Here is a 144,179-nt window from a genome sequence, read left to right on the forward strand (position 1 = left end):
TCCAGGTATTAGTATTCTGCTGAGCTGGCACCTGAAACAGAGCTCATGTTTTGCTAGGCTTTTCAGAAACCTCCATTCAAAACCTCAGAACTTGAATATAATAACTTCAATGTTTTCCTGGGTTTTTACAGTGCCGTCGCCTGATAACATCAGCACCAGCAGGCTATGCTGTGCTTTACCTCGCTAAATGTATTTAGGATTGGATGCAAACCGTGTGTTTCTTTCATCTTTATGGGGTTTAGATAAGCCTCACATCAGGCTGAAGTGTCGCGTGCAAGACCCTGGGAATGAATGGGAGCTCTCTGCAGGAGTCCAGATCCCTCTCCCTGGGGGACCAGGAACACACTGGGTCCAGAAAGCTTTGCTTTGGGGTCCGGCACCCCTCTGCCGGACGACTGAAGCAGCAAGGGTGGGAAAATGGCTCTGCGCTATTCCCAGGCAGGACCTTTCCAGCCCTAACCTCTGGAGAAGGGGAACTACGTCAGCAGTGAGGATCGATCGCTCAGCATCCCAAACAGCGAGTGGTGCCCACCTCCCCCATCCACCCAGACCCCGAGCGCTGGGTCGCGACCGTCCCCAGGGATGAAGGCTGGACTGTGGCAAAGCGCAGCGCTCTCCTTGCACATCTGCACAACCATGCTGCCCTGCTCAGAAGTGATCTGGGTGACTTACTGATCTCTTATCCCTACAAATCATATTGGGATATACGGTAGAGCTAACCTAAGCAATGACTTATCCAGGCGATGCTCAATCTCCCTCTGCAGCCCTTTTTGTGAATAATATTAGATGCTTTAGCGCTTTTGGTGGGACCTCAGTGTGGGAAACATCTGGGATGCTGCAAAAGCCTAATACCTTTGAGGACCTGTGTTGAAGCACACATATCTATCTCCCTTGGCCATGACTCGGAACAAAGCAAATTCTTTAAATTAAAAGTTTAAATTTTCTTCATTTCTTAGTTTAAAAATCTTGATAGCAGAGCACTCTTCAGTATCAGTCCCTATATCTTAGCAATCAGACATCATGAGGTATAGCATGAAAAAATGAATGCTCTATAAAAAGGAAGATCTGCATAGCTTTCGAACAGGGTCACAAATGTGACTATTGTTTTCTGTACTGAGAAGCATCACTGATATAAAGACGTAGGTTAACAAAGATGAAAATACTTACAGGTTTCATAAAATTATGCTAGCTTAGATCATGTTGTTTATTGGACATCCAAATAGCTATTTCTTATAATTGCTAGGCAAATGAGGATTTTGTAATTAATTTTATCCTAGAATTATAATTTCCTAGAAGTAAAATAATTTATAAATATGACCAATGTTAAAGAAATCAATGAGCCTGGAAAGCACAGTCTTCTCATACCGAATGTCTCCAAGATCTGTACTTTGGATTTAAAGAGCTGATTCAAAAAACCCCACAGCTCTGGTAAACTCTAGAATTGTGTGCTGCATTTTCATTAGTCTGTGCAAACTTCATTGGTTTATCATTGTTATATTTATGGTGGAATAAATGCATAGCACTATTGAGATGCATGAATATTTAGATTAGGAAATGGGCTAAACACATACGCTCTTCTAGGATAGGGCAAACCTGGGTAACTCTGAGCATGAATTAATTTTTCACTAGCTGATATTGCATAGAGCGCACTTGAAAATTCCCTTTACTAGGGGCAAGTTTGGGGGCTGGCCAGTGAGAAATTAGCCAAGGCACCACGGGAACCACTGTGAGGTGGCTGACCTTGAAGGCTCGTTAATGATAAGCTCTAATGCTAGCTTTAAAACAATCTTTCGTAATAGGAAAATTAGCTAAATTATGCTCTGTCAAGACCATAATTAAGGGAGCTTTATCAGTAGCAGCAGTATTTGGATAAACCTAGGCCTGACAAAAACGATGTCAGAATATGACTAAACCCCCTGCAAAGTAAAATATCTGGACTATCTAGAATAAACTTTCATAAAATAATAGCAAGGATTACCAGCAGAGCAAGCAGATTGACTCTGCCGTAAGCAGACATGTGGGACCATGCTTACAAGATCAAACGAGGATAAGATAATCCCAGGTGAGTGGAAGGTATTTAGTGGATGAAAAAGGCCTGAGGACACTGATGTGCGACAAGTCTTTTCAGAAGTAACTAGGCCAGACAAGCTGATGATTTACGCAGCTCCCCGAAACATGGAAAACACCTTTTGCATAAAATTATGGCATAGCAAACACCTTGAGAATTTTGTTCTGAGGCGATAAACATGCTTTGGGTCAATTTTACAAGTGAAGGGAGAACTGGTTTTGTGTACAGCCTGTGGGCTCTCCCAAGGCCAAGGAAGCAGAAGAAAACAGAGACGTACCTCCCCGCTCACAGAGCTGTCGAATCAGCAGGGGAAATGAACGGGAGCTGTTAATACACTTGAATGCTGTTTCTCAGAAATACGCTGTCCTAATCATAAGCTGCAGAGCTCAAAATGGCAGCAGCCAGAGAAAAAGCTGGCAGGCTGCAGGAGCCCCACTGCCTGCCGGGACCTGGCGTGGTGGTTAGGTAGGAGCTCCTCCCCAGGCCAGCGAGAAGAGACAAATTCTGAGATTTTGGGCGAGTCGGAAAGAGGAATTTATGGCAGGTGTTAGCCAGGAACGCGGGGAAGGACGGGGTCATGTCAGAAAGATGGCAAGGAGAGCGATGGGGGCAACGGGGCTGCTCAGGCAATGAGCGCAATGCACAGCGTAAGAGGGTGAAGGAGCACAGGACATCGAGGAGGAATGCGGCAGGGTTGGATGCGGGGTTTATCTTTAAAAAATTCTGAACTATGCCCTCAGGGAAGACAGAGACAGAGAAGAAGAAATCTGCTGATGAGATAGAATATCTATGTTTATATCCATATATAAAATAAGTATGTATTTATAGATAATAAATATAGTATGCAGATATATATATATGCAAAATGTAAGCATATTTATAAAATGTATTGATAGAAATAGTCATTATCAACAGAAATAAAGTATGTGGTAAAAGTTTTCATTCTTGTTTTTGTTTTCCTTCATTACAAAGTTTTATTCCCAAGTGTCATAGTAACATATTCCTTAATATTGTTCCTATAGTAATGGACTTACTGACATATTTATCTGTCCCTCATAGTTACTCTGGTTCTGACAGATTGACTAAATATTAGACATGAGAAAATTCATTCTTGAATGCCAGACTCCCTTCTAGCTCACTTAGCAGTGCCTCACCGCTGAAGAGTGTTTTATTTCGCACCAGCATGGCCCCTTAGCCACAGTGGGAATTTCCTTTCTTTGAGTACGGTCAGACCTCGCTAGAACTGCAATGCTACTCTCTTCTGTTTGGGATCTCTGCTGTTTATTTTTTATAGCCCGTAGGAAATGTTATCAAAAGGGAAAATCTAATAGCTTTGGAGGCTAACTGAGGAGACATGGTAAATAACTCAGGATCATCATACGTAGTTCCAGCAGGGCTGGGAGCGGGACAGGTTGGACAAGAGAGCACAAGCATTTCACGCAATAGATGGAGCCAGCCTTCTCTGACTCATACGCCTCTTATTTGTCTGACTTGGAGAGATCCTCTCCCTTCATGTAACCTCCAAGTCGTGAAACAACAGTTGCTAATACTTCTGCTTCTCGTTGTGCTCCCTTCCCTCAAAACCTAGACTGAAATTTTTGCTATGACGTTTGAGGCCAGAGTCTTGGTTTGCTCACAGCGAACGCCACCTTGTTCCACAGGAGCCGATGCTGGCTTTGCTTACGGAGCAGGGCTCTGAGATGTGCCTAAACCGCGCACAATCTGGTCATTCACAGTTCATTGCAAATGAAAAAAGAAAATCATACATGGGAAGGAAAAAATCTCGGCGAGTTGCGGCTGCCAGCGTGCAGGCTGCAGCGCACTGGAAGCACGTTTTAAGGGGAGAGGACAGCTAACCCTTCTCATTCGCACGCCTGACGTGGAGGCCATTTTTAATCTGGCGGTACAGGCCATTTGGCCCCACGTAGCGGCCGCTGGACAACGCGGGTTGCATGCCACCCAGCCGCCTGTGCTAACAGTCCCGCGGGGCCTGCTTCACGGGTGACCTGCAGACAGCCGTTTCGCTGTAGGGTGCTCGCGCTGGAGGTTTTGTCAGGCGCTGCCTCCACCCAGGTGGCCAGGCCTCGCGGCTGGCGCGCGTGGAGCGGCCGTCCCTGGGCTGGAAGGGAGCAACCTGGCACTCGTGCGGGTAACGAGTAGCTGATTTGGTGTTTGATTAATAAAGAGGTGGAGATGACTGATAAACCTGCAGCTCCCTCCAAGCGCAGGGAGCTCTGTGCATGATCCTGCACCCAACCAGCCAGCGCACGGCGGCCCCGCGGGCCTGGGAGAAAGGGCCGCTTTGAAAAAGCGGCTCCAACGCCGAGCTGTTTTCTACGGCGTGAACTGGCTGCTGTGGTCAGGCCCAATTGCTGCGAAAACTATTCAGGTCCTTCCTAATTAACGCATGGTGGAGGAGCGGGCCGGCGGGGAGCCGGGGTGCCGGGTCCTGCCCCGGGGCGCCCGCAGCCCCCCCCCCGGCCCGGGCAGCAGCCCCCCCCCCGGCCCGCCTCTCGGCACCGCCTTGCGGAGCCCTGCGCGCCCTCCCCCCCCGTCCCCGGTGAAACACCGTCCCGGTGCCTGCGCCCACCTCGTGTGGACGGCGAAGAAGTTTAGACTTTAATCCTAAAAATGAGTAAAACCACGGGCTGGGGCCCTGTCCGAGGCGGCGGCGGGGACACCTCCTGCCGCCTCCCCGGGCGGCCCGGGGGTCGCGCCCCTCGCTCCCTCGCCCCTTCCTCTCGCACTTGGCTGCCCCAGCGCCCGTCACGGTGCTTCGCGGGCGGGGGGCTGCGGGGGGGCTGCGGGCAGGCGGCGGGGCGGCGGCCCGGCTCCAGCGGGGACGGGGTCAGGCCCCGCCGGTGGGGCGAGCGCCCGGCTGCCCGCCAGGGCCGGGGCTGCGCGGCGGGAGCGGGGCCGGCGGCGCTGGGCCGGGCCCGCCATGGCTCCGCCCCGGCTCTTTAAGTCGCTGCGGGGCCGCACCGGGTTGAGACGGGACGAGGCGAGACGAGGCCGCGGTGAGTGCCGGGCCGCGGTGAGTGCCGGGCCGCGGTGAGTGCCGGGCCGCGCCGCGCCGCGCAGGTGCGGAGCGGGCCGGGCCGGGCCGAGCCGAGCCGAGCCGAGCCGGCGGGAAGGGGCTGCAGGGCGGTGCGGTGGCGGCGGCCCCGGTGTTGAGGTAGGAGGAGGGCGGGGGTGCCGGGGGTGCCCCGCCGCCAGCGCCCCGGCCCCGGCCCCGGCCGCCTGCGCGGGGACGGGTGCTCGGCCCCTCGGCCGGAGCGAAGCGCCGGGCTGCGGGCGGGCGGCGGCGGCGGCAGCGCGGTCCGGCTTCGGCGGGAGGAGCGGGCGGAGCCGCGGTTCCCCCGGTGCCGCTGCGCTGGCCGCATCGAGCGGAGCGGCGGCGGCGTTGGCTTCCCCGGCGGGCGGCCGAGCGAGCAGTCCGGGGTGACCGGGCAGCCTGGAAGTCCTCCGTGTCTGTCTGGGGGCTGGCTCGGGTTTCTTGCATTTAAACCTGCTGTGAGCAAATGGGTTGGAAAGGGCTTTGCGGTTGCCGCGGCTCGTCACCGGCGTTTCGGAGAACGCTGGCCGAATACCGTGCTCTCCTCTTGACTGGGTGCAGGCTGAGCAGAAGTCAGGATTTTCTTATTAGAGGACAGTAGCTGCCAACAGACCTGCAATCCAAACTCAGAGTTGCTGGTACTGAGATCATCTGGATGTTTAATTACTGCTCTTGAGCTCCCTGAAGGCCTGCCCGAACTAGCCAAAACGTCCTGAGGGAGCAGGGAAGGCTCAGCGCAGGAGTGGAGCCTGGCCCCGCTGCTGCCTGCGGAGCTCTCGGAGGAGACCCGGGCAGCGCGGAGCTGCGGGGTGGTGCGAGAGGGCGGCTCGTGGGCAGGAGCGCGGGCTTGGACGCTGCCCTGCGCGCAGAGCTTCGTCGGGCCATCGGCCCTTTTCCCGTCGGGCCATCGGCCCTTTTCCCGTCGGGCCATCGGCCCTTTTCCCCGTCAGTGCCTTCTGAGCACCGCTGCTTCGGGGTAGCCCTTGCTGTTGGGTAATTGAAGAAATACTGCTATTCTTCCCGCGTAAGCTGTCATGGGAACATGATGTGGAGGATAAATGGAAATGTCTTCTGTGGAAGAGACGAAGGTCACCTTGGAGTGCTGACTTCAGTCTCTTTTTGCTTTTCATTTCATGAATTCCCAGAGCCTTTATCAGAAGAGTTGAGTCAGCTAATGGTTGCAGATCGTCTAATACTTCGTCTCCCTTGGGAAGAAGGGGTGGAGCTGCACCCCACGTTGCCCAATGTTCCATGGGAAATCTGGGGCAAAGCTGGAAACCTGATCCAGGTCCTCAGCTCTAGTGTGTGTGGAAACTAAATAATTGTTTGCTAACAAAATGATTAAAATAATTTAGACTTGTGTAGATGCACAAAAGAACGTGAGTGTGGGGATGGTGAGAGAAAAAGGCAGAAGTAGTTCTTGTACCAAATACCGTTTATGTTTTGGAAAGCATACAAAGTGGAAAAGAATCTCTTCTCCTTTTTTTTTTTTTCTTTTTCCTAGTCCACGCATTCCTTTTCCAAAGCTTTGTGCAGCCTATATTCCCTTTAACTAAGGACGCTCTTTGCCATGATTGATGTCAGCTGCTGTGCGGTAGCACAGCCAAGCACTTGAATAAAAGAAATGGAATCTTAATTTTTAGACTCTACAGTTGTGCCAAGAATGACAAAAGCAAAGTGGGAAATGTCATAAAACTAATTTTATGAGCTCGGTCAGGGTATTAGTGCTAAACCATGGAGCAGTAATGGTGCTAATCCCATGGAAGTATTAAACAAAGGGATATCTCAGTAATTAGTGTCAGTGTGCAAATGGCACTGCTCAGCCACTCCGAGGAAGTTTCCTAAGCCTTTACTTAGGAATGTACCTAAGATGCCCCAATTTAGGTTAATAAACTAATCTTATTTTCCCACATGCCATGAATGGCTGTCTGCTTGTCTTGGACAAAGGTCTTGTAGCAGCTACTTGGCAGCATGTCCTGCTTGGGAACCATGCAGCCTTCCCTGCATCCCTAAAACTGCTGAACTACGGATCAGGCTGCTTGGGCGGGAGGCTTGGTTTAGCAGCACTAGCAAGACAGGTAGCTTAATTCAGGCTTAGCCAAAACTGCTGCTCTGAGATGTGACTTGCGAGTCTGCTCTACCTTGCCTGGGGAGCGCGAGGCAGCAGCCAGGCGCCCACGAGACCCCTCGCTCTGCACCAAGGCCTCTCCCACGCATCGGTGAGAGCCCCTTAGAGAAAGGGGATCTTGAAGCAAAGCGCTCCTCTCTGGCTCCCTGTGTCATGGCTGGGCTTCCAAGTCCTCTTTGTTGGCCAAGGGAACAACTGGAGATGGGTAGTCCTCTGCTTCTGGCTCAGAGGGATGAGCGGCAAAGCTGACTGAAGGCAGCAGGTTGTGGGCGTTGTGTGGGGATGCTGTCGCGTGTCTCTTCTCCCTGTCTGGCCGACATAGGAGAGCTTCTAAGGGTAACTGAAGGTTAGTTGTGCTGAGAGAAGTCAGAAGCTCCCAACAAATTCCCTGCTTCCTTCCCTCCCTGATAGCTGACCCATACGGCAGTGCTGCTGTGGGGAGCCTGCTGGGAGGGACTGGTGCTGCTGGTGGGGCAGGGTGGCAGGAGGTGCCCCCTGGGCTTCCAGTGGGCAAACCCATGGTCCTCGCCCAGAAACCCTGTCTGAAACAAGGATCAGTAAGGAGCAGGGTGGGTGATGAGGCCTGAGCAGCTCCGCTGGGTTACACTCACTGAATCGATAACCCTCTCTCTGGCTGCTGTTGGCCTCCGTGCTTACAAGAAGTGGTCCTCTGGTGGCGAGCTGCAGGGGAGCAAACCAGCATTCACCAGCGGTGGCGAGTCAAGGGCAGTTCAGCGACGACTGGGAGATGAGCCTTCAACAAACACCGCTGTGTTAGCTCGTGGTGGTGGCAGGAGGAGGAAAGCCCCAGAAAAGCCGAAGGTGGCAGGCAGTGCTCTGCTTTGGTGCTTTACCCCAGGACGGGTAACGGCAGGAGCAGGAGGAGCTCCCAGTTGAGCTGGGTGGTGTTGGCACGAGTGCGGGGGAGCTGGGGAGGGGGCAGCTCAGCTTGAGATGGGACAGTTGCTGCTTCTGCCTTAATGTAGGAGGCGGTTCCCAAGGCTGTAGTTTGACATGATGGGTGATGGTGCCTGTCCCTCCCCGCTAGCCTTCTGAGTATCCATTGCATGTAATGCATGAGAGGGAGTTTTACTTTATTTTAAAGCAGCTGTGGCTCCTTGAGCAGTTGGGTTTGGTTCATATACCTGTCTGGTAAAGGCTCAGTTCATGTAATAGCAGTGGAGTCCCTGGGAAATAATCCCCCTTAAACTTCTTTGAAGTGCAGGCGTGATCTCAAAGGAGTTCAGAACATCCCTACAGCCCTAATAAGTGGTTCTCCGGTGAGGTGAACTTTGGTTTGTACTGCATCCCAAATGATAGGCCCTGCAGTAAAACAAAATGCCGTTGTTGGCACAATTGATTTGCTTCCATCAGACGAGAGGCCCAGTGTTAATGAAGCATAGAAACTGAAATTATATCCATCTGGGGGGGGGGGGGGGGGGTGTTCGCTCAAGGTACAGTAAAGCCCTTGTGCATGAAACTGTAATTTGTGCATATCCAATTTACGTAACTTTCAAAACCCGGGGCAGGGACAGGAGGACACGTCTTGTGAAGACTGTGTCTCTGTTTTTCATGCTGTGCAGCAGCAGCAGCAGCCGCCTCTGTTCCCCTTGCCAGTCCATCTGCTTTTACAAATAGCCGTAGAGAGCCCGCCTAAGCCTTTAAGTCTGGTCTGGGATCTGAAGGGCTGAGAAGTTGATCTGATCACAAAAACTTTTCACGTGGCGGAAGGTCACGTTTTTAAACAGTTGGTGACATCACAGGCTTATGCTCTCATAGACAAACTTCGCAGGCCTGGTTTAAAAGAGCCTGTAACCCCAACTGTGCTCGAGCCGGGGTGGTGGTGGACACCGTGGTTAACAAACCTCTCCCCTTCTCCCCCCCCCCGCCTGGCTGGGCGCGCAGAGCCACCATGCCGAACTGGGGAGGCGGCAACAAATGCGGCGCCTGTGGACGCACGGTCTACCATGCCGAGGAGGTGCAGTGCGACGGGAGGAGCTTCCACCGGTGCTGCTTCCTCTGCAGTAAGTACTCCCCTCCCGCTCCCCTGCAAAACCTCTCCTGGTGTAGCTGGGGGGTCACAACAGCAAGGTGCTGGTCCACGGGAGACGTCCCAGGCTCAGCTGGCACCCGTGACGCACAGGGGACGGCGGCAGCCAGAGATGGCTTTGTCCATCACGCGTTGGGCTTGACTCCTGCTTCCCCATGTGCTTCCTGGGCCTGGCGGTGCCGAAGGGAGAGCTTGTCTCCGGGAGAGATACTACGCTACCTGTCCAGCGTGTGAGGGGTGGGATGTGCCTCCCAAAGCAGAGCACATCATGCTTTTCTCCTCCGTTTGCCCCCCTCCCAGCCTTCTCCTCAGGAGTCTAAGGGATCTTTGGGATGGAAGCCTGGCTTAAGTGTTGCTCATGCAGAGGAGAAAGCCCGGTGGCAGAGCCCCATTGGCACGGATCTGAGCTCAGCTGGACTTCTCCTGGTGGTCCCGGGACTGGCAGCAGCTGAAGAAACGGTTATCAAACCCCTGCCCTGAAGTCCTGCGCAGACCGGGACACCAGCATGCCTGAGCACAGCCGAGCTGTCAGTGCTTTAGCACAGTCAAAAGCCTAGACTTTCTTGGCACGGGGGCCTGTGGTTTATTTCAGATGAAAGGAGTCCAAAGCATTATTTTCCAGTCCAACCAACAAGCCCAGCGAGGCATTGAAAATCGCTTTCTCTGCTGAAAAGACCTCTGCTTAGATGAAGGGAACAAAGGGTCGCTGTGAATCGGAGGCTCCTACTTTGCAAACAGACAGCCTGTCTGTCTGAATCAGAGAATTTTACCTTGTTACAAACACGAGGTACTGTTTTGTCCCGCTTGCTGGTGTTTAATACCTACGGGCAGAGCTAGGGTTTAGCCCTCTTCATATAAGCCACAGTCACAACTGTCCCTCTCAAACCAGTTTGCTGTTAGTCTGCAGCATAACGTCAGCGCGCGGTGCTGGCATGTGAGCCTCGGCGCACCTACGCTCCTTTCCCTTAGCTCTACAGCAGTCACAAAAAAAAGATTAGATGTCTCGGCTGCCTCATTTTCAGCCTTTTATGGGAGTTTCTATTAAAAGAAACCTGGAACTTAAAGTCAAACAATGGCTCTAGTGTGTCTGAGTATTTGCTTTTCATTAGTGCATAGTTCTGCTGGGGTTAAAGTCTGTAGACTTAACAAACATGCATTAGTTGATTTACTTATTGGATATTTGTGTCTCATAAAAAGAACCTCGGAGCTAATAAATGCCGTAAGCAAAGGTCACCCCGTATTTTGAAGACCTTAAAATTCTTTTTAAACAAAAAATTCATAAGGCTTTTTCTTTTTTTTTTTTTTCCCCCTCCCCAAAGTCTTTGTCACGGGCATAATGCTGTGGCAGATGGAAAGAGCGTGCCAGTTGGGATACAAAAGAAGGTTTAAGAAGGAAATAGTTCTGCCTTCCACTGTAACCTTGAGCAGAGTGCTTGCATTGTGCTGAAGGACAATGTAGGAAAGCCAGAAAAGCACAGCCCCTCCGGTGACAGCTGTGAAACAGTCCCTGTTCTGCCCCAAACCAGTACCGAGGCAGGGGGAAAACCTTGAAGGTTTGAGTTTGGTTTTTTTTTTTTTCCCCAGCCCCACCCTGGCCAAAAGTGCAGGACAGGGGCTCTTCTGCACCGACAGACTTCTGCTTCGTGCTGTACGGCATCTGTCAAGAGAAACTGCTGACTGCAGTATCTGGGTTTCTGAGCAGCCTCATTCATCAAACCACAGAAAGTTTCCAGGCTTTAAATGTCACGGTCATGAAGAGGTGGGAGGGAATAGAGCCCTTTATAGAGCTAAGCATAATTCACTAATTCAAACAACAACCTGCTCCCTCTAATCTGGTGGTCCCACAGCGTAATAGGAAGAATTGTGGACAAGGAAACCCATAACATCATTTCTCACTTGATTTTTGGCTTACTACATGTGCTGATGGAAGTGGTCCCTTAAGTCAGTTTAACTTTTTTTTTTTTTTTTCCCTCCAGTGGTCTGCCGGAAAAACTTGGACAGCACAACTGTAGCGATTCACGATGCTGAAGTTTACTGCAAATCTTGCTATGGAAAAAAGTATGGCCCGAAAGGTTACGGATATGGCCAAGGGGCAGGCACGCTCAACATGGACAGGGGAGAGAGGCTAGGCATCAAGCCTGAGAGGTGAGTGAACCGAGTTGGGGGGTGCATGACCCTTGTCCTCCAGTACTGTTTTCAAAGGAGCCTTCCAGGCTGGATTTTGTTTAGTTCATGTTATCTGGAATAGAAATGCTGCAAAATACCCCAGTATAACCGAATGCGGGGCACTTAACCTGCAGTGCACAAAGCTTCCACTGGTGACTATAGGAGTAGGCACCATACGAGCAGGAGGTAGTGCAGGTAAAGATGCACTAACGCTACGCATGAGCCATAGGGGACTGGATTACGGAGCTGCTGATGGCTCTGCATGAGCCCGCAGAGCTGACTGTGGGTCTTGAGGCGCTCTCCTAAATAAGCTGCAAATGCAAATGTTCAACAGGTTCTGGCAGGGATGGATTCAGAGAGCTGAGAATCTGGGGTACAAGAAGAATGAATTGTTAACTGGTGAATGAAGAACCATTTGTGCTTAACTATAGCCAAAACCAAAAGGCCTGTTAAATAGTAAGCATTCCTAGTCTGATTAAGTTCTTGCTGTAAAGCAAAGCCTGTGGAAAGAAGCTGAGGTATGCCTCAAAACTTGCTTTGCACAAGTTCCCAAATTATTGCTTGACATTTATATGATGTATGATCTCCAGCCAGGTTCAGTGATCAGTTCAGGTTCCAGATTATGATCAGTGGACAGGAATTTAGCAGAATTATTTGTAGCTTACTATCTGATAAATCCATGTCCTGCTACAGAATTCAGCACTTCTCTAGAAGTAAAAAGGTAAAGGCTCCTCAGAAAACTAGCTTTTACAGTAGCTTCTTTTTATTCTTTGAAGCATGGCCTTTCTCTTCCCTTTTTTACCCCCCCCCCCCCCCCCCGAAGTGTAATGGGATAGCTGTGCTGGTAACTTACTTCTCCAGTTTGGCAAAAGTACTGTATTCTGTACTGTGCGTTGGATGCTGCTCTGTTAGTGTTGTTAAGAAGAGCAAGAGGTCATTTAGTAAAAGAGTAAAGACAACAAATGTCTCATTTCTTTCAGCACGCCCTCTCCCCACCGACCCACAACAAATCCAAACACTTCAAAGTTCGCTCAGAAGTTCGGAGGGGCAGAGAAATGCTCTAGGTGTGGTGATTCTGTTTATGCGGCAGAGAAAGTAATAGGAGCTGGAAAGGTAAGGAACTGCCTGTGCCGTTTTGTACCTGCTACGTGGACTTTAAAGTGAGCAAGGTATGCTATGTGGGTTCCAGTAGGGAACCAACTGTGGGGCAGAGTTACCTTAAAATTGCATTTCTTAGCATTGGAAATAGTTAAATCAATTGACTTAATTGAATAAAAAGCACTTGAAATGCAAGGTGATGAGCGCTCACCTTGGATTTCAGAGGTGAAGCTTCAATATCATCTCGTGCCAGAGACTTGAAGCAGGCTACAGGGGCGCTCTCCCTGCAGAAGAGGGAACAGTCTTGTGGTGTGCAGCTTAGGATGGAGGCCAAATGTTTCAGCAGCAAGAGGATGTTCTCTGAAAATACCCTGTAAAACCACGTGTCAGTCTGCCAGCTGTCTGACTTGCTACGGAGAGCCAAGGTCTGCTCTGAATTGATAAGAGCAAGCCCAAACCTTTTAAAACGCTGCCCTGAGCAGGATGCTGTGTGGAATTCGGGGCTTTGGGCCACTCGCAGAAATGCAGATGCTCTCGTCTGCTACTGCTGCACTTGAACTGATTCTTATTGCACCGGTCATCTATAAACAATACTGATAAAGGCATCTCCAGTTAAAGCATATTTTTACCAACTCAGGCATTCTGTGTATTTAAACTATCTTTTTTTTTTTTTTCCCCCTAGCCGTGGCACAAAAACTGCTTCCGATGTGCCAAGTGTGGAAAAAGCCTAGAATCTACAACCCTAACTGAAAAAGAGGGAGAAATCTATTGTAAAGGTGAGGAAAGAAACAAAGACCATTTGTTTATGGTTCAAGGTCATGTGTTACAAGGCCAGATGCTGAATTTATCCCTGGTTTAAGAAACTTTCAGGCTCCTGTCAAGATGGAAGCGCTCTGTAAGTCCTAGGAATAGAGCTGAGAAATGAAGTAAATATTACTGAAGCTGCTGATGTAGCTTACATCTGCATCAAGCAAAACATTACATACTGAGAAATGCAGCAGCCTGTGCCCTCTGCCTGGGTCAGAGAGCAGAGGAGAGTAAGGAGAGAAGCTAGCAAGCATCCTGCCGTGCCTTCTTGCGTGGTATCATGGATATAGACTTGATCCACGCAGTGGTTTGATGACAACATGCGTCTTAACAGATACCCAGCAACAGAACCAATGTATGAATTGCTTTCACAGGGTAGGTTGGGAGCTACGCAGACCAAACAGCCATGGCTGTTGGGTTCAGTCATGGCAGTTACGCAGCTTAACCAAATGTTTTTAAGCATTGCTTCCACTGAGGACGTTCTGGTGACTAACGGGAAGCAGCTGAGGGGCTTAGCCTAGACAGTGCTGTGTTTAGTTAACGAGCCAGAAGCCTCAGCTACTACACGTTCATCTTTCTCGCAGGTTGTTACGCGAAGAACTTTGGCCCCAAGGGATTTGGGTACGGCCAGGGAGCAGGCGCCCTCGTTCATGCCCAGTGAAGGGCTCAAAACCCCTTATGGCTCTGCTGAGATCCTGCTACAAGAAAGAAGAGAGTTTCCTAACTGTTACTAACTACTGTGAAACTGATACTAGTTACTGTAGTGCTTGGGCCATACATTCAGCAGATGATTTTTTTTTTTTTTCCTAAAAAAAGCACTGCTTTTTTTCCTTGCTTTGTGTATCACACTGTAACACTTTTAATACTGAGTATCAATTCAATAAAGCTTTGCTTGTTGATGTATCCTAAACCCAAGTGTTACATGCTTTGTCAGCAATGAAAAGCTAAGTAAGGTGAGTTGGGGTACTTTGGGGATGCAGGGGTGGAAATATGTTGCTGTAGGTGGGTGCAGACCTTGACTGAAAGCTACGTACGTAGCACTGGTCGCGGCCTTCAGCGGTGAATGACTGTCCTCCAGTATCGCACCGTTACATGCATGCGCGAGGCATCTGGCTGCTCGCTGCACAGGAGTAGTAAATCTTCATCTACCGCTCTATGCAGTGACACAGCTCTGAAAGTGATCGATTATAAGTAGCCGTGTGCCTAAATGGCTGGCTGGCTCTGCTACAGAGTCTCCAGTGAATAGAAAACAAACCTTTTTCACTGTAGTATTTTGTGGGATTGCACCTGTTTTGGTGTTGAGTGGTTATTGTGGACACAGGACTTACTTACTTACTGCACAGGAGTACTCTACCAAGACAGCTGCAGATTAATACCATCCCTACTGAGCAGTTGACCAAGCTCTGGACTGTCGCATCAAACTCGGGTTTAAGAGAAGTTTTTGACCTTTTCTCAGTAGTGTTACAACCCTCAGTTCCCTGGAGATGGTGGAGGGTTTTGGCGTCTTGCGGACGGTGCCTGACAAGGTAGCTGTAGTGCAGCAACAGAGCAGCATAAAATTCTGCCTTTAAACACACTGGTAGATGATAATGTGACTTGAGCTCGTTGATGGGCAAGGAGTAATAGCAATTAAGCACATCAAATGCAGTGTAAATCTACTCCATGCAAACACACCAGCTGGGTGAAAGCCGTGACAGTCAGGGTCCTTGCCTCTGCTAACGTGACTTTATTAGCAGCGGTTCCTAAAGGTCTACAGTTAGGTACAATTACTTTTGCCTTAGTCAGATCCCGAGTGGAAAACTTAGAGCTTAGTTTCTTTTGAGGGCTGGAGCAGCTCCCACCACAAGCCTGCGAGGCCTGAGCTGACAGCACCTGCAATCGCGCTTCTTGTGAAGCCAAGGGGAATGGCCCCCTCAACAGGAGACCCAGGACCAGCCCACCGCAAAGGCATTCTGAGAGAATGAGGTACCTACTTAAGCCTAAAACTGTGATGCAAAACATCACCCAGTTTGAGGCAAGCTGCCTCGTTTTTATGCAGGTAACCAGCATTTAGTATGAACAGCTTTGCAATTTCTTTTTTTTTTAAACCTGGGCCTAAGTTTCTTGAGCACCTGAAGCAGACCTTCACCAGTGTCCTCAGGCTCCTCTGCCAAGGTCCTTCTGCAAAGCTTATGGCTTGCTCTTGCCTACAGTAAGGAGGAGGCACATGAGATCTGGGCATCGACGCCTCTTAAAAGCACAAACGGCACCTGAGGGGAGCGTGCCTGAGCCTCAGCAGGTAACAGGCAGTGTTAGGGGGGCCCTTCCACCCCTTCCAGTGAAGGCCGTGCTCTTGCGCAGCTGTGGGGAGGCACGAGCTCCATCCCAGGGGTTACAACCCACGCGGTGGTCTGGGGTGGAGGGAGGAGCTTCAGTTTCAACTCTCATCGTGCCCAACAGAAGACAGTTAAAGAAAAAAAATGGTATTTGAAACTCTTTCTTGTTTGGGAAGCGGGCTGATACCTCGGGGGGCGGCGGCGAGAAACAACCCTTCACGGACTGAATTTATAGAGACACATTCAAGACTGGGAATGCTACAATAAAATAGTAAGCAAATGTGTCGGCACGGTCTAAGGCAGAGTTTCAAGCAACACCTACGACTGCCGTCTGAGGCAGTGAAGCAGCGCAAGCCAAAAGCCTAACTGGAAAAACACGTACTAGTCAAAATAACGCACAAAGAGCATTCTATGCAGGTTACAAAGGACCAACGCGGGTATGAGGAAGAACGGACAGCCGGCTCAAAATGTGAGCCAAGAGCTTGTACAGTTCACAGGGAGGGAAAGACTGTAACCGAAAAAGACAACAGCAAGGCAGAAGCAGCACACGTTTCAGGTGGGAGCGAGGCAGAAAGAAACAGCACAGCCCAGGGAACCTGGGCAGAAACCTTTGGTTCTGGCACTCGTACTAATGAGCCTCATACTGTTCTCCTAAAAAAAAAAAAAAAAAAGTACTTTTCTCCTTTGCCAGCTTGACACTTGCGCAGGAAGGGTTGATCCTCTCTGACTCTTCTGACCTGAGCAAGGACAGCTCTAACTGAGAAGCGGTATCCAGGCCCCAGCAGCCAAGGACATGAAGACAACGACAACATCCCCTTTCCACAGCCTCGTTACCTGATGGAAGTGCGTCCTCTTCTCAGGAACGGCATGATGAAAACGCTGAGCGGGACTGCTCGACAGACAGAAAGCAAAATAATGCTCTTGACACACTACTGAGCAGCTGAAACCGCTCCCTGTTGGTTGACGTCGCTACTGTAGTTGATCTAAACCCGCCACATTAGCACAGTTGGCAGGTGCGATTTATGCTGACAAAAATGGGCATCTAACATATTGTTCATTTACCTATAAAAAAGAGCTTTCAATTCTTAGAAAAATGAACAGAATAAGTGATCAGAAGTGATTTAAACTGCTAAAAATCCAGGGCTTTCCTTTCATTTCCTGGAGGGAGTCATAGCGATAACTCACGGCTCCACACTGCTCTACATCCCAACAACTTATTTAATTTGCTGACAGAAAAACAAAGAAAGGAAGGAAAAACGAAAGCTTGTAACCATAAAGACAATATACTTGTCAAGAGGAATGAGTACTCTATGCTGAAGTGCTTTCACTTGGTTACCGTCAACTTTTCAGCTGCAGCCAAGCACTGAAGAATAAAAGCTCGGCTCAGGCTGGGGTAATGCTTTGAGTTAGTCTCAGTTTGGAGCCCTAATTTCAGGAGAGACTGGTTCTCGAAAGTACTTTGACTTTGCGGAGATCTTTAGTAGTATGTAGGACTGGAAGCAATGTGAATATGGCACTAAGTTTATAAGATAGGGCACTAAGTTTATAAGATACTGCAAATAAATTCAACTTGGAATTAGTAGGTGCAATTTTTACTGATCTCCATTCCATACCCTAAGGTGGATAAAACCCAAATGCAAGCGTTCACAAGTAAACATTGCGTTCACAGCAAAAAAAAAAAAAAATATCTGATTTTACTTAAAGGCAGCTCATGGGAGGTGCGAGGGAGCGAACTCTAATCAAGCCATAATGAGGGTGCAGAGGGCAGGCGTCTTCCCAAATAAAACAAACCAAGTAAGCAGCTTCCAAGCCATCAGGAGCCCACCCATACCTCCCAAGAGCAGCAACGCTCTGATGGAGCACTGCCCATCTCTGACGGAGATCTTCAGCACAGAATGTCTTTTTTTTTTAAAAGAAAGTACCTTCCCCCGTCTTTACCAGACAAGTCAAAGGGTGGTCGGCAGAGGAGAGCGTGGGCCCAGCCTCACCAGAGCCATTCCTCGGGGGAGAACAGCACCAGCAATTCTCAATATTGAACCCACACCCAGCAGAAAACACAAAGACTTCTTTTCTCCCCATTAGGCGTGCTCTTAAGGCCTAGCCTTATACTTTAATACATATTGCTGGTTATAAATATCCGGATTACATTCCAACTTGGACGGTTACCTTGTTTCGACTCAAAATCTAGCCTTTAGCACGGACCAGAAGAGTAAAGATATTCTGTCTCCTTCATGTGCCGCCTAGAAGCACACATCTCGGTCACAACTACTAGCCCTATGCGGACGTCTTGTTTACCCTTAGAATACCTCAAATGTCATTAAGTATGTACATTTGGTCACCTGAAACGTTCCCTAGAAGGAATTCTCCCTTAAGAAATGTTACCTTGCCAGCACGCTTTGCTCAAAAGAGAGGAGTATCTAATTAGTGAATGGTAACTCTAATTGGTAGTACAAAGGTGTACTTTACCAAAACCCAGTGTAGAAGTGCACAGGATTTCACATCAGCACAGAACTGGGTTCATGCTGTCTTTAAGACACCTGTAAATCTTTCCAGAAAGACTTTACTAAGATAAGATGCAAGACAGCAGCCAGTTTCTCATGGTACGGCTTCTGAAACTGGGCAGAAACAACTCTCTCTGAAATCACACCCCAAGTCAAGACAAACACTGCATCTAAGAGTCAATATTTATTTGATTAATAACTTACAAAATTTAACAGATTTAATTTATGTAAGGAGAGCTAATTTATTAAACATTTTACAGATTTTTTTGTTCACAATGTAATACATCAAGATCTCAACAGTATTAAAATAATACTTGGCACAGTTATAAATAAAGAATATACAAAAAAATCCATAGCTTAAAATGTAGTGATGCTGTTTTACACATTAATTGGAAAAAAAAAAAAAAAAAAAAGATCTGGTGGACATCAAAGAATACAGAAACCTGCAAAGAAACAGCACATGTTTAGGGCCAAGACAAAATTCCCATTTATTCTACCTATGTCAGATTAAGTTGGTCTGATCTGCTGTTGGTCTGGATCAGCTTTGTTAAGTTTCAGAAGCAATGCAGTTTTGGTTCGACAAGTGAATTGTAAGTTTGATAACTTGACAGAAAAATGCTGCATAGTTGGCTCCCCCCTGCTTGATTTTATGATTTCACATCAAACGATTCAGTGTTACTCAAGACAAGTTACATTTTGCACTGGAAACTTCATACATCCCAAATCCATATATGCAAGTTAATTTTCACAACTACCTACTATTGCTCAAATTCTACAGGTCTCAACAAAACTGTCACCAGAGAGCTATTAACAAGTAAATAGTGCAGAACTCACTACGTACTACCAAAGATCACCTCTTCTTTTGCAAACATTTTTGACATGGACTGCGTGACACGATTCATTGCAGTTAATGCTGCTGGGCAACTAAAACCAAAACTGGTATCACGTACTGAACTGCTCTTCTGGTGCTAGGCGATATTTAAGAAAGTGGATTGAAGTTCTTCAAGTCAACCGACCCCCAACAGAAATGTGGAAAAAAACCATATGAACAAATATGCAGAACATCACTGCTGATGAAAATAAACAACACTGTAAAGTCTTCATGCTTTTTTCCAATTAGAAAAAAATATGAATAACCGATGTCAACTGTTTTCACTGAAACAGAACGCGTCTTTGTTAGGATTACCAATTTTGTCTGACAAAAATAGCGAAAGCTTCTTGCCACCCCTACAGCCAAACCTCTCCCATTAAAACTGTGTCCAAGACGATGTTGATTTTTCCAGTATTAAACATTCAAGTACTCTAACGCTGCACTTCTGTAAATCCTGATATCTGGTACTTGCAAACCAAGTGTGTGTCTTGAGATCAATGAACAACTACAGAAAAAATGTTTACTTGCAAATACTGAACATCAACTATTTACAGTTTCACTGCTCCTCTTACTAAGGCAAGGGCTGGGAATACCACTAGATTGCTTTATTACCTGTAATCTGCATATTACAGAAAACGCTAATTTTGCCAAGCATCAAACATGCAGTGAATTTGCAGGGCATAAGGCCTATTAACAGCAATATTGAACATCACTAAAAGCTCATTAGATATTTTCCTACATTTTTTTGGTTGAATAAAATGAAAATGAGCAGCTTTAAATACACTAAACACACACTCACAGAGAGAAAACTGTTTGATAAATTATTTATATACAGATACACATTCTTTACACTGGTCTCAGACATCTGCTTTCAGGTCCCTCCCCAAACTCCCCTCACAGGTTTCTCGAACCACTGGGTTGCTACAGCACTTTGAAGAGAACTAACCTGATTCTCAGTCTCTCTGTAAACAATAGTTAAGGAAGCAGTGAACAATTCACTATGAGTATATGGAAACACCATAACAAAAATCAGTGCATCACATTCAAGAAAAGCCCCTTTGGAATGCAATTTCAGATCATTCCTTACCTTCCAAACATATCTGTAGCATGAGAACTTAAAAAAAGAAATTAAGGGTGATTTCCACGTGCCAATACACCATCTTCTTCAGAACATTGCGTTACTTTTATTGTGTGCGCGTGCTGTTATGGGGATTTTTAAATTTTTTTTTTAAAAGTTTCGTTTCCATTATTTTACATCCAAACAAAATAAGCATTTCAGACAACTTTCGGTTCTTCTTCTGCAGTTGCATTCAATTTAAAACTATCTTGTCTTTTTATAATGGAGATTTTTGCTTTCACATCTGTGGTTTCCCCCAGGCAATCTCTCTTCCAACATGTCTCCAATTACACTACACTGTGTATGATGACCAAATCTAATATTCAGACACTGCTAGTTTGTAAGTTGCTTATACAATCACTTCAAAGATAATGAATTTTTTCCACTTTTTTCCTGAACATTATATATGGTAATCTAGTTTTACAGGTGTATCATGCATTTAAGCAGGGCTTTAACTTTGATAGAAGAGCTTTCCTTATTTGCGCAATTGTTTCTTTCAGACTATATAATCTCGGAACATGGTTATTACAAGTATTTAGTTGTACCACTAACTGGTGGCAAAAACAATCACCAAAAAATGTGGGCAACGTATTTTTTTCTCAACATTATCTGACGTGCCCTACTGCTATAACTTAACACGTTACAGGGGTTTGCCACCACATGATGTTTATAACAGTATTGAAAAGCACATTTTTCAATGTACATAATACTACGGAAAATCTGTGTTAAAAAAAAAAATCACATTACAGGAACTACAACATTGTGATCAGTGAACTCTGCATCATGAAATTTAGTTTTATATTCTAGATTCTTGTTTCAGTGGAATTATTAATATGGGGAAATAATTTTTTCTGCTCAGCACAACGTAACTACTTATGTCAATTCTTCAATAATCTCATGCTCCACTGTGAAAGACCTGAAATAAAACCCCAACAACAAATACTGTGAATGCTGTTGCGAATAATTCTCATGTTAAGAATTGTTAAAATCCCTTTTTGATCTTCCTCCTCTTCCTTATCAGGTTTGGCAGTTTATTCTGTCCATTTTTACTTTTGTTAATAAAATTCTGATGAAGAGAAGGTACCTTAAGATTCATCATCAGCCCTACACATAGCATGCTACTCTTCAAGGGATGCGGATTCGAGAGAGAGAGAAAATTTTTCAGGCACCACTCAGATATGATATGCTCACAGGATGAAGGTGGTGCTACACTAGCTGGTAGCCTGATCCTGAAGTTTGGTCATATTCTATTGTATACTGCCTTGTCCAGTCCACGATAACAGGCCGAAAAAGACCACAGCATCTGAATTCAAAGAAGTCTATAATGTTCCTTATACATCCATGGCTAAAAACAGAACAAAACCACATGTTAGTAAGCAATACCATAGCTCGTCTAACAAAGTACAACATTTTTTGTCTACCCACAAATTTGATTCTTCACCTTTAAGTTCCTAACTGTAGAAAACAAATTCAGTTAAGAATTATCTTAGTGCTTGCTGATGAGCAAGTTCTGAAATAAGAAGCGGTCACCGGACTGGTGAATGTTCGATCCTTGGACACAACCAAGACACTAACTTTCTTCCACTATCTGCCAAAACTGCATGGAGAAATGTAACGTGTTATTGGCAGTGCACCATCATTTAGCACAGCATGGTAATTCAGATCCATTTCTAAGAGGAAAGTTGCATTGTACGGATGGATGCAAGACAAAACAGTATGAATTGAATGTCTTCCTAGGATAATTTCCATTTTTATTAATATCTATTTCTGTTGTACATACTGGTTCGCCAGCTGCAGGTCTAAGATCAATTAAGTCCCTAGACAACACAAAATTAAGAAAGCATTATCTGAATTAAATGAACTATTTAAGTGCTTTCTGCTGCTGAATCAATTAATTGTCAAATATTTAAGATACCGACATCAAAATTCCAACATGTTGGGTTTTTTTAACTTAATTACACGTGGGCTGAATAGATCATAGTTTTCTGGAAGAGAAGCTCATGTTACAATATATGCAAGAATAGGTCTAAGCAACAAGGACATGACAACTACTCGATGTCAACGCTTCATCTGACAGATGATGCCAAGTCAGTTATGTTAGACATCTGGTGTTATTTTCAGGAGTCATTTTTATAATAGCAGCTATTTCAGTGAAAATGGTTTGTGAATGTGACATTAATTTGGGGATAAAACCAGCATTTTTTTCCTATTCTGCACACTGCCCTATGTTCTTCAGGCAAAATAATTATGCTTTTGTTACAACTCTGATTTGTAGGAAGACTGCAGCCATCCAGAGATGCTTGTCTATTTCTCACTAGAAGTTTTGTATGGAAGAATATTAAAACAAGATCACACAAACTTCTCTTGTAGCACAAAATCATACTGCAACAAGAACCTCTACCTCCTGTTCCCCTGGGCAGGGGAACCTGAAAGAGCAGCAGCTCCCACAGGAGACACAGCACACGCAGCAGGATGAGACATGCTTCTGTCCTTTCGCTGCTCCTTTTGTAACGTGCCCTCAACCCACCAATATTCCAGCCTCATGCCTTCATTTATTTCCTGCTTTGGCTCTATAAGCTGCTCCATGCTGCCATATTCCCATCCCAGTGCTACATCGTCCCCGAGCCCCTCTCTCAGCTTGCACCCTCACCACTACAGAAACCAGATTCCCAACCTACCCTTTACATACTGACATCCAAAAGCCTACGTCTCACCCATGCAACATCCACTTCAGTTCCTGGGACATCCTGCTCCTTTCCCCACAAACAGCTTTGCCCATGCTCTTCCCCCTGAGCAGGAGGGAGGTGCTGCCTCTTTTCTCACAGTGAAGAGAGCAAGGGGAGCTACTGCACAGAGCAAATTCAACAGCACATTAAATATCAATCAGGAGAAAGTGCCTAGTGTGGAAGTGAAGATCCAGGTCAACATCGACACCATGCAATAAGTCACTACCTCTGGTTTGGGCATCTGATTTATAAAGAGGATATTTATTTCCCATAAACTCTACAGCAAAATATGACCACTGCTGGAAAGCATTATTTTCTGTGTTTATGCAACTCTGTCTAGAGTCACTGCAAAACGTTTATCACTTCCTTTAACTGGACAGAATGTGTTACTGTAAAAATAGCTGACAGATTCAGCATTCCAAGTAGTGAAAATACTTTAAAAGTATTTAGCTACATTCTGTTTCAACAACCTGCACAATTCACACGTATGCAAGGCTACACAAATAAGAAATATGTTTACACTTTAAAACTTACTTGAATGGGCTTTCAATAGATGTGGTTGTAACTTTAAAGTGCTTGTATCTTCTTGCATTCATTCTTTCATTTGTAGTGATACCTAAGCAAGATATCTGAAGACAGGAAAAAGAGTAAGCAATTTAGCTCATGTAAAAACATGCAAACAAGTCCTGCATGAGCCAGACTGAAAAAAAAAAAAAGGACCAAATTTACTGGTTTACATTCCTTCTTCTGAAGAAGGCATTTTTGTCTGGGGACATTATGAGATCCCAACATAAAACACCATAAAACAGCTGTACCAGATTGTGCAAAGGGTTTAATTTTTAAAGTGATCAGAAATAAATCATGATCACTGAATAAACTGTGACTTCTTAGTTCATAATAAAGAGATATCATATAGATAGGTATAGTGCTGTGTTTTGCATTTAGCATGAGAATAATGTTGATAACACAGTGATGTTTTAGTTGTCGCCAAGTAGTGCTTACGCTCGTCAAGGACTTTTCAGCTTCCCCTGCTCTGCCAGGTGCACAAGAAGCTGGGAGGGGGCACAGCCAGGACAGCTGACCCAGACTGGCCAAAGGGCTATTCCATACCATATGCCCAGTATATAAACTGTGAGGAGTTGGCTGGGGTATAGCGATCGCTGCTGGGGGGCTGGCTGGGCACTGGTCAGCGGGTGGTGAGTGGTTGCATCACTTGTTTTTCCTGGTTTGTTTTGTTTTGGTTTTTGTTCATTTGTTTTTTCCCTTTTCACTATTATTATTATCATTATTATTATTTTATTTTAACTATTAAACTGTTCTTATCTCAACCCGTGAATTTTCTCACTTTTACCCTTCCAATTCTCTCCCCCATCCCACTGGGTTACACCACAACAATGGCAACTTTTGAAGCAAGAAGTAAAGGTTTTAAATTATTTTTCTAAGATAGTAGGTAGTGTTGTGGCAATAACCCTGGTCAGTTCAAGGACAAGTTCAAACTTTATGGTGAAGAGAGAGAGAGGAAAAAAAAGGCAGCAAGAGTAGGGGCTGTGCAGTTGCAAACCAAAATAAGCAAATTAGAGAATATCTTTATCAATTCCATCATTACGACAAACTCCAAAGAGATTTGTCAAGAACAATCCTAAGTTTTCTTTGAGTAAAACTCTTAGGAAATTTAGTAATATGACTGTGTGTCTGGCTTTCATTTATCCAGGATTAGTTAAGAAGTCAAATGCTGGAATTATTTTGCTTAATTACATTAACGATACAAAATATTATGAGACATATTTTTCCAAGTGACACAATTCAAAGATTCATCTGTATGCAGATCGTATTAACAGGAATCCTCAATGGGGAACTTAATGGATCATGATATAAGTATGACGGAAAGCTCTCCGGAAAGTTACATGCTTATTCTGCTATAGAAGTCGTCTGCTATTGCAGATGACACCAAGCTGGGTGGAAGTGTTGATCTGCCTGAAGGCAGGAAGGCCCTACAAAGAGACCTGGACAGGCTGGATCGATGGGCCGAGGCCAACTGTATGAGGTTCAACAAGGCTCAGTGCCTCAGGTCCTGCACTTGGGTCACAACAACCCCATGCAACGCTACAGGCTGGGGGAAGAGTGGCTGGAGAGCTGCCTGGAGGAAAAGGACCTGGGGGTGCTGGTTGACAGCTGGCTGAACATGAGCCAGCAGTGTGCTCAGGTGGCCAAGAAGCCAATGGCATCCTGGCTTGTATCAGGAATAGTGGGGCCAGCAGGACCAGGGAGGTGATCATTCCCTTGTACTCGGCACTGGTGAGGCCGCACCTCGAATACGGTGTTCAGTTTTGGGCCCCTCACTACAAGAAGGACATTAAGGTGCTGGAGTGTGTCCAGAGAAGGGCAACGAAGCTGGTGAAGGGTCTAGAGCACAAGTCTTACAAGGAGCGGCTGAGGGAGCTGGGGTTGTTTAGTTTGGAGACAAGGAGGCTGAGGGGAGACCTTATTGCTCTCTGCAACTACCTGAAAGGAGGTTGTAGTGAGCTGGGGGGTCGGTCTCTTCTCCCAAGTAAAAAGCGATAGGATGAGAGGAAATGGCCTCAAGTTGTGCCAGGGGAGATTTAGATTAGATATTAGGAAGAATTTCTTCACGAAGAGAGTGGTTAGGCATTGGAACGGACTGCCCAGGGAAGTGGTGCAATCACAGTCCCTGAAGTATTCAAAAAACGTGTGGATGTGGTGCTTAGGGACATGGTTTAGAGGTGGACGAGGCAGTTAGGTCAACAGGTTGGACTCGATGATCTCAGAGGTCCTTTCCAACCTTTCTATTCCATGATTCTAAGTCCAGTGGGTTAGACTGCTTTGAAAACCATCTGAAATACATGTAGTTCCTCTGCTCATTTGTCTTGGGCAGGAAAGACCTCTGAAAGACTGAATGGCTCACATACAAGATTTTGAAATTGATAGATGTTGTAAATGATGAATATTGTAGAGAAAGGAGGACAAAACTTAAATTTCCTGAAAAGTTTTACCAATGCCTTAGAGGATGATTTTTATTTCTAGGATCTCTGAAAAGATTAAATCAGAAAGTCTCATGTTTCATTAATGTCAAGTCATACTGAAAGACTTCCAAGTCATACTTTCATTATGACTTGTCTTTCCTTAAAAAGGATAAAGAAAAACTTGTGTTTGGTCAGATTACAGTATAGTAATGTGATCACAAATCACACTGAAGCAGTGTAAGAAATTATTGCATCCTCTTTGAAGTTACCACCCTCATTCTGCTAATGACATACTGCATTATTCCAAGTTCGACCCACAGATCTTATCCTCTATTAGTCTTTATTGCCTTTCTCTCATCTGTTTTGCCTTTTCTTTATTCTGCGAATGGAAAGCAGGAGGTAGGTATTTTAACCTCTTACAATAAAAAAAAAGCACAAGTGAATGAGAAGTGAATGATGCCTAATATCGAGAGACACCAGATGCCTGCCTCCTCCAGCATGACTGAGAGACTGAACACTTGGTCTTGCATAATGAACATTAAAATTTAAATGACAGAACTATTTGAAATTCTTATGTCACTCCCAAGACTCAGCATTACAAATGAGGTGTTCTTCCATACCTGATACATCTGACACATGAGTAACACAGCCACCCACATGAAGTGAAAAACACTGTTTAGAAACATCCAAAACATCCACGGAGAACAGGTAGCAATCTGTGTAATATAGGTCCAAAATCCATCCTTTGCATAACTTGTCTCACAGTGGAAACCCCAGTCTAGAGAAAAAACAAAGTGTCAAAAACCACAGAGAAGATTTAAAATATGTTTATTGTACCTCAACATAATGCCCACATTAGAATGTATTAAATTAAATAAGAAAATGACAATGTGCCAAAATAGTTTTACTTGCTCTCTCTTCCTTTCTCAACTCCTTGAATACATCACATATGGACATACTTGGCTGTGATGAAGAAAAAAACTCTAGGACAAGAAAAACATCATCTTCTAACTTAAGATATCCAATATAGCCAATTATTAATATGCAGTTCAATTGCAGAATAAAAATATCCAAAACTCTGATAAGGCAGAAATCTGTTTAAAATCCATACCAGGAGATAAACAAAGCATTCATATGCAATTTAAAAAAAGGCAAAAAACCACATTTACTCACAAGAGATACATCCGTAAATCATCCAGCAGATCATAAAAAGCAGGAAGAACAGGTATCCCATAAAATAGCGATGGTTCCCTGCTCCTAAAGTTGCACAAGAACAAGGATCAAATTACTATCAGAAGACAGACAACACTACATCAGAAAGTTTCATTGCTTGCTTAGAAGTACTGCTTATTATTGTATACAGAAACATTACTCTCCAATATTAAGCCAATATAACTTCAAGACAGTGAAATTAGCTGGTTTACTTAGGATTTTTTTTTTTTTTTTTACTTCTGAGACAACAAAGCAATGTTTTATTTTCTTCAATTTCTGTCATGTTACAGCTGCAATTCACACAAATGCACTTCATTTGTAACCTCTTTCACGAGCTAATAAAATCATTGATAGACAATATTTAGAACAATGATGGTGACAGCTGTTGCAGAGCCCTGAACAGCCAGGAATTACACATCAATAAATATTTTTAAAATTCCATTAAAAAATTGTCAAGACTGCAGAGTTACTTTCTTAAAAGAAACAGAAATATGAATAAATCTACAACCTCCCTTGATAATCAGCTAACTCACAACAGGTTTAAACCTGCTTGATGAAGCTAACTACAAATAAAATATCTACCAGAACCTGTAAAACAAATACATTTAAGTGAACAGACGAAGCCTAACAACCTGGCTGAAATAATGAATGGGATAAAAACCATTCTGCTTAAGACAGAATTTAAATGCAAGAAAATTCAGTTACTAAAAGACTGATCTATTTTTAACATTAATAGAGCTAAAAGGATGCCTCTTATGCGAGTACATCGTAATTCTGATGTAACTCAGCCTTCTGTTTGTAAAATATGTCCACTGTTGCAACCTTCCAACAGCTCTAGGCTGTAAACTAAACCCGCAGAGATGATAATGGGCTACAAAAGATTTGGCTGTCATCATCTACGAGCACAGCATTTACTTCTTCATTATGTCAAATGTTTTGCCTGCTAAAACAAGAGCATCCTCTGGAGGCAGAAAATATTCAAGTGCTTTTAGCAAGTGAACTGAAAGACTATAAATAAGAGATGAGGAAAAATACACATACAACACAAGCTAGACTAAACACAAGGCATTTCCTTGAAAATCAAACAAGTTCCTTCAGACATAAAATATGTTGTAACATTGCCTTCAGTCACCTAAGAGCATATGAGAAACAGTGTTGGGAATGTCCCTAAGGTATCACTTCCATTTGCATTCTAAATTTCAGAACTGTTACGTTTCATAAAAGACATTTAAACAAAGAAAAATGGAAGTTAAACTGTGACCTAGAGGTTCACCTGAGAGGCGTCTGATGAGATGCTCCTTTCAGCAGCATCTTCAACAATACTAAACCAAATTCTGCTTAACAGGAAATCCATCTGTATTTGGTAAAAACCTACGTGTAGCATTTAAAACTATAAATGAGACAGGTACAACCTTGGTCACAGTTAAAAAAAGACTTTGGAAAAAGAAAGTGGAGAAACTGCCTTTCTTCTGTATCTGAAATAAGATTGGGCAAAACACAGCACTATTATCTACAGTTTCTCCCTGGACCGGCAGGAACACAGTCAGTTATCCTCCACAGTTAAAACAACGCTGTAAGAATTGTTGCTCATTTCTTTTATATGGTTGTGCTTACACTATACATAAGTAATAACCTATAATAAAGATAACTGATTTTTTACTGATGGAGTTATATTGCATGACTTTGTTTATTTCTCAATTTTTCCTACTTTCAGCTCCTTGGAGAAGAATTTTTATTGGGGGAAAAAAGTGATCATTATTCTAAACCATAAAATAATTTCTCACGTACACAAGGCCCACCTCTGAGTCACTGCTATCAGAACAATAATTCAGTACGTCAGGATAACCCATGTAACATAACAGTTTAAAATTTGGCTCTAGCTCCTTTCATGCTGTTACTTGAAAACCAGATATCTGTTGCAAGTCTGCAGTTTGTGTTTGAAATGTAACTACAAATTAAATGAAATATACCTACAAGTTTAATAAAATCTGTTATTTTTCATCTTCAAGCAACCAACTGTAAAATACAATGCCATTTTGATACTCCATTAAAAAGATAGGTATAATCACCTTTAGAGACTGCTCACTGTAATTTTGTGGGTATGATGAAAATAATTTGCCCCAATTGCTCATTTATTTATTTTTCAAATAGTCTGCACTTTTTTTCAACCTCCTCAGAATGGTAAAAATATTCTCTCTCTGTCTCTCTATGTGGCAAGTTTTATCGCCAAAGGATTTATTTTAGAGCGTCCATACACACTCTTACCATATTTCTCAGTCCTATCTTTAGTAAAATTCTTATCCTTCTAACACATTTAAAGGAAGACTACAGAAAACACTTCCAAATTCCACCTTTCCAGAAAGGCGTGATTCATGTTTCCCTTTTTGGCAAACATACCACGAATGCTGTTTTAAGAACGGATTCTGTTTTGTCATCCTATGCTCAGAGTCGCCATGTACCAAACTGAGAGCGCCAGAGAAGCCATATAAGGTCATTTAGACCAGCAGCCCCTCCAGTTCAGGGCTGTTCCCATAGTGTGACTTCTAATGCTTTTTTCCCAGCCTACTTTCAAGCATCCTAATGTTTACTTTTACCTCCAGTTATCCCAATCTCTAGAAGAAGGATTCTGCTTTTCCATCACCATTCGTTTTTAAAAACCATTTCCTCCACCTAACTTAATCCCATTACTCACATACTCTCTTATTACACACAAACTAAGGTCTTTCCTCCCCCATCTGTTTTTTATACTTTTCAAGTTACTGATGAAAATACCAGATCTTTCTGTCCCATTAACAACTACTCCTCAGCACGCCTGTAAAACAAACTGTCACTAAACACTATCCAAAACCTGAGCCCAGCCCCTCCTGCCTGTTTTAATTAAAAATTTCTTAGTTCTTCATTGTAAGACATCTAAAATATAAACCAAAAGTAGCTCAGGTAGCAACATCAGTAGGAAATATAAAATAGAAGGGAGTGATATAAGTCCATCTCAGTGAGACTTTAGAGATGTTCTCTTACAATTCAAATGCCAGCATTGACTATTTTACTCTTGATCATAAGACCAAATTACCGTGACTATCTATTACTATATATATTTGGAAGGACTACAATGAAGCATTTATTGGCTGTCGGCTGTCAATGAATCCAGGTCCTAATTCCTCCCCAAGATTAAAGTTACCTCTGCTTGTGTCCTAAAAAATAAATCAGTGAAGCAAGCTGCACTCATTTCCTAGCTGTGAAGTCTTCAGTACTCCCTGTGTAATAATGGCTTTCAAGTAAGTTTCTCAAAAGGTACAACAGGGAACGGTAGCATTTAGAGACTTTATTCCTGTTCTATATCCGCTCCTTTTATCATCACAGAGAGAATAAATGACTACCTGGGGGGTCAAAAAGAGAATACCTCAATAGGAAGTCATTCTGTATCTAACTGATATGATCAAGACATTTTGAATACGTGTACTTTCCCATTAAATTTCTGAAAATTATTGGTAAAGATGAAAATTTTTATATTATATAACGGATAATAGTTGTGGAATCAGTACATACTTTTTCTGCAAACATTAAAAAGCAGTTAAGCTTTGCAACTTTTAATTACTAGAGTTTATGTTAACAAAAATACATAGATAGGAAACTGAATTAGACACAGAACAATTTTGAGGATGGGTACATAATAGACAATAAAAATGAGAATAATGCAGAGAATCGCATGTAGAAACAAAATTAAGCTCTACATTGAAAATGTTTTTCCTTCTACCAAAAGCCCACAACATTTTTTCTCAGACTTTGGCAGAAGCCGAGTCACTTGCACCGTGAAACGAGAACAGACAAAACCCAGCACAACACCCAGGGTCGATTTCAGAAGCTTCTCCCTTCTTTATCTGTTAAGACAACATCGTATTTAGCAAATTACTCACCTACACAGTTACCCACCCACGGGCAGTGGTGATCAAACTTCGCTATACATCGATTGCATACACCACAGTGTTTGGACCTCACTGGCTTCCGTATCTGTAATGGTTATTTTTAACATTTGTTTAGAATTGCAAAAAACCCTGACATTTTTATATAGAAAAAAAACCCAAACAACTCTATTTAAATGTAAATTGATTTTTGTATTGTTAACCCCGTAGAAAACTTCCAACTTTATGCTAATTTTAAAGCAATCTTAGCTATTAAGCTTAATCTATGTAACACAAACATCTATACCACCTCACTGAAATGATTTTCACACTATTTTTGTTATATAAAAAGGATTTTCTTTTTCCCATACAAATTTCTCCTATCCCCTTCAGCTGTTGAGCTTTGTATAGCAACCAGTTTCATTTCAGCTTTTTAACAATGAAAATACAGAATGAGTTTGTGAGTTCCGTGAGTCTGTCAGTATCATTCATAACTGAGCTCTAACGTAAACTCTTCCAGCTTATTTTCTACAGACAGGAATATGACTCAACAAATGGAACTCGGTGGAACTTAAAATGCTAAATTACTCCTAGGAATTTTTTTTTAAAAGGTCTTGAAAGAAATATAAAATGGCAATAAAAAAAGAACTGATATTAAGTGTTCTGAGATATATACATATATACACACACATAATTTTTAAGCTGTCACATCTGTACATAATTTTCCAGATTCAATTTTGGGACTATTAACATCATTCATTTTCTACATAGGTCAGAGCATTATAGTGTAACACTGATAACCTCGATAATTTTATATTTACTAGTTAACTTTCTAGAAAAGAAATGAATTACATTTACTGTGGTTACTTTTTTTTTTTCCTCAAGCAGTTACTTCCTTTTAAATTTTCTGTGGTGAAACTAAGTACTAACTAGTCCAAGGAAAGTATTTGCTTGCAACTTGGCAATCTTTACAAAAATTGAGATTTTTTTTTTTTTTCCCCTCCCCTCCTCTGATTACTGCCAAATTGAAAAATACACTTGATTTTTGAAAAAAAATCTTTTACTAGAAGCACCACATAATTTTACTATGAGTTACAGAGGTGGTGGAATGTCACCCGTGATTTTCATAACTTGTTAGATGTATAACCAGCCATCTTGGCAGATATATTGGATACTTGGGTTTCGACATTGGCAAGGTATTTCCACAGTGATCATTTTTTTTCCTGTTACTGTTGCAGGGTTTTTTGTGTATAGATATATTATTTATTGAAAACACTGCTTAAATTAAAGATTACAAATAAATCCTGCCCTTGAAATTGCATTATTAAGGCCAAAAATGTGTTCAGTATAGGAACATCTAATTTTGACCTAGGATTAAAAAACAAAAACAACAACAACAACAAAAAAAACCCCCACACATCAGTGCTACAATTGATTAAAAAAATACACTACCAAGCAGGTACTGCAAAATATACTGAGGTCCAGACTTCCTGTCTCTGCAAGTTCTACTATTGTCTGCAGAAAAAAGAGAAAAGAAAGAAAAGAAATTAGAATTTAGCATATTTGCAAATACTGACAACCACTGTAATAGCTGCTTCTGAGACCCAGGGCTGTGAACTCTATTCATTTCAGGTACTTTCTACACACAGGAACAACTTAAATTCAGCTGAAACTGATTTTAAACCTACTTTGTTAAACCAATACGCACATTTACTTCTAAATTAATTCTAGCTTATACTTATTCCTACTCTATCTAGGTTTAATTAGAGAAAAAGCAAGCTTATATTAATTGTATACATCCACACAGTGATTAACACCAGTTTGACTAACTTGTCGTTAAACTTACTAAAATTAATGCAGCTGAATTTCTAAACAGGAACACGAATAAAACCAGCCAGCAGGATCAGCCAGTCTAAAAACCAGACTTTCTTTCCAGAGGTATCCCATCACAACCTTTAAATCTATATTCACCTCTTTCCTCAGACGTTGAAGCTTCAAGAAAGAAAAGAAATAATGCAAACCAACCCTCCTCTTACAGGTAATGCTGTACTTTTGGGTCAACTGATACACAGAAGTAGGTATCAGTTAAAGCATGCCTCTACCTGCACACTAAATGACAATTTTTTTTTTTATTTTGTACACTCCTTCAGTACCCTTTTCACTGCTGGAACAGAAGGAACCTAGTAGTCTATTAAATGGTTTCCAACAAGTTTTAAAATTCAGCAGCTGAAATCTGTGCCGCAGGAGACTTAAATGACATTTGTGACATATGGAAAATATCCTGAAAACATCTTTTGCCAGAATAGCCTTCCTTGAACCAGAAGGAATTCACTCAGCATGAACAGACTAATGGCAAATAGATTAACCTACTGCTCCCTTTTAAACCACATATATTTTATGCATCAAGGTGGTTTCTAACTGCAGAAGCAATAAAATAGTCCTTGCAACTATTTTCTCACCATAGCAATATAAACATAACTTCCTTAATTAGATGATGACCACTAAGGTGGGTATCTTGACTGAAGCCGCAGAAGTTTTCCTTCAAAATAGTACACTTAATAGCTGGTTAGGAAAAAATTATGGAAACTTTTCCTCAAAGTAACCAGTAAAAGCCAGAGTTAACAGTCCAGGGGTAAATCGGTGTCTTAATGTTTTCCTTGCTTATCTCAGGTAAACGAGGAACAATCTTTACAGTTTTCTAACACTTCTAAGCTCTGAAAGTTGGACTATTTTTTCTCCTCGCTTGTTTTACTTCCATTTGCTACTGGCCCAGTATTCTTGCCTCCACCACTGCAACCCTTGAGATCCCCCCTCCAACCAACCACTGCCATTCACAAGCCTCTCCATGTCCCTCTTGCATCTTGCCAACTTCAGTACTCTACACCCCCCTCTGCCATTCCTCACTGCTCCAACATTTCCCACTACAGCACGTGAAATGAAAGAGCCTCCCTCACAAGAGTAACTTTTGTAAATAAACCAGATTAATAGAAAGCAAAAAACCCAACAAGACATATCCACTATGATTTCAGTGCTGTTGATGTAGTTTTTGATACCTTCATATATTTTGGACAATTTCAGTGGGAGTATACACTACACTCCAGACTAATGAAGGATGCACAAAGGAATGCACATGTTGTGATGCTCAGCACCGGAGTTCAGTATTGCCCACAGCAAGGCTCCAAAGCTCAGAACAGAACCGAACAAGAGCAGATAAACCACTTAAATGTAAGTCTCCTTAGAGGTTACAGCATAGAGACCCAGGAGTACTTGAGTTAGAGCCACGTTTTTGTGGTTTGTAAATGCTGGATCTGTATTATGTGCTTTTGAACTATTAATATTTGATTTTGAAAATTTGGAATTGTTTATTTATTACTTATTTACTTATTTTAAGAGTGACTTGGCTTATTTTGTAACACAGAAGAAAGGGCATGACATATCGGATGAATAAACATCTGAAATTTTTGCTTACTACATATTTCCAAACATACTTAACTTGGTCATCTGGAATTAAAAGAACTTTCTTGGTTGCTTATTCCAAAGCTAAAGGCTAACTCAGCATAAAGTATTTGGAGACAAATTACAAAAACATGAGAAAGCAGTGCACTGCACAAAGGTAAGACAGGCACCCTACAGTGGTTTATGCCCCTGATAACAGGCCATTTCACAATTTGGTTAGCTGCAACGTAAGACATCCAAAACATTCATAGCCATATGCAGCTGACTGAAGAAGTTGCATTTTACAATTCCTACCCAGTTCAGCAAGGTTTTTGTAACCACACTTAACTACTTAAGCAAGTAGATCAAATGAATTGCATTTTTGTGCAATTTGTTGCATCCGAACCAAAGTACAGTTGCTGACTCTTCTACTTAATTTAGTCCAGTTGAAGGAAGAGCATTTAGTCTGGAACTTACTTCAGCAAATTTGCAATAACAGGAAGGGAGTTTACAAAAGTAAATCTGCACAGTGACTATCAATTCAGTAATAAGTTATTGGAGAAAAAAAACCACCATCTCTTAAAGGCTATTATATGTTTATCACCACATAAAGCCACAATTCCAAGCATCAGATTTCAATCCACAGAGGTGTTTTCACAAATGAGTGTGAAGCAGAAGCACAAAACTCACTTTTGGTGGGATGTGAGCGTCTAGGAAACTTGTCCAAAATGAAACAAACAAAATGTTTCTGCTGCTTGTATGATTTTGCAACATTCAATGCTGAGTTTGGCTGCTGAGGACAATGTACTTCAACAAAAAGAAATTAGAAATGCTAACAATAGTGTTATAAAGTCTTAGAAAGATATCATTAGATCATCCATGTTTTCTCTAATATTTAAAAATATTTAAAAGAAAAAAAAAAATCCATCCCAGACCACTTGGGCTTTTGGTTATTTTTATCCTCAGTCAGTCTAATATTTTTGGACACAAAGTTAAGGAAAATTAGAGGCGTTTTAAAGTCTGGAAATTTTTTTTAGAGTCAAATTAACTAATGCTTATTCCATAATGGGTCATTTGTTTCAGTATGGCAAAATTCTGAAATTTCACGTTTTCATTTTCACCCAACTGCTTCATAAACTTTTTTATCTTGAAAATTGCCATTTTGTTACTCAAAATGACCCAAACGTAACTTTGGACCAGTAAGCACTTAAGCATATATTCCAAATGTAAAAAAAAGAAACCTGGGTGGCAAGTGAAAGGAGAACTTTTCAACACTTTAGACTTTTTGTTAAACATCAATTTATTGAAATTTCATGTACTGAACAGCAAACTACTCTGACCAACTGGTTGCAGGCTGCTGAAGATCAAGTTTCACATATCTCATGGCTTTACCTTTTTCTTTTGTTCTTCCGTGGCTTTGATGATTCCCGGATCAGATTTCCAGGATTTTCCAAAATTGTAGAAAAGTGCAACGCTATTAGCGAGGAATGGAAGGTGTATAAAGAAAAAATTGAGATGTGTTTGAAGTCAAGGAACCTAAAGTTTAAAACCAAATTTCCTCTTGAAAATACCCACTGATAATTCTGAAATAAAACGTAAATAAATTTAATTTTTACAAATGCCCTTGAGTCACTCTCTTCTGAATTAACAAAATTCACCACTGCTGTAAGAACTAGCTTGGTTCTCAGTACTTTCTATTGCTCAAAAACTTGAAAACTTATTTTTTAAAATGCTGTTCTCCATGAGGCATTTCTAAAGCACTTACCCTTCTAAAGAATGAATAACGATAGTTCAGTTTTTGTAATTATTTTCCCTTTTAAACAAATTAAATTCCATTAAATTTATCTTCTTAAAAGTATTTCCTGTTTTCACAATAAACATTTCAGAGCTCTATTTATAAGATAGTCATTTGACTGCCTATGTCTTCAGTGGCTTGAAATTCCTGTTAGATCCCAGAAAGGACTGTTTCTATCCATAGAAGGAATTGTGCTGCAATGACCACTGTTGCATGGCAATCGTGTTTCAACACCACTTATCTCCAAGAAAGGTATTGTCTGAAACCTGGTCCTATAAGGCGATACCCATATTTTACATCAATGAGTTATTTTTAACACAGTAATACATCTAATACTTACAAAACCACAGGATTTAATATTCTCTGGAAGTGTTTATAAAATCAATTACCATATAAAGACAGAAAATAACCATTAGTTTTAAAACATATTTCCTGTGTTGAATGACTTGCCATATAACAAGCCTAGTCTTACAACATGACAATTCTTCACAGAAGTAAAACATTTCTTAGCAATGATGTTGAAAAATCAAATACTTCAGACATGCCTCTTCCACAAAAGGTGGAAAATTATTTAACTCTCATAAACCTACAAAAGACTTGACCAGCCTGACTAAAGACACCCATCAGCTGTCAGTCATAACTGCAAGGAGATGCCACATTTGACAAAGCTGTGGCGGCAGAAGCCTCTGCAGCATTATCCAGGCAAAAAGGACACTTATTATTCAGGCACAAATCACTGCACACCCAAACTACACTATATTCTGAGTAACTTGGATGAATACTTCTCTCTACTTCGGTAGTCATTAGAACTTCTACTGTAATTAAAGTTTAATATATTGTGTGTTTGCATTACAAAACCCTGAATGTGAGACTTAAAAACAAGCATTACGTGGCAATCTGTACTGAGTTGGTATATAATTCTTTAAAGACAACAACAAAACAACCATTTTTTGCCTGCTTTGAAAAAATCGGATTTTGAAGTTACAATAGATGCTCAAATATATTCTACTATTTATCTACAAGTATATTCTATTCTGTTTGACTCTATTGGAGAAGATGTTTATTGAAGGCATTAAGCAGTATTAATCAGTATTAAGAAAAAATAAGAATAAGAAAAAAATAGATAAACTATCGATAAACAAATGTACACGATATAGATACAAGCAAATATTAAATGAAAAAAACCCAGAATTTTTATAAAATAACAGTAAGTATCTCAAATTCTTCTACACTGCTCTTGTGATGTGAAAGAACCCTGAAATATGAATAAATACAAGTAAGGCCTCTTTTTGCTTCTGAAATGCTAACAAAGTTCATGTGAAGCGTATCCCGAATAACTTTTGTTTTCCTTCTGTTGTGGGGAAGAATTGGCTGTGGATTTCTAATAAAAAAAATATTGGCAAGTTAAGCTAAAATTTTAATCATGTACCTTATACAGTAGAATGTTAGTATTAACTCACTAAAGGCTAATTAATCTTTCCTCTAACAAGCTGTTTCCAGCAAGTTTATAATAGGGGGGAAAAAACCCACCAGCTATGCTATAAACTAAACACTCACAATTCTGTTTGATACATTACAGATGAAAAGCTCTGACTTTAATATTTATACAATCTAATTTCTTCCTATTTTTCTTCTAAAATTACCTACTGCCAAGAGTAAGCTGGTTCAACTTATTTGTACAGCTAGAGAGAGATTACATTTTCTTTAGAATACTAAAAGTATCACCAGGGTTTTTGCCACAACAGTGAAAACTGTTTTTTCATTAAAAATACCTTCATCAGACATCTGTTACAAACAATAAAGGTACAAATGAAAAAAATTATATGACCCATTCCTAATTACTATACGTCATGTCTAGACCGTTAAAGAAGATAGGGGGAAGACAATTTATTTTCTATCCAGTAAAAGGGTTTTTATAACCTTAAAGTTTTAGAATTTTTTTTTACTGACTCAAATTTGGACAACCTGTGTGATAAAGAAGCCGTACACGAGTTGAAATTCAGTATGCAGAATTTTCCTGAACTTACCTTTTCCCCATTTTACTCCATAAAATAGAGAGAGAGCATAAGAAATTCCCCACAGAGGCTAAGTTTTGCCCTTCCTTTTATCACGTGGTGTCAGATGAGTGCAACACTAACAGTGTAAATGGTGGCAGAAGAGGTGCTTCTGTGCTGAGGATGCGAGATGTCGGGAGACTACATGAGAAAGTAAAGTATAGATGAGCAGTAACTATGTAAGTGGAGAAAGACAAGGCCAGCAGCATTTTTCCTTAGTATCTTCAAAAAACCATTTCTCATAAGCTTTAAGCAAAACTGGGGAGAAGGGATGAAAACCAACCAGACTTTGAAGGAGAAAGCAAAGTTAGAATTGTCTTCTCCAGGGTATTTCTGGCATCTGATGCAGATAAACAACTCCCACTGTGGGATTCTTCTCACCTGCCTTAAATCACTCAGTATGCCTTCATGCGCAACAGAAAGGAAAAAGCTACATCCAGTCTACCTTCAGTATCAAGATATTTAAATTAAGTCAGAGAAGCAGTGCCCCACAAGTGGCTATTTTCCTCCACTAGCTATGAAGAGAGCTTAGACAACTAACTTGGATATGGATGTCCACACTAGAGGTATCTAAAATCATGTTGAACTCCCCTCTGAAGTTTACTTCCAGAGAGATTTTAGCAACTTTGAGCAACTCTCAAAACTCTCCATATGCAAGACCCCCTTGTAGGTTTGCATTAGCTATAGAGTAGGGAATCCGTTCTCCACAGAGCGCATCTCGTTTCGTCCTAACATCCTCATTTAACACTACGCAAGGAAAAAAACATAACCATATTATTAAGGGCTGCAAAATGCATGACATGGCAGGCATTCACCTTCTCCCTGTCACCAATTTGCTGTCTTTTATGAGGTTTCCCCAGTTTTCATTCTGAGAAAAAGCAGAAACACCCATGAAACTCTTCCTACTTTTAGTCCTAATCAATATCCTTTAATTATTAGAACGAGTACAACAGGCTGAAAATTATTCCAGGAAACCACTTGGAACCAAAAAGACCATCTCATTAAAAAGAAAATTAAAACCCAAGAAGCACTCCACAACCCACGAGCGAGGTAAACATGTGATGAGCTAATTTTTCATCCTAAACCGCAGCCTATTTAAAAGGGCCCAAACACATGCAGCTTCCTATCACAGCTACATGTCACACGAGTCTGAAACCAAGCCAAAATGCACATTATATACCAAGATGTTCCCTTCCACTAACTACAAACCCAGTAATAAAGTCCTTTGCTCCTAAAGAGAAAAATCTGCAGCCAGTGTAATCTGTCACAAATCAACAGATGCTAATGAACGTGCCAATTCATAACAGCTGTGCACCTGGATCCAAGAGTCCAGGTAGATAACAGCAGACAGCTATACAAGAAGCCTCATTTGACTAGGCATTTATTAGACAAAATCAATTTTTAACCAACTGAAGCTCTGCAAAAGCTCTCTACCTCCATCTTCTATCGAACATAAAAAAATCCCTTAGCTTGCAAAAAAAATTCATTCATGGCCATCTCCCCTACTCCAGATTCTTTTTTTTTTTTTTTTTTTTTTTTTATTTAGAAAAAATATTTAGACATGGGAACAGAAGCTCTGGATAGCTGGGCCTGGGGTTAGGATTTTTTGGGTCTTTGGTTCCTCTAGAAACGTGGCTGCTGGCTTCCTTCTTTCCGCATGCAAGGCTTTTTGCTGTTTTTCTGAAGCTAATTTTGGTAATATGAATGGGGTTTTTGTTTTGTTTTTAACTGCTTAACTGTACCAATTGGCTTGTTACAGTTTTTAAAACACTATGCTATTGTAACATCTTTGTGAAAGCATGAAAATTACCATGAATTCTCTTACACTCAGTTTTTAAAATGATCCCTAATTGAAAAAGTGTGCAGTGTTTGTTTTCTTTCACCTAAAACCCATCAATACATGAAGTATATCTGAAATAAGACAATCAATACAGTATTAGTCAATGATAAATTATTTTAAAAATTATAAACTGGCTTATATCATCTAGTATGCTACACCAAAAAAGCTTAATTAATGAAAACTGCACACTCCCATTTGCACCACACAGAAGTGGTAGAACCAAAAACAAATACTGTGAATATTTTGGGTTACAGCAAACCCTGACATCTTAGAAAAACAGAGCAGTACAAGAACCTTCTGACATAACAGGCACTATTTGTTCAGCTGGAACTGAAAAGATTGCGTGAACAACTGAGATATGAACTCAGTACATGTGCCCCAAACTTTTACAGGACACAAGAGAACGTTCTACCTATAAATGCTAATGAAAAAGAATGAAATGTGAAATTCTAGTCTCACGTTATTAAAAGTGTACTTTTAAACTCTTTTTTTTTTTCCTTTAAAAATAAAACTAAATTAAAATATAGTGATTTAGTGTGTAGGATTTTTGACGGTATTTCCTCCCTACACTCTGCAAACATCAGAAGATTAGAATACACTAACAGAGCAAGACATGACTATCCCCTGTTATGGGCAAAATACAGTTAACGGGAAGCAGCAAAACAGTGGCAGGGAAGCATAGGACCACAGACTCATGTACCCATAAACACACAGATCAGAACTTCCTCATTCCCAGCAAGAATAGGATTTCTGTTTTAACAAATATACCAGACTCGGAAGCTGCTGAGAAAAATCCAATAGAATGGAAATGTTTACAAAAATTCAGTACACTAGATTCATCCAAACTGTTTGAATTTACTTTCCAGATCAGTCTTTTAGAAGACATGTCATTAAGACTTAGAATTTACAGACGTATTTTTCATGTGACCGCCCTGAAATTCAAGAAAACGCACTGCTGATCTTTGGGTTTGTTTGTTCTTTATGATAGTTTCGACTGCCCTTATCTGTCTCATTAGGATTAAACCCAAAAGACCAGATGATCTTCCAGACACCTTCAACATACCTACCGGAAAAAAAATTTTTTACCAAACACCTGAATATTAAAGTAACACTTGCAGCAATTAAGATCTTTATATTATTTATAATATAAAGTTCCAGTAAGGCAATTCGTGATAGCTGTTTAAGGTTAGAAACTTTTTTCCTGACCAAAAGATGGTCAGAATTTGTGAAAACTACCAGGACAGGTTTTATCACTTGAACATTAGAGAGCATAAAGTAGTACGCCGGTCTGCTGTAAGTAATCATATAAAGCTGTAAAAATACAAGAATCCTTTCTCCAACCACAATGCTGTGCCTCATGCTATAAAAATAGAGCAGGCATGCAATTTCGTTTTTTCCAATAAAGCGAGAGGGCAATTTTCCAGAAGAAGAAGAATGAATTTGGAACCTTATTACAAAGACTTCCAATTAAAAATCACCAATTAAAGGATGATGGCCTCAAGCACTAAGTCTCTAAAACTGCTTGTCAGAGAATTGTGTCAGCTCTAATGAAAGCAATTAGTAACTGAAGTTTTTAGACTACTAATTCTGCGTACAAAAAGACTGTTGCAAAGGTTTTGAGGCACCTACCTTAAATTACAGAAGCAGTACAGTATTTTATTGACATTCTGAAGTCAGACTTTATTAGGGTAATTAATTATCGATGGTTACTACTTCTAGTGGACAATGAACATTATTCTGTGACAAAAAAACCCCAATCTTCAAGTTACATTAATCCAAACGGCTAACAGAAATAAAAATCTAACCAAGTTGGTACAAATATGAAGAAAATAAGTGTCTCAGGATAAAAATCTCACAATTTGCCAGCCTTAAGGGACAGCTTTCTACATCAAGATAGAGGCCATCATCAAGTTGTGTTGGCTGTGCAGCCATTTTAAGGTGGACAAAGACTTTGATTTAAAGTTGCACACATTCTTAGATTTGGTTCAAGCTGATGTTATGTTAGCACAAGAAAGCATTTCACAGTAGCTCAACATTTGCAACCCAAAACATGTAGTAGCATTAGCAAACATGAGTTTCTAAAGAAAACCTACAAGGTATGGAGAGCTGAGATTCAGAAATGAGATGGTGGTGCTGTTATAACTGCCTCAGAAACTTGTATTCTATTATTGGCCAAGAGTCAGGTTTTCTTAACAAAAAGAACCGAAAAGCGACTTCAGTCTAGAGCCATGACATATTTAGACAGTTCTACTCCATTCAATAAAAACTGGAAAAGTATACCTCCGTTTTTAACTACTGCTTTTTAAAATGTTTTTCATAGTCATTTTGTACTCGTTTTGCTCATTCTGCAGTTACTAGCAAATTTAATTGAGTAAAAACATAGAAAATCAGGCCAGACAGAGAGACTAGTAGTACGACCAGCATTTCAAGACATACTCATTCTAATATCGATAGAAATCTATTTTTTTACTTAACAGCTACCAGATTTTCATTTTTAGTTTTTTAAACACGAAACGGCAGTCATCTCCAGTCACATGGGACTGCTATTATTCACAGCAGCACCTTTGCAAACACTGTCAGCATGGAAGCAAGGTCTCCTCTCTGTTCTCAACCCAAAAATGTGAGGCTCATTTAGCTAAGGTTGGAGACCATATTAACAAGATGATAAAAGGGTTGCACTGCTACTATCCTATTTCATGGTAGTGCCTTTGAGGATGAAAAGAAAACCAGTTTCTAGAAAAGTCAAGCCAACATCCATCATAAATATTAAGTTCACTTCAACTATTTACAACTGTAAGAACTGTATTAAACATTTAATAAAACATTAAACCTCTATTTTGTTTTCTTGCTTAATGTAATTGCAATACCCAAGAAAGTTGTTTAAAAAGTTGAATCTATTTCCTTAAGGTGGGTAACTGACATTCTTCAGTGAACTCTGAATCAATTTCTACCCCTGTGAGTACAAAAAGTTCGTATCTGGGCAGACAGTCAAAAACATGAAAAGATGGGCATATGCTGAATCTCTGTAATCTAGTGTTGTTAATACATAAATCTTGAAAGACTGAAAACACAATTAACAGATAGATCTAAAGTACTTATGAAATCAAATTTGCAAAATCTTTAGGAAGAACTAACTATAAAGCTAATTCCACTGGAATTGATATATACCATGAAATTATCTACTGCTTTTCAGAAAAGCAGTGTCTAAAAATGCAATCAATTATACCTTGTCACCTCACAGCCAGAACGTATTTTACAGAGTTGCTTACATTTCCCCCACTTAAGAAATGGGTAAAGCACAGGAAACTTTGCAGGCTACTGTAAGCCAATTTTGAGAAAAATCTTTCACTTCCTGAAGCAAAGCAATAGCGTGCACATTTTTAAAGTGATAAAATAATTACCATCAATATAGAAAGCAATGTTTAATGGAGATAACCATTGCAAAATTTTAATCAGTTTACTTACTCTTATATGTAGGACATATCCAGGCATTACCTCATACTACTAACATGAAAAAATATTATTTATTACTGTACACAAAAAAGGATATCATTCCAAAACCAGAAGAACCACGTCACGTACATCCAGAATTTTGTTGCCAAGTATATTCCAAGAGGCAGTGCACTGTGCATGGAGTGATCAAAGAATGACCTGTAAAGTAGGAGCAATGTCACATGATAAGTTTCAACTTATAAAATGTAAATCCTGAACTACTGCTTCTGAAAAACACTTCCCGTTAAAATATGCACTACATGGGATACTGCAAAATACGCATAAAAACATTTTCCTCACTTTTACCTTCAAAGTTCATGAGAAATTCCTGTTTTCAACCTGTCCAGATGAAGGGTCATGACTGAAAGTTATTTAATTAAAAATTTATACATTTACTTTTGAAGTCAATGTCAAGAACTAGACAAGAAAGGTAGAATGAGTAAATACTCACACTAAAACTATGCTGTGAAAGCAGTTAGAAACCTGTGAGATTCCTAGCCTACATGGATAGTGGTTGCAAGCTACATTTACTTATGAGATTTCAGTGCTAAAGGTATTTTGGAAACCCATACAATGAAAATTACACGTTAAAATTACTTCACTAAGAAAAAGCTTAAGAGACCTTGGTGTTATCAGCCTACATACTTGAAATATTTTAGATTCTTGAATATTTTGCTTCTGTTACAGCTGCCAATAGAAAGTCGGAAAAATCCCAGATTAATTCATTTCCCATACCATTAGATTTGCAAAGTTCTAAGATAAAATGCTGCTACTTTAATTAAAAAAAAAAAAAAAAACCTAAGCCATCAGAATTATTTTCACCTCTTGCTCTTTAAAGTCTATTCTGAATAAAGTCGAATATAGTTGAGACAAAATAGGTAAGTGACTAGGTCACTCCATATTCAAGAAAAAATTGCTAAGCATATCAAAAGTCACACTCTAAACTACTAAATTCCTTGAAATAAAACTTCTTCCATCATCTGCCTAAACATCCTTACATTGATGCATTTTGCTTTTTGTCCTGGTGGTGCTCTCAGGGCTGCCACAGACAAATGTGTGCACCTGGTAGTTTCCATTTCACTCCTTTACTCCCTTGCAGTAACTGTCTCTTCTCTAATGGTAGTTTCTTAGGTCTTTTGAGAAAATCCTACAAGGAAGATGAGCTAAGACGGTGAATAATAAGTGAATATAAATTTGGACTCACAGTAGTTACTCAGCAGTAATGTTTTTTTCAGTGATTTCTGTGCATTTTTTGTGTGTTTGAAAGGAATAGGGAGGAAAACACAGCTAAGCAGATCAGCTAAAATTCAACAGGGAAAGGAAATACTACTAGAATAATAGCAAAAGTTTCATTCAAACCTGGGCTTTGTGAAAAAAATTTCAAAGAGTATTTATACTAAACATTAAGCAAAGGACAAGAGAAAGTAAGAACGTTAATCCTGAATACGCGTCAGTTAGGTCAAAAATATAAAACTTGACAAAACATAGATCTTGAGAAACTTGAAGAAATCTTGTTCTTGTTTCCTGCAGGAGGTATGGTTGAGGATTTGCACTGCCAAATAAATTCTTTGTGGGAGGAGGTCAGCAAATTGCACAGCCTCAGAGATGACAAAAAGACTGAACAGATCATCTCCAAGATCCCGCAGAGACAAAAGTCTGATGACCCGCACCTTCCTCCCAGTGTACTAAGTTCACTAAAATTCTAGGAACTTGGTTAAGGAGCAGATATATTTTCTTTTCCTCTTTAAACAGAAAGGAAGAAGAAGCAAGTGGTTCTAATAAACATGACATTCAATGCCAGAAAAGCAGAAAGCTCGTAAGTATGATAATACAATAAGTTCTTCTATACCTGCCACACATGACAGCAAAAAGCAAAGGATAGATGAAGTAGTCTACAGATCTTGAAAATCAGTTGGAGCATGCCTGCATGTGTATGTGTGTGCATGTGTATACGTAGGTGCATTTACAGATATTTAATCACAAAAAACTAAAATTCTTTATGATCAGGTAACAAATTAAAAACATTATTAGAAAGCAGCCTTTTTCTTTAGTCACCCCTTTCCACAACAACAGAAGCTACAAAATCTGACTCTGACTTCATTTCTCTCTATAAATCTCTTTAGATGCCTTTGTGTATTTAAATTCTAAAAAAAATAGGTTTTAATAGCACACTTGCATGTATCTTTTTTTCTATTCCTTTCTAGTAACTTTCCCCTTGACTTCTTTCTGCAAAATTCATGCAGATAACTCTTTGTAGACAGACATTCAGCACCCTCCTCTGGATAATGACTGAATTTCTGTTCTGCTATTAGCTTCTATTGGCTCAGTGGTATTCACCCAAGGTAATTCCATGGCTATTTGCAAGACAACAGAGCACTACAAGAGCTAATGTCGCACAGAATCTTCCCCAAAAACAGTAACAAAAAAATTCCGACAGAGAATTAATGTTGCATGTCAAAAAATCATACAAAAAATAGAAGTTTAAGATTATTTATCCAATAAAGATGCTAGCAAAGCATTTCTTGTGTGCACACTAAACAGACAGTGTCCTGGTAAAACACTTACTTTGAAAGAAACTGCACCATAGCCCAAACGCCACCATACATCAGCCCTTTAATGAGCCAAGAATCAATGTCTAGGTCTGCTATAAACCCAACCAGCCAAATAACCAGGAAAGGAGTTCCCAGCATCACCTTCTGACGGAATTCCTATATAGAAACAAATATCAGTAAGTAATCCTATTTTCAGGAACAGATTGGATAACAATATTCTGTAATAAATAGGACAGTCACAAAAACTTAAATAAATTTTCAGGAAGCTCGACATAGGGGGAGGAATCTTCAAAATTTTTTCTCATTTCCTATATTTACATATCTCCAATGAAAGTGCAAGAAAAAAATCTTCCTAAAATTTTATAACAAATCAGTTATTTATTTGCTTATTTTAGAAGAACTGTCTTCTAGAGACTTTGCTGTTAATCCAGGATAAAGGCAACAGTAGCTCTTTTTTTAAGAATATGTCGAAGTGTATAAACTACTACACAGTACATGGTAATCTCAGTGAACTTTACAGACTGCAGTTACATAAGTAATAGGAAAAGTCATACTGAAGCACCTATGAAGAAAGATAGGACCTTTTTTATCTTATACTATGTGGGTATGATTCCTGATGAAGGCACTGAACTCCTTCTAGATACTCAAAGCACAGGCACTATGCACATGTACACACAATGCAATGCACAAATCACTTAAAGTCAATAATCACTGCATTATTATATTACCACAGGATTAAAGCACAGGCTGTAGCCACTGCTACATCGAGATGCAATGTATCTTTACATCAAGAAGTTGTAACAAATCAGTGATAGCAATACTTAATATCTATCACAACACTCTGCTTGGTAAGCAAATATTAACTCTATATAAGTTATCAAACTATAGGCAGGTAGACAGTTCTTCAGGCTAGAGCAATATGTTACCCTTTCTACTCTCATTTCTTGCCTCCTCCTATCTGCAGTATTAAATCATAACCTGAGAAGAAAAAGGCCTCCACATTAGAGATTCATATATTACATTCTACTGCCAAGACTGACTGCTTCTTTCATTCAACACAAAACACTACACAATTAGAGAGGAGATCAGAGTTCAGGATATCTAAAATGCTTCTTTCCTTAGATGTTTGAGAGTCAGCTTTGTGAAAGTCTTGGCTATCTCCAACAATACCAGACCACTGGGTACTTTCCTAACATTCAGTTAGCTCAAAAAATAAAGGTAACTGTGTGGAGGCTTAGGGTTTTCTTTCCTCCTGCCTTGAATAAAGCTGGTTTGGTTTTTTTTTCTTTTGCAATTACTTTCGTCATAACAAAAAGATCTTTCCTAAAACTGAAACGTGGGGAAACCACAGTACTGAACTGGTTACCTTAAACAGACACACCCACCCCCCCAAACCACCACCAGCAGTAATATTGATTTACTTAAGTGTTATACTACTCCTTACCTTATCAGCTTTTAGTTTTCTCAGAAAAGATGGACTGTCATATCCCTTTGCCTGTCTTGCTTCTTGTAGGTGATTGATCATCCAAACGTTTTTTCTCTGTTTTGCTAGATCAAGTGGTGATTCTCCCTGCCAGGAGTACAAAAGTGGGAAACATCCAATTTAAAAACAAAACGCATTCAGAGCGCTTTTGAAACAGAAGATTGGCAGGTAAAAATAATATATTTTAAATCAGTTTAAGATACATTTTGGCATACTTTTTGCTCTGCAGCTTACTTGACACCAAACATCGTTCATTCCTTTTGGTCTTTTTCACTCTCTCATAACTATACATGCGTGGACAAGTAGAATATTAAATGTGTGATCCTGATAATATATATGTCCTGACATAGCAATATTGTTGCCTTTGGCATAACACATCTACGTTTCACTGTTCTACACACAGTCTACTAGTCTGTAAACAAAAGACTGTGCTTCCCCCTCAGCTATTGACAGGCAGCAGAAATCAAGCAAAGAATAAGAACTCGTGACCCACTGGATCATGGAAACTCTCCCAGTCTAAAGCCTGACTTCTCAGTTAATTCTCTGCCTTTTTGGCAGAGTGAAGTTACTAGTGTCATGGAATGTTTCTATAAGGAATTTTTTCCACAAGCTTAATATTCTTATATTCATCTCAGTTACTGAAGTCCTAGGAAGAAAACGGGAAAGAATAAACTGATTGCTCATGTCCAACTTATTCCAAACCTCTGAGCTTTTATGCTTAGCTTGTGCTTCACGTACTTTGGGTGCTAAGCCAGCAAGGGTCCATGCTTTCTCTTTCCCTACTTTCAGAGAGAACTGACAGACAAAGCAAAAGAGAGACACAGAGAGAGATACAGGGGCCAAAGGTGCCTACTAAACTGATTTGATTTTATTGCTTTTTAAACATTTAGGAAGAGAGCTAAATAGAAGTTATTGACTGGGTCTAAAATTATAGAGGAGGCAAGAGACAACCAACTGCAGGTACCTCCAGCTTCAGTTTTGCTTTTGACTCCTCCTCTCTTCTACTGGAGTTAACTCCCCTCCTAAACAAACCATTCATGGAGGCTTGAAAAATGGCTGAATCCTCCATCGCTCGGCCCCCTCCTAAAAAAAAAGTGAGACAGGTACCAGAAACTGACATTACCCAGAAAGGGCAATAATTACTATAGACAGAAGAGATTTCAAAGATTAAAAAGTACAGTTAGCTATCTATATCCCATAGAAAGAAAATGGGAATCAAGTACTTAACTGTCATTTTTGCCTTTGAAATCTTGCTCCAAATCTCTAAAAGGAGAGTAAATAGCACAGACTACACATTATGAGGTGAAGTTTTTTGCTACTTAATAGGATCTTGCTCTCCTTCTGTGCGAGCGTTTAACTAGCAAAGTCAGTTAAAAAAGAATAATCTTTTGACTTAACTTGGCTTCAGAGTTATTTAGCCAGATGTTTAAGAAACAGATTAAGTTAACTCCACCCTCAACAGAAATGCCTGAAATAAACTATGGTGCCTGCTTCACCACAAATTTAATAGCACCTTGAATTGCTAATATCTGGAAAACGCCAGAGATGCTGTTGTTTTAATATCACCTTATATATCCAGACTGTAAAGATTACCTGTGGACAAGCAATCCCCTCTGGGAGTTGATCTCCCAAGTAAATCCTGAAGTTGTCTTGGGGTCCAGCTGAGCATCCCTTCCACTAGAGGGCCATGAGACACCTAGGAACTGCCTAGATAAAAAGATTGAGGGAGCTTTAAAGAAGTCTTTGACTATGCTTCTTATCATCTGGCCATTTTAATATTTTCTTTGTATTCACAGGGGTGGTGGATGGCTGACTTGCTTAGAAAGAAAAAAAAAAAAAAAAGTTGGGGAATTTAATCTAGCAACACACATAGTTTGCCAGCAAGCTATGAGGCTTCAATAGTATATATTTAAAGTGTTTAGACAGAAAGAATAATCTGAAGAGTCATTACGATAGGGAATTCTACATGTAGACTTCCACAGATAAGCCTACAGATACACTGCATAATCAAGAAACTACATGTAAAGTCCATTCAATGATTCATTAACAGAATTTAAAAAAAAAAAAAAAAAAATCTTCCTTAAACCATAAAAGCTCTTTTAGGTCTCTATCACTCCCTAGTAAAAAAGCAGCTTCTACTTATATTTAAATAAAATTTACAAGTTTCTCCTTGGCCCCCAGTGATAAGCTGACTCCCTGTGAAATCCTGTCCTCATCTGCCCAATCTGTCTACTGGTGTGGCAGATAATTTCTGTAACAAAAAAACAACCAAACACAAAAACACTCTACTTTGACTACTGAAAAGCAGCTTCCAACTCCAACTGTAATGTAGTTCTCAAAAAGGAAAAAGAAAGTGTCTTACTACGAAAAGAAAAGTACTATTTTCTTGTACAGCATAATATAAAGAGGATGAATAACACAAACAGGACAAATGCACTGCTTGTATCAAGCTTTATTCTAGAATAAGAGTGCTATTGTTCATATACTTCTCACTGTCACGCAAAGTAAAAAAGCACCTTACTGAGATGACTGGTTCCAATTTGTTCCAAACCTAGGCAGCGAGCAGCATGCGTCTTAACACAGGCTGCCTAGAGCTGATAACAACAAGGTCAAAGCTCGCACCTAATATTTCAGCCACTTCATAATTTGAAAAAGATGAACGGCTTTCAGCCAATGTATTTCTTTAAACTTAGCTGTCTTACCACCGTTTGTGGTCAATTCCATGGGCTATCTGAGAAAAGCACTTCGCTAGATAGTGCTGCAGAAATCTGGACGTGACTGCAGCAGAAAGCAGCCTTTCACGATTCTTTTTATTTCTGGGGAAACATGAGGCAGACACTTAACCGGTTTTTGGCTCAAAGAAAACTTTTTTGCTGAACAGTCAGAGGAGAAGCACAAAACTGAGTTTCTGTATACCTATAAAAATCAACAAAATTCTCATGTTTCCTATATGTCTACTATCACCCAAATCAGCATCTGTTATAAAGCCACTGGCAGGATGGCAAAACTGCCAGTACTAGAATGATTTGATCCTCTGAAGATCCTAGAAACCTGGGAAGGCATGCAAGAAACCTAGACTCCACCACAGAAGGCAGGCAGTGGTTAATGAAACCAGGCACGTGTCTTCTGGCATGACTGGAAAGATATCATGATCCAGCAGGTTCAAAACCCTATTTTTCTACTGACTGCTGCTGTCTGTCAATAAAGAAGGAGAGACCAAGAACTGCTTCAGGCTAGCAGATACTTTTTCATTTGGCCAAAAACATACGAATTTTTATGACAGATTTCATAAGAGTCCAGAAATGTAGGTAAAGTGATGACCTTAAAACTCTAATCACACTAACCAGTCTGCGAAGGGAAGCAAGGTATGACATGCTAATTTTTTTTCAACAAAAATACCTTAATTTTTACCATTAGGTAGCATAGAAAAAAGCTTTTCAACATTTTACAAGAAGTGAGACTAGAAACATAATTCATCCACACGACTGACCTTACAGACCACAAATAATTATTATATATTCACATCGGTACATGCAAGAGGCTAGATGACTTGTTTTAAACACATGAAAAGCCATGTGATTTTTCTAATGAGTTTTCATTCATCATCGTCAGTATTTCTGATATTCTACAGTGGATGTAGGACCTAGAAAGGTACTAGCAAAATGTGACTGCACCCTCAAAAAGACGGTTCCATGCTGTTCAAGAAAAGGGATGTGTGTATATATTATTTTAGCATATTTCTATCACTTGTGGCCAAGCAAAATACACCCTGGCCATCTTAATCAGTAGGTAAAATGCTGAAAGGTCAAATAAATTCAATTAAGTATTTCATATTTTATAAATGTAGATTTACAGCTGTATTTTCCAGTGTAACCACTCCACCTGTAACACTCATTAAGTGAAAAATACAAATACTTGAAGAGAAATCGAGTAGATAATTCTTTTTCTGAAAGTGAATTCTTCTCTGACACCACAGAAGAAACAGATTGGGTGGTGACATGCATCTAATTTGATACACAGAATAGTCTGGAGGCAATGGACAAAAACACATTCAATAGCCGCACCTTTCACTGCTGGAGAAGCTTTTACAGACTCCGAGTCTATGGCATAAATTCTAACAGCTGCTTGGCTGGTCTAACATATGCTAGGGATGGGCTCTGCTCTCTTCATCATTAAGAGGTTCTGGCAGAGTAATCAGGTAACTTAAAGTTCTGATGCAAAAGAGCCCATTTTCTTATTTTACTCCTGGTATTTTTAGGCCTCAACTTCCTTACTGCCACTGGGCAGTACTAGGGCTTTTGTATGTATATGCCTAGTACTAGGCATATACTAGGGCATTTGTCATCTCTCTGGAAGAGGACAGAGATGTCTCACATCTCACTCCAACAAACAGACCATCACCCCAGAACTTCACTAGAAGATATTCAGTCAGATTTCCAATTTTGCATCCAAATGCAAGGGTCTTCATGCATGCAGTCTAATCGCACACCCCATTCCCATTGCACATAACCATTGGTAAATTATTTACATGAGTACTTTCGAAGGTGCAAATTTAGTGCAAATCACTGTTAGGAAAAACAGATTCCCAATTTAAATATTAGTGACATGGCTTTTGCTCCATCTTCATGATCCCACCATACCCACAATAATAATCTATTTTTGAGATTTGTCATAGGCTCTGTTATTTCTGCCTCAAACCACTTACAACAAAAACAGACCAAGTGTTTACCTTTATATTTTGAGCATCAACATTAGCTCCAGCTTCTAACAGAAGACTAATAACTGTAGTATTTCCTGCTAGCACAGCCCAGTGCAATGCTGTGTTTTTGTGATATTTGTCTCCAAGATTAACAGAAACATTAAAGGTAAGTAGTAATCGGGTTGGATCCACACTAGAAAAGAAAATTCTTGTTAGATCTACAAAAGAGGAACTCAAATACACACCAACTTATTGTTAATGAGTTCAATTTCTATAAAGAACGTTGATCAGGTACACTATGTAACAGCAAAGTGACTTTTTTTGCTGATGACTATGAATGGCTCAAATTCCCTTCCCACCAAAAAGCAACCACAATTCTGTTGACTTTTAAAGCAGCTCAGTAAGACAGCTTGTTTCGGGGTGTCACGGAACACATTTGTTATACAATTCTGTTTTTACATTTACCAAAACCTAACAGTATTAATAGATTTGTAAAAGCATGCACATGATTACGTACTTGGCAGATAACAACCAAAGTTCAAAACATGCTGTATTTCCAGTTCACATTCCAAAAGATGAAAATAAAATAGGATGATAATGTCAGTAATGGTAGGTATTTGTAAAAGCTAGCCTATGTTCCTCTCAACAACTGATGGTGACAGGCTTCCGAGCAGATATCTAATTCAGACAAAGTTGCTCTTTGGAGAAGTGTTACTTTACACCAACTTTTTCCAATCACCTCCACAGGAAAATTTACTTTCTAAACTAAAAGTTCATATTAGTGAGTACTTCTGCATAATATCCTCTCTCTTGAATAGGTCATTGTACTGGTTTTGGCTGGGAGCAAGTTAATCTTCTTCATAGTAGCTCCTATGGTGCTGTGTTTTGGATCTGTGACCAAAACGGTGTTGATAACACACCCATGTTATAGCTATCGGTGTGCAGTGCTTACACAGCATCCTTTTCTGTTTTTCACACTGCTCTGGTAGCGAGTAGGCTGGGGGTGGGCAAGAAGTTGGGAGGGGACACAGCTGGGACTGCTGACCCCAACTGACCAAAAGGAAACTCCAGACCATGTAATGTCATGCTCAGCAATAAAAGCTGGGGGAAAGGAGGAGGAAGAGGGAACATTTGGAGTTATGGCATCTGCCTTCCCAAGTAACCATTCCAGGTGATGGAGCCCTGCTGTCCTGGAAATGGCTGGACACCTGCTTGCCGATGGGAAGTAGTGAATGAACTCCTTGTTTTGCTTTGCTTGGGTGCACAGCTTTTGCTTTATCTATTAAACTGTCTTTGTCTCAGTCCACGAGTTTTCTCACTTTTACCCTTCCGATTCTCCTCCCCACCCCGCTGGGCGGGAGTGAGCAAGTGGCTGCGTGGGGCTGAGCTGCCTACTAGAGTTAACTCACAACAATCATAAATGAAGAAAGATAAAGTGGCAATTGTGGAAAGAGCATTGACTAGTTAAACCAAAAAAGCTTCCAAAAAAATCAAAACCAGTCACTACTATATGCCACTTAGTTATCAAGAGAAAGTCAAAACTGCAGTGAGGTATTACCTATGTGTTCTGTAAGCTGCCCACATTAAAGGTGTCATTCCATTTTGATCCATCATATCTACATCCTAAAAAAGGAAAAGAAAAAAAACTGGTTGGTGAGATAAGTAAGCACGCTCAAGATCCAGTAGATACAAGGTTTGCAATGAGAAGCAGTATTTTAAGACTAACCAACTGAATTGGTGAAAAACTGGCAAGCTTTCAGTACATAACAAAATAGTATTTAAAAAATGAAAGCAGACATTAATACCACTGTTGCAAAAATATAACCATTCCAATATATTTTGGAAACTAAGGAACAGTCATGCTGTTTAAGACTAGTCATTTCTATCTTACTATTAATCTTCAACATAAAAGATATATATACACACACGCGGTGTACTATTACGCTCAAAAGCAGGAGAAAACTAAAATAATGCACCAATCTTTAAAAAAATACTTGATAAATTAACATAAATACCATGGCCTGAATCCTACATACTACTGAATGCTAGCTGCATCTATTTTTCTACTTGCAAAGCAATTTTCCTTAGTTCACTCAGTTCCAAAGGTATTTAATATCTAGGTATCAAGTCAATGGATGCTAGAAGATTTTTAAGTTTAAACAAAAGCCATTAATAAAAACAACCTACCCAGAAATAAAACTGATCTATATCAAGTGGTGACTAAACTGATGGCTAAAAATAAAAACCACGTTATTACATTTAACAGAACATAGCCACAGAATTACAAAACAGCACCATCCAGACTGTTCTCTTAGATCCATCAGAAAGGATCTAATACCTACAGCTTTTTTTCCTGTTGTAGATCCCTGCCTCACTAACATGGAAGTTGTTAATTCCTAAATACACTGAGGCAGATTAGACTCTCAAGCACATTTGGGCAAGTTCCACAGACCACCCCTAACAAACTTACTCTTGAGCTAACTTGATGCAAGACCTGAACAGTTTTCCTTAGAGGCAACAGAGCTATGTCAGTGTTTCCTATGCTACTCCTCTTAGTCCTTACTAGGAAAATTAGGTTGGAAGTGCTTCAATGAAGTCTTTTGCTACAGAAACTACTGACAGAAACCCAGAAAGCTGATGATGTTGCTTTCTACCACCCCCAGAACCTTCTTCTCCAGACCAGCAGTCTGCCAAATGCCCAGCACCCTGGGATCCCTGCTCACGGTGCTGCTAGCCTGACCCACGCAAAAGTCTTCCAGAAAATACAATGTAGTTCTTCCAAATAATTGCTTTTAAAACATCCCTAGCCTGCAGATAACTTTACATTTCAGAGTTTTTACTCTGTTGCTTAATATAAAAAAAAAAAAAAAAAAATCAGAAATTTAAAAAACAGTTGATGGAGAGGAAAGAGAACCATTACTTTTTTGTATGGTTTGTTCAGAAAAGAGTTACATGGATTGAAACCAGGATCCAAGTCTGTTTGCCCACAGTACTTGTATAGATTAGACCCTTTTGAGCCTACTAGGACCGCACAACCGTTGCCACTCCCTTTAACCTCCTGTTGTTGAGATCCTGAAGGAAATTACAAGTGTAGCCTAACCTCAAGGTCATTCATCCTTGAGAAGCAGGACTTTGATTCACAGGTCACACTGTGTGAACAACATATTTTGAAGACAGTACAAATTACTGTAACATGAACAATCACTCTTTCAGCTACAGTTTTCTTACAGAAAAGCAATTCTTTCTGACCAATGGCAGGGACCTGATTGCCTGGACTTAAGTAAAATGATTCCTTCAGTGATTCCATCTGAACAAATCAAAACTGTGCTTTGCACACTAGGTGACACTCAGCTGAAAGAAAAAAAAAAAAAAAAAAAGCCATGAGCTCCAGACAATTCCCTGTACATAAATTACCTAGGCAGGCTACAGCTAATACTCATATTAAGGTACAGCATGGGCTGAGGCAGATCCCTTTTCAAAAGAAGTCTAACAAGAGCCAAAGCAACTAAGATTGACTAGCATACTGTTGTATGGACGTAACAAAGATGACGTAGCTGTGGATAGCAGACACATGCTCTAACAAACTTCTCATCAAAAATTCTTTGTTATTTTGCCAGATCATTACCACAACCACACAACAAGTGGGACATTTCAGAAAGGAAGCTCTGTTGCTGCTTTTTACCAAAGGGCTGAGGCAAAAAATTAAACCTTCAGCAGCAGGTACATATAGGAGACCATTCTTCTGTTCTGGTATGTACCAACAGGCATTTTAGCATTAATTTCTTGTTTAATGCTTGGCAACAGGTCAATCTGATAATGCTCATGGAGACATGTACCTATGCTGTTAGGACAACAGTACGAGCACTGTAAGTACCAAAGATTTCAACAATAAGTGATGCAATGATCAAAATTGCACCTACTGCTGCCCTCTGTATGTATTTCAAGCGTGAACTCCATGGACCACAACTAGCAAATTTTTCACTTGTTTCTGAAATAGAACAACTCTGGTTCTGAAAGAGAACGACTTTGCATATGCGAAGATAACCAGACTTAATCCTAGGACACTAACACAAGATTCCAGAAAAAGCTTTTCGAGAGGCAAAAATATAGGGGAGAAAGAGCTTCCTGCATAGAAATGAGCTGTAGCAACTATGCTGCTGCTTAACACTACTTTCTGAAAGCAATATAGCTGACAAGGTAGGATTTTGAATAGCAGCCAGAGATCAGAGCAGCATTTAGGCTTACCAGGACATTTAACAATCAATGGTCAAACCAGTACTGTCATACAATACAGCCTTTTCGAAAGCACAAAAAGCATCAAGAGATCCCACTTAGAAGTGCATTAAATTGCACAGAAAGGGACCAGGAATTTGATCCTCTTTAGAACCATTACTGGTTATTTCACAAAACACAGACCTTCATAGAAAGACCCATCACTCCCTTGTTCAGAATCCTATTCTCCGTAAGGAAAATATCTCTTTCACATGGACTGTTGGCCAGGGAAAGGGAAACAGGCTTCTAAAGAGATGACATATTTAAAAGCATATAGTAAAGAAGATTTATTAGGAAGGGAGATGTAAGGCTGAAAACATTTCCTAATTTAGGAAAGATGTGCTAATTATTCACTAGAAACAGGGATTTTGTAGGATGCTTGTGGAATGAACCTTGTGCAGACTGACAGGCGGCTCATCAAGCAAGGTAACACACAAAACTGAACCTACCTTGTTCTTTCAAACAACAAAAGCTCTGTTCTGAACACTCTAGTCCATCACATGCAGAGTCAGTTTTGACAATCATGAGAAAGAAACACGACTGGACTTCGAATTCTGTAAGTAATGTGCTGTAGGTTGGGTCTAGGGAATAAACACTTGGTTCAGTGTCTTACACTGGCCTGAGCCTGGTGGAGAATGATCCTCAGTGCCAACGGAGGTAACAGTGCTTAGGAGCACTGCTCACGGACTGCAGCACCAAAGCAACCAAGGCTGCTGGTACCATGCTGGCATCTCCCAACCTAGATGCCAACTACTCCTAAGCCATAGCTCAGAAGAAGGCCCTATGTAGCTCGGGACAGTAGTTAACACAAAATTGCAACTCTGAGAATAAAAAAAATGTATGCTTGATGAATAAGTGATAGTTAAACTATGAGTATGAAATAGTTAAACCATAATTTTAGCTCCAGAATATTTCTTACAACGTGATTTTACCCTACTAGCAACTTTATAGTCACTCATTACCTGTGACTGAGGTACGTTATCTCACACATGCCACAGGATGCGAACACATCATTCAACCATCCAACATACCATATTCCATATCTTAACTTATTCCGGGGTGACATGTTTGCATATGCTAGGCCCTGACATGCCTTTGGCATTTTAAGCATTGTAAGCACAGTGTGAAACAGTCAAGTAGTACGAGCATCAATTTTGAACATTTTTAAGTGCCTTCAAGCTCTTTTCAGTTTTTCTTTCTTGCATTATTTTTTAAATAACGATCTTCCCTAAACTTGAACTGTGCTACAGATTCTGTTACTTGCTATCTGATTATATTTATATCCTGTACTTGCCCCAGGCATGATTTTGACACAGACAACCTACTTACACAAACAACATGAGCAAATTATGATACAGCCAGGTATTAGTCTCTCAAAATTCAGTAAGAGACATGACTAAATAAAAAGCAACCGCTATCAGCCACTGCTGCCTCTTGGCTGAGTAGTACTTGCTGGCATGAAGGTGGGTTCACTTCCAACCAAGGCCAGAGGGCATCTGACCAAGAGTTCTTCCCCTACGCTACACTCCAGAAGCTTGAGGACTGGACTGGAGCCTCGGACTGGAAGTTTTACCGTTGGCTGCTGCAGCCCAGGAAGAGAGTAAAGTAGCAACACTGAAGCTGGGTTCCAGCTCTGTCCCAAAAAGGGACAAGAAGCAATTAGGAGCAACTTCTTAATCTACCTGTCAGTTCTCTACAGTTATGAAAGCTGGCTCTCTTCTGATCATGCAGGTCCACAAAGGCATCAGGATCAGAACTAACAAAGCACGACAGCCTACACTGACCTTTATTTTGACATTTATTTAGTTGTCATTTACCACACAGGTACTACAATCAGGTTCAAAACAAGGGCAAGCCTACTTTTTGGATAAAAGAGAACCTGGTCTCTGTAAAGGCAAAAGGCACAAAAATTTTGCAAGCAGTATATAGGGTAAGCCCACATAAGCAAAAGCAGTTCAAGTTTCCAAAGCCAAATCATGGCATCACAAAGGAGGTGAAAAAAAATATGGAATTAATGACCTCATATGTACTTAGTAAAGGAGAATAAAAAGTATAATCATGTATTTCATATAGTTTCTACAGAAACCATGTAGTTTCTGTAATTGTATGTAGTATAGCTAGAGAACTATCAGTTTAGGGATTGCTATTACAATGCTATTGATAGTACTATATTTTAAACATACAAATCAATACATAACTTTAAAGTTGAACTTTTTGAAGTACTTCCAAAAATTACTGTTAAAATTAATTCAAACTTACGGCATACAAAGGATACCAAAATCATACTTGATAACATTTGGGGGATTTAATAAGAATTATCCTTTTAAAAACTTCTGATAAGGAGAGCTGCTTCCAATATAACAGGTTTTAAATTTTAAAGCAAATTTTTTGTGTTTATGTATGTATGTACACATGTAAACACACACAGCTTCTTTTGGACTGAAGTATTATATGCTCAGATAAATAGGACAAGTCTGTATATAAACATGAGGACAAACAAACATTTGCAGGGAGATTTCATAATCACAGTAGAACATTTTCAAGGCCATTTATACTTCATTAATGCTATGCTTTAAACAAGTTCGCACATGTATAACATCTGCAAGATTTTTCTGGTAACATAAAGCCCACATACAATTATATGTAATTTGTGAACAAAATACAAAACTTGTTCCTGATGAAAAAGCGTTTCTCTCCAATCATTATCTCTTACAAAATAGTGATTATAAAAGATCAGCCTCTTCTTGTGCCTAGCTAACTCTCTATCATACACTAAATACTGTTTTACCAAACAGTTCTCAGATACAAACTGAATACCGCATGGAGCAATAGTTTATTTTTTAACATGTATAGGCACAAATAATTTTCTGCAGCAAATTTAGTTTTTCTTTTACACAGACCAAATCCACTGATTTCACAGTCATATTCTACCTGACTCATTGGATCATACCTCACTTGTGCTTTGACCTTTCTACCTGATTTACAAAGTAAATACAATTTGTGCTTCAGGCACATATATGTGGGTGAGTAAATCTACAAATTATAATGCAGGGTGAGTAGCAAAAAGGTGAACACATTTTTAAGCATACAGAATGAAGGATGGGAGACAATGAGAACAGTAATGAATACACATGCTATATACACACATTACAGATCTAGCAGTAATATAAGAAGCTAGCAAGAAGGTTTTAGGTTGTTTGTTTGTTTTTTTATTTACACATGCATGCAATCAGTAACAGCAATAAATAAAAGTTGTAGACTGAGGTGTAAAAAAAGAGATGACCTATGACAACTCTTTGTCATCAGATTCTTTATCTGTGTATAAACTGATGATTCTGTAAAGAATTCTAAAATATTGGCTGTCATTGTCACTGTTAACATTTAAAGATTAAATTAATTAGAAATAAAGAATGGTAAAAGAATAAATGCTAGAATTTCCACATACTACACTAGACAGGTATGAATTAAAGCCCAAGTACTCAGACCACTGTTAGAGGAAATTAAGTTAGCAGGTGGCACATCAATACTGTAGTCTACAATAAAAGACATTGGATTATTTTTATGTTTAGTCAGGCAAATAGTTTGCATTTCCTGAATGATAGGCATAGGTTTCAATTGTTTTCCTGTTCTAATTTTGAGTAGAATCTATTTAAATATGATATTACTTAAAATTTACCTGTCCCTTTGCTATCAGGTAAGCAACAATCGAAGTATGTCCAAACTGGGCAGCCAAATGAATACAGCTACATCCTTCTCCATCAATTAGCGACGGATCTGCCCCATATTTCATCAGCTGTACAACCATGGATAAGTGACCCTGTCTAAATGCAACAAAACACAAAAAACAAACAACTGAATAACTATATACGAAAAAACTATTAAAATTTGAATATTTAAATACAAGAAATATGGTTAGCAGTTAATTACACTACCAGAACTTCTGCACTTTGATTCATACTTTGAAAATAACAATTGTCACAATCTGATTCTGCAACCGAGTAAGCAAACTCATTCACATGAGCAAATTCTATGCAGCCCAATGCATGCATCACATGCAACTGGCTTAAGTATGTTGCATACCAAAATGCCAGTCAACAAAAAAACCCAAGTTATTAGTTTAGAAATCTAGTCTATTGTGACTTCTTCCAATCCACATATGAAACCTCCTACTTCAGGAGATGTCAAACTGGCTATACACTCTCACTTTCTGTGGGGCATATGGTTTATCTTTCTACTATTAAAAACAGTAGTGAAATAAAAATAGGAAGAAAAAAAAGGAAAACTGAAGGCCTACACTTCCTCCACACTACATTAAAAGCTTAAGCATCTTTTTGGCATAATGAGCATAGGCATATCCTTCTTGTTGATATGGTGCCTAACTGTCAGCACACAGTTTCTGACATGAGCAAAAAGACCCTTTAAATGTCAGAAGCAGCTTTGGACAATGCTTCACAGAACAACAGATTACAGCTATGAACACTGGGAAATTTAATCAAGCTTTTGTGTTATTAACACAGAACGTAGAGCGTGATCTGTAACAAAAAGAAATATACAAGCTAAAATCTTTAATGAAGGCTAACAAGCAAGTCCTCATCTTCAGTAAACAAATTATTTTGATACATTAAATGTTCTAAAAGCTCATTTTTTAAGTCTCCTTTTGCAGTCTACAGTTAAAAATATTAATATGGACAGCGTTCCTTTCCCACCTATTTCTAGGCGGTTGTCTGAAGGAGCAGCTACTACTTGAAGGCTGTCTTCAATTTTCCCAGCCATTCATCATTCTCGGAACATCTTCTACATCATAAACCTGATTTTAAGTGCATCTTAAAAAAAATCTACACGCGTAATAGAACACTGCAAGGCCAATGTCACACAAAATCATCCCAAGCCCCATCTGCACAAGTGTTGCTGAACTGCAGAAGACTGACAAAAATAAGATCTCCAAAGCAAGAGTAAACCAAGGTGACTATAGACTCTAATTTTACTTTACTTTTTTTCCTATCATAGCAATCATCTTACTCTACATCAGAAAGAGATAAGACAAAAACTGAATTATATGCTGAAAGCTCCTGTAGCTCAAACATACCACATTCACAGTGTGCCCAGTTAGCAATGACTGAGTTAATTCTTGTGCAAAGTATTCCCTGAAAACACGGCAATTTCATAACTCAATCAGTAGCAGATTCCAAGTTAAGAAAAAACACAAGAAAAGAAAATTCCAGAAGACTCTTCCCCACCTTGTTGCCCAGTGAAGAGGGGTAGAATTTAAATCTCCTCCAAGCTGATCAACGATAGCACCTTTTGATATATAGTATCTGGAGTAACAAAAATAGTAAACGTTATTGCTTGTCTTGGTTAAATATAAAGGACACACAGTAAGCATGTTTGATCTTGTATGAAACAGGCAGTTACCGACTGGAAGATCAGAACCTTTCCTTGCCTTCATATAACCTTCCTTTTATGAGGTCATGCATACACATGCAATTTTTTGCCTTTTTGATGCGGGCTGGGAGCATACTTCTCAGTTGTTATTAATCAAAGAACAAAAACATATGAGTATTTAAGAAATACTTCTAAATGATGGGCTAGAAATTATTTTTCCCTCAAGAATATTTATAAAAAGACGAGCTACCTGTAGGAACAAAACAAGTTACCCGTATCTAACTGCAGCAATTCATAGTCATAGTCATTTGTACTTTTTCTGTGTCTTCCTTGCTGTTTTATATGTCACACTAAACTGGCAATACTACTTTTCCTTTGTGAAAGAAAACGTACACCTTACAAACAAATTATTGTTTTTAAGAAACAGACCTTCCCGGAAGGCTTCTAGTTTTTCGTTCACTACTGTATAAGCCAATGGAAAGAAAATTATTACTAACAGACCTTTGGAAAATACTATCTAGCTATAGATTCCTAAGTGCTTGCACATTTCAAGTACCTGTGCCTGCAGACTTTTCGCTTTCAAAATACCTGTCAGGTATATGTGAACCCTGCTCTCCCGCCCATACAAACTGTCCTTCAAATCCTCAGCATTGGGTTTCTGGCACCTCAATTTCCTATAAGGGTTTCAAGACACGGCAAGAAGAAAGGCAACAAACAGCACAATTTGAAAAACATTACTCTAAGTAACTACATTCTTTTTCTTTAGTGCTTAATGATTCAGAGTGAAACTTCAAAAACAGCCCAAAAGTTACCTTTAGGAACAGAAACCGAAAAAAATGCATTAGCTATCTAGGTCCACACTAAAAACATTTAAGGGAAAAGTCCTTTTATACAGTTGCTTTAGAGCCATCAGATACAATGAAGTACTTCAGCAGACTTGCCAAAGTCATACAAACTCCAGTTTGTGTGGCAAACAAGGTCTGCTCTGATCGACGGGGGACAGCCCACTCCACCGGTCTCCAACACCAAAGGAACAAAAGTGCAACATCTCTCTGCTGAAGTTCAGCTTCTGGATTTCTCAATGAGAACATCTTGTTAAAGTCTTGGTCCCGCGTAGGTGAAAAGACAAGGCATATATAAGGTAAAGGGACAACGCAATTTTGTTATTGTCAAGCAAAGTCTCAACTACCAAAGTACAAATTTGAAAAAGATACTGAGAAGCTATTTAGTCCCCCTTGGGAAGGAGTTCCCAAGGAAAGCTTGTCTAGATAAAAGACAAGCACAGAGAAATTCACAGTCAAAGCTTGGATCCATCTCGCTGATGTGACAGCCACTCATGGGGAGGTGAACATTAAACAGATTGTCATCATTCAAACACTGGTCCCCGCAGAAACACAGAATATGTTCAGATTCTGCTGAGCAGCAGCACTGCTTACTGGTTAGTACGTTTTATTTAGAAGGAAGAATTTGCAGTTTGACAACTGGGAAAAGACAAGGCGGCGATCGCCTGCCAGATGGCGCATTGAAATAATATTTTATGTTTCCTTAAGGATGTGCTTGGACTAAGTTGAGATTTATCACTGCATTTCAGTTTCAGTACACATAAATAGTGAGATTTTTCTGCAAAACCAGACTGAGAACTTAATCTCCTTGTCTAGGTAGATCTTGCAGAGACAATTTTATGCTTGGTAAGAATGTCCCTGGAAAAAGGAGGAACTGGGCGATTCTACTCTCAGTGAGTCATCTAAGCTTCCATGCTAGAAGATGCCAGGTGCACAAGTCCTATTTAAGCAATCTACTTACATTCAAAGCAAGCAGACCTGGTAAGAGGTCACCTTAAGAAGAAAATACTTCCACTGATCTCCGCATTAGGATCGCTAAGTCTCTGCCAGGCGTTTGAAAACTGCTCCAGCTTGCATTCAGTGCTTGTGGAATCAAAGTGCATGCAGTCACTGTTGCTAGAAAGAGGAAAAGTAGAAAAGAGATCCTTGTCTGGAGAAAGTCTGACAGAGGGAATGGGGAAGCGCAGTCAGTAGGTAACTGTAGAGATAAAAGGCCAATTTTTGCATTTTTACAAAACTGAGTTGAAGACAGACCAATAGATCGATGTCATGATGAAAACAAAATTACGTTGTGGATGTCTGACACTCATCGCTAATCCTACAGAAATAAGAAAAGGTTCTGTAGTTTTCCTTACAAAATACCAATGGGCGTCACCGGTATCTACACTGATTCTCAAGTCTCACAATAGACAGGATGAAGAAGTATTAAAAACAAGAGAAGTCTCATTTTCAGCCTGCACTCTCCACAGGCGAGCTGCTAAGCTACTTCATTGGGAAGACCTTATATAGTCAATATTCAGTAAGCAAGACACTAAGATCTGGTATCATTAGAGCAGACCACTTACACTTAAGACTCTATCCCTGTGTTACCAAGCTCACTAGCCAACATATTTAATGCAATTATCCACCGCACATAATGTGCACAAGAGAGAGGAGACTTGGAGAAAGATGTGATAGGATCAAACAAGAAAAACACAGAATCATTTCATTCTAAGGAAACAGAATAACCCAGTGTCTCTCAGAAGAGAGAGCGAGAGACCACGCAACATGCTCGGTGATATAAACTAAAACTAATCAAGACCCCCTAAAGACAGAGGAACTTGGAGCGTAAGAGCTGCATCAGGAGGAATGAATTTTACAAGCAGTTAAACACATTAGCAGTCACATGCGCTCTAGTAAACAGCAGGAAGAAAATGCAATGCAGTATGTCACAGTGGTAGAGGTGAGTCAAGAAGCAACAAGAGCTTTGACATTGTCGAGGAAGAAGGAAGAATTAGACACATTAGATTTAAGAACACTCCATTAAAGTTATGTTGAAATAAAATTCTCAGAACAAGTTTCCAGCACTCAAACGTAGGTGGAAAAAAGATCTCCCTAACATATAATAAAGACCTAACTGGAAATTCAAATAGAGATTTAAGCACAGACTTCCATCTATCGGAATCTCACATTTTCATTTTGAACCACCTCTATGTCCAATATAATTGCTATAGCAGGAAATTGTTAGCAACACGCTTGGAGGGCAAAAAAAAGGTAAAATACAACATGAAATACTCACATGCTAAAATACTTCTTTCACAAATTTAGCTTCAAAAGAGGACTAAGGGGGAATTTAAAATTTGGTCTGATTTTACTTTGTAAAAAATTAACTCTGTAAAATATTTTGGGCAGGTGTTTTTTTGTTTTTTTAAGAAAAAGCTGTAGCATACATAAAATGCTAGTGAACTAAAGCATTAAGTCATAATCAAGTACTACACAGGTAGATTCAGTGCACTGCGAAGCTTATACAGAAAGTATACATAAGTTAATACAGAAACATTATCCACAATATAGACCTATTTTTCAAATGCCTCATGTCATACTAATGTTTCTAAACGATGATACATCGCCATTCACTTTTCAGACCTTACAAAGACATCTCAAATGTGATGGAATATCTGTAATACAAATGTGTCTTCCAACAGCTCAAATAAGATGAACAATTCATTGCACATAATTCATTATGTATTCAAGATGGATAAAAAAAAAGTGAGCTCAAAATATAACAACTGCTTTTAGATGCTGTACTTTTCTTAAAGAAAAACAGCTATCTGAAAAATTTTAGGCATTTCAGCATGACAGAAAGCACACTGGTTATCTATCTTATCATGAAGGGAAGATACCAAATGCAGAATTATGGCTTCCATGATAAGCTTCTACCCACAATAAAGACAAAACCTAGTGTGCTATCTATTGCATTAAATAAAAAAAGTTATTTCAGAAACACTGAATTATTTCACAGAACTGTTTAGTTTGGAAGGGACCTTTGGAGATCATCTAGTCTAACCATCCCTGATCAAAGCATCTAGATCGCGCGTCTAGGACCTTGTTCAGTTGGGTTTTGAATATCTCCAAGGACGGAGAGTTCACAAGCTCACGGGACAACCTGTGCCAATGCTCAGTCATCCACACAGTAAAATAAGTGTTTCCTGATGTTCAGATGGAATTTCATGTGTGTTTTAATTTGTGCCCTCCTCCTCTTATCTTGCCCCTGGGCAGAACTGAGAAAAGTCTGGCTCTGTCTCCTTTACTGCCTCCCATCAGGTATTTATATACATTGATAAGATTCCAGGTATTATACTACCATGTATCCCAGGTACTTACGCACATTGATAAGATCCTCCTTGAGGATCTTATATACATTGACAAGATAAGCCTTCTCTTCTCTAGGCTAAGTCATCCAAGCTCTTGCAGCCTCTCCTCATGGCAAATGTTTCAGTCCCTTAATCACCTTTGCATCCCTGCACTGGACTCACGCCAGTAAGTTCGTATTTTTCATGCAAAGCGGAACCCAGAACTTCACACAGATGTTCAGGTTCAACAGCTGAGTAGAGAGGAAGGATCATCGCCCTCAACATGCTGGCAATGTTTTTCTTAATGAGGCCCAGTATACCATTGACCTTTTCTGCCACAAGGCTGCACTGCTGGTTTACAGTCAGCTTCCTGTCCACCAGGACCCCAAGGTCCTTCTCATCAGATCTCAATCTTTATCTATTTACCTATCTTTATTTATTTAACCTTCTTTTAAGAGAACTGCATTAGGATACAGAAAGTCCTTTAAAAACAAGATGAGAAACGTGAACCTGAGATCTGGGAACTCAAGACCTGGTCTGATGAAGGTGCTGGTGATAAACATACAGGGAGAGAACGTGCTTAAATGAAGATGTTTTGCATTTGTTTTTATGTGTAAGTACACATTTTCATTAATAAACTGTTTCGAAAAGTGGACTGACTGAATAATGTGCCATTTACGCCAAATGAAAAGTGGACTGATTGAAGATGTGCCGTTTATGTCAACTATTCTAGAAACCTGCTGATTCCATAATATTTTGTATATTTAGATTTAATTGCACATACTTAATTCATTGTTTTGTTACTGACAGAGAAAAAAAAACATATTCTTTACACACTCAAGATTTGTAAAACAGCAAGTACTAAGAATTATCCCTTCAGAATTTAGGCTCTCCATGTTCTGAAAGATAATAATAGGTTTTAAAACATAGTCTCAAATATTATGCTCCAGATTTTATAAACTGAAAAGCAGAAAAATAACCACAAATCCCATAGCTCCCACTATTAAAGACTGTTATTACTTGAAAGGAGAGGTGCTGCAATGTTACCTGTTTTAACAACTGTGTTTTAAAATGCAAAGAAGTTATTTAGGTTAGAACTTTTTGAAATGCTGAATGAAGCAGAAATTGCCCCTTGCATCATATTAATCTTACTTATTTAAAAACATTCACTACCATCTAGCATCAAATTTCCCCTCCTCAAAAAAGAAATTTGGTATTTCAACAAGTATACCATAGTATAAAGAAATTGCACATGCAGCTGAACAGCTGTTCCACGAGTTTATGTCATCTGAGAAGTGTCTGAGCTTGACTTCTGGACATCTAATAGGTTTTATTTTTGTTAAATGTGTCATCAAAACATTGCTGCCAAAATGCAAATTAGGTCTTTTGACTCCTCCCCCGCCCCCAAATTTCAAGAACAAAAACTGAGTTTTAAAGAGAATTAAGGTTATTTAACACCGTAAAAAAAGAAATCAACATTTTTAAGGACATGATTGGTTTATGTTTAACTTAAAGTGTAATACATACTTCACCAGATCTATCCTGTTGTTGATTGCAGCCCAGTGGAGAAGCGTCACATTTTCTTTGTCTGGTTGTCGTACATCATAACCTGCTTCCACCAACTCTCTACATCGTTCGTATATTCCATACCTGGAAGAAGAAAATAAGATTTTTCAAAGCTGTTACCTTGGATAAAAAAGCATTCGGTAAACAACATACTTACAGTCACAACACAAAAGCTTCAACAGAAGAGGAACGAAGCAGAAACTTTACTTCCTGTTTCTGCGATTACAGATCTCTTGCAACAAGAGGTTTCCACTGGCAGAAGCTATATTAACCAATTCAAGATTTTACAGAAAACTTGTCTCCACAGCAAACAATACAGTCGAGCAAAGGAAAATATAGATAAGTATTAAACCAAGTATAAATAAAACTCTTCTCTTCCCAGGGACTCCACTACATTTGTTTCTCCCACCTCTGTTCTCCTTCCTCTCCATCTCTTGAAGACCAAAAGAGCTTAGCCAACTGATTTGACAGTATCTTCCTAAAATTCTAATGACAAGATCATCAGATCAATTACAAACACTAACAGAGCTCAAACACTTCCCATTTTTCTTCTCAGACAACAAACAAATAGCAATTTGTCTGATATAAGTTAGTACCATCTACTTTTTTATACCACTTCAAAATTCTATACTTTAATATGAAATGAATTATTTAATTAAAGATGACTATTAAATGTGAGCTACCTTCATTTGAAAAAAAATTCTGCATACACTTTGAAAGTTGAAACAATTCAGGAAGCATAAACATCACTTAGGCATCTTATGTGGGACTAACTCCAATATTAAATAATGTTTGTCTTGATGCTTACACTGTTTTACCACCTATTTTTAGTGGCAATAAAACAAATGCAGAAAGGCAAGTAAAGGTTACGTTTCAATGTCTGTAAAACCCACAGGGATTTCTCACATCTCAAGGAGAAGACTGATGTGTGGGCAAACCTTGAAATCAAGATCAATGCCTTGTGACATGTGACTTCTGCTAGAGCAGAATGTTAACAGCCTCTCAAAGTTGGAGTTTAAGTAAGTTTTCCTTATGCTGCTTCTACGTTCTACTTTCTGCAGAAAAGACAGCCTTAGACAACTTAAGGCTCCTTTGCTCCACTTGATCAGCTTGCGTAACTGATGCCAAGACCTTTTTTCCAGGGTGGTTATGATTCTTACTTTTTATTTCATGTATTTGAATGGATCCTCAATCTGGACAGTGCTCCCATAGTGAAGCCTCAAATGACTCAAATCAACAAACCTCAGGAATGTTTTTGAAGCCTGTCACAGGCTTGAAGCACAAAAATTAGTTGGACACTATCAAAAAAGAAGTACTAGACATAACAGCCTACTTAGATCATGTTGTTTTCAATTTCTTAGGGAAGTTGCACCAGAAATTATGGAAAATGCTAGAAATAGCTGTCATACCTATAATCTTTCCAAACATTACAAAAGATCAGAACAAAGACTATTGTGTGCAGTACATACCAATTGGCAACAAGCCTGTAAAACTTGGTCCCTCAGACTGAGTAAAAAAGCAGCAGTCATGAATAATTTTGAAAACAAAGCTTTGTTTTTAATGGGGGGGGGGGGGGGGGGGAGAAGAGGTTTGGTTTACGAAGACTTAAAAATATGCCACCAGCCAGACAAGATACACATACTCAGACACACATAACTGCCAGGAAAACTGATAAGGTTCTAAGTCCAGCCAGTCTTGAGGCACACTATCTCCCAAGTCCCAGTCTAGATCAGCAGCGTGGCCTGATGACTGTCTGTTCAAATAACTTAACACGTACCATTCCTGACTTTCACAAGAACACAATAATGCTAATTTCTGTAAAGTGTAAGAGACAATCACGTAAACCTTTCATGTAATGCATTAGAATTTGCCTTACGTGTACTGGTTGTGGCTGGGATCAAGTTCATTCTCTTCATAGTAGCTCCTATAGGGCTATGTTTTGGATTTGTGAGCAAAACAGCGTTGACAACACAACAATATTTTAGCTGTTGCTGAGCAGCGCTTACACAGCATCAAGGCCTTTTCTGCTTCTCATGCTGCCCCGCCAGCGAGGAGGCTGGGGGTGCACAAGAAGCCAGGAGGGGACACAGCCGGGACAGCTGACCCCAACTGACCAAAGGGACCTTCCATTTCACACACCACCATGCTCAGCAATAAAAGCTGGGGGAAGGAGGAGGAAGGGCAGCATTTGGAGCTATGGTGTTTTGCCTTCCCATGTAACCATTATGCATGATGGAGCCTTGCTGCTCCAGAGATGGCTGAACACCTGCCTGCCGATGGGAAGTAGTTAATGAATTCCTTGGTTTGCTTTGCTTGCATGCATGCATGGCTTTTGTTTTCCCTATTGAACTGTCTTTATTTCAACCCGTGAGTTCTCACTTTTACCCTTCTGATTCATTTCCCCATCCCACTGGAGGGCGAGTGGAACTCAGCTGCCTACAACCACATTACTACTGCTCAGCTATGGTAAACTGTACACGATTTATACCATTGTCCTATCAAATTAACTACGCAAACCAAAATGAACCTCCTTGAAAGTAACCTCTGATACCTAGTCAAGTTTTTGTTAGACCAAGATAGGTATAACCAAGCAGCACTGTCACAGTCGGGGGGGGGGGGGGGGGGGGGAAGGGGGGGTGGTGAGGTGTGTTTGTTCTTTGGGGTTTTGGTGGGGGTTTTTTGTGGGTTTTTTAATTTTATTTAAAGCAAATCTCTAGTCTCACAGAAAGTGTGATGCTGCTTTCTGAAGAACTTTGCTCAAGAGATATGAAAATGAAGGCGAGCTGTGGCAAGCACGTGACTCAACTGCAGCCTGTTGAGGCAGAACGCTGTTGCCAATGCCCCTGCAGAAGCCCTGAGAGGATGCTCTACTTGTGCTCCACTGTTGTGTACAAATACCACCCTCTAGAATTCACCCATACCCTGCTGTGGGACCCTGGGCAAAGACTACTGCATGGGTTCAGATACAACAAGGACTAGCAGGAACAGATTCCTTCTCTGGGCTTAGCATCATAGACTTCCCCTCCTCCCCCCTGGAAGGCAAGCTGCAAGTCACAGGTACTTCCTACCGCTTGACAACAAAACAAATCATGAAGTTCTGCAATACATCAGAAGAGCCTTCCCAGGAAAACAAGATGCTTTCCAAAAGTTAAACTGAAAATTAGGTATATAGCAATTTTTTACTTAAGTCACCATCAGTTTGTCTGTTCCTAGAAATTTATTTTGGTACCTTGAACTCAATCATAACTGATTACAAAAGACGTAACACACAACATATAATTTCATAACTCTTCAATTTATTAAATTGTCACAAGAGGACTTAAGGATCTAGACAGACAAAAATCTGCCTGGCAAAAAGGTTAGGAATTTACAACAATTTGCTCCTCTTCCTGGAAACAGCAGGCTCTCTACAATTAAATAAAACACCGCATCTGATGCGGTCATGGTTTCTTGAGCTGTGTCCCAGAAACGCAGCATTCTTCTCTCACGTACTACCTACAGTCTTCTTCCATCTTTTTGCTGCAGCTGACTTCACCTTGCCTTCTCCAAAGGTTCATCATGCACTGTTAAGATTACAAAATGAGAAGGTCGCCTATTGCAGACACTCGGCATAATCGTGCTCATAATGTTGTTATAAAGGGCTCTATGCTCTTCAAGAATGAGGAAGAGAGGAAAAGATTCAAATCCTCACAAGAGACTGATGTATTAACCTAAGAAATTTTCAGCATCTGGGTGAATTCTAGAGGGTGATGCTGTTAGCATCAATATGGACTATAATTAAAGCATGCTACTGAGCTTGCCTTGTTCTGAAAGAAATGAGACTAGTTCTTCCAGGGCAAAAATACCACTGTGCAAGCTCATTTCACTAGCAGAGTCTCTAAGCCATTTTGGTAACTAACCTGTAACATTTTATTTGTCAACACAGGTGAAAGATATTCTGAATATAATACTTTCAAAAACAGTATCCCAGAAGCCTTTTGCATTTTAAATATGTAACCCATTTTTTAATCTTTTGTCTGCAAGCAGATTGACTCTTGGAAATAGACATTGCCAGCTTTGCTGCATGATTAACATGAAATTTGGCCACAGTACTAGGAAGGAATCTCTTCAGTGAGCACGTCACCATGCCAACAAACAGTAGGTAAGCCAGGAGCTCCCTCCCTCATCTTGCTATCATCGTAACTCCAATCAAAGTTGCTGTAACTGGAAATGCAATTAGTAGAAAAATGATCTTTTTTATCTTTTGAAGTCTCCTTCCCATGAAGGATGGTGGTTAAAGACTAACAAAGCCTTTCATACCTTCTCATGTTTGTGTTAAACAGCAAAACAGTTTTGTTTTCAACAGCAAAGGGCTAACTCAAGAGCTGCATAATGAACTGTTAACAGTGACGCTGAGAGACAAGAGAAATTCAGCTCTTGCATATGTTCCAAAGCCTCAAATTGTCTAGACAGTTGTGGCTATATTACTAGCCTGGTTAAAAAAAATCCCACCTTTCCATGTGAACTTCAGATACATTTCACTTTCAGCAATATAATCAAACTCCATGGGCACAAATGACCGGGCATAAAGAACGTGCACCCCTGTCACGGTCTGCCCATCCTCTCCTGTGAATAGCTGAAAAAAGCCAGGAGTAATTGTCACTTTGGCAAACCCTCACCAATTTGAATTATTCCATATGTATCCTATTTTTTTCTTATCAGTTACCCTATGAATGATGAGAAATAGTGAGGAAAAAAGCATGTTCTCAAATGTATCCAACAATTTTTTTCCTGAGCAAGATTCGGTATTTTTCATATTTCATGCTGCACTATTTCACAACGCACATGACTTCATTTTGAATGATTTCAGTGAATAAAACTAACAGAAAAATTAATCTTGCAATAATGAAATCGTAACACTTGAGCACAAGGAATCAATCTTCCAGAAGTCACAAAAGCACTTGTTAATACCATTAATATTTAATACTCATGTTCATAACGGTTATTTGATATACTTTCAGCAGAGCTGGAATTTGCCCAAGTTCACTACAAGCAGAAGGTGCCTGTTCACTCTCAACAGAACTGAAAATCACGATGCAAGGATTAATGTGTCTCAGATTCTGTTCTCGTAGTCATAACCCATCAAATACTTCTCTACCTGCGATCATTAGCTACTTTTCCTTAGTTTCATGGCTTAAGAGATTTAAAACAAAACAAAGGCAGCAACTTTAAGTTCTTATGTTAACACAGTACCCTTCCCAAGACATCAAAGTTATGACTCCAGCCTTGGATGATGCAGGGCTACTCGTGCCAGAAGAGAGAGAAATAAACATACCCCACATATCTCCATCAAATTTCACTTTTACATCACTTAACTTTTTTTACAAGACTCCATTCCCTTGCAGCTCCAGTGAGAGCACTGAATGATACAGAGGAACAAAAACAGCACACAGCCCACCCTCTGCTTTTGTAGAGGCAGAAGAAATTTGAAGACTTTCTATGCAGTTATAAGTACTTATTAAGTACTAGTATGCAATGTTCCTCCATTGCAATAGCAAAGGCAAGAATGGATGATTTTTTTTTACTACCGCTTTGAAAACAGATTTTCAAATACATGAGTGGCCTGCTTCTGCTTTCAGAAACACGGTGGAAAATTTATATGAACCAGACTGAATTTTGCTATAACCGAATACAAGATGCCAAGAGATTACACGCACATTGTAACATCTGCAAGATGAAGGGCTAAGACGCTACTACTTCTAATGCTACCTAGATGGCCTTGGACATGTTTATAACAAAGCCAGTGAAAAGTGTCCTTTATATCAATAGCTATTAAAACCAAACACTACGATTTTTACTTCAGCAAAAGTTTCTGCAAAACAAACACAGAGAGAGACTATTTTTGGTACAAACCATGCTTTGGCCCCTATGTCTGTGGGAGAATTTATCAGGAACATAATGGGGAAAAAATACAAATACTGATAAACTCTCTACAATGAGAACATTAGCTGAATCCCTCTTTTCTATACAAAGTCTTAATTTGATTGTAAGAGGTTATTAGATTTGTAGCTCATAGTGTATGAGCATGTTAATTTAATAAGTGTCCAACCTACAGACTAAGAAGGTAAAGCACACAAACAGTTCAACAAGATATGAAACAACAAACAAATCCTTCTGGAAAAAAAAATGACTGGAGTTTGCAAGCTCTTACTTTCCCTTGCTGAAAAATATAAAAGGAAATGCATTATTTTACTAACATTGTTTTATTTCTCTGTAATCAAGTGCCAATAAATTCATCATCTCAAAATAGAATTCTACAGTCAAACAGCATATATGAAGTATAGAGGAGTTTTAAACCTTTTCATCCCATTTTTCATCATCATCTTTAAAGTTTAAGGAACTACGTTCCCCATTTTCATGTATGTTGCAACAATAATAATTACTTACTTTCACAGGAGAAACTTTTAATAATGCAGCACATCAAATACTGTAAGAACAACGATAATGAAAAAAATTAAATGACGGACTAGCTACTTGGGTGACGTGATTACTGGCTTCCTGCTTGGGTTACTACAAATTTAATAGCAAACAACGTACTCTATGCTACGGCAAAACGCACCTTCTACCTGTCAAGAAGCCTACAATTTAAGTGGTCTTACATGAAATGCCAAATCATTTTGGATGACAGATCAGCTTGACTTTTTTTTTTTTAAACAGAGGAAGATACACAACTTCATTATTATAATTAGCTCTCAGACCATTCTCGAGACCAACAGAATTTCATTTAACTAATCGTAAGCACCCCAGCTACTATTTGACTGTATCACACTAAAAAAACTTGTTATATTCTTTTGGGGAAGTTTTGAAATGTTCTGAAAAAAAGTAAGCGTGTTGCCAATCCTATGCTGAATGCTACATGTCTGGACTTGGGGAAAAAACCCACCAAACTAAGAGACTGAAAATAATTCTTATTCTATTTGGCTACATTTTGCTTGAACTGACTGAACTGCATAGGAAGGGGAGTTCTGGCAGATAGATGAGTGGCCCTTTTTTACAAAACCTTTTGTGGCATCTTACTTACATTAGCACTGAACCAAATAGTAAACAAAATCAGCAGTTATTTTAATCTAAGTGAATATTGATTTTTGAGGACAAGTGGTAGAGGATAAGATCACCTATTTTTCATACATATAAAAGAGAGGTTATATTTCTACAAAAGTGAAGAACTACATCATTTTAATAGGAGCTATATATCTTTTTAATAACACTGAATTAATACATTAGCAACATTATTTTATTGCAAGCCTTATGATATTTAGTGGGTTTGTTTTCTGCCTTAAACTTCAGAGATTTTTCCTTTTAAAGACAGCTGTTTTGTACAACATGGCCTTCAAATCCTAGTAAATACTTAAAATAAAGGTGAGTTCTCCCTCTAGTCAGGTAAGCGCTGTCTGGTACCACAACTTGATCATATACCCATGCTGACAGTCCCCCTTCCCTGTGATATTAACAATTAGGACTATGATATGAAACTATAGTCCTCCTCAGTGAGATGTTATCCTCTCTGTAAATCACATCTCACCATGACTCTGAGGGCACGTAACGGATAACTCGCAGCCCTGTTCATTCTTGTTTGAGGAGACCAGAAAAGAATTATAACTCAGCTGAAAGCATACATCAGCCTAAATTTGAGGGTTAATGGGGACAAATGTGCTTTAGGGTTTCAAACATGCAATGAGCATACAAGAATGAAAGCAGGTAACTTGCAAAACCACTTCTGCTGTCATATTTCCATGCTTTTAAGAAGCAGCTAGTTTAATGCTATGCCAATATTTTCACTTCTAAAAATCCCCTAATAGGAGGATTATAGGTGGTAGTATTACTATTAAAGTATTTAGAGCAACAATTGTCAGTCAACATCTATTTCTCCTCACAACTCAAAACAAAAAGTGAAGGGAACTACATACTTCCTAAACCTAAATGGAGCCTGTGTCACACACAGAGCTGCAAAGCTGCTGTCAGTTGGAGGATATGCCTTTTAGGGGAAAAAAGGAAAGAAAAATTTTGTCTTAAGAAGAAAAAGGCAAATAGCTCAGCAAGATACATAATAGTTTAAGCATCCAAATTAACAATACAAGAAAAATAAAAATCTTACAAAACTATTATCTTAGCTCATTGAAGAAAGGTGACAGTGGTGGTGGTTTCTGAATGGTAAACAATAGCAAGCTAAAAAGTAGTGTTGTGACAATTAATCAGGAAGTCTTCTGACTCAGTATGTACTACAGGACTGTGTAAAGGACAAATTTGTATAATTCATCTGCATTAAGAATGCAATCATTCAATTTGCACCCAGTTGATTCCTACAATCCTTTCTCAGCAATAAACTCAAGTTTCATAGCAGCGCTGAAACCGCAGAATGAGAGACAACGAAGGAAGTTACACAGAGACACGTTCCTTCTAACCTATAAATGATGCCAACAAATCAAGGGAACCCTCGTGTTGCATATCAATGTTGCCCACTTATGTCTTAATCATCACCTACAGAAAATAAACAGCACCAACAGAAAGAAAACCATACGTTCTCTTCCAACAATCTGTCCAGCAACCACCTATATTTACAACTTACCATAATTCTTCCTGCATAAAATGCTCATAAATCTGTCTTAACAGTAATTTCACAGAGTTCACTTCTGAAATCTTCCACTAGTGTATCTACAAATACAGTTCACCTTCCACTTTATGCAAATAAAAAAAAATCCATTTTACCAGGTGTTTTATTTTGGTTTTTTTTTTTTTTTTTTTTTAACTAATACAGACACAGGCAAATCTAACACTCAAAACTAAACTTACTGTGTGGCTTTGACAATGTCCCAAGTGCTGTAATCATCAATGTGGCTTTTCCTTCCAAGAGATTCACTATATCCATGGTTGTAATGGCTTTGAGGCTTTATTTCCTAAAAAAGACAAACGTGCTATTAGAACACCAAAATCAGCATTACTGAAGTTTATCAGAAAAAAAGAAAAATTCCTAGAAGCGAAACTAAAAACAGTACCCAGTTCAATATACCATAAAGCTACCTAAATCTGAGGGTGGTAAGCTGACTGGCCACATTTCTAGATTTTGCAAAGCAGGCCACTATACTCCCTACTATAGATTTCAAACACCTTCCAGAAAACACCATTTGTAATAGCAGAGTTCTGACAAATCCTATGCTTTTTTTTAAAGAAAGCTAACAAAAAAGTAACAGCAATTTTCTTGTTTTTTGTTTGAGGGGTTTTTTTTTGGGGGGGGGGGGGGTGTTTATAAACGCAACATAGCATAACTAAAGAAAGCTATTGGCCATAAACTGGCAAAGTCTCACTCTGCTACTACAAATAAGTGTTACACTTCAAATAGCATAGTCAAGTACCTTCTAGAAAATAAATAATTGGGATAGATTAATACCAATGACTAAAACCAACTGATACTTTATTGATTCTTCAACTCCAGCCCCAGCTTCAGAGGTGACCTATGTATGTTTAACCTATGGGTCTCAGAAATAAATGGCATGACCATGACATGTTCTTCACCAGATACAGCTCCCAACAAACTTAATTCTTTTGATGAAGGGCAACACTTCAACCCTTAATGCTTCCCTTGGTGGAATGTATATTAAAACACTGTATTGACAGATCACTAGGGCAGCAACATACCATTTTTCTTTACAAACTGCATGCATGTGAAAGTCAGCTCAGCAAGCCGAAATTGAATGATGAATTTTATACAGCTTCTCGACAATTTTCCATTTGTTACAAATACTGTAGCTGATTGCCTCCATGTATCAACTGTGCAATTCAGCATAGCTACGTAAAAAAGTGAGAGAACTGGAACAGTGAAGCAAAAAAAAGCAGCAAACTCTCTGAAAGTTCTAAAAATGCATTTCAATTGATTAAAACGTGTTATTTACTTTTACTCAGTTTTCCCCAACATATAGTTCCATAAGCAGAAACTTTGTTTCTTTAATCTATACCTGGAAATACTTTGAAACACCTCATGAAAGGTGTTTAATTAAGGTTCCAACTTTCACTTAGTTATTAAAATGAGTGATCAACTTTTTCATTATTATACTAAACATTTTCATTTTTTTGAAATAAAGTTATATCGTGGTTGTCTTGACTCAGGATAATACACCTAACCTTAACAAGGATTCGCGGTCACAAATCCTCGCCACCTTCTCTCCCAAGAGGCCAATGTTGCCCAGCTAGCTTCCATGACTAAGAGACATATTAGGGCTAGGATGACCTCCTATTGCCAAGATGAGCAGGTCTCCTATCCTCACATTCTCTCAGCCGTGCAATAATTTCTGCGAAAGGAGCTCTTGGTCACAATGAGAAGCACCAGTAACCTCTTACTGTGTCCAGTTGCGGCTAGTCAGCCAAAGTGCGTCCTAGCTTCCTGTGACAACATTCACCAGCTCTCTGTTGACTGCAGTGGGAGTTTAAACACTGAGCTTGCCTGCAGACAAGTAAACTTTGCCCTCTGACTCTCTTCATCTGGAACTTACTCCACTCAGCTGTACAAACACAATGCCTTCCCGATCACTGGATGCTGGTAATCAAATCAGCCATGACAAATTTTTCTCATTAAAGTTATTTTAAAGGTATTTCTAGCCTAAAATTATTACGTGCATTATGTACCTCTTTTAGAGAGATAAAACCACTTAAATCTGAAAACCACATTTTAAATATGTTTCCAGATTTCAACATAGTAAAGTGCCACTTAAGCAGAAGTCTGAAAACTTATACCAGTTATAACCTCAGAGCAAGAAGATAGCCTAGTTGCAAATCCCAAAACTCTCAGTATTCATTTCAAACCCAAGTAACTGCAGTAGAGCATATTTTTATTTGTTACATACAATGTACCTGTTTCAGGCAGGGGGAAAAAAATCAAATTAAGAGAAATTCTAATACATTAAATATATTTTGCAGTACTAAATTGTACTAAATTAATACAGTCATTCATATAGTTAGAACATTTATGACACTTTATACATTAAAAAACCTTTCAAGAAATTCAAAATTGATTTAGTCTTATGCATAGACTTTTCTTCAGAAAAATAAATTTTTCAATTTCACGCAGTACCTAAATGACCAGCAGAGTGCATCTTTTCTTGACCACAATGTTATTTTGTGGCATTCAATTTTTTTTTCTAAGCCTGAAAAACTAACCAGATTAACCTGTTAAGCATCACCAGCCCAGCAGGAAGGCTGCTCTGTTGCAATCTCTACAGGAGAGACAACCTAAAAGCGTAACAGGGCATCTGCGGTCATCCAAATCACACGTTACAACCAGTTCTCTTACTATCCAGAAACATAGCTTCACTTTGTGTTTGAAGAAGGCAACAGCTTAACCATTAACTTATTTTTTTCCCCTGCTACTAGATAAGCCAGAGTGTTATCTGGAGTAAAGATGCTGAAAAAAGATACCAGAGGACATTACAATTAAAAAAAAAAAAGTAAAATATGAGAAAATATTACTTTGTGCCACATGATTTTCTCTTTTCCACCATATTAGAAAGCAAGCAGGATTTATACCATCTCTGTTCACTAATTATTACACCACACGATTGCAGGAGGATTTTACGTATCAAATTGGAATGCTCAGACCCTGAAAAGCTAAAGTATAAGTCAGGTAGGCAGAGGCCAGAACAAGAGAAATTCACTGTCCTCGAGCACCCTGATGAGGAGGTAGTAGTTCTGTGTATTTCATAGCCTTCCACAGCTGCTGGAAGAGGAAAAAATTCTCTCTTCTTATCACCTAACAATTAACAGCAAACTGAGAAGCCTGGATTATTTTTCAGGCAGATGTTAATTTACCAGGGAACACGATTTCTCTTAAGCTGCATTTTCCTGACCACTTCAAGCACACAAACCAAGCTTCTGTTCCCTTGAGCCCACACTAGCCAGTCAAGAGAGCTGCCCATTTACAAGCAGTGTAAATTTATGTCAGCCTAAAGTGACCATGAAACCACAGCTTTATGATACTAATGCTTTAACAAAAAGCTTTATGGGAATACAGCAAAATCTTAAGTATTAATTATTAACCATGTAAATTCAAAAAAGTGAGAGATGATATTCCTTAGCCACTCCTACAGCTTATCTACTACTTTCACCAAGGACTTGAAGGTAATGACAGTACCCTTAACTTTAAAAAAAAATATAATTTTTAATCTCCTTTTGCACTGATAGCATCTCTGAACTACTTTTTTTTTAATGCTGAAACTTTCAAATTTTGTTATATTAATGCAAAATAGCCAAAGTGATTAAAGAGTTAGATTTGAGGTGATGGCAAATATGACTGCCTGACACAAAATGAGTAAGCGAGAAACAATTCTCTCCCTCTTTGCCCCCAGTACATACATTAGCAGTTACGATCCACTTGTTTAATATCAAGACTTATGACAAATATACTTGAAGTGAACCCTACGTTTCCTGATTTACTAAGAGAGTTGAGTTTGTATTTTACATTTAAGAACAACTAAAACAATCCGTAAAATCCTGAAAGGCAGATGAACATCACAGCCTCCATCATCGTACAACAGAGTCTTCTAACCACAGTGTTAACTGTGGAAAAGAGGACGACTTTAGGTTTGCCTGAAAAGAAGATGCAAATACTGCTCATTTTGGAAGTAAACCATTTAAGACAAATTCTAGGAAAGCATATCAAATCTGAATCCTCACCCAATACAGTCAGTTCTCTGCAGCCTGGACACAGATTCCCAAGCTTAGAGTCAAAATTTATCCCTTAGTATTATCTATGCAACTTGACAGTTGCATGCTGGCTACTGTGGGTGCCATTCTACAGGATATAACTCTTAGCTGGCATTGTAAGTGCTTAGTTTATGACTGTGATCTGTAGAGTAACTTTTGGGTTCCTAATCAACAAGCTGCCAGGAATCAAGATAAAAGAGAATCTGGATTTTGTGAATCACAGCAATACTTGATTCACCCAGTGACAGGCGATTTGGACCAAGTCACTGCAAACAATGCTCTGACACACTATGTTTGGCTGACAAGGCAAAATGTAAGGGAAGCAAGGCAGCAGCTAGGAACAGAAAAGAGTCTCTTCATTCCTAAAGAATTTTTTCAGGGTTCTGAAAATCCTGTGCAGGGCTAGGGCACAGTACTATAAATGCAGAAAAGTAATTTCCTCTAGTTATTCTAGAAAGAGAATGAAAGACTAACATTAAGAGAATCTAATATGGGTCTACACTGTTTTAGCTGGGCAAGTTACCAGTAAACAGGGAATCAGCTGATAGCCTGAAGTAGGAGGCCATTGTAAAGACCTACAGTAAGTGAATCTAAAACAGGTATCTGCTCAAGGTGTTACCTCAGTCTACCGAACACAGCTAACACTTTCCTTGAACCTTCAGCTTTTGATTTTGCAGTCCCTATCAGCCTTAGACATTTCAGAGAACACTTTGGTTATTTATGTCTCTGCTTACAAAGCCTACTAGTTTGATTAAATGCTGACTTATCAGGAAACTAAAATTGTTGTATTCAACACTGTTAACCTTCCCAGATGTTGTGGCCTGTGATACACCAATATCTAGTCAACAGAATTCAATTGCTAGCTACCTCTGCTTTTACAAAGGCTATATATACACCAATGGGGAAAAAAAAGAAATAATCAGATATCAAATGACCTCAGCCAAATTAGCACAACCTTACGCCTGACATGTATTTGGTCCTATCAATACAGTTACTTCAAACTGAAGTGCAAAGCTCTCCTTAGTTAGTTATTCAATGCACAGCACTGAAACCCAAAAGCACATTCTTAAAACCCACAAAGAAGTTCAAATTCTGTCCTTTTTAAAGAAAAAAAAAAAAGTTCTGTAATTGAAAATCATAATTTCTAATATTACAACGCAAATAAATGTTTTCTGAAGCATTTGTTGCTCAAACGAGAAGAGTAAACAAGTTCTTTGTATCTATCCAGTCAGTGGTCAAGTTCTACCATGCGTCTCTGTAGTTATTTGGAAAGTAAGAATCAGAAAAACCAGGTATGGCGATTGTTTCGTTTGACTACACTAGATTGCTGCAAACACAATCTGAAAGTAGACAAGATCTTCAAATGCCATTATGGTAAGCAATTCCTCCGTCTCAAGGACTGCAACAGCATATTTAAACTATTACAGAGTTTGCAACAAGGACTCGGAAGTAAGACAACCCAACACCAAAAGTGAGACAGCTAAGCCCAAATATGCAAGGATTGGAACTCAGTCACTTAAAACTTGTATAGACACCAAACTCCTCATAAGCCTATACATGCTTGCACATATTCACCTGTTATAAGCTATGTAAAAGACATGGCTTGGAACAAAACCATGCCAAAGCTTAAGAACTAGTAAACCAAACACTTAACCTTTCCACCACCTTCTTTGGCAAGTTTTGTATTTTTAAATGTTTAGCATAGTAATTTAAAAGACTGCTATTTAAAAAGCTGTGGATATTAAACACAATCTCTCTACACACATTGCTACCAAACATAACGGTTTCAACGCAGCCACAACCATGAAATGCTGCCGTAGTAAGTCCAGGCACGGCTCTAAGTCAGCAGAAGGCGATCTGAACAAAGCTGCCTGTGCCCAGGCATCGCACCTCCTGCTCAGCCCCGGCAGGACCGACTACAGCGGTGTTACATCGGGGGTGACTTTACCCACTGTTAGGCATTCTGCATCAGCAGCTAAGCTAGAAAGAAATCCTAAGCATGACATTCAGACAGCATCTATTTTGGGAGTTTAACAGAAGATTAAAACACACAAAAATACAGATTACTTCCTCCAACCCGTTGGACAGAAGAAAAAGCTCTGCCTAAAAATCCTGTACTGATCTAGATTACTTGCCCACCAATATTAAAGGAACAGGAATAAGCATTTAAAAAGTGAAAAATAATTATTTATATCGTATTTACATCATGCCTTTCACAGAACTTTGTGTATTGTCAGTTCCACTGTGAGCACTTGACTTGTAAGTTCTCACCTAAAATAGGAAAGAATGAATCTCCTCTAAAATCATATGCCCTCACACAAATTTTAGGAAAATAGTTAAAATCCTTGAAACTACTATGATAGTAAAGTAACAACATAACATTTAGACCCTAGAACATATACCACATTCACAAATGGCTTCAACAATATTCTTAAAATATTTTTCCTTTTAAGATGAAAATATTTATTCCAGGAAAAATTAATTTTATAATGATGATCCACTGTTAAAAACCACAAAGAGCTAATTCAAAGATGAAAAACTAACTGAAATCCAAACTCATTTATTTTTTGATATTTTGATCTCTACTGACAATGGTACCTCCCCAGCTGAAAGTCAGGAAAACTAAACAGAAGGTAGTAGAGACAGGCTTGATTTCACTGATTTACAATAAGCAGGTTGCAAACATTAAATTTCTACTTATTTCATCCTGTTTCAAGGAGCCATTTCCAAGCATGACTTGAGCCAAATTAGCGGTTTACCACTGCTAAAAGAGAAAGGTCATTTCTCTGCCCACTCTCCCCCACTGCTCTTGGCTCTGTGCTCCTGCTGCCTAACTCAAGCTAGCTTTGGTACTCGGAGCTGTGGTCACAGCGAGCCCACTCAATTCATTAGAGGGGGAAAAAAAATTAAACAAGAAGCAGAAAAACCTGATTCTTTTACTAGGACAGCAAGCTGAATCTGTTTCTCCTGTGAAAAGACAGGCTCCACAGCCAGTGGTGGAGGGAAAGCAAGTAAAGAGAAGGTAGCAGGAACATTTTAGCAGCTGCCAATTGTTAATTTGACTAAGTAATCATGGAACAACACACTCCAGCTTTTAAATGTTCAAGGAAGTCAGGCTGACAGGATGAAGAAAATGATGTTACTTCTAGAAACTGGTACAGTTGGTTGGCTTAGAAGGTTGTAAGAGAGACAGATTTTACTAATTTATAAAAACCAAATTCGGTTCCCCGATTACTACCAAGGGTCACTCTTTCTAGATGAGCTTTCCACTTCAGTGGCTATCCTTTGACAGTGCCCTAATCACTCATATGCATCTGTGACTAGTTCATCATTACTCATTAGTCACAAAATGTGCAGATTGCTTGCATAGATGCACAAGTAATGCAGGGTAGGAAAAAAACTCAGAAGAGTGAGAATAAGTCTTAAAAAAAAAAAAAAGGTGTTTTGGAAAAAAGAAACAACACTGTAGAGGAGAAAAGGGAACCTCCTCCAGAAAACAGGACCAATAAAATGGGGAAACAGAAGAGAAAGCAAAATATGAAAAATAACTCCAAAGAAAAAAGGAAGAAGTGCGGGGGAGAGGTGAAAAAAGCACAGCTCCCAAGAATGAGCACTAACAATACTGGCATTCCCAATCAGTTCTCCTCATAACCAAATACGCAAATAAAGTTATGCTCATTTCCCCTCAGCACTCAAATCTTTTAATCTTTTCCAATAAAAAAGCCAAAATGAAATAAGCTTAAGGAGGATTCGGAGAACAGTATTCATAGAAAAAAATTAAGAAGTTACATGTGAAAGAATAAGATGAGCAAGGCTGAATTCTTCTGAGATAGTAATTTCATAATTCGAAATTATATATAGCAGGAAGATATAAATAGGTCAATATGCCTGCTTGGACATAAGGAAGGGAGGAAAATACTGCTGCTTACAGCTGCTACACATGGCTCTGGTAGGCATTAACAGATGGCTAGGACTGCTTTTCCTTTAACAATATGCAATATTGCTGCAAGGAAGCCATACCATGATCAAAGTCAGACAGACAAATTCTGAATGGTGACCAAGATAATTGACACTTAAAGAGAAAATACTAATAAGTTCTAAAATAAAATGTAAAAATAAAACATTACCTTCCATAAAATACTGCATACTATTGCCTTAATGAAAAAGAGAAGAAATCATAATGTTCTTTTTTTTTTTTAATTGATGACTATACTATTCCCATATCTGGCTGCAGTCAAAAGAATCATGATAAAATTGGAAGTAACTGCAACTAAGCATACTATTTCAGGGAAGCTAAATAATAAAATAATCCTCATGTATGGGTGTTATATTTAACAGGGACTATTGGAGGTTAATATTAAAGAATTCCTTCCCCCATATTTAGTGTTCAATTTCTCTGTTCTTCATTTGTTAGAACATAGTGCTTCTTAGTAAGCTTTCCCAGTTTTCCTCCTACTTTAAAAGAGTGCAAGAATCTATAGACAAATTTACTTATAGTAATTTGCATATTACAAACACCCACATTAGTTTATATACACATAAATACAAGCCACTCATGCACAGGCATTAATAGAAAAATGCTCACAAAATAAGTACAAGCAAATCAATTAATTTCATTCCTAAAAAAAGATATTGCTGGTATTTATTTTAACATTTTTATTGGAAGCTCCTCTTCTGAAGTCCATGATAACTTTCCTGCCCCTACCCCTCCACCTCATTCTGCAACACAAAGTCACAGAAACAGAAGCTAAAGCGATCGTGTCTTAATTTTAGAGAGAATCACATTTAATTCTTTACAGGCATAAGAAGAGTAGCTTTTTCTTCTCTAGAACCAGCAGTAAAATGTACGTGAAACCAGTAACAGCTAATCTGACTAACTGTTGACTGTCACCAAGTGGGAGCAGTCTGATCCTTCTCATATTTGCACGAAGTCCTAGCCAGAAAAAAAAGAAAATAATAACTCTGCAAGGCTGTATAGGTTCACCAGTTTGAAGAGCCAGAGCCTTCAACAGCTATGAGCCATTAGATTGTCTGAACTGCGATGATGCATATACATCTTCAGTTTAGCTAACACATGCTAGAAAATTTCCATCTAAACCAGATTACATTCTCCACGAAAAAAGTGTGCAATACCACTGTTTTTTTTTTAAATCTTAACTGGTCATATCATATATCAAAAAAACAGTTCGGTGTTTGGCTTGCAAATATATACTATCAGACTCACCTTACTTTCACCCTTACAATTTATGCTGGGATTCTCCCTGTCCCCTATTATAGCATTAAATTACACAAAATGAGTATGACATGACAAAAACACCCTTCCATTCAATGCCAATTCTGTCACTGTTTTCCATTACTTTTCACATTTGACAGCACCTTGTGAAGTCTGTTTGGTTTCCCCCCTAAATTTTTAGCCTATTTGCACGGTTTCTTGACACACCAATAGAAAAGATGCATTTACGAAAATCCCTGGAGAAGCTAATTAAACATACACAATTGAAAAAAATCTGTACCTAATACTTTTTTTTTTTTGAAAGCAAGTTACAGTTTAAGTTGACAACGCTTTCTTTAAAAAGTGGTGAAATAGATTGAGAAAAGCCTTATCTCAAACATGATAAAATAGTCCTTTTGCTGATACAGTTCCACCCACAAGCAACAGCCAGCCATCATGCAGAGAGAATAATCCCGCATTCTCTTCAACGTAGATCTAATTTTTTACATAACAACGAGATGCTCAACTAGAGCCTTTAATCCAACCACTCTAGGCAGAGATCAGAGACCATGTGATTTAAGGCACAGCTGGTAACAAGTAAGTTTTGTTTCTTCAAAGCAAGCGTCCACAACCAACAGACTGCCTTCTGGTCGTTTACTTACAGATGCTCCTAAACTGAACAGTGTTATGCTTTAGGAAGTAACAGCTTCACAAGTAGGCTTTTCAGAGGCCTTGTATTTGCACATATAGTGTCACCAGCAAGTGTTATTTAAAAGACCTACGTTCACTAGCATTTGTAAAGGTTAAAAAAATTAGAAGCTTAAAAGACTATGATTTAAATCTTACTCTAAAGTTTTGTTTTAGTCAGCAACTTACATTAACATGTACATCCATCTTTTCTGGCTTTCTTTTCAAGGAGTGTTGCTTTGTGTTCTCAGCCAACATCTCAGGATTTCAATAGAAATAAAACCGTATTTTTTTCCAAGTGATTTAAACAGGTCTAGGTCTCAGCGTATATGAGCTTGCAGACTTCTCAACACAAAAAAAAAAATCCCTGAGAGACTTAGCATTAGCAGTCAGTCACCATGAGAGTAACTTAAAACCAATTATGCATTTCACTCTTTTAAAGTGCTAAACTGCAAAAATGCACCTAAGTATGTATCTAGCTCAATCCTGATCCTCAGCTACTTGGAGGAAAAAAACCTCCGCTTTTTAAAACTCCCAGAAAAGGATATTCTGAAAATTCTTTTTCAAAGATCAAGATTCTTTATTCAATTTTCAAACCTGGTAACATCACATATTCAACAAAAGTATACTGAAGGGTCTGCTTCATTCAGCAAGTATTTGCTAAAGCCACACTGAAATGTAAGTTATGCTGCTTAGTGAGTTTATAGCTAACTCATCTCTGAGGAACGGTGAAAAAATTAAACCAAGAATTAGAGCACTGGAAAGTGCACATGACAGAATGAGCAGTTACTCTAGCTATGGATCCTCTTTTCTCCTTAGCAGATACAGAAAAAAAGAAAGTTAGTACAAGTTGCACTCAGTCCTCATGGAAAACTTCAATTCACCATTCCCACCACAACCTTGAATCAGTAAATTGGGCTTCAAATCAATAGCCAACTAAGCAAACTCTCATTCCCACCTGTGATAAACACAGGCTGGTTCATCTACCACAACTAGGAAGTGCACGAAAGGTGCTTCTAGTCATGCTGACAGTCAATTTTCTGCAGCATGAGAGAGACAGCTTAGTAGATCTGTGGTCTGACAGGTAAGAACAGTCCCATTCTATCCAACTCCTAACCTTCCAAACTGGTCACACCACCTCACCCTCTACCTTCTGTCAGTACTGTAGTGCACTTGATCCTACAATGAGGAGGTTCAGTGAACTGGCAGAAAGTTATGTACTTTTTTTTTTTTGTATGGGATGCATTTTCTACTGATTTACTTCCCTGAACTGGCTCATCCTGTGACCAGACAAGCATCACTGGCAGGTGCATGGAGCTGGAAGTGCTTAAAGGTACATTTCACAACCAGCTTAAGTCAAGCTAAAACTGCCCTACCATCAGAAGGTGTGGTCATACTCACAGTCCTGCCTGCACATTCTCCATTACTTCTTACCAGTTCTCACAACAGCGCAGTAATGGTTTCAATTAGATTGGGTCACAGACTCACAAAGCAAGTATCCCAATTCACCTGCTGACCACACAACTGCAAGAGCTGATCCCAGGAAGGGTATGGGACTGTGTCTGGGTTCCACTGTGGCTTTAGACCTGTTTAAACTAACCATAAAACCCCATCCTTCAAAGCCAGCAATACCAGTGTTCTCAAAGCACGCTCTTGATGTCCTCCCTCTCTTGCTACTGCATTCCTTCCTTCTTGAGGATCTTCATCTTCCCCTGGTCTTGAGCAGCCTTCCCAGCTCTGACCACAGCATTCCCACTACCCTCCAGTTTTGGTACCTCCCTCCTTACAGACACTATCAAGGAAACACTTCTAAAGACCTCAGGGCATCCTAAGAAGCGTAGGAAGAAATTACTAGATTTCAAAACTGCACAAGACAAATTGCAGTCTAATGTTACACCACGTACTGGCATGGCAGGCCTGAGCGTTCAATTCAGCCAGATTCCCTCTGACTTCAGAAAAAGCTTTCGACTTTCTTCTACAGTCTCATTTGTAACAGACCCTAGTGTTTCTCTCAACTACAAGGATGATATGCAAGTCAAATCTTTATCTCATACTGTCTTTGAAAAGCAGCAAAGGACAGCATGCATGCTGAAATATCAATTACTGAGGCTGCTCCCATCTAAACATGTCAGTATCAATGACAATAATATCTAGTTTTCAAGCAAACAAACATTTTCCTCTCTAATTTGGTAAACTGGATTCTGCGAAGTTAAAATGTAACCCTCTTCCACATTTATAATGTCTCATTGCTTTCCTAAGCAAACAGGTAAACACAGTGAAGCAAATGCTGTTGAAAGACCAGAATTCTGTGAAATCTGACAGAAATAAAGTCTGTGCTTAACAAGTAAAGGCAAACTGAGTCAACACAAATTTAGGTCAAACCAGACATTTATCACTGATTCTTTAAGGGGGCCTGTTCCAGAAAGTTAAAAATCAATTACTGCCCAAATCAGAGGAAAATATGTAGAGGAAAAACTGTAAATAGTTGAAATCTTTTTTTAAGTGTATTACTAGATGCCTGAGAAACCACAATGTTACCACTGAGAAAAAGCCCAGAGTGGTGAAAAACTGCACAGTTTACAAGGGAAGTGAGAACAACTGTTAAAAAAAACTTGTAAAAATGGCAAGAGAAGCATTGACAATGAGCGTGACAAATTAGAAAAATACAGAAAACTGAAAGGCAAGCAAAAGGATAAAAGACATCCCCGTGCCTAGAAGGGCAAGCAGCATCCTAACAATACAAGAGATGGACAAAAGTTATCAAGATTACAACATAAGAATGATAGAACTGTCAATAAAAACACAAAACCACAAATTTGAAAATGTTCAGTAAGTGCACAGCAAAAACAGCTGAGGAAAAAACCAGAAAATTTAAATCACATTCTGTTGCCATGATAAAAGGCTTTCTAATATAACAACAAGGATTATTAAACTTCTTTAAAGTACGTGTTGTTTAGGTCAACCGCATAGTCCAAAAGATGTAAAAACTGGTTTTCATTAAGCCTGAAGAAACTCCAGTGATCTGGATAAAAGATAATATGGGTCCTAAATGATTACCATTTTAAGTTATTGCTGGCTTTTCTAGGTTTGATACAGAATTAACAAAAAAAGCAGAGACTAGTAATGCTAAGTACCATGGCTTCACAGGAAAATAAACCCAGGACTTTCAGTTGCTGAAGTAGTAGTAATGGTCAAACATAGTTAATGTCCAAAGTGTTTGATTTAGTATTGTCTGATATTTTGATTAAGAAATTAGAATATAAAGAAAGTTAACGTGGTCTATCTTGCATGTATTAAAAACTAGAGAGAGATGTACAAGCTTTCTTCTTGTGATTCATTTTGTGACTATTATACATACTGTCCTAGTTAAGGACTATGCTGGCCAAAAAAGACTCTTGCTCCTTTCAGTAGCTCACATTTTTAAAACCTCAGGGGAGTGTTAATATGAAAATACTACTGAGAGGACACTAAGCATCCTACAGAGCTTGTATTTTGACCCCACCCTATTTCATGGTTGTCTGCAACCTAGGAGTAAACAACAGTTAGAGGTAAGTTTTATAGTAAGGGGGAAAAGGGAGATAAATAATACTCCATTTCTCATACAACATAGCTTATATTACTTGGGGAAGGTTGGGGCAAGCCAGAATAAGGTTTTTTAAGTACCAGCAAAAACAAAGACCCATCCAGGAAACTATCCAGAAAGCACTGAAGAGACTTGGGGGTGGATAATCATCTGGGCACAAGCTTCCAGCGTGATGCAGTTCCCAACAAGACGAGCACAGTGGTCTATACAAACGGGGAATGCTGAGTAAGAACGTGGAAGTTACTTTACTACCGCAACTGGCCCTGGTGTGACTATCAGAAGAGTGCTCTGTTCTCAAGTTCACTACTACGCCAGCTACTGCACTCAGAGCAGTGCCATGAAAACACTGAAAGAATGAAAGAACCCGTCTTAACGAGAGACTCAAAAGGGTCAGTAGGACTGCAGACCATAACACCAGTGCAGGGATCTGATAATCATCAGCATATTCAACAAATGTAGACAGGCCTATATTTGGCTAGATCTCTCTCAAGATATAATGAACAGAAACAAATTAAATTCAGACTAGAAACAGGTTTAATTCTTAAACAGACTAATTAAATTTGGGGGCAACTTGCCCAGCTATACAATATTATCTGTTACTGTAGGATTTTGCTTATTTTCCTTTTTACTTTATAAGTAGTACGCTGGCTATAAAAAGAATTAGTTCATTAAAAAACCCTCAATGCCTGCATTAGAAGGTTGGATTAGATCTGCAGTCCCCTCTGGCCTCAAACAGTGAAGCTAACCACGACACACGAAGCAAGACTCAACTTTCAATAATAAGCATGCTAATTTGTCTGAGACTTCATGGTTCCATCCTCCTTTTTAAGTAATACAATGAACAATAACCGATCTTGGAATGAGCTCACAAATGCAAGCTTAGCCCCTGGAGTGATTCTGACTAAACTACAGAGTAAAGTCCCACACCATTACAGGACAACTGAGAACAATCTCCACCCCAATACAGCCTCAACAATATTGACAGAATCCCAGAGGGAATAGTCAGACTGTAAGATCAGGCCTTTCACTGATATTTTAGGCAGAAGAAATTAGAGCCAAAGCTACCTACAATAAGTTTACCTATTTTCTTCACACTGCCACCAAGGAATACAAGAAGATACCATGCTTCTAACTTCCCAGGTAGTTACAAATTGAACCACAGGGAGAGAAACAAAGACAAAAATGAAGGCTTCCAGCTGGGATAATTCCTGCCAGAGCCCATCACTCTGAAAATTTTCTTGCAACTTTGCAGGAAGATTTTTCTCTGACTTCAGAGTAAGCAAAAAAAAACAAAACAAAACAAAACCACTCAACTTCCACATCCAAGACTTTTCTAATGCCAAAAGAGGTCTGTAATAACCAGTAAGTTCCATCTCTCTCAAACATATCCCACACAACCTAATGACTACACAGCAGTAACAAATCTTCCTCCCCAGTAATAGTTCTTACTGTTTAGGAAGAGATGCTGCCCTCAGCAGCTGAAATACCTTTGGCAGTTCAGGCCATATTAGGCCACACACCAAGAATATGTTCCAAACAAAAAGGAGCAATACAAACAAAATCCATTTCCTAAAGACCACCCCCCATTCTTGGATTTCAAAATAAAACACCCAAGCCTATCATCACCTACCACAGAACAGTCAGGAAGCTCTTCTTGTTTAGAAGATCCAAGGAATTTGAAGCCAGAAGGCCTATTAAAATCGTTTAGTCAAAGGATAACAAGTACAAACAGTATGAGTAGCATTCCCATACTAGGGCTACACTGTATAAAGGGAAGCAGAGCTTGCCATTGTCACTGTCACCAGAAACCCGAACACTGGGAGACGGAAACAAACCAGAAGGGACTACTCAGTCCAGTGTTACTATGCCATCCGAGGGTGCCCTGCATCTCTTATAATGGAGCTACCATATCACACTGTAGGGCAGCCAATGCCACGTCCACCCTGAGATCTGCACCCACAGGACTCCCTCTCTTTGGTCATCCATGCACTTCACAATCCTGATGAAGAATTCATGTACATGAAAGAGGTGGTACATCACTCTCAGAATCAGAGTCACCCCAACATATTCTACACTCCTCTGTATTCGCAGATTTGAAACACCACCCAGTTATCCATGTGCGGAATTCAAAAGCTTGCATTTGGTCTCTAGAAAGACATCCAAACTCAAGCTGAAAACATCAAGAGCTGGATAATCCACCACTGGCCTCCTTTCTTCGTTACAATAATTACTCACCCTCACTGTTTACCACTTGTGCCTTTCAATTTGATCCCATTCAGCTTCACTTTCCAGCCACTAGATCTTGTTAAGTATAAACTGAGTAAAGCACTGCATCTCAGTAAGTATTTACATGGGGCAAAAAAGTGCTTCTCACTATTTCTGATAATGTGAACAGGGTTTTTTCAAGCCTTTCACCATAAGGCATTATTAAAATAATTCTTAACTCTTTCCACACTCTTCATTGTTTAACAATGACTTTTAAAGACAAAACTTTGTCAGTATTACCACATGCTCAGCCAAAAATCATCTCCTTGTTCCTAATCAGTACACCACCTTTAAAAAAATAAATCAAGGAATATATTATATATTTTTTAATCAAAGCATTACACTGGGAGCTTCTGCTGAACTGCTTGTTCATATTTATATCCTACCAGTCAATAAATTTCAGGATACAACCCCATGCCTATGTTCCTTACCTTCAATGCACTACTTCGAATACGGCTGCACTACGGTGCACTTTGTTTTAGTAGCATAACTTCAAATGAATTCTGGATGTTTTTGTAGAGTTGTTCTGCCCTCCCTGCTTAGTAGCTATCCATCTTGTTCATCTGCAAGTTTTATTAATGACAATTTTGTTATTACTTCCAAATCATTCATGAAAAAAGTCTCGAGTCTAGTAGATTGACTCCTCTAAGGCTTTCAGAAACAATGACACTCAGGAATAATTCTCTCTAGCAACTATTTCCGAGATACATCAGTTAGACAGCAGTTCTCCATCCGTTTGTCATATACTATAAGATCATTCTGCAAGTATTACATGAGTAATTGATGCTATTTGCTGTACTTCACCACTAAAATGATATTTATATGTTTTCCTGTTCCACTAGTAATCTTACAATGCTATTAGAAAACAGTGAGATCTACACTGTCACGTCAAACTGAACTTGTGATAAGAAGAAAGAATAAATACCCTTTGAAACAAGAGTCTGTTGTGTAGGTTCAGCTTGCTTTCACGGGGGAGACAAGGAGGGAGGCCCATGAATCAGTCAGCATGATACCACACAAAACCCACCAAAAGAAGTCCCATCATCAATTTCTTAGAGCATTTACATTTTCAGCAGTGTTTCTACCTCTTCGAAATTACTTGAATCACTTTAAGCTGAGCCTTTCACAAAAAAATAATAGATCTTCCAGCACTCCAGTTTTTAAGTAATTTTTCACTATTGCCAAGACCGTCTCTCCTACAACATTAATACTGCATTCATAATATCTCACGGCAAAATGCAAAGCCATAGAGCCAATATAAAAAGAGACACTTCCCTTCCAAAAAAGCCCCTCAAAAAACTTTGAAAGTAATCCAAATTAGTCAAAATGAAAAGACAGTAAGAAGCAAAAGTCTCATTTAAAAAAAAAAAAAAAAAGGCACAGAAAAAAATATCTGAAAAAGATGCACGACACAGTAGCATGAAACATAAGAAACTGGGAAAGACTTTGACAGTCTTATAAAAACCTGTAAAAAGTTTTCTATGTGTACAAATGTAAGAACTGATTATATGCTCCAACGTTGCTACTTACATAAGGACATGGTGCTACTCTCTTGAAAAGTGGAAATCACCGAGTATTAAAGCCTCTGACCTTCAAAAATGACTGAACAAAGATGCACTACATTGTTCAGTGGGCAGCTCTGTGACAATACAGCTCTGCTACGGTACAGAATCCTCAAGCTTTTAACAGACACTCCAGGAATGCTCTTTTAACAGCCAGTCTTCACCGCCAACATTAAAAGCATCCTTCTCTTTTAAAGCTTATCTGCACAAAGGGATTTTAAGGACTAAGGGAACACTCACCAAAATCCACGTAAATACTAACCTGTGAATAAGACAAAGTCAGAAGTCAGATACTCAGCATTTCCAGAAAAATCAAATAAAACCCCCTCAAGACTAGTCAGAAAAGTGATATTTATTGCATATTAAGAGATTCAGGTTGGTGTTACAGCACACAATATATATTAACTTCCTTCCCCATCTTTGGTACACACACTTAACTTTATACACCAAAGGAAGAGTATAAAATTCTACCAAATTGCATAACTGGTGAAAATCACCAATTTAAATTGAGACATTTTTGTTCACTACATAGTAACTACTCAAAAGTTAATTTAACAAATACTAATCTTCAATCTTTAAAACATAATGGTTTTCTAACAGCCTGTAGATGCTTGTTATTCTATTTTATAGTTTTAGACGGCCCATCTAAAGTTTCCACAAATTAAGAACATTTTCTTTCAAAGAACGTCAACATCCAGCAGTCTGAATCATTACTGAAAACTTCTGTCATTTCTGCAACACATCGGACACTGCAAATGAGGGTACTTCTCCAGTTAGTCTGAAGAAACATCAGTCTTCGCGCATCACTTAAAACACACAAAAAAAAAAAAAACCCCCAAGAAAAAAATCAAAACATTTATTTGGGGTGCATCACTTTGCTACGTAACCTTCAGAACAGATGGGTCTATTTCAAAGTCATAAGTGAGCACAGTTTGGAGAGACAGAGAAGAGTGGGTAGGATACACAACGCATATAGAGGCCTACAGAGCCTCTTCAGTCATCAAGAAAACTAAAAGTGTCTTTAAAATGTTGTTTAAGGAAAAAGAGTACCATCTGTTTAGCAAAAAGTGGAGCCTGGCATATGCACTAATCTTTCTCGTAGGCTGAAAAATCAATTCTTGCAATCCTTAATGTATCAGGTGACCAGTCCTCACGTAAAAGGTTTTCTAAACTGTTTAAAATACATTTCAAAACAATCACACTAGTCCTCAAGAACGCACGCGTGCTGGTGACATAGGTAGGTGGCACAAAAGAAGGGTAAAAATATGATACAAAACGACCTCTACGTGTTACCTGTAAACATTCCTCCCACCGCTTGGCCAGCACATTGGGAAAGACAGACTGTTTGCTTCCAAAATAAACCCCACGCCACCCAGGGAGCGCTGGGCCGGATGGGACCAGGCCCGACCTGCCGGCGACCTGCAGGCCAGTGCCGGCAAAACGCAAGAGGAAACATTTGTTCCTCCTCCCCCGAAGCGCTTCCCCCCGGGCTGCCGGGCCGCAGCCCCCCCGGGCCGGCGGGGGCGAGCGCCGAGCCCGGCTGGCCACCGAGCGCTGCTGCCCGGGGACGCCGGTGCCGCGGCACCGCCCCGAGGCGGCTCTGCCCGCGGAGGGGCGGCTGGGTGGCGGCGGCGGGCCAGGGGGCAGGCGGGCACCCGCCGCCTGCCTCACCCCCCGGGCCGCTGCCGGGCGGGACCGCCGCCGCCAGGGACGGCGCCAGAGGAGGGCCCGCGGCGGACCCTGCCCTCCTCCGCGCCACCGGCACCCGCATCCTCCGCGCCACCGGCACCCGCATCCTCCGCCGCCCCGCCCGGCCGCCTCCCCGCCGCGGCCCGGCCCTGCCCACCCCGGCCCGCCGCGCACACCCAGGCCGGCAGCGGGGGGCGGCGGCGGCGGCGCACCTCCCGCCCTCGGCGCACCCCGCCCGCCGCTCGCCTCGCCCCTCGCCCCCGCTCCTCCCGCGACGAGGCGCCGTCCCGGGCGCACCCCGAGCCGGCGGGGCGCCCTCACCTCCGGGTGCAGGATGGGGACGCAGCCCGCTTCTTTCTCGTACTCCTCCAGAGGCGCCGCCATCTTGGTGCGAGCCCGCCGCCTGCTGCATGCCGGGTAATGTGCGCGCGCCCGCCGCGCCTTCCCCTTCCCCCCCCCCCCCCCTTCCCCGCCTCACGCCCCGCGGCCGTGCGCGCGCACCGCCCCTTAGCGCCCCCCGCGGAGGGGAGGCCGCGCAGGTGCGGGCGGCGCGGCCCCGCTGAGGGGCTGGGGGGGGCCCGGCTCCCCCGGCTCCGCTGCCCGCGCCCGGTCGCTCCCCGGCGGCTTCGGCAAGGGCGGTGCCGGGGAGCCGCCTCCGCTGGGAGCGCCGGGCGGCGGCGCCACGGGCGCTAACGGGCCCCGGGAGCCCCGGCCTGGGGATGAGCCTGCGGCCTGGGGACAGCGGGCGCGGCAGGGCGGCCGCCCGCCCGCCGCTCCCCGGGAGGCCGGGGGCTGCTTGCCAGCTCTCCGCGGGGAGCTCTCCGGTGCTCTGCCCGGGCCTGCGGGCCCAGGGCGGCTGCTCTGAGGCAGGCAGGCCCCCGCCAAGCCACGAGAAAGCAAATTTTTTGCAACCAACTATGTTGTCTGGAGGAGCGTGTTACTTTTTGGGGATACCAGTATCAGTGCTCCTGAAATGAGTATTTATTATACTTTAGGTTTTCGGAGATAGTTCAGCTTAATTAAGTTCATTATAATTTGGAATGAGAGCAGAAGGAGAGCTCCCCTGCACACTTAATGTTGGTTTGGTTGCAGACCAAGTAACGTCTGTCCAGCTTTCTCGGGAAGTTGCCTTCACGCCTACACGGTAGCAAAGGGAGCGTGGGACGAAATCGAGAGAGTTTCTGTAAGGTTTTCGCTCTCAGCTGCAAGAGCGTTTGAAACCCGCTGGCAGTTCCGAGGGCGCCTGGAAGGGATCCCTTCCAGCCATCGCTACCCAGCCGACCGGGCGATTTCTCACCCCCTGTCACACGCTGTCCAGATGGCCAAGCTACATCTGCTGCGGGTTCGGGCGTCAAATTAACATCACGCGGGAAAATAGGTTTGATTCTGTTTAGTTTGTCCTTTATGTTCTTACAAGCTGTGTAATACACATACAGCCAAGATTAGGAATCCTAAAGCTCTTTATTTCAAACTTTTTTTTGTAAATCACATTTTTGTAAAAAAAAATGTTTTTGCAATTACAGAATGTCATTGCTGGCTTGACTGATGCTTTATATTGTTGTATCTATGGTGCTTTCATTTGCCTGCGTGAGAAAGGGACCTTTGGATAATACATTTTGTTGTATCGTAATACATTAAGCTCGTGAGCCTAAAACCCCACAATGATATTCCCTTCATTACTCTTTCGTATCTCATGCAAAATGTAACAGAGAAGCACTAATAAAATCTGACTACAGCATTATTAAAATCTTAAACCATAAATATCTTTTTGCTGTAGAAATAAATTTTAAATTCTCAAGAAGAAGAATGGCATAGGATTTAGAAACTGGGGGTGTGAAACAGGTCTAAAAGCACAGACTTGAAACCATAAGGTACTGAAGTGCTAAAAGACCAGAACAAGACACAGGGTATACAGGAGAGGATCTTTTTTTAGCTGTGTATATTATTAAATGTACCAAGGCTTAGATATAATTTGCAATCTGATTTGCCTGAAAAAGTGGGTTTTCAACCCCCTGCAAACCCCAGAAATAGAAATCCTATCAATCATGACAGTTCTTCACTCGTATTTATAACAGAAGTAAGGGTGATAAAATAACCAAAAAATCTTTATAGTATTTTTACTATGCAGATTATTTTTCCTTGCAAGTCTAAAGAAGATATGCTTCATCCCGTGGCTCTGAACTGGGTTGTAAATGCATACCGTGACATCTGTCTGGGTATTTATACCCTGTTCTTCACAGGTCTACACATTTCGAAACCATTTCTGTTCTCGGAGACATCTGTACAGAGAATTTTTGCCATTAAACTTGAGGCCTCATCTGTGTATATAGTTCATGTGCAGTCTGTTATATCCTTCTGCAGAACTGAGTGTCCCTTTTACCACCAAGTAACAGCAGAACTAGAATACAGGAACGTGCTGAGGCCTCTCTGCCTTAGAGCTCTTCATTCAAAAGCTAGCGGTGATTCACAAGTTAAAAAAGTTTTCCACACTTCAAGCATTCCCTGTCCTCTCCTAATCTGTAACACAATTGCTTGGAAATATGGTTCTTCACTGTCTTATGTTGTCGTTACAGGCAGGTTAACATCTGTGCAGAGTAAGCCAACAGCAGACAGAAACCTAACAACCTGCTTTGGTTGCAAAGTTTACACCTATTTTCCACAAATCTAAAAGGCTGTAAGTTAGATGGTTTTCTGGACTGACAAAAATTCATTATCTGACCTTGAACAATTACCTTACTCCTCTGTGTTTTACTTTGCTCATTTGTCAATCAAGTACTATGTCACCTAATGCAGAGGGGTACTCTGAGAATTTATTATCGTTGCAGAGCAATTTAAGGCTTTCGGATTAAAGATGCCTTGTAAATGCCAGGAATTATTGTTGTTCAATGGTGGAAAATGCTCTTCTGCGTGGTTGCATTGAATGGTCAATAGCTGATGCGTGAAGTGCTTTCCAGATTGACCAGAAGTTTTATCCAGTGCTACTTAACTAGGCATGCAATAGGGACAGGTCTATAATACTGGCTAAACACTGCATGCACTAGAAAATGGTTTTAGATTCTAGTCTGACAAAAGGAAAACACAATTCACCAACACCACGGACACGCAGTTTTTCTTCCCTTTGTTTTGCTTTACGTTAATCACTGTGAAAAAGAGCACAAGGGCTGGACACCTTTTAATTTTCAGGTGAACCAAAACACAGCTTAACAGGGAAGTAAGTAGCACAGAGTCTTATGATTCTCTATTCTGCAGCATGAATTTTACCTTTTCTAACAAACTATTAGGAAAAAAAAAACCCTTTGGCAGAGGCAAGACATATTTATAGAATACACATCCATATACACGGTTCAGTACTAGGGATGACTGTGCAGCTGGTTTAGCTCCTATCTTCCACTAAACTGTGAAATGTGACAGAAATAAAAAACATTTAACATCATACATACATGTCTTCATAGTAGTTTTGTATTATGGTGTTACCACTTAAAACAACTAAAAGTGTGAGTAAACAGTGTTTACCTTTGCAACTAAATATTGCAATTAAAGCTAAGTATTTGCTGTCATGGCAGGCCAAAACTTAAAGTGAAAATATTGGAATGTCTTAGTACAAAAATAAGTGCTAAGTCAAAAATACCCTGCCTAACCCTACAAGAATGAATATCTTTAGAAGAGCTGTGTTTGTCTTCAGTTTTCATATGTAGTTTTCTTTAATCCTTTTCTAATTAATACATCATGAGATGGATTTGCCACCATACTGGGGCCTCCCTGAAATTTTCCTTTGCACAGTCACTCAAAAAACTAGCTTCACTGTCAGGGGCTAAATTATTGTGTTCCTGTTCTCTGAGTATGTTTGCAGAGGGGCTATCAGTAATTATCTTTATTATTTGATATCTACACTGCATTTTCTAATCACATTACTGTTTGAGCCTTGTGTTTTCTGTCTTGGAAATGACACCCATCCATCTAAATGTGTGTACCAAAATGAACGTATAAAATGTGTCATTCTGCTTGGGTTTATCCAAGTCTATGCTTTCTCCTTGCATTCACTCCTAGATGGAGAGCACTGGGTTCCCACGCAGTTTGGACCAGTTTGGGTGACTGACACCCCGCTAGGTCGCCTCCCCGCCAGTCTGTTCCTGCTGCTGGTTCTTGAAAGCATTTCTGTAACATGTTTCTGCAGGGCAAACTACTGCAGCATTACCATGTTCCTGAGTGTTTAAGTATGCACTGGGCTCAGAAACATACCCTTCTTTACCCGCTGTGTAGGTTTTTCTTCTCTGTGAATGCCAGCATCTTTTCTTTGTCCTAACACCTGCCTGGTCGCAGCTCACGCCCTAAGCTATGACAGCACACCTCATATACTGCGCTTCCATCAATGTCTCCTGTTTCTGGTTTGGCTATTGGAAAGCAAGCCTAGCAGCAACAGTGAAACTTGTTTCAGTGATGTCATTTTAATCCCATGCTGTAGGCCCTCAGCATTTTTAGAAACTCTTACTCACTAGGTCTTCTCTTAGCATAGCAGGAAACAACCAGAGGGAAAATTCAAGTGAAACCAGTGAGCCACTTTCAGTAACAGGGAGAGCTTCACAAATGACCTTTTCCCATCCAATGTGAACAAAACTGTGGAGAAAAAACTATGCTGGTATGACCATTTTTCTTTTTGAAGAGAGGTGTCTCTACTGTACATAACTGTAGCTGAGACAGGATCATGACATATTACTGGGTTTCCTTTCCTACCTTCTTATGGTTAAGATAGGCTGTGATGCCCCAAAATGCACAGTTTAACAACTTAGAGAAAAATATTTAAACTGATGACAAGCAGTTCTTCCCCTATGCTGGGCAGGGGATGATACCTAAAGTCAAACTAGAACCAGTTTTTATAAGGACAATCCAAGTCATTTCTCCTCAGTGAAAGCCACGGTTGGTGGGAAAATGGGAATAGTTTATTTTGCATCATCCTGCCCAAACAGCTCCCTGGAATTTGTCTTTAAAAGTATAATCCCACTGAAAATGCTCTCAAAGCAAGCGCATCAGGAGAATATTATACAGGTAGCATTGATACCAGGAATCAAAGATAGTGAATTTGGTCAATACAGTGCCTCCTGTAGCTGCAGTCACTGCATCTGTGATAATATTTCAGGGCTCTGAGAGTTGTGTGGATATGAATAAAACCTGAGCGATTAAACCTGGTTTTGCTCCCAACCATTTGCCTCACCCGCTTGAGAGGGGTCGCTGTCCTGGAAGGCAGAGCCGTCAGATCTCGCCGTGGGTCAGATCCTGAACCGCTGCAGGCTTCAGCCCTCTCTTCTGAGGTAACGTGAGTCTTCAGCACTGAAAGCCATGGCGGTTCAGGAGAGGATTCACGAGGGGATCCGGTGTCCTTCCTCAGAGGTGGCGGCATCTGTCCGCCAGGATGGCTGGGGAGAGCAGCAGCTCGACTGCGTGGCTGTGTAACGTGCCACCGCACGTCCGTCAGCGCTGTTAGTACAAGAGAGCAGTGGGTGATGTGATTTGCCTCGCTGCCGAGCACAGTCAGGCTCCTCTTCCCTGCACAGCCGGTGAAGAGGAATAGCCAGAGTGGCTACCTTAGGCAGCGTGTTTCTGTGGATCACGTCGGAGAGCCTGGCAGTGCTCTTACACCAGTTTTATAGTGATGTGTTTCTGAATTTCAGTGGTGGTCGTCTTGATTTATCTTGTTGTGAAGAGAGGAAAGTCAGACAGAGTGTCTATTTATACCATCCTTTACTATTTCTCAAATACTGCTGTATATCATGCCAGACAGTTTTAGATACCATACAGTATCAGCCATCCTCCCAGAACAGGGGAAAAAATGGTGGAGAAATCCCAGCTGAACTATTATCTGATGTCTGGGTGCTCCGTCAAGCACTGTAATTTGGAGTGTACACAGCATGGACAGGGGTACTAAAAGGGAAAGCTGCCTTCTTCCCCACTCCTGAGTAAATCGGGGGGGGGGGGGGGGGGGGCGGGGAGGGGGCAAGCTTCTTTTGATGGGATAGCAAGCCATAATATTGTCTGCTGGTCTGCAGATGATAGGTGTTTTAAAGGACTATTAGTATGGAATAGGATGAATCTGCTCTTTCCCTACACAGCCTCTTACTCCCTTGGAAACACTCCAGGAGGCTGCTAGTCTTAAGAAAGGCCCAGTGATGATGTTTGATAGGAAGCATCAGGAAAATAATATATTTGTTATATAACTTTCCTAACTTTCCTAGGGTGAACAAAACTCTCCATTTGGCCATTGGAAGCTGGAAATGCCCGTGCAGTGGTGAAAGATGTCACCCATTTCATTTACAGGGAGCCTTTTCTACAGGTAGTTTTCCACAGTGTAATTGGACCCCAAATCTTTACATTAAATTAAATGCAGGGAGCTCTTCCCATAAAGTTGTTAAAATATAATGCTGATTAAATAAGTGTATGTGGAAAACAGTGACAAACTGCAAGATCCTAAACATGTATTTTAAAAAAAAAGTTGTACTCATGGAATCCTAAATGGCTTAATTAATGTTGGGATTTCAAAACAGTAAGAAATTCAGCCAGTGAATGCAACATCTCTTTCTGGATAGTTTCTTTCAGTCACTTTCTGTTCTTTCGTATAGTTTTTTAATGGAAATGTTATTTAGTATTTGAACACAGTCAGAGAGGTGAGCACTACATGTAGGCTGCTATTAAGCATAGCACCCTAGCTTTTAGGTTTTTGGTGGTTTTGTCATTTTATTGTATATTTCTTTTCTGCCAAAATAACCTTACTAGCAGCAAGTATGTATAGCCCTTGAATGACACAAAGCAATCATATTTTTTCCCTAGGTGATTACCTTTGCTGATGCAATTCCACATGCTGACAAATTCTGCACTTATTCATAGAGTTAAAAGTACAGAAAATGAGTGATTTTGTCTAACTTGAATTTTTATGCCTACTTGTTTTCCTTTAAGATGATGCACTTCTATTTCCCACTCATCGTGTTTTGAATATCTGATCTTGATACTATATCATACTCGTGGATGGCTTTGCTGCTGTCTTTAGTGTCAAAACATCATCTCTTCTTTCTTTGTTCATTATAGGCAAAGTTGCTATTACTTAGTGTTCTTCTACTTAGACTGAATATATCTAACATGTCTACTAACATATTTTTTAACTTACCTGAGCCTGTTAGACTATTTTGAGTTTTCCCCTAGAGCTCTTCCATTAGCACATCCAGGAACATGCCACAGGCACCAGTTTGTTCTGCTAACACATCTCCCTGAGCTCATTCTGTGGGGCAAACCTGAGCCTACTGTGATCCAGCCCTGTACAACAGCTGATACTGGATTATGCTCGGTATTTGTAAGGGAAGATGAACAGACTTGAAACTGAAGACTGGATTACACTTTATGAAGGTTTTATTTTTTTCCTATTTTTGGTTTTGTTGTCCATTTGTTCTCCCAGACCTCTCTTTGCATCCATTGGGCTGATTATTCCAGCTGCTTTTGGAGAAGATGCAGAACATGTCCGAAGAGTGGATTTTTGAAGCACAGACAGCTGCTGAGGTAGGAGCTCACTGCCAAACTGAAAACCAGTAACAAACCAATAAAATAAAGCTATTCCACTACTTTAAAAAGGTATTAATGAGAATGAAGCAATAAATATTCAACTATGGTGTCTTTTTATGGAAATATTGCCTCCTCAGGAATTGAGGTTGAAGTGGGTTGAACGATAAAATAAGGAAAAAATCACAGTTAGGAGTTCAAGTTACCATCTTTGGATGAAAGCCAATAAGTGAATTATTTTTTGGTACTTTATGTTAAATAAAGTAAATATTTTCCCTGCTCAGTTCTAAATCAAGCTTAGAGGAGCATGATAGATTAACACTCTTCCCCTTTATAAACAAAAATTTGTTAGCTGGACTCAAATAATTTTCAGTGATTAAGGTGATACCCAAACATACAATAATAAGGCACTCTTATAAGTAGGATGATCATAGAATACTTTGTGTTATAATCCTCTTCAGGACGTGTAGTCATTACCATCACGATAGTGGGTATCTAGAGACCATTGTCAGGGACAGCATATTGCCAGAGATGGACCTGCCCATTCATTGAGCATGAGAGGTTGTTTGCATTCATGTAAGAGGAGAAAGAAGAAATAGCACAGGAACAAAATATAAAACAAGGAAACGTTTATCAAAAGAAGTAAGAAAGAAAATGAAAGATTAAAACCAGAAAGCTTCTGATATTTAGAATAGAATCAAATCGAATTGAATCGAATAGAGTAGAATAAAATAGAACAGAATAGTTCAGTTGGAAGGGACCTACAATGATCATCTAGTCCAACCACCTGACCACTTCAGGGCTGATCATTTGCTTTTCATGGGAGATGTTTTATTTCTCTCTATATTTTTTTTTTGTAGAAAAAAGTTAATTGGCTGTTTGAAATATTTAAATCATGCTATGCAGGTATTTTAGATTTATTATATTATTGGAATTAAGGACAGACAATTTAAGCCAACACCACTGGTGATAAGCTTTTGAAATTGTGACGGAAAATGTTGCATGAATTACCATCTTATTTAGGTTTTTGCTGAATTTATGATGAATTAATAATCATTACAGACAGGCAAGTACTCTTTGCATAGGTGCTGATACAAACTACACTGTGCTTGAAGGGGAAAGAGTGGTAGCACCAACAGTTATCTGCCCTTGACTAAGCAAGGATACATAGGAAGCAGCAATCTCTTTTACCAACCCATTGATACAGTTGGAGAAAAAAGGAACGAGGTTTTGGGGTTGGCTTTCCTTTATGAGATTCATATAATGGCTGCCAGAATGCTGAAGCTACTAAATGAAGAAATAATGCTCACAATTAGGCTTTAAAATAATAATTTAAAAGTAAGTAAAATATAGCAAACATTCAGGACGCTTGGATGAAAATGGCCAGTCTGAACTGCAAACTCAAACATGCATCATTAATATTCAGTACAAAATGTTAAGCATCATGCTGCATGATGAAATTTTAATTCTTTTAAAAAAGAAAACTGGGGTTCAGAAAGTTGTATGTTTAGATGGTGTGCTTGGGAATCACTAAAGACATCAAAATGTACAGGAGGTGTATAGCCAGTATAATCAAGCCTAGGAGCTGTAGGAAATGAACCAGTGGCACCATTTTTAGAATAAATGCAGGAGAACTGAGCTGTCACATTAAAGCTGACAGCCCTGTTATGCAGCTCTAACCACTCTGCAAAGATCTGGGTTAGGAGAGGATGGAAATCTATAGATGCACTATTCCAAGCCTGCCTTTCTGAGCTGGCAGATGAAAATCAAAAAACATACCTGATCAGAAACATCACAAAACACGGGCAATGTAGATAATTCCAGAAACAGGCAGATGATTTAACCCTCTTTCATGATTCCTTTCTGAAAAAAAAGTCTCTAGGTGCTAAGACATTTTCAGTGCAATGACTGTGTTATCTCCCTTCATATGCTGAGGTAACACAGTCAAAATAGCATCAATGATTCCTACAGCTTGATGAGGCAGACTTCCCTTGAAGTGCTGCAAAGTTTAAGACTCTCTCAGCCCCTGTTCTCAAAAGTGCCACCACTTGAGAGATTTCACAGCGCTCTAACTGCACATCTTGATGGTAATGGGAAGTGGCAACACTTGGGAACTTGCAGGATCGGGACCTTGGTCAGCTTTGGCTTCATTTACTGCTGATGCTTTTAGAGGTCCCAAAAAAAAAAGAAAAAAGGCTTACTCACACTTTAATGCAGTGGAACTAAAATGTTTGACACACAGAATGGTATGTAATAGATGAGTATATAGCTGGGCTTTCAAACTGGTACAAATGGTCACATATTATATGGTAACAGAAAAGCAAGCAGTTTATTATACTATAGCCTGCTGCGGCTAATTTATAAGCTATTTCTCTTAGGTTTCAGCATTTGCTGGAAGCACATACATGCTTCCAGCATGTCTTGGAAACAAATGACAAAACATGTCCATAGGGAATGCTGCACCATAAAATTGAATTTTAATGGAGAAGGAGGGGGCTGACAGCAAAAAGAATCAATTTCATCTGCGAAGTTGCAGGTCGGCATATTGCAACTGAGAATATTCTGGCTGTTGCTTAGATGTGAGCTCCCCTGTGTAACACTAACCCAGTCCCTGCCAGTCTCAGAGGAAGAGGGGGTAATTCCGTGAAAGTGAAATGAAACGTAATACAGACCTAGTAGCCATATGCTTAGTTCCTTATGAATGTCTTAATTTTTCCTGACAGCCCATCTCTGGAGTTCTCAGATTTTAACCCAGTAATTCTCCCTAGCACCATGCCCCACAGCTCCCACAGCTCCCGGCAAAGGAGCAGAGCTGCTGCTGCTGCCTGGGCAGCCGGTGGGCCAGGGGAGCCGGGCAGCTGGGGGGCACCGGGGCAGCCCAGCCCCGGCATCGGGCACCTCCCTGGGGATGGGGACGGGACAGGCAGGGCAGAGCTGTGGGGAGCTGGAGACGAGCCCTGCTGCAGCATCGCCGGGGCAGGGGCTGATGGCCCCGGGGGGCTGACATGGCGTCCTGGGCTGTGGGCAAGTGGGGGGAGCACCGAGGAGGGGTCAGTGACAGTCAGGGCTGGTCGTGCCCTTGGCGCCCTGATATAACGAATAGTTCTATAAAATCTTCTCTTCTCACTTCATGGTTCCTTTTCCCTCCCATTGTGTGGCAAATATTGTCCTAACGTTCCTGCCCAAGGAAGTCTACTGAAGCAGACCAAAAAATACATACACACAATCTAAATGATAACCTGCACGTTCTGCGGACAGTTATTGGTCATCACAAGGTTGGGTTCTGCCTCTCACGCAATACTAAAAGAAAAAAAAAAAGAGAACCAAACCCAACAAAACCACCTAAAAGCTTCTCTGTCCGTTACTGTGGCGAGAAGGCACAGGTCGTGCTCTGCGGTACGGAGCAGAGTGCAGAGAGCCACGGCATGGGCTGGCCTGCGCTCGAGCATCCCTCTGGTGCAGCATGGAGCCGCTGTGTTGATTGAGTGGCAGAAGGAGTAACCGAGTGGCACTTCTGCAGATGCAAGCTGGCTAATACCCTAAGGCTCCCAGCTCCGGGATTAGCAGAGCTGGTTCATGCAAAACCAGCTCAGGGATGGGACCACGCAGAGCCAGCTGCACACGTGGTCAGAGATGCACATCAGAACCAAGCTCCAAGGACTTTTACAATATTGGTTTTACAAGAGAGACACAACAAATCAAATTGGGTCTTCAATATAAAGGAGAAAATGAAGAGACTTCAGACACTTAAATGCAGAGTCGCCACACAGAAGCACAGCTCATAGCAAGCTACATTGTACAAGCACTGTGCTGTTTGATTGGAAACTCACTCAGTGCTCACAGTTTGCCCTTTGCAAATGTTCGGTTCTTATCCTAAACCCTGGGTAGATCCAGACAGAATGCAGAGCAGACATGCAAAATACAGCAAACGCAGCTAGCTGCAACTGTGTTATTCTTTAAAAGAAGCAATACTGGAAGACCCACAAGATACCTGTAGTCATCTAAGGCTGAAGGCTAGCTCTCATCAGGCTTGAGCACTTCAAACATATGATTGTGAGCTTCGTTCTTACCAAGACATGGGTTTTCCTACACACAGGCAGCGGCCAGAATTGGGAAGCAGGCAGTTGCCAACCCTTGCAAGAAATTGGGTGGAAAAAAAGAAAAACAAACAGTGAATTTGAAACATGAAATATTTTACTATTGACCATGAATATTTATCTCCTTCTCAAATTTGTTACCTGGCAAGAATGAAGCCTCTCAGTGTTTTACTGGGGAGACAGGTGGTTGATGGAGGAGCTGGCCCAATTTCTCCCATGCACCCTAAGTAGATAAAAGCTAGTGTCTCTGGCTGGTGGGAAGGACCCTACATCCCGCCTGTGAATGGTATTGCACTGTGCAGACATCAGCTCAGCAGGTACGGCGTTAGGACAGGAGAGTATATGAGTGACTCCAACAGAGGCTATCACCTATGGTACTCCCCTGGCGAGGGATATCACTCCACCCTATCACTCCTCTGAGTGCCATTTTTAAAAATTGCCTTGGCTCCAGAATAATGTCGGTGCTTCTGAAGATAATACATTTGTGCAAAAGGATGCTGGCTTGAATTCATGTGCGTTTGTTTTGTAGTGGTATTTCAAGTGCTTGTCAAATGCACAGGGAAGAAGGTGTTCAGAATGACACAATCAATAAATAAAATAAATTTGGTATCAATAGTCTCAAATTGTGGAACTTTTGCAGACATAACCCCAACATTTTTTCACCAAAATCAGAAAAATCACTGTAGTGATTAGCCTTTTAGTGAAAAACCTAATGCTACTCTTTTACATGCTTGCGTAAGGACCCACTGGAACTATGTTAAGAAAGTCTATTGTGATGGTCTTGCCATTTAATATCTCAAACTGTTGCCTTCCAGGTTCTTCATCTTCTCCTTTGATCCCAGAATATGTCAGCAGTCTGTAGTCTTGACAAGTTGGCTACTTCATAACAGCCAGCTGGTAGGACATTTCCCAGATACTGAAACTGAGAAGTCTAGCCTGATTCCTTCACGTGCTGTCCCTTTATTTCATTAACACATGTATTCCTTAAAATATCTATTTGAAAATGCACACTAAATGAATGAAATATGTTATGTGCAATGCTGCTAAGAAGTCTCATATATATATGACGCTGCTACTGCAATGACTGGAGGAAATAAAATTTTTTCCTGACCTATTTTCAGGATCCCCATTTTCAAACACAGTCTTAAGTAGAATAGAAAGTGAAGGCTGGAATGGCAGGTTAGACTTAATGTTAATTAGAAAGGTAATTAATGAATTTGACACCTTTGTTTGAAAGCTGAGAATATGCTCTTGTGGGTTTTTGCTGTGGAAAATGCAGGGCACAACGGACAGGTCTGAAGTGTCTTATTCTGGGGACAGCATTAACATGCTTTTTCACTTGTGATCTTTTGGGGGGTTAAGACCACCTAAGGTGGGTGATGTTTTTCAGTATGTGAAGAGGACAAGGCATAGGCATGGGCAGAAACAACAGCCAAAATATGAAAGCTTGCAAAACTATCTGCCATCCTGTAGCCTGTTATTCTGCAGTTAAGAGGCTGTGTAAGAGATGAGCCTGGCCTCTCTGATGCATCATAACACAGGAAAAAAAGAGATAGGTGTTCCGTTTATCTGCCATGAATCAACAAGAAGGAGGTCAGCAGGAACATGAATTTTTATGAGAATGCTGGACATCAAAAATTACTCTCTCTCTCATGCCTGGATTATCACTCCAGCTCTTCTTTCTGTATTTATGTTTTTGACTTCTAGTGGGAACAATTAAGAAAAAACAATGAGCCTCTGCTGTCCTGACATAAAATCTGCAATAAAATCTAGCCTCTTGAAGAAAAGCTTAGAATCCATCAGGGAGAAAATATGTCCTCCTGATAATTGTTTAGCAATGGCAGAGCGCTGAGGACACTCTGAGGATATGAGGCATGAGATTATAGATCTAATAAAAATGTCTGTAAAATAGAAAGTAATTGAGATGTTTTAGAATACATTCAGCAACCATGAACTGACACAATAGGACAAAAACCTATCAGTCTGCTTGAAGGAACAGAACCAGCAGCCTTGCAGTGTTCCCTTCAAGGACAATAGCGTTGTTTTTTTTTTTTTCTGTACTATACCTTGGAGGAGTTTCCAGTTTTTAAAGCACAATAGTGCCAGAGCAGGTTCTGTCGAACATGAATAATTGAATTTGAAGAGAAATGCAGAGACTCTCAAAATACAACTGAAGATTTTGGAAAGCACTCAGAGAAAATATATGGGCTAGGTTCACTACTCCTGGTCTCATTTATATCCCTAAACTTGGCCTATCTCCACTGAGATCAGTGAAGACCTGCTGGTGCAAAACTTCAGCAAAAATAGCTGTGAATCAAGTCCTGTATTTGCAGGGGTCATCTCCTGAGAGAAAGGGGCAGTCGGTATCTTTGCAAGCACTGATGTAGACAGTATGATTCCATGAATATCAATGGAATTACTTAAGACTTCCATCAGTCAATGCTCAGAGATCAGAATCTGCTCTTCCCTTTTGCTCCAGTGACATACTATCACTCCATGTTTGTGCTTATTGCATTAGACACTAGTGAACCTCAACGCTGTCTCCAAGGGCATAGTGCAGATTACTGAAGCCTACTGACTTCCCAAATTGTTCATTCCTTGAAGAGCTCATCTATGGAGAGAAGGCAGGTCCTCCCCTCTGCCAGTAGCCCTGTCTCAAGTGGGCAGCAGTCTCAGTAAATAGGTTGAGAAATAAAAAGCGGAACAGACTAAGACAAGGTGCAAAACGAAGGGGTGGACTACAGGGAGAGGGGGGCACGTGAGAAACCAGAAAAAGACCCTTGTGTAGAAAGGAAAGAATATGAGCCAGTAAAGCTTTGGAGAAAAGAGAGAAAATGACAGACAAAGAAACCATTAAAACAGGCAGTAAAAGATAGAGAAAGGAGGGTACTAAAGAAGCAAAAGAAGGGTGGCTGGGAAAAGAATAGGGGCATTTCTTACTCGTCTTCTCTTGAAACAAATTTTTCTTTTTCATCAAGTGTTCGTTAATCATAAAGGCACTGCTCTCTAATTTTTGAGTTGTACTAAATCTTCTTCCACAGAATGTATACAGCCTATGGGCTGGGGCAAGGGAGCAAGGAAGCAATGGGGTCTCATGCACCTGGAGCGGAATACTAGCCATAATCTCTTCTTTCTCTCTGATTAAGCAGTATTTGACTTTTAGCTTAGCTGACTTTTGAAATGTCAAGAACAGCATCGAGGCTTTGGCCTGTTTCTAGTGTTCACAAATCCCAGGCACTCATAAATGGAAAAGAATTTACTTTCTTCCCCAGGGCTTTGCACAGCAAGGATGTTTCCAAAAACAATGCAGACAGGATTAGAAAATCAGGCAACAGAACCTCCTTTTTACCCAAGCAGCTGCTATTAAAACTGAAGACTGTGTGCACAGTGTGCCATTAGTGCCATTGCCTGAGAAGTGCATGTTTAAGAGGAGCTTTACACTCCCCATGTAAGCCTTTGAAAAGAAAGCCTCATGCAGACAATTCCTCTTATGCAGCTATGTCTGCATTTCTTACTCTCCCACAGTAGGAGAACAAAACCTTTTTATTTAAAGTTCTGTTTACTCCTGCTGGCTAGTCCTTATTTCACCAGGGCTGGATGATATCCAGTAAGTGGTTCAAGACACTTGAGATGCAGAAAACATCCTGTCCTGTCCAGAAAAAGGCCTGCGTGTTTGCCTGATTTGAAAAGCCATTGACTATTGATGACTCAGGATCACCAAGAACAGAAATCAATGCTACATGCCACTAGAAAGCTAATCACCCAGTCCAGCCTTGCAAAGATGTACAGCAGTTTGTCTTCTAGGCTCCGTGGTTCATGAGATTTTGAAGATAAAAATCACATTATTTTCACTAACATCCTTTCTGCTTGCATTGATTCCCTGGTTCTGACCCAATTTAAATGGCTGCTGCCTTCAAGTGATTTAAGTTTGAAACAATGCCGTGTTTCATCTGAAAACATATAATCACAACTTCCAAGCTAGATGAAGCATTGATCTCCAGCTCCAGCAGTTTGTGGAAATATTGGCTCCAAAGCTAATGCAGGAATTGAAAGATATGAATGAGAATTATCAGAATGGTATCATTTCAAAGGATGGTATCATTAACCATATTAACTTATTTTGGAAATATTCTGTTTAGACTGTAAGGTAGTCTCATAAGCAGATAGAGAAACATTTATCTAAAGAAAAGAAAATTGAAGAGTGTCAGAGAAACAGGAAAATGAGACAGAAAGGGGGACACATGAGTTGTCTGAGCTCACAGTGGGTGAGGCAGAAGGTGGGACTGGAAAGGAGCCTCCGAGTCATTGAATTCAACTCCCTGCAATCACACTGTGACGGCATCAACATTAAGCTCAGACAGATCCTCAGAGTACCTGCACCCCCACCTATATCTCGTACCATAAAGCAGTCTCGGACACCATGTAACAATTGCAAGACCATTAGTGCAAAAGGCAAAAAGCCTCAAAAATTACACTATGGCATCACTTTAAAGAGAACAGAAGAGATGCACAGCACTGCCATTAACTGAAACATCCCTGGAGAATTTCTAGCAGATGGACCCTGCATCATGCCCCGCAGGAACGCAAAAGCTGCTCAGCCTCTGCCAATATGACATGAAGGAAAAACTTAATCCTCAAATAAAACCCAAATCTGGCAATTAGTTTAGCCCTGGGAATGTGAGCAAGATATGGCAGCCAGCAACCTGAGAAGTCTGTCATATTGTGGTCCTGACCTAGCTCTAATTGTGGCCAATGTACTACATGTCAGAGAAGGCGGATCCACAGACCTTTCTCTCTGCCCATCCCTAGCTGTGCAATTGCCAGATATCCCCTATAACAGAGGATATCAGGAATAAGGAGCAAAAATTTAGTGACGTATACAAGATATTGCTTTCCCTCATTTGTCCTCTGCTTTCCTGCTCAAGGCCAGACCCCAGAGCTGCAGCACTCCCAGAAGTCTGGCAAGAGATTGGGAGATTTGGGCATTGGTCCCAAAATCCTGGCCTGGTCTCGTGATGAATGCAGTGACTACTGCTCCATCCCTATGCCTGACCCGGGGCCTGTATCCCTTCCCCCATCACCTTACTGGTCATTTTGGGGCAGGGAAACTTCCTACCAGAGCCCTCTCCAACCTATATTTTAACAGTAAAGTATACCAACCCTACCCAGGAGTTTTCTAACATTAGGTATCAAAACCTACCTGGCATACGTACCCCAGCCAAGCGAGGCAGTGCTGTACATAATCCCAGTGAAATGAAGCCAGCCCGGACCTAGTGTACCCTATCCTTTTATGTACAGCCACAGCCTTTGGCCTTCAATGTGTAAAGGTGAAATAATAAACTTCACCTCCATCTTCACCTTAGGCCATCATACCCTGCCAGTCTGGGACATGAATCCATCCAAGCAGCCCATCCCAGTGTTCATTCAAAACCCAGTCCAAAGACCAGCTCAAAGGCTGCTCCTCTTTCTTGCTGGCAACACCCTCTCTCCAACAGCTCTAGCTCCAGCTCCAACCAAATTCTAGCCAGATAACCATCGACAGTAGCTAAAAGGTCAGAGTCCCTCTCCAGTTCCCCAGATTTGAAAATATGAAAGTTTAACACTCAAACAGTCCAGCCCTGTTCTAGGCTACTTTCTGCTTCCCTAACTGGTAGAGTTCAAACAAAGCCAAGAGAGATGAGGTCATTGGTTATAAGTATTGATAAAGAGCAATGGGATCAGCACACAAACAAGCCGTTTTCCACCTGCACTTGCAGTGAAATGCCAGCCCTCTTCAATGGAGCCAATATTTTCATTTGTAAGGAATAGCTCAAGCAAGTCTATCTTAGATTTAAGTTGTGGTCAGAACCAAAGGTGAAGTATCACTCCAGTAACTGAACCACAGGCAAGGATAATGCTGTAGAAGAGGTTGGTTTTATTATAAGGACTTGAGAAGTTCATTTTTTATCTCAAAAATGTCAAAGAATGTCAAGATACAGTGTAATTTCATTTAACTTTCTCTGTTCAGTTTTGAACAATTTCACCATCCTATCTTCAAGTAACTTGCTTGTCATTAAATAAATGTACTTGGTCTCTTTAGATTATTTACTTCAGCAAATTCACCGAGCAAATATAATGAGTAGTCTTAACACAGCAATAGGGGAGTCAGCGCTATGTTATCCCACTGGGGAGCAGTATATAGCACCAGCAGATATTTAATACCAGTTCTGAATCTAATAAATCCCGTTGCCCCAGTTGGAGGTAGCCCAGTTCCACCAGTTCTGAGTTTTAAAGAGATGTGTATGTTTGCTTAGGGGAAGAGGAGCAAGGGATAATTGATGGGATGGACAAAGAAGCTGATGCCACATTTCCTCAAGGACTTTTGTGACTGACTCCCCCCGGACAATGACTTCTACTCAGAAGAACCACAGAAAGAAATCTACGTTGAAAAGCCTGCTAGATGTACTGCCTTGTCACTGAATGAAGAAGAAAATCTTAGCAATACAAGAGGAAAAGAATGGGACTGAATATGAAAGCAGTAAGTTGTAGCTTGAAAGTGAAACTTTCCATCTTAATACACTCCAGAGGGCTAGAATAAGTGCTTTCTAATTAGCTTGCATTTCACTTGGCATATTTATAGCTGTCATTGCACGAGTAGACCAATATACGAGGCTTTTTATTAAAGAGTCTCCAGAGAGAAGCATCCAAACCTGCCAGCAACCATGTTTCAGAGGTTTAACCTCCCTAACCTTTATGGTTCAGTTAAAGTTCTTCCTCCACACGTGCCGAATACATCATTCTGCCGAGTGAACTGTAAGCTTGACTTGGGCAAATACCTTCTCTATTTAACATGCAATTGCATTACTTTTTATTTGTGGTTACATTTTATCTGATTTGCTCATAAAAGTTGCGAAATTATATACAGACATGGCAAGAGAAATGCTAAACCTAGCTACGGAGTTAGAGAAATCAGATGCGGCAAGCAGACGCCGTGTTCATGACCAGAAGACCATTGTACATCAAGGTGTGAGTGATCCACACAGCAGTTAACCCGAGCATACAATCATAGAAACACAGAATCATAGAATCGTTAAGGTTGGAAAGGACCTCTGAGATCATCAAGGCCACCCTGCACTGCAGCATGGTCTTCTGGCCCATGCTGTGTGGCCAAGATCCCTTGGCCGCAGGGTAAGCGTAGGTGGTTGCTTGTAACAGCAGAGCCTGCAGGCAGCTCCCGCTCAGTACCTGCAATTACACCGCCTGCATGTCCTTGCCTGTATCTAAAACTGCAGCAACAAGTTCTCATGTGAGCATCCTTTCTATCTGGCAGCAGCAATGATGAATAGAGTTGTTTTCTTTTAAGAAAATCCTGTAAGAGCTCGAATTAACAAAAAAAAAAGTGGTGTAACTCCTCCGTGGATGGGATCTGGAGGCCTGTCTGAAGCTGCACAATTCAGCGTTATCAGCACCTGATTATCTATACTACCCTCTCTTTCTCTATAATGTTGACACTAATAAATAGCATTTTAAACAGTACTTGTCAGAGTCTGAGTGCCTTTCTTACTGTGACCGTAACAAACCAGCACCTCCTGGTACAAAGCAGCAGTTAAGAAAGCAGTATCTGAGTCTCTACTCCTATTTATTTACAGGACTGGTGTCATTGTTCCTTCAGTTTTCCTCTCAAAGGGTGCTTAATCAGACTGGAAAAGCTGTATCTTGCTTGAAGTGCTTCTTCCTCATCAATTGGGAGAACCATCTGGTTTGATTTCTAATTTTGGTGGCTTTTGTTTGCCTTGTTCCCGCCAATGCAGGGGGTTGAGACTACCAATACAACCTTATCAATACCAATCTCTTTTTTTTTTCTTCTTCAGGTTCAGTGTCACTTGATTCTCTGAAAAAGAATTTTCAGGTCACAAACCTCCATGTCACCGACCTCCTGGCCACCCAGCCCAGCGCTTTCCTGACAGATCCTTGCTTCTCCATGGATATTTATCTTGGGCACCCAAAAGCTTTCTCAGGATTGACTAGCTACCAAGCAAATGAGACAGCTGCATGTTTTACTCTTGGAGTGAACACTTTTCAGCCTAGTTCTCTTCCTATTCTCCACTGAACTGGAATACACAGATGTTAGATGTTAGATATTTGTATCTGGCACTAATTAACAAGTACCACCCATCAGAGCTGCTAAACATAACCTTGTTTTCAAAATCCTGTGGAGGAATTCTGTGACTTTGTTCCATGTAGGTGCTGGGCCTTCCTTCCAGATTGTTCCTTCATTTTCTCCTGTGCTAGAGCATCATCTTGTTTATCATTTGCTTTCAGCCAGAGACTTCCTAAGGGAATCCCTCGGATATTTCTTCAGGCGTCTCCCTTGTGTCTATAAAGCACAGTGGAGCGTGATGTGCTGGTGCTGACTCGGAATCAGCTGAGCGGAGCACAGCTCCCTTCCTGATGGTGCTCGCTCGGCTAATTAGCGCTGCTGAGAAACCAGAGACATTAAATCCCAGGCAAATGGCACAGTTGATGCCGCTATCTTGTTTCCAACACCTAAACTGTGCATTGTGCATTTTTTTTTCCCTAGGCTCCTACCCTTTTTCTGCTTGCACATCCAGTTTGAGCAATTGCGTATGCAAGCATGTTTTGAATATTGTCTTTATGCTAATTATTCCCAAACCTGTCTCTCTACATTGGACCTCTCTTTCTCTAAACTGAAATCCTGCATTTTTCTTGTTTTGGGTTGTGGGCTTTTTCTCTGTATCTCTTCATGGACTGTCCACAGTAAAAACTTGCCCAAAGTAGGATATACTCTTCCTCTCCAGCATGTCCTCATGATGAATATCCTGAGTGAGCTGACAAGAAAATTAAGGAAGATCATTAACTTTGTTTCCACTGCATATGTTCAAGCAAAGGGGAAATGAAAATGCTTTCAAAGTATTACTGAACAATAAAGTCAGAAGATAGCTTTGTTCGGTGGTGACTCAATAAAAAAGAAATTATAATAGATGTATGATATCTAGATAAGAACAAAAAAACCCCCCTTGATCTGTAGAAGAAAATTAATGCAATCAAAATGAGCAGGCTCAGAATCCATATGTAATGAATATACCATTATTCGTACAGGGTAAATATTTTTTGCTTAAACAAGAAGTTTCAGCATTGCATTGCAAGAATTGGGCAAAATCCAAATTGTTTATTGACAAGCTGTAGTAGCTGTGTACAAACAAGAGATGAAAGATTTTAGCTTGTCATTCATGATATATTCTGAAAACATACCATGAATCATTCTCAAGTAAGCCCTACGCTGACTAAAGGAAAAGGGGGAATCTAGCCTCAATTTCCATAAAATAATTTTAAAAAGGCACAGAGAACTTCTATCTATCTTTGGCATTGGTTTAGTGCTTAATAGTAGTTGTGGAGGTATCGGAGGTTAAGGGTTGCCTCCTTGCAGCATGGAACAATTAGGGGAGCATGAAGATTAATTTTGGGGGGGAAAGGAAGGGAAATGGGTTTCAGGAAAGATTATTTGTTTTTTAAAGTGAAACAAGCAATGAAAAGGTTGAGTAAACTTTGGATGTCAGTATCTAAAATTAAATATGTCTGTTTGTACGCAGTTTGGCAAATAACTTAGCAATTAAAGTTAAATCCCATCCACAGTTCTGGCAAAACTGGATGAGTGAAACAGACCTGCGAGACACACAAGCAGAGAGAGAAGAACCTGGGTGAACACAGGGCAGCCCCAGGGCCAAGCTGCCCGGTGGTGAAGTCCCCGTACGCGGGGGAGTTGCTGGGTGAGGGGATTACATTGCTGCTGCCTTCCTTCGGCAGTACAAAAACATGACCAAAGAAAAGAAGTGCTCTTCATATCAATGGGGCTACACCATTTTACGCTATCTAAACCTTACAATGACCGTGTATCTGCATGAAATGGCCAGTAATTTCCCTTTGTTTTTGCTGTCAAAACCCAGGCTGCAGCTATCAGATGTCGCTTAGAGTGATACTGAAGTGATCCCTTAGAGTGATATCGATTACCTTTAGTAACAACTTCACCAAATAATTTACTCTTTTCTTTTTTAAATGAGACAGAACAGAGGGATTTGGTCGTGCTGTTGCACAGACAAGCGTGGTGTGTTTGTGTACATACATACATACATATATAAGTTTGTACACTCACACTTAACACACACACAAAACCACACACATACACTTCTCTGTATTTTGATAATGCTTTGGCTACTGTAGTAAGGATGAGCCAGAGACACCTGGGGGTATTAAAGGTAGCATCTGAAACAATTCTAGCCTTCCAGTCCTACACTTTGCTAATTATGATCTTCTAAATTGCACATTTGAGGTGAATTGCCTTAAAAGTACTTACTGGAGGTTGGGGGGGGGGGGGGGGGGGGGGAAGAGTAATGTTCCATAAAAGCTATTATCTCAAGTCTTGGAGTAATTTTTTTTTTGTAAAACATTTCATTATAACTCAGAAGCCATTTTCTGCCCAGGTTATGGTAATTATGTTGATTGTCATTAACCGTGCAATACGGAATTGTGTTTAGCAACCCTGTAAATAACACAGACATAGCTCATGAATACTGTATACTTAATTGGGGTCTTGGTTTGAGATACTCCCCAGCTGACAGTGAAAGATGGACAACATTATCCTAGATGTAACCCCACTGAAGTCATGCACCACAAATATCTTACTTTCATGTATTTAAGGGAATTGGAAATAGTTTACTGAAACTGATATAAAGAATATGCAAGTCCAAAAACCTGACATGCTTGCAAAGCTGTGCCATGGATTCTCATAATGGTCTTGGACTCCAAATAATTTTCACTGTATGCTCTAGAGCATTTCCAGTCTGACTACTGTTGTTAAAATGCCAAGAATTTCTTCAGAAACTCATTTGCTGTTTTGCTTGTGTTAGATAGACTAGGACATAAACACTTGAATGCCCTGGTAAAGAGAAAATTGGAAAAGCCAGCACCATCCTGCAGAGGGTCTGCAACACAGGGTTTAAATTAAACAATATAGACAGATACTGTTTCTCAGACGCCTCTATAAGCTTCTCAGTGGGGCCAGACAAAATCGATAGGTTGTTGAGAGTTACTGTTACAAGAAACCAACTGTATTTCCAATAAATAAGGCAGGAAAAGCATCTTTTATTAGCTATCTACAAATAATCTCAATCCCTGTATATGTTCAAGGGAAAATCCCCCAGTAGAGAGGGACTTTCTGCCAAGATCATAAAATCATAGAATAATTCAAGCTAGAAGGGACCTCTGGAGGTCACCTAGTCCAGTTGCCTGCTCAGAGAAGGTATGGCTAGAGCAGACTGCTCAGAGTCCTGTCAAGTTTTGAACATCTCCAAGGATGGAGAGTCCATAACCTCTGAGCGCAGCCTGTTCCAGTGCCTGACTACCCGCACCCCCAGCCTCAGAGTCAAGCTTTTCAAAGCCTCTGGGTGACTGTAGCCTTTCTATGTTACTGTGCTAGTGTGAAGAACTTTTAATGTCATCTTACGCCCAGTGGTCTTTACAAAACCAGAGAAGTCCCCAGTGATGCAGCGGATGGAGCTGGCTCGATCCTGCATCCCCTGTCTCAGCAGTGCTCGAGCTGCTGATGTAGCGCTTTGAGGCTGTAGGTAGCTGCTATAGTTTCGGTTAGCAGCAGAGACTACTCCTGAGGAAGGCAGATGCAGATACAATGCAAAACCACCGTTGCTCCCACACTGATGTTTTTGCTAACAAAATTAAGAATATAAAACTGAAGGCAGATATTTTTAACGGAGATTTAAAACAAAAAAAAAAAAAAAAGAAGACAGCTTTAAGAAAACATCACTTTGCAGCTTTCTTTGTAGCACAAAAAAGTATCTCTATAAGCTTGGGAAATAGCGTAATATTTATATTTATGCAGTGCCTTAATATTAAAATATAAACGCAGGGTTTATAAATAGATAAATACAAATACAATGCACAAAATATAAATATATAAATGCAGTGTTTAATATTTACATGGTGCTTTTCATTCTCAAGACTTCCAGCTTGGCTCTTTTGACTTAGTACATATAGACAAGGAAAACCTTAATAAAATGAACAAAACTCCTATCCAGTCGTTCCTGCTAAGGATATGAGTTTGCGGGCACTCATTTCCATGTAGGCATCGTGTTTCTATCTCAATAGTTATCATGGCCCTTTACAGCTGAGGATTCCTTTCTGTTCTGGTATACATTTCACCAGGAACATGGCAGACACTGACCATGCAGGGGCAGAGGACCTGTAGCAGGGCTTCCAGAGACTTCACTCCTCTGTGCCTACAGCAAACCTGTTGGCTCCAAAATTGCTTTTCAACAGCTGATAAGAGTCAATATTTGCATGGCTTCACATAGCAGCCCTTTTCCTCTTGGGCCTGGGTGCTGACAAGAAAATTCACTGATTCTGGAGAGTAATTCAGTTCCTGGCACAAGGACTTAAACATGCTTCTCTCTACTCTCCACTGGTTATCCCAAGCTGCTGAATGATGTAGTCTCACCAGCTGACACTAATCTTCCAATTCCCTACCCTCCTCTCGACAAGATAGCCTGGGTTATGGCTTAAAACCAGGGAAAGGGAGTGGCGCGAGCATCTCACGCTTTCCCTGTATATTAAGCAACTCCATCCATCCCTCAGGATGGTTTGTACCCAGCACAGATCTATCTGGCTCTATGTCAGGGGATGAAAATGGCCTGTGTCAGGCCTCAATATCATCACTGTTGAGCAACAGCATGAACTGCAGTAGCAGCTGAGCACTGAGCAGTCACTGACCTGGGCATTCGGCTTGTTCCCTATACAGCACGTGCTGGTCTGATCGCATGATGTGCATGAGTCAGGCCAGACACGAGCGCATCTGCTGAAGAGGCCAAGGGCAAGAAAGGGCAAAGGGCTACAGCAAACTACTGCACCGTGGTGGTGGTAGGGAATTGTGCCTAGCAGGAACGAGCAGCCTGTCCCATCCAGATCACAAACCCCAGCCTTGCAGTGTATGGGCACAAGGCAGTCCACTCCACCTGGCTCAGGAATGAAGGCTTGCTCGCTGGTGTGGGTATCAAAACCAATCTAGACAAGAATCTAGTAGCCTTGATTCTTTCATTCTGCTACCTTGCACTGTTTTATTATTGCATCCCACTGCCCTGCTAGACTTTTCCAAATGGCACCGCTAACAGCCTTGTCACTCCGTAAGGGCTGCTTTCCTGCCTGCTGAGTCAGGACAGATGGCAGGAGGGAACACAGCAAAGAAGCTAATGAGATTGGGAAGCAGAAGGAAGACAAAATAGTGAGTGGCTTCAAAAATATCCAATTAATATTTTAAGAAAGGGAAACAGTGTGAATTGGAAAGGGCTATTTTACCCAGCTTTCCCACCTATTTCACTTGCAGAGATACCTTTGATGGCATGTCTGTCCTAAGCAGCCAGACAGGGCTTGCAGAGCTGTTCTCCTGATGTGTACAGCGCTGTCAAACTCCTGCTGGCATCAGTCTCCTGAGTGTCTCTTCCCTAATTCCCCATCACCCTTGCCTTTTCCTTCCTTTATTATCTCACCTGCCGTCACACACGGAGCTCAGCAGCTAGCGGGAGAGGGCTCTCCCAGCCTGCCAGCATTCTCAGCCACAGTGAGCATTTCTTGGCTTTTATCACCCAAGAAAGTTCTCCAGTTGGTATTATATCAACCCTGGAAGGAGCAATAACCTTCTGCAGGTTATTAGCAAAACTAAGCTTGACGGTTCATCCCAACTGACCTGCAGTTCCCATAGGGTGAGATTTAAACAAGTTCAGCAAGCCATTTTATCGCTGGTCACTTGTTTCATTTCTTGGGGGACAGCGATGAAAATCCCCCATCCCTTGCTCTCATTCTCCACATTTCTTCCTGGGTCCAAGTTTGTTGAAGAAACCAGCTACTTACTCCAGGTGTATCTGGTTCTCTAGGACCCTAGATACTGTTCTCACAAAGATTTCCAGGAGGAGATAAACACTGATTAAGAAGAGTTAAGCCAAGGCCACACTTTTAAACCCAGCATAGTGGGTTTTTTGAGTGTGCAAGTTGCAATACTGAGAGAAAGGAAGCATCACCTTCTGCATTAGAATTTGCCGTCTCCTGGTGGCTGCCTGCCAGGCATGTGCAGGGCTTCCTACCTCGTCTGCAATCTCTATCTCACCCCTTTGCAGAAAAGAAGGGAAGAGAATGAGAGAGGTTACAACCACAAAACAAGGTCACCTCACCCGAGTCCGTCCTGGCACAAGCCTGCTCTGAGACAGCTTCTCACACTCTTCCCCTGCTTCCACACTTGGCTTTTGGGCAGACCCCGCTCCCCACTGCATACCCCACGTAGCCCCTTTTCTGACCGAGGGGACGTTTTTCCTGGGATCTCCCACCACAGCTGCTCCCTTTGGTGCCTTCTCTTCCCTGCCACCAGAGGCTCATGTGGCCCCTGGCAGGGAGCAGGTTACACAGGCCTTCTCTTACAGGCACAATGAGCCCTTTCCATCCCGCTGTTCCCGCAGGATAATGTTCCTGCGTTATCCTCTGCTCTTTGGCACAAGTGAACATCTGGTCCTTTTCTGTAAGTGATGCTTTCCGGAAAATCAGAGCAACCTTTCTTGCACAGATCTAGCAGCCAAAGGGCTGCAGCGGACAGCTGAAATGTGACACGGAAACATCCCCTGGTGAAAAGAAGTGCCTACAGGCACTATATTTAAAGCTGCCTTTTAGCTGACTGAGTTATCAGATTGTGTTTAACAGCAATAAGATATTTGTGATAGACAGAAGGGTTTTGAACATATACTGTTGCAGCAGAACAATTTGCATGTGGTATTTTGTGAATGAATATAAAGTCTAAATTCAGTTCTTTGCCAGATAAAAGATGGATCAAGTGGATCAAGACTAAAAGCCATTGCTATTAAGAATGCTGTCTCCCAGGCTGTCTTTAGAAATATTCCAGCAAGCGGCTCAGGAGTCACCTCATGCAATGTGACTTCTCTGCCAGGTTAACCACCTAATATTTCATTAATGACTTTTCCTTCTCCAGTCTCTTTGTCTTCTCTTCCTATTTGTTAATATTAATTCCATTTCTCCGCTCTTATTTATCTTCATCACAGCTTTACTCCTTTAGGAAGAAGGGGTCACCATGAGTTTCTTAACGAATATGATGAACTGGAATTTTGTTTAAGATTAATGTAGTTACTTCTGTGAATTGTTCTCCGTGGGATTTCTATGGTGCCGAGGATGTCCTGTCTGCCAAATGCTCCACTTGTAACACAGGCCAAGATGCATCACAAATAATCCAAAATCATGCATTAATTAAGAGTTAATCAACAATGAAAAGCTTTAACAGAACAAAGTTAAAGTTGCCTAAATAGTACGTTGTACCCTTCCAGAAAGTCACAATAAATCAAAACTCAAACTTTCAGAAAATCAAGAAATCAAGAATTAACTGTGAAACCCTAAACCTGATAACTCATCCAGACTCCTGCTTCAACGTAAGAGGAGCATATGGAATACTAGAAAAATACAGAGGTTCCGATTCTTTATATATTACATTGTTAAATTATACAAGCTTCCTTCAAACAACAGCATCATGCTGTCATAAAACCAGCATCATGTTGGTTGGTTTGATAAATATCCTTCATTTCAGTGAATTTGCAGTTCAACTTTTCTTTATATCGTTGCCAGGTAAATACCATTAAGTTTTGCTCTTTGTTGACCACAAACTTGATTTTACCTGTTGAATTGCAAATTGGCCCAGCTGAGCCCCAGCTTGCAATGACCAGCAAACTGGACTTGAAGCTTCCCTCAAAGCCATAGACTGCTATAGGAGATCCTGCCAAGCTCACATTATCTCTCTGTGTAATTACAGCTTTTTAGTTCAGTGGGGTGTGATTAGCTCAAGCTGTAACTCATTTAGTGCACTATAATTACAGTGCACTCAGCTTCACAGTTGGTTTTGACCTAGAAAGGGTGCATTCCTGGGGTTATTTTTAACAATCTGTTGGCAGTGCTTATAGGTATTACTAAACCTCACAACAAAAACATCTGAAATTTGACAGGCATTTGACAGTCTCGTTAGTGGCTGCCAGTGTCAAACATGTCTAGATATTCCTGAGTATTCTGCATGTTGGTCTCATTTGTGTGTCTTTACCTGTCATTTCAAGACTTTACTTGTCACTTTAGTAACAGGCGCCCAGTGAAACGAATCTCAGGTAAGCGGTCTGATGGATGAAAGTGACTGGAAAGGGTTCTGCTTTTTAAAAAAAAAAAAAAAAAAAAAAAAAAAAAAAAAAGAGTTTATTTATTAACTGTGACATTGTTAATTTGTTAATTTCTGATTAGAGCTATCAAAAAGATAAACATGCAGTAAGTGCTGGAGTTGTAAAAGGCAGTAAAAAATACAAGCTGTGCACAGGAAAACGTCTCATTTTATGATGGGGAATTATACCTTAGTGTAATTAGGGCAGCAGATGCTTAATGACTGGCCTAAAAAAAAAATACAGCTTCTACTAAAAATCTTCTATGACAATTTGCCATTATAGATGTTTATAAAAGAAATAGCAACAGTAAAGCAACCTTGAAAGGATTGTCCTCCATTTTTTGCATGTTTTTTTAAAAACAGTTTATTTGAATTAACATTACTAGGTATTATTGCACCAATTTTACCATTCCTGTGTAGAAAGGCTGCCAATTCACTTACATTATGGTGGTGGCTTGGTGACGCAAAACCTTGCCTGCCGGTCACACAGAATAATCTCTCTTTTTTTTCTGTGTTAAAAAGAGTCTTCCTGAAAATCTCTCTCCTCTGTGTTGCTTTCACGAGATATTTCTGGACATATGAATGCTGATAAACTACTTCTGCAGGAGCAGAATTGCTTTTCACCTACTAGGAAGGAAGAATTGGTTACGTGAACTATAGAGGAAAAACAAAACCGAATTAGATATTTCTTTGATCAGTAGGAAAGGAGTATTCTCCATTCAAAATAGTCTGGAGGACTGGCCAATGTTTTTAAATCACACATAATTAAGCACAATGGCCTGCAATATTGTGAAAGCTTGGTATAACCTTCTGTTGGTTTTTTATACCTTCAGGTGGCAGAAAGGGATGCAGAAAAGCAGAGCTGGTATGGATGTAATTGAGAAGTCTGTAGCATAATGTATAATAGATACACTATACTGTTGTTGCAAAAAACAAACTTTTCCTCTTTGATGACATCAAAAATATCCTTGCTCTGCAAGAACTGATGCTGATAATTGGCTTTATTAAAGGTCGCCCTGATATGACGGGGTATTCCTATCAGGGAGGAGCAGCAGAAGAGCTCAGAAGTATGCCCGCTTGCGAGGAGAAGTGGCTGCCATGGACATAACAGGCAGATTTCTGTCAGTAGTGAGTTAACCTCACTCTTTTGTGTGCAAGGCTGAGCTCTCTGAATTGCTCTGAAGTTCTCCTGTCACTTACGCCTTGCTGATCTGGTCTTTTAGTCCAAAGGCCTTCGAGGCACCCCCAGCCAAAGCATGAAGAAACATCCTCCCCACTAGATGATGAGGGTGTCCCAGCACATTAGCAGAGCACTGCTTGTGGCAGGCGATATCTGTGTGAACTGTGGATTACAAAGCCAAGCCAAAGGAATCTGAAAGAGATGAAACCCAAGGACCTTCAAGAACTCCTTTTCTTTAGGCTCTGCATGCCTGTGCGTGCTGTACAACCTCTGTGGCTAATGAACATAAACGATGCTGGTTAAAAGCGACAGGAAACTAATGTAATCCTTCTAAAGTGACATTATTATAGATGGCTACTGTGGGAAAGGGATTCATTTACCATCCATGATAAATACAGTGGCCAGTCTTTACACATAATGATGCTATTCTTACATGTCCCAAAGGATTGCGTAATTCCAACAAAAGCTTCTGCTGCTCTAACCCAGAGTGGTTGGGATTTGAGAAAGTTTTCCCAAGGTCTCTTGTGCTTTAATGTGCATATTATTAAAAGCCCAAGTCTGCCACTGTTTGCCATGCAGAGAAATGTTGTGGGCAGTCAAGACAAAAGAAAATTAGGTAATGGAATCCTTGTAATTCGACAGACTTGGCTCAAAGTAAAAATATATTAGCCCCTTGTTTTTGTCCTCTCTGCATACTGGGTGCCTTTCATTTTTCCCCTGTCACTTTCCTAAGCCATTATTTCACAAATTCAGTTTCTACAACCAGGATGGAAAACTCCATTTATAGCAGCAGTTACTACTTCGTGAAACATTGCCCAGCTGATTTTATTACCGGGAGTCTTGCTAAACTCAATAAATAACTAAACAGAGGAGGAGTGTTTCGTTCCAAGCAGAGAGTAAAGAATATATCATAAGCTAGTTATCAAAACAACAATGTGCATTAATACAGACAGATTCACCCATTAGGTGACATTTTGATGACAATGGCACTTCAATGACTTTATTAAAACTTAATTATTATTATTTTTTTATTTTGTAGTGGTATTTCAACTGTTCCAGCTACCAAGTTAAAAAAAAAAACAATCATCTTTTGTATTAGAATTCCAAAGATGTACTCTTCAAAGAAAACTTATTTAAATATGAGTTGTATCTTTGTACAAGGTGGTGCACTAAAGTCAGCAGAAGTTTTGCTAGAGTGAGGTCAGCTTCTCAAATGTTTGGAACATTTCTAGAGAAGTGGTTTCTGCAATTCAGCTGCTGGGGTAGCAGAGCAGGACATATGCAACTTGACTCAAATCTCTGTTTTGGCCAAGTTGGCCAGAGTAAATAGCCCTTCTTTTCTAGCAGTGTTCATTTACCGGACACCTACACGACACCAACAGCAAAGAAGATAAGAAAAAAATGGTACTCAATCTGCTTGTTAAAGCTGGACCAGCATGCAGCAAAGATGAAGATTCCCAGAGCTTGGAAACCAGAGAACAAGAGGCAACATGAACCTGCAGACAGTGATAAGAGGACTTGATCTGATCTCTCCTCATTAGGCTATGTCCAAGCTCCTCCTTGTCTCCAAAATGTTGAATTTCCTTCTATGCTGTGTGCCTCTAAAAGGCAAAATGAGGAAGGAGGGTACCCAAAAGTAAGGCTAGGTGCCTAAGAGAAAAGCGAGTCCATCCTTGTATTAGGAGAGAGATGGGATTCAGGAACACCGCCTGCAGTCTGCTTTCTTGGTGGCTACGTTTCCCTCAGTCCATCTTATCAGCACACAGGCTCGTCTTCATCCCATTTCTGGATTTCTGTCTGCCCACACAGAGAGCGGAGGTTCCTAACTTCAGGGTATGGATTTGAGGGTCTGGCTCCAGCAATAAAGTGTTGTGGATCCAAATCAGTAAGAGGAAGTGCATCAAAGATGACACGCTGCTTAGTTACTGGGGTATTGTCCTGGTTTCGGCTGGGATAGAATTAATTTTCCTCCTAATAGCTGGTATAGTGCTGTATTTTGGATTCAGGATGAGAATAATGTTGATAACCCACTGATGTTTTAAATGTTGTTGAGCAGTGCTTACACTAAATCAAGGATTTTTCATCTTCTCATGCTCTACCAACTGAGAAGGCTGCGGGGGCACAAGAAGCTCGGAGGGGGCACAGCCAGGACAGCTGACCCAGGCTGGCCAAAGGGATATTCCATACCATATGACATCATGCTGAACAAAAAAAATGGGGGGACTTGGCCAGGGGGGTGCGACTGTTGCTTGGGAACTGGCTGCGCATCGGTCAGTGGGTGATGAGCAATTGCATTGTGCATCACTTGTTTTGTATATTCTTTTATCATTATTATTATTTTCCCTTCCTTTTCTGTCCTATTAAATTGTCTTTATCTCAACCCACAAGTTTTACCTTTTTTCCAATTCTCTCCTTCATCCCTCTGTGAGGGAGTGAGCGCACGACTGTGTGGTGTTTAGCTGCCTGCTGGGTTAAACCACGACAGGTATCAGGGGCAATTTTCATGCCCGTTGGCCATCTGCCATATGTAACGCTGCATCAAGGCCCTCTTAAAATATAACAATCACTGGAAGCAACTCAGACCATCCCAGCCTGTTCTATTTCCCATATTTCTTTTTCTTTGTGTGAAAAAGTATTTTCCCCTTATGAGGGACGCAGACACCTAGCTCATCTGCTCTCATGCTCGTTCCTTTTTCTTTGTCACTTTTCTGGAATGCATTCCAGCTCCTCACTCCGCTTGAACTGACTGGAGTAATGAGCAGTCTTATTCAACATCTCGGCTGTTCTCTGCCTTGTGTTTTGCCTCTTAATGAGCTGAAAGGGTCAAATTATTAGCATGAACTTGCTCCGGTAGCTGGTCTGCCTATCCGTACTTTCACGCACTGCGATTTTCCTGGTGCCAATTACAGACATTCTTCTGATTTGCTCTTTCTTGCCAGAGTCAGCGTCCCACTGCTTGACATCTTCTTACACAGTTTCTGTGAATATTTCCCTCTCCAGCAGTTCTGACCAAACTGTGCCCAACTCTTCAAGAGGACTCAGACATTTGTATTACATCACCCTGATCATTTTCTGGCTTCCTTCAGTGTGTAATGTAGTCAGTCTCTTTCCCCATCACACACAGGAGAGAGTGGGAGCCAAGGGACTTGTTTCCCTTGCTCTGCTTTAGGGAAGCGCAGGTTCCTATGGCACAGTTCAGACACACACCTGCTAACTGTAGGGCTGCATCACAGGGAGAGAATGGGAGGTGATAACCCCCCCCTCCTCAAAATTAAGAATCACAAATGTGAGGCACCAAAAAGAATGAAAAGTACAGGTCCTTTTGTTAGACTACAATTTGAAATGTCTTCTAATTTGACTTTCCATCTTTAAATCCTTGGTCTGTCTATGGAAACATCAAAAATTCAGAAAGGGTTAAAAGTTACTGAGACACATCTGTAGACAATAATTAAGTCTTTCATTGATTTTCTGTACTGATATTACACTCCCTTGTGCATCTCAGTTTTAGTCCTGTATCTGTAAGTAAATGAACATACATGATATTTCTCTTTGCCTGTGTCAGCAGGGTAGCAGCTATCCATCAGTGTCACGTTTGTTTATTGGTCTGGTTATCACCCACCCAGACTTGTGCCCTATGGAGGCGTCCTTTTGAGAGATGTGGCCTTTCTTTTCTGGCTACTCCTTGGCCGACAATTGCTGCTAATTTAGAAATAATTGTTTTTTTCAGACATGCATGCCTCTTGCTTACTTTTCCAAGGTATCACCTTTTTCTTATTCCTTGGAAACCTATGCAGGTATATAAGTGAATTTGCAGAGGTAGATTTGAAGAGAGACCAAAGGCACCCTCTCTATTTAGAGAGTAGCATAACACCACCATCCAGTGGATTCTGATAATTTAAACTGGTTTCTGTGGTGTTAGGTCCACAGTAGGTGCTGTAACTGATGCAAAACATTTACTGCCAAGTGAAAATATACGGTCATAATAAAACCCAAACAAATAAGCACTTCTTTTTTTAAAAAAAAAAAAAAGGGAAGTATTTTCATGTAGTTCTACAATCTGAAATGAGATTTTGATTACAGGGTGGGGGCCTACACAGGACAGGACTAGAAATATTAAGCAGATACAACTTCTTCTGCTTGACTAACTTGGTCTTTGGTTTCCAGTCAAGGAGAAAACATTAGTAGAAGATGGTGCTCCTTAAGTATAACAAACCTGGATATATAATTTGTTAAAGCCTAGAAAGGTCATTCAGGGACCTGCTGAAAACACTATATTTGTCTTTATTAAACTGGATAACGCACACAAGTTCTAGTACCATCTGTACCAGACATCTAGAGATTAATATAGGATTGCAGCATTATAGTTGTCATTGTAAAGCCTTTCCTCCAAAGATAAAAGAGCTTCAGAGTCATTAGTAAATGAGACCATACGGCTTTGTAAAGATGAAGCACAGCAGTGGCAAAAAGGGCCCCTCCGAGTTCTTGATTGTGTTGAAAGGTGTGGTGGAGCTGTGTGTCCATTTGTGGTTTCTCACAGAGGCCTTTTATCAGCAGCAAACAAGACACACCTGCAGAAGAAGTTGCTGTACTCTGGTATCTTTTCACAACAGGAACAGTACTACATTTGAACACTCACTCTTGCCCTTAGGCTGTACGGAGAGCTCTGTCCACCTCCGATCTCCTCAGTGCCAGGCAATGTTGGGCTCCTCGAGTCCTGAACCACACATCTTTGGCCAAAGAGTTGGGCCTGGCACAAAGAACAAAGTCTGTGCCAGCTTCTGGGCAGCAGGGGTGAGAAAGGCAATCCCACATATAAGTTAACCACATGAACAGTATCATTTTGGCAAGTCAGTGGCAGAACTACAAACAGAATCCCATTTCTCTCCCACTTTTCTTCTAGATAGGCACAATTAACTTAAATGCTCACTACAAAGAAAACATTTGAGAATGCCAAGGCTATATTCAGTACTGCTCTGTCTCCAGCGAAATCAGTGGATGGGCAGCAAGGATGAATTTTCTTTTGGTCTAACTTACAGCACAAGAGATTGCCTAATCAAGTAGTTATGTGCTAAAGAGTCCACTTTCACTTCTCTCTTTCTTCTTCCCCTTTCATTCTCCTCTTCCATTTCTGCAGTTAATTTAGTTTAGTCTTCCTGCAAGAGCTCTACAGAGAAAGAGTAATGAAGCTACCAGTACCCTGTTAATTGAACTCCCTTGCTTTACTTATTGTGCCTGGAGTGCTCTGAAGCAAAGGGAGAGTTTTGATGATTTTGTTGATGGCGGATCATTACCGGTTCCTCTACATTGCCAGCACTATAAAAGAAATCATAGGCCTAACTGTCCTACAACAACAATTAGCGTAGAAAGCGGGAGGGCAAATTATTCTAGAAAGAACAGTTGTATAAGAGAAGATAGGTATGTGGTACAGTCTTGTAGATGTGTAGCAAGTTGCTGTTTCTGGTTTTAAAGCTGGTCTGTAAAGCTTCATGACAGCTCATGTCATCTTCATGTTTATGTTGTTTATCCATCACCGGTCTCCTATTTCAAATTACTTTCCTATTCTCTTCCCTCTGCCCCCTCAGTATCCAGATGTTTTGAGCAACATCTTTGCAGCTCTAGTTTCTTGCTCCTTCTTCCGTTTCTTTTCCTCTCCTTTCTAAGTTCCATTACTAGCTAATTATTGGGAGTTTTGCTTCCATTCTATTTGGAAAGCCATCATTGCTCTTTCATAGTGTCACAATGTGGTTTCTTTTCCTTAGGAGAACCTATTTTTTCTTGTATTCCAGACTTGTTTCTCAAAGCACCTGAAACGGTCAAATCCTGTATCCTTATCCAGCATTACACAGGCCCCAGTGTTTGCCCTCTTCCAACAGCTCCCTGCTCCAGTCTTCTTTCTAAGTGTCTTGCCCCTTTCCACCACTCTGTGCCACCTCCCCATCACTCCTCACTACTCCAGTTCTTGTCCTCTTGCTGCCAGGATTGGTGCAGTAGAAGGAGCACTGAAAATCCCTGAAAGACAAGCTCATTCCTCTCAGCTCCTGCGTCAAGTACCACAAAGCCTGCACCAGCCAGAAGCAGCTGCTGCAAGACTCTCAGTCCCTCCATCTCAGCTTGGGCAACATATGTGCTTACGCAGATCAAATTTACTGGGAAAATGGGTACCAAACTCTGACAAGTCTTTATGGAGTGGGGTATTATTCCCAAGTCACTCCCTCTGCTAGCTCTAAGACCTCCTTCCTTCTTCCTGTCTCCAATCTTATTCCATCTCCCCCAACACAAGAAACTACCCCCCTCAATTCTCCACTCCCCCTGCGCCTTGCAGAGAGCTCAGCTGTGCTCACAGCTTCAGTTCTGAGCAACAGAGAGGACAGCTGCTCATCTTGCAGATAGTTATGCCCAGAAGACACAGCAAGTTCACTTTCACCCTTCCTCTTCATCCCTATTCCCAGGTTGCACAACAGTAAATTGCTTTTTATTTGCTGGGTCAGCTGCTCTGACCAGCAACTAGATCAAAATGGAATCAAGGCTCTGCCCTCCACCCAGCTACACATGGTGAGGGGAATCATACTAACAGCTCTGAACATTTAGGTGTCAGGTCCTGGGGGCACCCTTATGGTTGTACCTGAGCTTCTCATTTCCCAGCACAGATATATGGCTTTGACCACGGTCTTATTCCGAGCCTAACCCTAATCCACAGGGCTCTGAAGCCATTAATTCCTGCTGCTTGCCTGCCAGCTCCCAGCAGCACCAGCACACAGCAGAAGGCTCCAAATGTTGCTCTTGCTGTCAGTGAAAGCAGCAAAATCTACTGGGGCATATTAGTGCTGCTGTAGGTGAGAAGGCAACAGATGGAAAATAGGATTAGAAGCTCTGGGGACATCCATGATGCTCCAGGGACTGCAGATGGCTGGGAACGATCACAGTAAAAGCAGCAGTAAAATTATTCAGGGCCTCTTACCTTACTAGAGCCGAAGGAGCAACTTGGCTACCTTCGTCGTTGAGCATTGTTTAAAGCTCATGACAGATGGTTGAATATCTATCTATTCAGAAGTTGCTAATACAGGGAAGTATTATGGCAAATGCTGAATTCTGCTAATCCACAAATTCTAAACCTGCACAAAAGATAAAGTTCAGGTTCACTCAGAAATCAAAGAGCGTAAATAAAACCTACACATCTGTAGAGATAAATTAGTACTTCCATACCCTTATCTAATCTGGCTCATTAGAAGAATGAGAAAAATGTGTGAGCTGATTTTTTTAAGTGACTTTCTCTCTGTTCCACTGACCTTGATTTTAAAAAGAATGCATGAATTCATGCAGAACCACACTGCATTCAAACCTCTCCTACTACCTTCGTGAAGAGAAGGGAAAAAGTTCTTGAATCCCCATCTATTTTAAATTCTGCTTATATTAAGAGAACACAGACAGAAGCATTACCTTTTGTTGCAGGGTCTTACAGCTAGGCTACAATTTGAGAAAGACACAGAAGCTGGCAGGAGAGCAGGGGACAGCATTCTAATTGCTGAGTTATCCCATCAATTCTAACAGGTTGATTTGCAGAATAGGACTCCATATAAGAAGGTGCAAGAACCCTGAAAAAAAAAGTATTTTATTTATTTATCTTAAAAAAAAAAAAAAATCAAGCAACACAGAAAGAGACAGCATTGGCACAAGTTACATGAGTACCTGATAACTAGTTGCTGTTCCCAGTGGCTCAGGAAACCTTTCCAACCTGGGCTAGTCTATAATTCTATGAAGTTTCTAAACCCTCAGACAACAATTTCAACAACAAAATGGAAATTACAGACTAAAGCCTTGTATCATGAAGGAGAGCTGTTCTTACTTTGCAGAGCTTCACCTCTCCAAACGCAGATGTGTTCTGTGGTCCTGTGACTCTGAGTGGAGGTGAAAGAACGCCACGTAGGAAATGAGCGTAATGGTTTCAGTAGTTAAGTCAGAATAAAATAAGAATTTAAACATGCAAATCCACCTAATACAGTAGCAATATGTTAGAAAAAATAATGATCTATCCTACTTGTACAGGTTACTCCTGCTCGTAGTTGTTTACGAGGAAGATAGCAGGCCTAAGTCTATTTTGCAACTTCAGATTTGTACCAGTACAGTTATAGTGGCTGAGCGCCTTAAAATAAATAAATAAAAATTAAAAACCAAACCAAAACAAAACCCACAAAAAACTACCTAATCTACCATTTTAACAAGAATGAGTGGTTATTGTTAGCAAAGCCGAAATAAAACATTTGGTAGAAGATGAAATCTCAGGACTTCTTTCAAAGTTTAACTAAAAGGACTTATTTAGATAAAGAGTTCATGCTTACAGTCCACCTTCCTAGCCATCATTCTAACTCTTCTCTGTTTTATCTGAGCACCTAATAAAGACAAAGTCATTCAAAGAATATATCCTTATCTCTTGAGGGCATTGTACCCAATTTGCAGGTAGAAAGCTGAAAAACCGACTGATGAGTGACTTGCCAAAAGACATACAGAGAATATCCTTATCAATGCCTGGAGTTCAAACCTTGCTGCCTTACCTACCAGCTCCTTCACCACATAGTGGTGAATAAGAACTTAAATAACACCTGTAGTAAAATTTTATTTCCTCACATTGTTTAAATAATTACTAGAGTAAGTAACATAGCAAAGTATCATAAGAGAAGCCATATGGGGTCAGATCAAAGGTCTATCTAGCCCAGCATCCCATCTCTAGCAGTAGCTGAAAATAGATGTTGAGAAGTGTCGCACCCAGAAGAGTTCAGATCATTGGAAAAGTTCAGACTCAAAAGCTGAGATATCCTTCTACTCAGCACCTTTTCTTATCTGATCTCTCTAAACTGCATGTCAAAGGTATGTGCAAAACCACTGTGGGCTTTCATACATATTGCAGACAAGCTATGGCATTTCAGCTGTAGTTTAAACCTGAGCTACATGGACCACTGCTAGCAGTCCTGATCTCTTCCAGCAGCTTTTGTTGTCTGCTGAACTCCTAACTCCACCAGATTTTTTAGGAATCTGCAAGTCAAAAAAGGCTGGAGATCACTTCTTTAAAGATTAGGTTTCGGGTGATTCTTCTTGCTGTTGCCTGTTTGTAGCTGAGAAAATCCTACCATCTGCTGGAGAGAAAATAGAACCAGAGAATCATAGAATAGTTTGGGTTGGAAAGGGCCTTTAAAGGTCATCTAGTCCAACCCCCCTGCAATAAGCAGGGACATCTACAACTAGATCAGGTTGCTCAGAGCCCCATCCAACCTGACCTTGAATGTTCCCAAGGATGGGGTATCTACCACCTCTCTGGGCAACCCGTTCCAGTGTTTCACCACCCTCATCGTGAAAAATTTCTTCCTTATATCTAGTCTGAATCTACCCTCTTTCAGTTTAAAACCATTACCCCTTGTCCTATCACAACAGGCCCTACTAATAAGTCTGTCCCCATCTTTCTTATAAGCTCCCTTTAAGTACTGAAAGGCTGCAATAAAATCTTCCTAGACCCTTCTCTTCTCCAGGCTGAACAACCCCAACTCCCTCAGCCTTTCCTCACAGGAGAGGTGTTCCATCCCTCTGATCATTTTTGTGGCCCTCCTCTGGACCCACTCCAACAGGTCCATGTCCTTCCTGTGCTGAGGACCCCAGAGCTGGACGCAGTACTGCAGGTGGGGTCTCACCAGAGCAGAGCAGAGGGGCAGAATCCCCTCCCTCGCCCTGCTGGCCAGGCTTCTTGTGAAGCAGCCCAGGATACGGTTGGCTTTCTGGGCTGTGAGAGCACATTGCTGGCTCATGTCCAGCTTTTCACCCACCAGTACCCCCAAGTCTTTCTGGTTCCTGCAGCTGTAGCTATTCTTCACCTTCCTGCACCTCTTGTGCTCTTGTTTCAGCACCTTTTTTATTTTGTTTTAAGTAAGCTGATGGTTTAATTATCCTGTGTGCTCAACGATTTGGCTAAATCATTTTGTGTGCGTACACATGCTGATATCTCAGATGTTCACTCTATTCTTTAACTCCCACTGCTGTTTCACAATGAGACAAACACAGCCTCATAGTAATTAGAAGCTTCGGGGGGGGGGGGGGGGGAAAGGCTTACTTTATCATATTTTTATTACTTCTTGAGGTATAAGGTGACTTGCTCTAGTATGTTTCTGAAAAGCAGGCTTTTCATGCTGACTAGAAGAGAATATAAGCAAACTAACCTAATAGTAACGCTCCAATCCACTACAGCTCTTTACTTGTCACTTTTCAGTTTCCCAGTAGGTTACTCCTAGGAAGCAAGGCCAACAATCCTACCCATGCCTTTGTCCGGGAACAGAAACGACTTGAGTCAGCTGTTCAAATCCTGGCCAATATTGCAAGTGGACTGCTTGAGCAAAGCACTCATCACAGCAGATACTTTTTTTATACTTTAGAGACCATCTAAGCATGAAAACAAAGAGAAGCTTCTGCACTCCATAACCTGCTGTGAGGTTTCTCCACCATTTCTTCTTAAAGCACACAGCAAATGCAGTGCCGACCCATGCACAACCTGTCCCTTGCAGCAAAAGGAATGCTGTGGAAGAATAACGTGGTCTGACCGCTTTTGGGGAACAAGACATCTCACACAGAATCCAGCTCTTTGGGACCCTTTTCACAGCCCGCTTTCTTCAAGACCCCAACCCAGTATAGAGCATACACCCATTACATATTTAAAGCATGGTAACAGTTTCTCTTTGTCTGTCCTGCCAGCCTGGTATCTGTTTCAACATAGTTCAGGTTATCCGAAGAAAGAACACATTATGGCGACCCCCCTCTCTACGTTAATACATTAAATTCCACACCTTTATTAAAGAAAACAGAAGGCCGGCATATTTGCCATCCTTAGCACATGGTGTTTACATCCTACTTTAAACACAGGACACTGCTTCTTACATGCCAGCACACATACGTGCCTACAGGCTTGTTCATGCATCCTGGCTCCAGCTGCCAGGGGTTTGATGGATGCAATAGTAGGAGCCAGAGCAATAGTTATGGCCCTCTTAGACTGCTGCAGCAGCACCATCCTGACTCCTACAGCAAGCCCAAGAGCAAAGACACCAGGAATGCATTCTTGGATGGGCCTGCTGGGGTCACTCGGAGCTTGGCTGTACCACAGACATTTATTGCAACCCTTTTACCCATGTAAATCCTGTTGGTATTTTCTCTTCCAGCTAACCCTAGCCTTTGTGCTACAATACAGCATAACAAAAACCAGCAGGAAGCCAGGCAGACAGAGAAGTTTTTTTCCCCCCCATTCTCCCTCAGTTTCACTAAGGCCCAAAATGTAACCCCAGAATCCGATATATATCTATATTTACACTCCTAGTTTTCAAACAGTATTTATAATGACATATAATCCAAGAGTCCAACTCTTCTATGACTCTAAGTCACAGGTTTAAAAAAAAAAAAAAATTATTTATTCTACCATGTGTAAAGTAAAGAAACCAAAGGCAAAGTGACCCATATTTTGAACACTGTTATTCTGCTTTGGGTGTATGCAGTAACACCATCAAAAGAAACAGAATGATTTATGGCCTAATATGTAGCTATCTGCATTATGAAACAGTAAAACAAAAAGGAGCACATAAAAATCCAGGAAGGTAGCAAAAGTATCTTTGATCTCTCATATTATTTATCTCTTCAAATACATAAAAAAAAACCCAGGAGGTTTTGCTCTGCATTCTGTACATCTTATACCTAGACTAATAGTACAAAATCATGTGAAAGGACCCTTGTCTAACAATCCAAAATCCTTTCTATGAAAAGGTGAAAATCCATCCAGCCCATAGCTGTTAATTCCTGGACAGACAGGGAAAAATGAAAGAAAAGATGAGTTCTGCAGCGTATCCAAAGAATGAATAATCTAACTCTGGCCAGGAAACGACCAAGAGAAGGGTGCCTGTGATGACCAGTTTCATCGCGTGTGTGTGGCAAGATGCAGTCTTCACCCAGCACAATTACTCTTTCAGGTCAGGACTCCTGCCTGACACAACCAGGAGGACGTACCTGCCCTGGGGATAAGCAAGCAGTGAGCAACAGTAAGTAAACAATAGGTGCCTTCAGAGATCAAAACAGGGAGATTTTCAAAGGTAACACATGCTAGTAATAACGTTCAGACATCAGAAACGTTCATTCAGTTTCCAAATCATGTTCCAAAGGTCACCATCATCAAAAATTTGTAAAGCTTTTTAATTAGGAAAAAAGCACACCCATCAGTGGAGATGAGAATTCGCACCTGAGCCTACCCTTACCAAATCAGCAAGACAGAGTCACTGCCTCTCACAGCCATTCTGCTTAGCCTTGCTCCACCTATAGGTGTCTTGCCCTCACCCTCAAGCTCTTTTCCTCCCAAACCCTAAGGGTTTTGTTCACCCTATTTTTTTTCCTATAGCCTTTTCTCTCTCAGACTGCTTCATGCCATATTGGTCCCTCTCTGCAACTGAGACAGTTTTAGGTACTTCTTTCACCTGGTGTCTTGCACCCCCTCAAGTAAATATTTCCTTAAACAAAATCCAACATGTAGCACAACCAATCTGCATTTAATGTCATTTATTCTAGACATGATTCTAGGAATCCAAGCCAAAACCCAAAATACTTAACAAGCAGCATGAAAATAGCTTCCTATTGCCAGTAACAGAGTAAGAAGCTGTGAATTCCTTTTTCTCTGACAGTATGTTATTTATAGTAAGCAGGCAAGCACAGGGTGACTGCAAGTGACTCCAGGCCAAACAGAATGACGGTGAAATCTGTCAAGATGTGAGCTCGCCATCACTCCCTCTCACCGTAAAGCACAGAGAAATAGGGAATGAGGATTTCCTGCCTGATACTGCAGGCTTTCTAATAACCTGTTCTCTACCTTGATAAGAGTACAAAATAAAACAGGCATTTCTTCCTGCAATGGAGTGATCAGCAAAATGCCGAGGCATGGGCTTTCCTGAGGGTTAAGTTCAGTGTCTTCTGCTTTTTGGCAAAACCCTTGCAGTTTGGGATGTTTCCCCACCACCTCCTAATGAGTTATAATGCCCAAGATGCTGAAAGAAATAGCAGGCAGATGGAGCTAGTGATTTATGCATCACCGGGAACAGAGGATAAGTGAGAGTGTTTATAGGAGCCATCTGCATCTTTATACACTGATCCTACATTCATTATATTTGGGCTTGACACCAGCAAGAGAATCCTTCAGTACAGAAGCAGCAGTGAACTATAGTGAAAGTATAGTAAGATCTGTTGTAATGAAAATTTTGAACTCCCATGGGAAGAGTAGCTTACCTCAGTCTTTTGCTGAAGAAGGAAGCTGCTGCTGAAGATACCCCAATGCATCACTCTCAGATATACTAGTCTTCCCAGGGTAAAGTTTTCATGTGTTTGAGAAACAAAGTCATAAATCCTGGCATGCTTATCTTCTGTAGCTTGGGTCAAATCCTTTGACTTTCTATTTCAGTATTTCCATTATGAATAAAGAGGATACTTTTTAACCTCATATAGATATTGTGAGGTCATTTTTGTATTTCTATATTGCTTTTAACAAACAAACGCACTCTACAATGGAATACAGCGCATATTACTTTGAAAGGCCACCAGCTCACATTTTAGGACATATGAAGCAGGTGTTTCAAAACTGGTTTTCTTATGCACAGTAGAGTTGGGTCCAAATTGTAGTAATTCAGACAAGGCTCACACTGTACCAAAACACTGTGTTATTTGGATTTGGACTTCAGGGTCAGGTTTACCTCCTATGAACAGACATTGTTCACGCTTTAGAAAATACTCAATGAAAAGTGAAATTAGAAAAAGATATAACCATTAGTTTTAATATAAGTGTGCTGATGTATTAGAACTGGAAAATAATAATCAAATGAGACCTTCTGACTTCTCACAAGTGTTTCAAGGTTCTTTCTGTCCGTCCACATAGCAAAGTTTGTCATGACATTCTTTCCAAAAAGTAGTATCCTAATAACTACCTTTTTACATAGGAAAAGTAGAAAGGGTAAAAAGAGTATAAAGGAGAAATCCCATGGCATCCAGATAAGGGTAAAATCCTGGCCCTATTGAATTTAATCAGAAGTTTGACAGGGCTCGTATTTTAGCACTTTGGGATGGAAAGTTTTGACAACGTCCTTTTGTTATCCCTCAGCCCCTGGCCCATGGATCTAGGTGAGCAATATTATGTTCCAGACTTAAAATAGAAAGAGGACTATCATGGTGCATCCCTACAGCTCCCAAAAACTACAGGCTGGAAGGTGCCGAAACAAATGCGGAAATTTATCAGAGAGACATTTTGCCCCATAATTCAATACACAAAGGGAGGGCCCAGGGCTAAAGCACCTCTTCACTGATGTAGACAAATCTTTAGTGATGTCTTGAAAAATCCTGAGCAAGGTGGGACAATCTTGACATTGAGGAAATGAGGAAATCTAGACATTGTGGCATTAAGATGCCAACTAAGCAAGAAAAAAACCCCATATACTTTTAGTACTAATGGCAAACTGATTTCTGAGATTGTCCTTCACCTGAGGTCTCTGCAAGTAAAGCGACAGCAGGAAAAACTTTGTGCCTCTGTGGCTTTAGATTAAGATCGCTTAAGACGACAAGGCATTTTCACAACCAGTCACCACCATCACAGAGAGGTATCACAACTCATGTTTTCTGTAGTACACGATTTGCAGAGATAGAAGAAAGCAGGTCACACAAGAAGAACTTCCTTTCTTTTTCAAGAAAAAACTTAGACTTCTGGGGACAAAAATAAACTTAGCTACCCTCAACTACATTATTTTTTACAAGTGAGTACCCTAACAGGGGCAGAGTACCTGGAAGTATTTTGCCTTGATTTTGGTTTGCACCACATGGAGCCATATGTTGCAGAAAGGTTTAGTAAGAGGCAATCTCTACCCCATCATCAATAGGCTGATGGCTGCTTTTAGCAGACACAAGAGTTGTACCTGATGGAAGACAGAGGAGGGTATTTAGAGACGGAAACATGCAATTATACCTGGATTTGGTTTGGATGTAATTAGTAGCATTTCAGAATTTTTCACATTAAAATCTTTTAAAAGCAACATTTTCTTTTTGAAATTTTTTGCATGTATATAACTAGTGGTATCAACAATTCTATCAACAGCTTGCCTAGCCATTTTTGCAGTACCATACAAAACCATGGATTTACCAGAAGAAAAAGGTATTTAAGACCTCTGATACAGTTGGGGACATCATGAAAGATGCTGCTGGGCACACGCAGCCCCAGGGAGGCCTAAGGGGAAGGAGAAGGGAATCAGAGATCAGATCAGCAGAGGTCAGCCATCGCGCACCCACCACCACCTCCCCCTGGGATGCCCGAGTGTGACCCGCAGTGAAACACGGGATTAGGACAGGGGCAGGAGTGGAGCCTGGGCAAGGAAAGGTGTTTCTTAAAGTGTTTAATTACATTCCCTGTTTTTTTTCCACCCAATACCCGAATCAGTGATCAGAAGTTGGTGCTAACTAGTAGTAAATTAAGTAAAAATTCCCTGAGTTGAGAGGGTTCTGCCTGTAACAGGATGAAGAGAAGAACTTGCAAACCCAGCCATCTCACCTCCTTGCAATTCCTGGAAGTTTAAAACTGTTCCCCCACGCTTTTTTTATTAATCCTACAAATGGGCTGGTTTTGCTGAGACTCATGGGCTGGGTACCTCTCTGCAGTTATTCTCTCCCCCGCGACTGGTGTGGCCCTGCTCTTCGTTGTCCTGCTGCCATGCAGGCTCTCTCTTATTCCTCTCATTTGCTTTCAGGTCTCACCTCCACATTTTTCCTCCTGTGCCTAATCGTATGCCTCCCTCTGCTGTTGTTTTTTATTCTGTACTTTACAGCTGTATCATTTATATGAAGTACTGCATGAACTGCAGGATAAAACACATTCCTCTAACAGGCAGGGCTCTTCCTAGGACCACAGGGAGGGCTGGGGAAGGGGCAGGTGGTTTTAGTCCTAACTCATAGTTACACTGCACTCATCACTCCGCTGACTTAACAGAATCCTACCCACGAAGGCAAGATCGTACTCAGAATCACTACAACTTATTAGAAATAATCATCTAAGTTTTGATTTGGCCATTTTTAGCGATGAGAAGCATTACTTACTAGAGCTAAGTTTTAACTTTCATTTAAAAAAAATCAGGGAAGTCCTGGTTTTCAGCTTTCTGGATGCACTAAGCTTGAATCTGCACCCACCTCCACTGGTGCAACTCAGCTGGAAGAGGTGGGTTCATTTCTGTGGTATACAAGTATCACGGAGCAGAATCAGGTCAGAAATACACACTGGAGAATAACATAATACAGCGTCCAACCACAGAGTTGGTTTTTTTTTTAAACATATGTTTTCATGGCTATTGAAAACAATTGAAACTCTGCAAATGCTTTCCTTTAACAAATAACCACGGTGCATAGGCATGTGAACATGAAGTTGCCTTTACACAAGCAAGAAGTTATTAATGAATGTTTTTTTAACGTTTCTATTGAACACAGTCAAGCTTGTTCAAAACCAGGAATACTGTACCGACGTGTTATGTAGGATTTTGTAGCACCATCTGCCTGGCAGATATTCCCAGACTTCCTCTGTATTTTTTCCATTCCTCCTTCTCTTGGAAAATTTTTATTACTAGAAATTGGCTTCAGTTATGTTAGCAAAAGACTTTAATTCAACAAAATATTTAAGCAGATTCCGGCCTTCTTCCATCTTAGTTACATAGGGCTAAATTAAGATTGGTGGATTCCTATATGTCTTTCTGTTTTCCATTGGACTTTATTGTGGAGAAATTATTAAACACTCTGAACTGTTATAAAGACTTAATAATTTGCATTTATTTACATCAGTGACATGCAATTCTCTCTGCTTTTATATTAAGCATTTACTAGATCATTGCACCACATGACACAAAACCAAGTTGAGAAAAAAAAATTCCCAAAAATTCTTTAATTCCAAGTAGAGTAAAAACCTCCAGCGAACTAGATGATTAACACCATTTCCAGTTCCCCTAAAATCTTAAGCCAGTCCTATCCATTGCCAAACAAAGGATGCTTCACTTAAACATGGCCAAAACATAACTGCTGTAGATGTCACTAGTGACCAGAGAATATTATATGCACAGAATTTGGAATGGAGCACAACTGTGCTCTTTAAATCACTTAAAGACATTTCCTAACCAACTGAACATTAACTAGTGGTCACTTGAAAAGTAATTGCTGGACACAATTCTGAAAGCAATTAGTCCTATTATTCACTGACAATGTCTCTTTGAGTAGAATAACACCTTTAATATCAAACACATTCAAAAGCAGTAGAAAAAAAATTATTGGATTCTGGCTTTCCTGTTTTCTCAAAAGAAAGTTACCCGTATAAACAAGCAAGTTACCAAATGATACGAAGACTGATACTGCTGATTAACACAGTATAAATATTACCCATTAGACCTACTACTATAATTAGCAATGTAACAACTCAGCTAAGAAAGGTCAGTTTGGAACCATCACTGAGGGTTTAAACACTATCACCTTCCTGAATGCCCGATTTCCAGATATCACCTTGACTTGCATGGATACTGAAATACCATTCATAAAGTAGGAGATCCTTTCAGGAGGGAGCAGCATTTTTTTGTCCTGTCAATAAGCTTCATGGACCACCTTAGTAGCAAGAGCATTTACCAGCTTCACTAGATTTTCATATACTGTTGGAAACTTTCAAAAGGTATTTGGTTTTAATCTGCTAGTTAGATGATTTAACTATGAACCCCACTGCATTACAATTTTTGGAAGGACTCGCTATTCAAGCTAATCATTCATTTAAATTTATGGCCTACTCCTAGACTCTTATTTGTTCAAAAGTCTGTTTTTTCATAGCAACACCTGCCCAGTGTGGTACTTGTTCAAGACTAACTTCTTATCAGTTTGGGGTGCTGTTTTCTATACTTTAAATCTAATGATAGAGGAAAATTAAAGTGAGCATAACTATTGCTACCAGAGAACTTTTCACATTCATTCCAGTAGACAACATGGAATTAAGAATACTATCATGTTACCTTTGACCCTTTTCTAAAACCCATAGGAGCCACTGACAACTTTTCTGTTTTTCAAACCAGAGAATTAAGGGTAGATTATATCCTTACCTTACAGATGTTCTATTTAGACTGTATCTTCATACTTACTAAGGTGCTACTAAATTTAAGGCATATCACATTAACCTCCTCCTATTCAGAAAGTTCCTCAGGTAGAGGAAATTAGGGTAATTTGACATATTTATTCTGATTTATTAATCCCAGCTGTTGCTCATTACCTTCTTATCTTCTAGTGCTTACACATGGATAATTTATCCTTGTCCATTTCTAGGAAGGAAAAGTGGGCTAAGTGTAATTCCCTTGGTTGTCTTCTCCCCTTCCATCCTTTCAAAGATGGCCACCGTGTTTTCCATTTTGCAGGCTTCTAGAATTTCCCTCATCCTTTATATATATATATATTCTCTTCTGCAAATAAATAAAGGGCTCAGGGCTCCTGGGCTGTGGCTCATGGACAAGTTTCATGACAACTGTCCTCACACACATAAAACCTAAAAGGAAAAGACAGTTCAGATATTTCATGAGACAGAAATGCAGAACCATCTGGGCAAATTCCAACTAGGTTTTTAGACAGCAAGGTTACAACAGAGAGGAATGACAAGAAGTTTCCTGTAGCTGGGGCAATGATGAGTATACACATCATATTTCATTTGTGGTGTTTATAGCTATTAAACATATGCCAAAATGAAGCACATAGCTCTCAACTTATCAAGATCAGCCTGTCAAGGTCCAGATGTGAGACACTGGCCTTTAACATATTAAGAAGGTAACAAAAACATGGTGAAGAATGAAAAATAGCATTGCCATGGTCCATGGAAAGGACCTAAAAGACATGGGATGAGTTGCTTTTACATAGTTTCCTATACATCAGGCTTTCTTATACCAGAAATAAAGTGTCAGATACCACAGGAGCTAAAATAGAGAAAATTGACTGACTTGCCTTCCTCTGATTAGAAAATGTTTCATGAGCTTCTGACAGGCTGGAGACCACATAATCACAACACACATTTGCAGAGGTGGATGGAGTCTTGATTCAATTGCCCTACTGCTAAATAAAAATCTTAACAAGACTCTGAGAGATGCCTGTGCTTTGCAGTGAATTAATGAATGCTTGTCTGTGAGAGAAAAATCAAATGTGACAGTAGACTTTTTTTGACAAAATCCCCCAAGCGCTGACTAGATAACCACCCTGAACAGTGAATATATAAGTTTTGTTTTCAGTAATGACGTGGTAGAGACCAAGCATTTACAAGCTAAGCGAACTTAGCTATCTACCAAGAAAATGAAGGAACTGAGACATGGCCAACTCTGATTAAGGTTAAGATAAGGCCTGGGAATAGAATATGCTTTGAGGATTATGCATTAAGGACATACAATATAAAGACATAAAACCAACATACATTAAGGGTATGAATCAAGCTAGCAATCAAGAGTCAGGAGGGAGTTTTACGGCAAGACACAAGCTCTAGTTTGCAATCGGCTAAGGATCAATTACAGTTGCTGCTTCAACTGAAGCATTGATCTCAACAGCTAGTCTCAAGGGGACCA

The 144,179-nt window shown here is 40.6% G+C and overlaps 2 protein-coding genes and 1 long non-coding RNA gene across 5 annotated transcripts; 2 read left to right on the forward strand and 1 right to left on the reverse strand.

Annotated features, from left to right (window-relative positions):
• Nucleotides 1–5,043: 5,043 nt before the first annotated feature.
• CSRP2 (cysteine and glycine rich protein 2) lies at nt 5,044–14,236 on the forward strand. 3 transcript variants are annotated; one of them, XM_082308664.1, is made up of 6 exons: nt 5,044–5,085; nt 9,157–9,275; nt 11,278–11,446; nt 12,448–12,580; nt 13,248–13,341; nt 13,957–14,236. In XM_082308664.1, exons 2-6 carry the CDS (start codon nt 9,164–9,166, stop codon nt 14,031–14,033), a joined length of 585 nt encoding a protein of 194 aa, XP_082164790.1. In that variant the 5' UTR covers nt 5,044–5,085; nt 9,157–9,163; the 3' UTR covers nt 14,034–14,236. The 3 variants fall into 3 exon arrangements, with proteins under 3 accessions (XP_082164790.1, XP_082164789.1, XP_082164791.1); XM_082308663.1 differs by lacking the exon at nt 5,044–5,085 and adding an exon at nt 5,103–5,243; XM_082308665.1 differs by lacking the exon at nt 5,044–5,085 and adding an exon at nt 5,419–6,411.
• A 4,275-nt stretch (nt 14,237–18,511) lies between these two features.
• On the reverse strand, nt 18,512–95,879 carry ZDHHC17 (zDHHC palmitoyltransferase 17). Its single transcript, XM_082311291.1, has 17 exons — nt 95,787–95,879; nt 76,568–76,671; nt 67,700–67,822; nt 61,854–61,931; nt 60,293–60,437; nt 53,903–53,967; nt 52,375–52,537; nt 47,607–47,732; nt 46,176–46,318; nt 43,667–43,769; nt 35,822–35,944; nt 32,447–32,509; nt 31,010–31,103; nt 27,057–27,140; nt 26,504–26,661; nt 23,437–23,531; nt 18,512–21,521 (listed from the first exon to the last, which is right to left on the reverse strand). Exons 1-17 carry the CDS (start codon nt 95,847–95,849, stop codon nt 21,383–21,385), a joined length of 1,869 nt encoding a protein of 622 aa, XP_082167417.1. The 5' UTR covers nt 95,850–95,879; the 3' UTR covers nt 18,512–21,382.
• Nucleotides 95,808–115,254, forward strand: LOC309590224. Its single transcript, XR_014228128.1, has 4 exons — nt 95,808–95,882; nt 102,904–103,004; nt 113,395–113,618; nt 114,952–115,254. It is a non-coding gene; the product is annotated as an uncharacterized lncRNA (long non-coding RNA).
• The last annotated feature ends 28,925 nt before the right edge of the window (nt 115,255–144,179 follow it).

This window comes from Platalea leucorodia (genome assembly GCF_965183815.1).
Source record: "Platalea leucorodia genome assembly, chromosome: 4".
Lineage (NCBI taxonomy): Eukaryota > Metazoa > Chordata > Aves > Pelecaniformes > Threskiornithidae > Platalea > Platalea leucorodia.

Bases quoted from the DNA above. Each gene is read 5' to 3' on its own strand.
- ZDHHC17 (XM_082311291.1), bottom strand. From the start codon at position 95,849: ATGGCGGCGCCTCTGGAGGAGTACGAGAAAGAAGCGGGCTGCGTCCCC. The intron at 52,538-53,902 runs GTAATACCTCAC...TTTCTTTTCTAG, and splicing joins GCAGCTTACAGAACACATAG to TGTGGATCCAACCCGATTAC. The intron at 21,522-23,436 runs GTAAGTTTTAAA...TTCTGTTTTTAG, and splicing joins TCTATTGAAAGCCCATTCAA to CCATGGATGTATAAGGAACA.
- CSRP2 (XM_082308664.1), top strand. From the start codon at position 9,164: ATGCCGAACTGGGGAGGCGGCAACAAATGCGGCGCCTGTGGACGCACG. The intron at 9,276-11,277 runs GTAAGTACTCCC...TTTTCCCTCCAG, and splicing joins CCGGTGCTGCTTCCTCTGCA to TGGTCTGCCGGAAAAACTTG. The intron at 11,447-12,447 runs GTGAGTGAACCG...CATTTCTTTCAG, and splicing joins CTAGGCATCAAGCCTGAGAG to CACGCCCTCTCCCCACCGAC.